General features: G+C 45.6%; 2 protein-coding genes across 2 annotated transcripts; one reads left to right on the top strand and one right to left on the bottom strand.

Moving 5' to 3' along the window:
• Window positions 1-3,987: 3,987 nt before the first annotated feature.
• Window positions 3,988-33,189, bottom strand: LOC141271332 (protransforming growth factor alpha-like). The gene is made up of 6 exons (XM_073681444.1): window positions 33,099-33,189; window positions 24,729-24,823; window positions 22,630-22,750; window positions 13,519-13,659; window positions 8,880-8,938; window positions 3,988-4,134 (listed from the first exon to the last, which is right to left on the bottom strand). Exons 2-6 carry the CDS (start codon window positions 24,793-24,795, stop codon window positions 4,127-4,129), a joined length of 396 nt encoding a protein of 131 aa, XP_073537545.1. The 5' UTR covers window positions 24,796-24,823; window positions 33,099-33,189; the 3' UTR covers window positions 3,988-4,126.
• A 16,302-nt stretch (window positions 33,190-49,491) lies between these two features.
• On the top strand, window positions 49,492-93,809 carry SGPL1 (sphingosine-1-phosphate lyase 1). The gene is made up of 14 exons (XM_073685858.1): window positions 49,492-49,690; window positions 62,306-62,471; window positions 64,106-64,173; window positions 68,549-68,696; window positions 70,897-70,976; window positions 72,199-72,327; window positions 74,205-74,293; window positions 78,447-78,555; window positions 80,421-80,519; window positions 82,609-82,755; window positions 84,768-85,006; window positions 86,542-86,688; window positions 89,437-89,557; window positions 89,757-93,809. Exons 1-14 carry the CDS (start codon window positions 49,679-49,681, stop codon window positions 89,895-89,897), a joined length of 1,695 nt encoding a protein of 564 aa, XP_073541959.1. The 5' UTR covers window positions 49,492-49,678; the 3' UTR covers window positions 89,898-93,809.
• The last annotated feature ends 23,718 nt before the right edge of the window (window positions 93,810-117,527 follow it).

The following is a 117,527-nucleotide window of genomic DNA, read 5'->3' as shown; positions in this document are numbered from 1 at the left end:
AAAATGTCACGTGCCTGAAAATGGCACCAATAACAACGTCAAGTCATCCCGCAAAAAACGAGCCATCACATGACTGTCTGCCAAAATCTGGAAAAATTATAGCTCTCAAAATATGGCGATGCAAAAACTAGATTTTACAAAAAATGCGTCTTTTAGTGTGTGACAGCTGTCAGTCATAAAAACCCCATATGATTCTGGTATTGCTGTAATCACACCGACCCGAAGAATAAAGTCGTGTAAGCACTTATACCGCACAAGGAACGGCGTCAAAAATAAACTCTTGGGTTAGGATTGGGCTAGGGTTAGGGCTGGGTTTGGGGTTAGGGTTGTGCTAGGGTTAAGGTTGTGCTAGGGCTAGGGTTGTGCTAGGGTTAGGGTTGTGCTACGGTTAGGGTTGTGCTAGGGTTAGGGCTGGGGTTGGGGTTAGGGTTGGGGTTAGGGTTGTGATGGGGTTGGGATTTTTTTCAAAAGTAAGAAAAAAAGATGACGATATGGCGACTAGTGTTGAGCGCAAGTGCTCGCTACTTGACTTTGCATCGGGTGCTCTGGTATGCATTGAGTATCGTGGGTATTTGAGTGACATGCTCGAGTCTCTGCCCCATAGGCTTCGCGGCCAAAAAAACTTTACGGGGATTGCCTGCCATGCACGAGCGATCCCCGCATGTTTTTTTTTGGGTGTCTAATAACCGTGAAACATGCAGAGCAGGGACTCAAGCATGTCACTCGAGCACATGCTGTACATGGTGCATACCTGAGTACCCGATGCAAACTCAAGTAGCGAGCACTTGCGCTCAAGACTAATGACAACTTATTCAATATGATGACCTAATGTAAACAAATTCTGTGTCGTACCTCTGGGTTCAAAATGTTCACTATACACCTTAATAAAATCCTTGAGGGGTATAGTTTCCAAAATGGGGTCACTTGTGGGGGAGCTCCACTGTTTAGGCACATCACGGGCTCTCCAAACGCGACATGGTGTCCGCTAACAAATTGAATGGAAAATCGGCTCAAATTGTTAGCGGACACCATGTTGCGTTTGGAGAGCCCCTGCGTGCCCAAACATTGGAGCTCCCCCAAAAGTGACCCCATTTTGGATACTAGACTCCCCAAGGCACCTATGTCGATGCATAGTGAGCACTTGGAACCCAAGGTGCTTCACAAATTGATTCATAAAAATGAAAAATAGTTTTTTTTTCACAATTTTCATTTTTACGAATCAATTTGTGAAGCATCTGGGGGTTCCAAGTGCTCACTATGCATCTAGATAGGTGCCTTGGGGGGTCTAGTTTCCAAAATGGGGTCACTTGTGGGGGAGCTCCAATGTTTGGGCACACAGGGACTCTTCAAATGCAACATGGTGACCGCTAACAAATTGTCGGCTCAAATTGTTAGCGGACACCATGTTGCATTTGGAGAGCCCCTGTGTGCCCAAACATTGGAGCTCCCCCACAAGTGACCCCATTTTGGAAACTAGACCCCCCAAGGCACCTATCTAGATGCATAGTGAGCACTTGGAACCCCCAGGTGCTTCACAAATTGATTCATAAAAATGAAAAAGTGAAAAAAAAACACTTTTTCATTTTTATGAATCAATTTGTGAAGAACCTGGGGGTTCCAAGTGCTCACTATGCATCTAGATAGGTGCCTTGGGGGGTCTAGTTTCCAAAATTGGGTCACTTGTGGGGGAGCTCCAATGTTTGGGCACACAGGGACTCTTCAAATGCAACATGGTGTCCGCTAACAAATTGTCGGCTCAAATTGTTAGCGGACACCATGTTGCGTTTGGAGAGCCCCTGTGTGCCCAAACATTGGAGCTCCCCCACAAGTGACCCCATTTTGGAAACTAGACCCCCCAAGGCACCTATCTAGATGCATAGTGAGCACTTGGAACCCCTAGGTGCTTCACAAATTGATTCATAAAAATGAAAAAGCGAAAAAAAAACCACTTTTTCATTTTTATGAATCAATTTGTGAAGCACCTGGGGGTTCCAAGTGCTCACTATGCAACTAGATAGGTGCCTTGGGGGGTCTTGTTTCCAAAATTGGGTCACTTGTGGGGGAGCTCCAATGTTTGGGCACACAGGGGCTCTCCAAACGCAACATGGTGTCCACTAACAATTTGAGCCGACAACTTGTTAGCGGACACCATGTTGCATTTGAAGAGTCCCTGTGTGCCCAAACATTGGAGCTCCCCTACAAGTGACCCCATTTTGGAAATTAGACCCCCCAAGGCACCTATCTAGATGCATAGTGAGCACTTGGAACCCCAGGTGCTTCACAAATTGATTCATAAAAATGAAAAAGTGTTTTTTTTTTCACTTTTTCATTTTTACGAATCAATTTGTGAAGCACCTGGGGGTTCCAAGTGCTCACTATGCATCTAGATAGGTGCCTTGGGGGGGTCTAGTTTCCAAAATGGGGTCACTTGTGGGGGAGCTCCAAAGTTTGGGCACACAGGGGCTCTCCAAACGCAACATGGTGTCCGCTAACAATTTGAGCCGATTTTCCATTCAATTTGTTAGCGGACACCATGTTGCATTTGGAGAGTCCCTGTGTGCCCAAACATTGGAGCTTCCCCACAAGTGACCCCATTTTGGAAACTAGACACCCCAAGTCACCTATCTAGATGCATAGTGAGCACTTGGAACCCCTAGGTGCTTCACAAATTGATTCGTAAAAATGAAAAAGTGAAAAAAAAAACACTTTTTCATTTTTACGAATCAATTTGTGAAGCACCTGGGGGTTCCAAGTGCTCACTATGCATCTAGATAGGTGCCTTGGGGGGTCTAGTTTCCAAAATGGGGTCACTTGTGGGGGAGCTCCAATGTTTGGGCACACAGGGGCTCTCCAAACACAACATGGCGTCCGCTAATTATTCAAGCAAATTTTACAATCAAAAAGTCAAATGGCGCTCCTTCCCTTCCGAGCCCTGCCGTGCGCCCAAACAGTGTTTTTTCCCCAAATATTGGGTATCTGCGTGCCCAGGGGAAATTGCACAACAAATTTTGGGGTCCATTTTTTCTTGTTACCCCTGTGAAAATAAAAAAAATTGGGTCTAAAGTAACATTTTTGTGAAAAAAGTTAAATGTTCATTTTTTTCTTCCACATTCAAAAAATTCCTGTGAAGCACCTGAAGGGTTAATAAACTTATTGAATGTGGTTTTGAGCACCTTGAGGGGTGCAGTTTTTAGAATGGTGTCACTTTTGGGCATTTTCTGTCATAAAGACCTCTCAAAGTGACTTCAAATGTGATGTGGTCCCCAAAAAAATGGTTTTGTAAATTTTGTTGGAAAAATGAGAAATCGCTTGACAACTTTTAACCCTTATAGCTCCCTAACAAAAAAAAATTTTGGTTCCAAAATTGTGCTGATGTAAAGTAGCCATGTGGGAAATGTTATTTATTAACTCTTTTGTGTGACATATCTCTCTGATTTAAGGACATAAAAATTAAAATTTTGAAAATTGCAAAATTTTCAAATTTTCGCCAAATTTCCGTTTTTTTCACAAATAAACGCAAGTGATATCGAAGAAATTTTACCACAATCATGAAGTACAATATGTCACGAAAAAACAATCACAGAATCAGGGGAATCCGTTGAAGCGTTCCAGAGTAATTACCTCATAAAGTGACAGTGGTCAGAATTGTAAAAATTGGCCTGGTCATTAACGTGCAAACCACCCTCGGGGCTTAAGGGGTTAACCCCTTTCTGACATTTGTGGAAAAAACATTTTAAGGCATAAAAATAATGCATTGGTTTTATTGGTGAATATTTCTATATTATGGTACTGTGTGTTGATATTGCCCTGTGTACATAGTTCCGCAAGGGCACAAGACCTGTATACTGTAAAGTAATTGAATTTACTGTGAATGAATTTGCATTAACTATATGCATCAGGTTATCATTCTAAATTTTGTAACAGCAAATACTCGTCTTTTTGACAGTGAGAATGTACAATGCTGAATAGTATCTGTAATCTGTGCAATTTTTTTATTATATATACAAATCTTTAATATATTTTATAGTTTTATATAAAGTGTACATTAAATATAACACATGAAGTTATACTCGTCAGCCTTCTTCTTGCTTATTGACACGGTTGGTACAAATCTTCTTTTTCAGGTTTAAACATCTGGAGAAGAAAACAAATCTATGTAAAATAGAGCTTCCAAAGCAGTAAGCACAGATCGTTAAAGGGGATGTCTGGCCATAGGCTACATGTCTACACACACTCTGTGTGACTGCAGACTTGTGAATCCTCACAGTGCGCACTCTGTGTGCAGTCAGGACTCTCCGATGCTGGGAGCGGGCGGTCATATGACCACATGTATGCGATTTGCATACTTCCGGCAACAATCTGACTAGACGTGTGCGGCCTCGCTCAATTGTCTTGCATTGAGCGAGGAAGCACTCGTCAAGTTGGTACTGTACATGACCGCATGTATGCAAACCACTTGCAGTCACGCGCCCGCCGCTCCTGGCAATGGCACCTGAGAATCCTAACACAGTGTGCGCACTGCGAGGATTCACAAGTCTGCAGTCACGTAGCGTGACTGCAAACATGTAGCCTATGGCCAGACAACCCGTTTAAATATATCTTATTATATCTTAAATTTCCTTCACAGAGACTCTCTTTTTCCGTGGTTTTATACACTATGAATTTTATGCATTTTTTAATGGACAATTGTATTTTGTAACATTTGTAACATGGACTTTTTGTCAAATAGAGAAGTCTATGAGAAAATCACAAAAAACAACCGCCACATCTACAGCAGTCTAAGATTTAGAAGAAAACAAAAACACTACCAAATGCTAAGACACAAAGGCCCCGATTCATCATTGCCTGTGTTTTGTCTAGTTTTGTGCGTTTGTGCCTTTTTTGTGCTTGCACCCAATTCATTATTCTATTTGCTCTAATTTTAAGTCTATTTTATGTGTGCACGCCTGATTTGTTTCCGTTTTGTAGGCAGTCTAGCAATTCTAGATGTTTTCACCTGATTCATCAATTGCAACTTTTTAGAAAGCTGCAAAATTTAGCACAATTCCACTCCATTCCCCTCCACATGCCCAGTATGATTTCTTAGCACGCCAATATTTTGCACAATTTTTGTGACATCGGGTGCTAAAGTGTGACTTTTGGTGCCAAAAGATGCAAAAGTAGTTCAAGACACAAAGCCCATTTTTAGACTTTGCGCCAAATTCATGAATCACATGCACCATTTTAATGAATTTGGTGCCAAAAATGCCAACTAATAACACGAGACAAAAAAGGCAAGTGACGTAAAAAAAAAAAAAAAAAAAAGCAAATGACATGCGTTGTGTGTAGTGCATTTCAGCCCTGCACCACAGATATTAAAGAAACATCGCTACAAAAAAATGCAGCCATAAAAAATCCAAATGCAACAAGGCACTTTTCTAAAAATTGCTATAAGTAACAGGAAACTTCAGGAATTTAGTTGGCTCCTATAAATTATGTACACTCTTGTAATATATACATATACTGTATAATATGTGAAGAAATTCCATTTTGGTGAGACATGTTGCTAGATTACAAGCTTGTGAACAGGGCCCTCACTCCTATTGGTATCTGTTGAATAATGTGTTTCCTCTGTTGTGTTTTTATTGTCTGTACAAGTCCCCTCTGTAATGTAAAGTGCTGCGGAATATGTAGGCACTATAGAAATAAAAATTATTATTATAATTAAAAAGAACTTAAGAAATGTGCACGGTTTTAAGGAGTTTTTTTTAATAAGACTGCTTCAAAAAGCACCAGAAAAATCACATAAGCACGTTTGAAAGACTCTTCATTTCTATTGTAAAACCAACTTTGCTGCACTTAAGTGTAGTCGTTTGAGTGTTTTTTTTCCACTTCAGATATTGAAAATTGATCATTACTCTGAAATAGGCACTGCCCAATGAAAGGACTGCAAACAATGTTTCAGGAAAAAACTCATCCAAAACTTTATAGGGTATGTGCACAAAACATCTTTAAAATGCCAGAGCAACTGGTCTTCCTATGTGAAGCTGCTTCAGAAAAAAGCCAGCTTTCTTTTTCCTGAAGTGTCTATGATGGCAGGCAGTGTTGCCGTTATTTTTATGGCGTTTTTTTTAAAAACTTTAAACCATGACTAAAATGTAAAATTATATCTAGCGAGCAACTTCCTAGTGGAAGTTGCCCATAAAAAGAACATGCTACTTTTTTAAACAGCTTTACATTTTCCAGTGTCCTGAGATATGTTTCACAGAGGTAGATATCCTCAGTGATATAAGCCCGGAAGAAAGCTCCAGCACGTATAGTGTTTTACCTAAACCGCTTCCCGTGCCTACCTCAAACTTAACTGAGTGTGTAGAAACTTTACACCGGCCACCAGCCCTTTAACTCCCCTTTACACTGCGAGCACAAGTACACAACATTCACTACTGAATGTGTAGCCAATGATGGATTACGTCCTGACTCTAGCTAGTGGTTCCTTGTGGGTGGATTTAGTGTGCTCCGCACTCCCGTCCCACTGATGAAGACAGCAGTCACAGTGTCTCCTGTGATGTGTATGCTCCATCTCCAGTGCCACTTGTGATGTATATGCTCCATCCCTAGTTTCTCCTATGTCATGTATATGCACCCACCCTAGTGAATCCTATGTGATAAATATGCTCCAGGCCCCTTGTTTCCTATGTGATGTACATGCTCCAGCCCTAGTGTTTTCTTAGTGATGTACATGCTCCAGCCCCATTGTCTCCTATGTGATGTATATGCTCTAGCTCCAGTGTCTTTTATATGATATATGTTTCATCCCTAGTGTATCCTATGTGATGTGTATGCTCCAGCCTCTGTCTCCTATTTAATATATATGCTCCATTCCCAGTATATGCTATGTGATGTATATACTCCAGCCCAAGTGTCTCCTATGTGATGTATATGCTTCAGCCCAAGTGTCTCTTATATGATGTATATGCTCCAGTCTTGGTGTATCCTTTGTGAAGTATATGCTCCAGCCCCAGTGTCTCCTATGTGATGTATATAAACCAGTCTAAGTGTCTCTTCTGTGATGCATTTACATCAGCCCCAGTGTTCCCTATATCATGTATATACAGCTGTCTGTGATGTATATGCTCCAGCCACAGTGTCTCCTGTGATGTACATGTTCCAGCCCGTGTCTCTTATGTAATATATATGCTCCTACCCCAGTGTATCCCATGTGTTTTATATGGTTCAGCCCCACTGTCTCCCATGTGATGTATATGCTCCAGCCCAGGTGTATTCTGTGATGCTAATGTGTCACCCTGGCCTGGATGCCACAAAATCTAATAAAGCTGTGTCTGAGAGCAAGGGGGAGGTTCTCTAGTCAGGGGAACATTAGCATGCAATGCCTCCTGTCTCAGGCCAGTAGGGGGAGCAGGCTGCCCCTATAAAAGCTGGTGCTGGGGGCAGGGTTAGCGAGAACTTGATGACCTGTCTCAGGACTGAGACTTGTCCCAGAGCAGAGCAGGGACAGACAGTTGTATTGCACCTAAGAGGAAGTGTGGCAGGAGGAGAGCCACAAGCCAGAGACAAGAGGCGAAGACAGCCTGTCTTGGCAGATAACGGACTTAATTTACCAGACTTTGGTGTCTGAGGCTGGGAGGATTCCACATTCTCCAGCAGATAACCAGTCCGCAGGGGACTGTATATTCCTTGGCCTAAGAAGCCTGGAGGCCCTGCCACAACAGAAGGGACCAGCAAAGCCGTACCAGGCCGAGAGCAGAAAGGAACCCACGTCGCAGGTCATACAGGCGAGAATACACGGAGAGCTCGGAAGCGTGGGCTGTTATCCTATAAGGAGGAGATAGTCAGAAGGAGCGCAGAAAGCACGGTAGGGCTACACCCTCACCCTGACCAGGGCCAATTTCCCCATTGCTCTCAGACATCCAGGTCCCCTCCTAGCCGGGACTGTTTATGGGTCAGTTTACCTGTTTTAGTAAAGACCCTGGACTGCAACCTGTTGCCTGTGTGCTCCTTCGCGCCTCCAGCACTACCGGTACTGGGACTCTCACCACCATCACTCCCACCATCCATTATACTGCCCTGGGGCCGCACTCTTCCCGTGGGGAGTCATACTACCCTAGCTGCACACCTCATCAGCCCCAGCGGTCTGCATGCAGCGGCGGTTCCTAATAACCGCAATCCACGGGTGGCGTAGTCGGACATTATCATCAGCACATAAAGGACTACCACTGGCCTGACCACCCTGAGCCACGGAACCGGGTTGCCACTACTACTCCCATCGTTCCCCTACTGCCTGGATCCGAGTGCCCCACGGCCCAGGGGGCGAGTCACTAATGCTCCAGCCCAGTGTCTCCTGTGTGATGTATATGCTCCAGCCCCGATGTATTCTATGTGATGTGTATGCTCCAGCCTTACAGTCTCCTATATGATGTACATGCTACTGCTCCACTGTGTCCTATGTGTTGTAATCTGCTGCAAATATTCAACGTGTGTCCATATCCTAAGGCTACATTATAGTATTTGTGAGATTTTGTAGTTGCAGATTTTCTGCAGGATTTCTGAACCTAATAGCTATTAGCTGTGTTTTTAGCACTTTCACTTTCTGGTATTTGGCTTTGACAAAACTTTTTTGATATAGTCATGTGCGGATTACATGTGCATTTAGTGTTTTACTGCACAGAATGAAATATGTGTCCAATGGGCTCGTCTAATCATTCAAATAAATGGTAAGCTTGCTGTAAGCGATTTTGAAATTTTTCGTGGGAATTTTAGTACAGAATTTATGCAAAGAATGTGTTAAAAAAACAACAACTCTGTGATCATAACCTAAGGAAAGATCATCAAAAAACTATCTGGCTACACACTAACAATTTCACTGCTATGTAAAAACTTACCATGGACATCAACAGTCTTCAGAAGTGTAAGCTTGCTGAATGCCTCTCTCCTACATAAACTGTAAAAGATTTTGCGCGATCACTTACATACAGTGGCATGCAAAAGTATCCATCCTCTTGGCATTTTTCATGTTTTACTACCTCACACCCTGAAATTTCACAGTTTTTTTTTTTTTAGTTTGCATCAGTTCATGTAAAGAACGTGCCTACAACTGTGAACATTTGGTTTTCTTTTTTTTTGTGATGCAAACAACAAATAGGACAAAATAACTGAAAACTTCAGTGTGGATAACTATTCACCCCCCTAAAGTCAATACTTTGTAGAGCCTCCTTTTGTGGCAATTACAGCTGCAAGTCACTTTGAATAAGTTTCTGTGAGCTTCCAACATCTTGCCACTGGGATTTTTGCCCATTCCTAAAAAAGCAAAACTGCCCCAAATCCTTCAAGTTAGATGGTTTCCTCTGGGCAACAGCAATCTTCAAGTCTGACCGCAGATTCTCAATTGGATTAAGGTTTAGGCTTTGGCTAGGCCACTCCAAAACATTTACACGTTTCCCCTTAAACCACTCAAGTGATGCTTTGGGTCATTGCCTTGTTGGAAGGTGAATCTCCGTCACAGTCTCAAATCACTGACAGACTGAAACAGGTTTTGCTCAAGAATATCCTTGTATTTTGCACCATACATCTTCCCCTCGACTCGCACCATTTTCCCTGCTGCCGAAAAACATTCCCATAGCATGATGATGCCACCACCATGTTTCACTGTGGGGATGGTGTTCTTGGGGTGATCAGCTGTGTTGGTTTGGAGCCAGACATAGCGTTTATCTTGGTGGCCAAAAAGTAAAATTTTGGTCTCATCTGACCACAGCACCTTTTTCGTTATTTGTTTACATAAATTTAATTTATGCCTATATTTTTCTCACTTCACTTCACCAACTTAGACCATATAGTGCTGATGCATCACACACAAATCGGATTACAAAAATATTCAAACACAGGTTGTAATGTAACAAAATAGGTTAAAAGCCAAGAGGGGGAGGGTGAATACTTTTGCAAGCCACTGCAAATAATCAGTATTGTTAGTAGAATTAGTACAAATGGTAGGGATTATGCACATTACTGAATTAGAGTCTCTAATTTTACAGAGCTGTAATATTATGAACATAAGTGCCTACAGGTTTCTATATCTTATTATGCATTTAATTCAATTGTCAAATTTAATATAAATATGGCAGAAAAAAAAATCGGGTAAGATATGAAGTAGAATAAATCTGCAAATTTCATGCATAGTTTGTTGCATATTTAACCTTTCAATATGCACTCTGATTTTTTCAACTGCAAATGAGATATCAATTCCTCATTCATATTGTTTTTAATAGTAAGATATACAACAAATCTGACACATACAGTGGTGGCCAAAAGTATTGGCACCCCTGCAATTCTGTCAACTAATACTCAGTTTCTTCCTGAAAATGATTGCAATCACAAATTCTTTGGTATTATTATCTTCGTTTAATTTGTCTTCAATGAAAAAACACAAAAAGAATTGTCCTAAAGCCAAATTGGATATAATTCCACACCAAACCTAAAAAAGGGGGTGGACAAAAGTATTGGCACTGTTTGAAAAATCATGTGATGCTTCTCTAATTCGTGTAATTAACAGCACCTGTAACTTACCTGTGGCACCTAACAGGTGTTGGCAATAACTAATTCACACTTGCAGCCAGTTAACATGGATTAAAGTTGACTCAACCTCTGTCCTGTGTCCTTGTGTGTACCACATTGAGCATGGAGAAAAGAAAGAAGACCAAAGAACTGTCTGAGGACTTGAGAAACCAAATTGTGAGGAAGCATGAGCAATCTCAAGGCTACAAGTCCATCTCCAAAGACCTGAATGTTCCTGTGTCTTCCGTGCGCAGTGTCATCAAGAAGTTTAAAGCCCATGGCACTGTGGCTAACCTCCCTAGATGTGGACGGAAAAGAAAAATTGACGAGAGATTTCAACGCAAGATTATGCGGATGGTAGATAAAGAACCTCGACTAACATCCAAACAAGTTCAAGCATCCCTGCAGTCCGAGGGTACAACAGTGTCAACCTGTACTATCCGTCGGCGTCTGAATGAAAAGGGACTGTATGGTAGGATACCCAGGAAGACCCCACTTCTTACCCCGAGACATAAAAAAGCCAGGCTGGAGTTTGCCAAAACTTACCTGAGAAAGCCTAAAACGTTTTGGAAGAATGCTCTCTGGTCAGATGAGACAAAAGTAGAGCTTTTTGGGAAAAATCATCAACATAGAGTGTACAGGAAAAAAAAGAGGCATTCAAAGAAAAAAACATGGTCCCTACAGTCAAACATGGCGGAGGTTCCTGATGTTTTGGGGTTGCTTTGCTGCCTCTGGCACTGGACTGCTTGACCGTGTGCATGGCATTATGAAGTCTGAAGACTACTAACAAATTTTGCAGCATAATGTAGGGCCCAGTGTGAGAAAGCTGGGTCTCCCTCAGAGATCATGGGTCTTCCAGCAGGAAAATGACCCAAAACACACTTCCAAAATCACTATAAAATGGTTTGAGAGAAAGCACTGGAGACTTCTAAGGTGGCCAGCAATGAGTCCAGACATGAATCCCATAGAACACCTGTGGAGAGATCTCAAAATGGCAGTTTGGAGAAGGCACCCTTGAAATATCAGGGACCTGGAGCAATTTGCCAAAGAAGAATGGTCTACAATTCCAGCAGAGCATTGTAAGAAACTCATTGATGGTTACCGGAAGCGGTTGTTCACAGTTATTTTGGCTAAAGGTTGTGCAACCAAGTATTAGGCTGAGGGTGCTAATACTTTTGTCTGGCCCATTTTTGGAGTTTTGTGTGAAATGATCAATGATTTGATTTTTGCTTCATTCTCTTTTGTGTTTTTTCCCTGCAAGCAAATTAAATGAAGATAATAATACCAAAGGATTTGTGATTGCAATCATTTTCAGGAAGAAACTGAGTATTATCTGACAGAATTGCAGGGGTGCCAATACTTTTGGCCACCACTGTAGGCTATATTTGAGCACAGCCTATTGTCTCCTCTACATGGGCCGGTCCAGGTTGTAAATGATTGGCTATATACAAACCGATTGCCACTCGTTTACTGACCTGTTTAGGCAGGCCACAAAATTCTATGCACTCAGAAAAATACAGTGCTCTCAGCAATCTATGACTACTGGGCTGCTTGCTGTAATTTTGATAAAATCGTTTCCCCTGCTGTAGAGCTACCAGTTCTCTGAATGCTGAGCTCTGAATAACCCTGTTCACATCACTGCTTTCTGTGTACACTGTGCATGGGTAGAAAGCTGTCAATCAGTGGTGGGGGGCGGGGTTATGTAGAGTTCATGGATATAGAGAACTACATGACTGCTGATTTACTAGAACTCTGCTGATAGAATAGTAATTTTATCAAAACTACAGCAGGCAGCTCAGTAAGTGGCACATCGGTGAAATCTGGGTCTCAGTATAATTCTGTTCTAGATGGCCGCAACCTGATAACAGATTCCCTGCAATGTGTTTACTGTCAGTGGCTTACAAAGAAAAGATGGGTCCCTAAAGTGAAGACTGAACTTAGCCTGCTTTAATGGTGCTGCGTTTTGCCGTCCAAGACAAAAGTGTAGCAAAGGGGATGGGAAACTAGGGCTGGATCCCATAACAGCCATATGGTCTGCCTCTGTGGTACTTATGGTATTATTTTTGGTGTGTTTGCAGAAGCAAAAAATGTTATCTACTTGGATGTTTTTGTCCATGAGAATGAGGTTGGTTGAAAAATGGTTTAAGGCAGTAATCATATTTGAGCAGGTTTCTATGTAGTGGGTTTTATATTGAGGTTTTCGAATATTTTTGGATAAAAATACACCTAGTGACATATGGTCACCTTTTGAATCCCCCCACCACTACTCCTATAGTGAGGCTTTCCTCCAGTCATAGTTGACCAGGCCCCGTGTGAGCATAAAGAGCTCGACAGGCTGCAGCAGAGATGTCTTCTCCATTCTCACATCACCATTTCAGCGACTACTACAGACATAGGTACAGTAAATCACAGAAAGGCAAGTATGTGATTACAGAGATAGTCTCCCCTAAATGTAATACTTCTAGGTGACAATAGTTCTGTAAAATGGCATCCAGTAGTGTTTAGATTATATGGAAGTGTAGAAGTACTGTCCCCTATAGACTATGACTGCCTGTATAGAGGGCTATAGAAAGTCGGTGTGTCCTTACACTGCTGAACCCGCTAGTCATAGGGCAACCAATTAAGCCTTCGCCTTCTGCCTCTTTGTTATAGCAAGCGCTGCGGGTCTTCTGGCTTGTCACTATGACATAGGGAGCCATGTTGGGGACATACTGTAGAGGATCCATCTTCATTCCATAGTGAAGAAAGAGATTGTAGTAAAGTGCAGCTAACTTTTTGTGAAATTTGTTCAAGTTCCAAAAATACATCGGGGGCATCTTGTTACAGCACCACTGTGGATTGGTGTAAGTTACTTTTACTTCATTTCCTTCAGACAAACTGCAGTGCTACAAAAGCCATAAATCTTCTTCAGATACGAATAAATCAGATAGGTCTGTTGAGTTACAGAAGATTAAAATTTGAGAAAATACTTACTAAATACCAAGACATGTGGTGACCATCAGGGTCAGTACAGCCACAAATGCCACAACCAAAATAGAGCGGGGGTCACCACCAGCCATCACTTGAAACAAATCCATTTTCTGGCATCTACTGCCAATGTAGCCTTTGAAACATCTAAGAAAAATATATCGAATATCCATAAGTAAGTTGAGATTAATATTCAATATAAATTCATACAGCTAGGAAAGTTCATTACACTATTGTCCCCAGGTGCAGTAAAGTGTAAAAAAAATTACTGAGCTTTACTTCCTCTCCCCAGGTCCAGCACTGTCTCTACACCACCGCTCTTGTCCCTGTTGTTTGGCTGCAGCACTGACATCCCGTCAACAGCACTACAGCCAATCTCTGCCGATGTAGATGTTGGAGACACAGACGTAGACCTTGAGGACAGGTAGAAGTAAAGCATAGTTTTTTTTTTGTTTTTTTTTTAACTGCGCAAGAGGGCAATAGATAACTGAAACCGGAAAAAAAACATTAATAATAACAACTCATAAAAGTAGAGAAAACAAACAGTTTGTTTTTTACAGCGTGTAATTTATTGGACACTAAAAGGACGATTCATCAAATTGCTTTTGCCAGTGTAAAACACTTTGAAAAGATACAGAATTTTCAAGATTGACATTTTGTACGCCACTCTTGATGAAGTGAGGAGTCGGAGTAAGATGCACCAAATTCATTATGAGGTATGTGCCTCTTAATGATTTTGGTGCATCTTTCAACCATCGTGCACCACTGCCTGGAATGTTACTCCTGTCAGGGGTTCATCAAGGACTAGAGTAAAATAGGTTAAATCTTCGCTGCCGGCGGATGAGTAATGAGAAGGAGTCAGAAATCCAGGAATGCAGTTTATTAGTCAACACATTTCAAAGTGTTACACTAATTAATCAGGGCAAACCACAGTGGTTGACTGAAGAAGTGCGACATTTTGAAACGCGTTGACTAATAAACCGCATTCTTGGATTTCTGACTCCTTCTCATCACTAATCCAGCAAAGATTTAACCTATTTTACTCCAGTCCTTGATGAGCAGGTTTAACGCATTTTACTCTAGTCCTTGATGTTCTCCAAGCTGTGGGTCTGCAGCAGCCTTAAGCCTTTTTTAGCGGTTTTGACCACACAACCCTACCAGGTGAGCACTATTGCCCACATTCTTCTAATTTTTTTCCGGATAAGACCCTATTGTGCTTAATGTCTTTCCAGCTCAATATCCTGTCAGGGGCTTGCACACATTTCTGTCATAATTCATGCCATTATTGTAGGGTAAATTATGATAAATTTGTCGGGTTTTGTTAGCCATACCCTGTCACGGGTGTGTCAGATGAGACAGGACAGTCGCCCTGCAGTTGGTTGCAGAAGATCTCTTCATTTGGCATTACAGACACCTTATTAGATCTGTCTCACTCTAGGACCCAGTGGCTACCTCCCTCCTGCTAATTGACACCCAGGCCTGGGTGTTTAAATACTTTCTGTTTACTACAGGAAGGTGCCGGTGATATTCACATGTTTCCTTGTTAAGGATTGGAGCTATTGCAGTCTGCTTACTTCCTCTCTGGTGCTTAGGAGGACATTTGGTGTAATCTCTCTGATGTCGGCTCAAGGTAAGTTACTTTCCTCCATGTTAATCTCCCTTGTTGACTGTCTCTGGAGGTGACTGTGAGGTTCAGGAACAGCATCAGCAACTACAGGTCGCTAATGTGGGGGTCTCTGCAAGTAGACCTGTCCAGCCTGAACCCAAGATTGGTTTCAGGAAGTAGGGACAAGTTTTTTTGTGTTCAAGGAGGCCTGCAAACTGTACTTTAAACTTTGTCCTTACTCCTCCAGAAGTGAGGAGCAACGAGTGGGAATTGTGATCTCACTGCTGCAGGGAGATCCTCAATCCTGGGCGCTTTCTTTACCGCAGGTTTCAGTTTGTCTCCAGTCTGTGGAGGTTTTTTTGGGGGCCCTGACCCTCATCTATGATGACCCTGACCGAGTCGCCTCGGCAGAGTCTAGGCTACGTCGCCTTCAGCAGGGGAATCGGTCAATGGAGACATACAGCTCTGAATTCCATAGATGGGCAACCCATTCAAAATGGAATGACTCTGCTCTTAGAAGCCAATTTTGTGAGGGCCTTACTGAAAGATTAAAAGATGCTTGGGCAGTATATGAAACCCCTGAGTCTTTGGAGGCTGGCATGTCAGTGGCTATACGTCTTGATAGATGCCTTCGGGATAGGTGGGTGAGACCACCTTCTCCAGGGCCTACTTCTCGGGGTTATGCACCTTTGCCGGCAGAGCGGTCTGGCGGTGAACCAGTACTGAGGGATTTGGAGGAACCCATGCTGTTTAGGGGTGCCTCTGTATCATACATTTCCCCAGAGATTTGCAAGAAAAAAGGTGTTTTTTTTGTGGGAAAAAGGGCCATGTTATTGTGGCTGTCCTTCGATTCCTAAGCAAAAGGAAACTTGATTAACCCTTGGTAGTCTGGAGTTGGATAAGCAAGGGATGCATTTATCGCCAACCTGCAGTTTCCGGTTTGTCCTAACAGCAGAGGTGCTGCTAGAGAGCAAAACCGAGAAAATCTCTTTGTTTGTTGACAGTGGAGCTGGAGTCAGCATGGTTGATGCTGAGTTTGTGAAAACTCATGGTCTTGCTTGCTGTACTTTAGCTAAGCCTATGCCCATCTTTACCATTGACTTAGCGCCACTTTCACAGAAAGCACTAACTCAGATTGTACATAATGTAAAACTGAGGGTGGCGTTGGTTCATTGGGATAATCCCTTGCTATGTCTTGGACGGTCTTCCCACCCCAGTTGTTTTGGGTCTTCCCTGGTTGGTGAAACATAATCCGTTAGTGGATTGGCATGCCAGGGAGATCACTGAATGGGGAGATTACTGCCATGAGAACTGTTTAGATATTTCCCTTGCTACAGTGTATATGGAAATATTACCTGCTTTTCTGTCTGGTTTTGAGGACGTTTTTTCTGAGAGGGAATGTCAGGATTTGCCTCCTCATCATGCTTATGACTGTCATATTAACCTGACCCCCAGAACTAAACTATCAAAGTCCAGACTGTATAATCTTTCTGGCCCTGAGAGACAAGCCATAAAGGATTTCATTGCGGGAAGTCTGGAGAAGGGACACATCAGACCCTCATCTTCGTCCGTGGCAGCAGGGTTCTTCTTCGTGAAGAAAAAAGATGGCGGCCTACGTCCCTGTTTAGTTTTCCGGGAATTTTAATCAAATTACCATTCAAGATCCATATCCTCTTCCTGTGATTCCAGATTTCTTCAGCCAGGTTGTGGGAGCTAAGGTATTCTCTAAGTTGGATTTAAGGGGAGCCTACAATCTGGTTAGAATCAGGGGATGAATGGAAAACAGCGTTCAATACCGCTGAAGGGCATTTCAAGAGTCTGGTTATGTCTTTCGGTTCGACCAATGCACCTGCAGTGTTCCAGCATTTCATAAATGATATTTTCCATTTGGTGGTGTGGTTTGTGGTTGTCTCTCTGGACGATATTTTGGTTTATTCACCTGATTTTGAGACTCATAAGGGGCATGTTAAGCAGGTGCTCGAGATATTAAGGGATAACAAACTTTATGCCAAACTAGAAAAATTTGTTGCAGTTTTTGGGGTACTTGTCATCTTCGGGTGTTCGGATGGATCCAGAGAAGATCCGTGCAGTTCTTGTCTGGGACCGTGCCGAGAACCTGAAGGCTCTACAACGTTTTCTGGGCTCTACTAATTTTTACAGGAAATTCATCCAAAATTACTCTGTTATAGTGAAACCCCTTACTGACATGACTAAGAAGGGGTCAGATTTTTCCAAATGGTCTGATGCTTCCCTCCAGGCTTTTTCTTCCTTAAAGAATCATTTTGCCACTGCACCTATACTCAGTCAACCCAATGTTTCTCAACCTTTTATTGTGGAGGTCGATGCTTCCGATGTCGGGGTTGGGGCTGTGTTGTCTCAGGGTTCGTCCCCTGGTAAATGGCATCCATGCGCCTTCTTTTCTAAAAAAATGTCTTCGGCTGAGAGAAATTATGACGTGGGTAATAGGGAACTTTTGGCAATCAAATTGGCGTTTAAGGAATGGCGAAATTGGTTGGAGGGGGCTGTCCATCCTATTACTGTTATTACTGACCATAAGAACCAGTCATATCTCCAATCAGCTAAATGTCTCAACCCTAGGCAAGCCAAATGGTCCCCATTTTTTACTAGGTTCAATTTTGTTGTCACTTTTCGCGCAGGGATCAAAAATGTCAAGGCTTATGCTTTGTCCCGGAGCTTCCCTGGTGGTGGTGACCATGAGAACCCTGCCCCGATATAACAGAAAGGGGTAGTTATTTTGGCTCATTATTCTGAACTGGAGGGTGAGGTGTTGGAGGCTCAGGGGGACACCCCTGCCTCCTGCCCTTCAGGAAAGTTATTTGTACTATCTGATCTGCGCTGCAAAGTAATCAAGGAACATCATAACTCTGTGCTTGCTGGGCATCCAGGTGGTAAGGCAACAGTGGACCTCCTCTCTCATCGTTTTTGGTGGCCGGGGTTGCATCAGGATGTAATTGAACATGTAGTTGCTTGTAGTATTTGTGCGCGTTTCACATACCTGGTACTCTTCTTCCGCTACCTATCCCTATTAGGCCATGGACACACTTGTCCATGGATTTTATTACTGACCTACCGGTTTCTGCAGGGAAAACGGTGGTTTTGGTCATAGTAGATAGGTTCAGTAAAATGGTTCACTTAATCGCATTACCTGTACTTCCCAATGCCAAGACACTTGCACAGATGTTCATAAATGAGATTGTGAAGCTTCATGGGGTTCCCTCCAATGTGGTGTCTGATCGGGGGACCCAGTTTGTTTCCAAGTTCTGGAAGGCATTCTGTTCTCGACTGGGGGTGCAGCTGTCTTTTTCCTCTGCCTTCCACCCTCAGTCAAATGGTCAGACTGAGTGGGTCAATCAGAACTTGGAGATATACCTCAGGTGTTTCATCTCCGAAAATCAATAGCATTGGGCATGCTACTTACCACTGGCAGAATTTGCCATTAATAATCATCGGCAAGAATCCACTGGCAGATCACCACTCTTCGGCGCATACGGTTATCATCCACAGTTTGCTACCTTCATTGGGGGAGGAGCTTTAGGAGTTTCGGAGGAGGAACGGTTTGCTTTGTCGCTCTTCTTGGTATGGCAGGGTGTTCTGTGTCATTTAAAGACCACGGGAAACAGGTATAAATGTATGGCTGACAGAAAACACTTGCCAGGTCCGGACCTGAATGTGAATGACTTTGCATGGTTGTCTACCAGGAATATAAGATTGAAAGTTCCTTCTTGGAAGCTGGGACCTTGGTTTATTGGCCCCTATAAAATAACTGCCGTCATTAACCCAGCAGCATTTCATCTTGAACTTCCTCAGGCCCCTAAGGTCCACAATCTGTTCCACAGGTCGTTATTCAAAAGGTACGTGGAACCTCTTGAGCCCTCACCTCTGCCACCGCCCCCAGTAATGGTTGATGGTAATCTGGAGTTCCAGATTTCGAGGATTGTAGATTCTCATCTCCAATGTCATTCTCTACAATACTTTGTACACTGGAAAGGCTATGGTCCAGAGGAGAGGATGTGTGTTTCAGTGTCAGAGGTGAACGCTCCCAGATTGGTTCGCTCATTCCACACCTCGTTTCCTGAAAAACCTGGTCCTGAGTGTCCGGAGGCCACTTGTAGAGAGGGGGGGGGGGGTACTGTCACGGGTGTGTCAGAGGTGACAGACAGTCACCCTGCAGTGAGTTGCAGGAGATCTCTATGTTTGGCATTGCAGACTGTCTCTTAGGTGACGCTAGACCAGACTAAGAGGTCTCCACTTCCCCCTTTCCCTATGGTCTGGGCTCCCTTTCCCTTTTCCCTCTGTGTTGCACTAAGTCTTCCCCACACCTGGCGTGACAGGTGCAAGGGTGGTGATAGAAGAAGCCCCCACCCACTGTCTAACTGCTTAAAGGGGTGTCAGCTGCATAATACAGCAAAGACCTCTAAGAGATGGCAAGGTCACAACTCCGGTGTCCACAGCATCTCAGGAATGAGGCACTTACCCCAACCTAATAATATGTGAAGGGTCTAATATCCCTGTATCACATATACTGTATGCGTTATTCATAACATGTAGTATAACTAATAAGTGGAAAGTGTGATCCAGCGGCTTTCAATCTCATTTATAAGACATAGCATTAAATAGGCCATTTAAAAGAAGCTCCAAATACAACATTGGCAATAATGCAAATCGGGTACTAATGGCAGGACCCACGCGTTTCGACTTGCGTCTTACTCATGCTTTAACCTTCTGGTTGGCAATGAGTCTTTTATATTTATAAGAGTGATTTAAGGGCGTATCCCTGGACAATGTGATTAACCATTCAGAAGATGTCATTAGAGTGAAGGTATAAACAAGAAAACGTACCTGGCAGTATTGCATCATTATTTATCACAGCCAACGTTATTCATCTCATTGAATGTACTATCTGTAAAATTCGATATATAGGTTGTATTACTGGTCCATTAAAAGTACGCATAAGACAACACCTATCTGATGTGATTAAACCTGTAGCAATGTCAGCATCAGCTGTTTCAAAACACTTCACTAGAATACAATGGTGATTTGACTGGCTTTAGGCTTTCAGGCATAGAGAAGGTCTATAAACCGATTCATGAAGGGGACCATAATCACAAGTTGCTGAACAAAGAGTCTTACTGGATATTTGCCTGTAAACCTGCTCGCCCGATGGTCTCCATTTAAGACAAGATCTGATCTTACAAAATTGAATATGTCTCTTTCGGATTACTTTTTGTCATTGTGCTGTCTTTATTAGAGGTGCTTTTTCTTGTTTTTACCGAGCACTAGAACTCTAGTGCCACCTACAGGTGCTTCTCACAAAATTAGAATATCATCAAAAAGTTAATTTATTTCAGTTCTTCGATACAAAAAACTCATATATTATACAGAGTCATTACAAACAGAGTGATCAATTTCAAGTGTTTATTTCTGTTAATGTTGATGATTATGGATTGCAGCCATTGAAAACACAAAAGTCATTATCTCAGTAAATTAGAATAATTAACAAAAAACACCTGCAAAGGCTTCCTACAAGATTATAATGGTCTCTTAGTCTGTTTCAGTAGGCTCCACAATCATGGTGAAGACTGCTGACTTGACAGATGTCCAGAAGGCAGTCATTGACACACTCCACAAGGAGGGTAAGCCACAAAAGGTCATTGCTAAAGAAGCTGGGTGTTTACAGAGTGCTGTATCCAAGCATATTAATGGAAAGTTGAGTGGAACGAAAAAGTGTGGTAGAAAAAGGTGCACAAGAAACCAGGATAACCACAGCATTGGAAGGATTGTTAAGAAAAGGCCATTCAAAAATTTGGGGGAGATTCACAAGGAGTGGACTGCTGCTGGAGTCATTGCTTCAAGAGCCACCACACACAGACGTATCCAGGACATGGGCTACAAGTGTCACATTCCTTGTGTCAAGCCACTCATGACCAATAGACAACGCCAGAAGCGTCTTACCTTGGCCAAAAAGAAAAAGACCTGGACTGTTGCTCAGTGGTCCAAGGTGTTGTTTTCTGATGAAAGTACATTTTGCATTTCATTTGGAAATCAAGGTCCCAGAGTCTGAAGGAAGAGTGGAGAGGCCACAATCCAAGCTGCTTGAGGTCTAGTGTGAAGTTTCCACAATCAGTGATGGTTTGGGGAGCCATGTCATCTGCTGGTGTAGGTCCACTGTGTTGTATCAAGACCAAAGTCAGCGCAGCCGTCTACCAGGAAATTTTAGAGCACTTCATGCTTCCCTCTGCCGACAAGCTTTTTGGAGATGGAAATTTCATTCCCCAGCAGGACTTGGCCCCTGTCCACACTGCCAAAAGTACCAATACCTGGTTTATAAGCAACAGTATCACTGTGCTTGGTTGGCCAGCAAACTCGCCTGACCTTAACCCCATAGAGAATCTATTATAGAGAATCTATGGGGCATTGTCAAGAGGAAGATGAGAGACACCAGAACCAACAATGCAGACGAGCTGAAGGCTGCTATCAAAGCAACCTGGGCTTCCATAACCCCTCAGCAGTGCCACAGGCTGATCACCTCCATGCCACGCCGCATTGATGCAGTAACTGATGCAAAAGGAGCCCCGACCAAGTATTGAGAGCATTTACTGAACAGACATTTCGGATTTTAAAAACATTTTTCGAGCTGTTGTTATAGAGTATTCTAATTTACTGAGATAATGACTTTTGTGTTTTCATTGTCTGTAAGCCATAATCATCAACATTAACAGAAATAAACACTTGAAATAGATCACTCTGTTTGTAATGACTCTATATAATATATGTTTCACTTTTTGTACTGAAGAACTGAAATAAATTATATTTTTGAGGATATTCTAATTTTTGTGAGAAGCACCTGTACATGAAGTAGCAATTCTAAAAGTTTTAGGATCGTTACTTCCAATAGGTGGCACTAGAGTTCTAGTCCTCTTCCTCTCTGAAAAGATAATTTTCGCATTTCCCAGAGGAGCATTGCAGTTTAAAGGTCTCCTCACCTTAGCATGTCAGGATTGACATGTCACTCTCCGCAAGGAGAAACGTTACCCCTTGTTTTTACCTTCACACTAATGAGACCTTCTGACTGGTTAAGCCCTTAAATCACTTTTATACATATAAAAGACTGATTGCCAACCAGAAGGTTAGACCACGAGTAAGACGCAAGTCGAAATGTGTAGGTCCAGCCATTAGTACCTTAATTCCACATTGCCAATGTTGTATTTGGAGCTTCTTTTTAAATGGCCTATTAAATGCTAAATGAGATTGAAAGCCTCTTCATCCTTGGATCGCACTTTCCACTTATCACTTCTACTACAGCTGCTCTGACTTGATCCGTGCGTGGCATTGGAAACGCCGAATCCTTTACGCCCCCATTTTTTCGATGTAATATAACTGTATTATTCCCTTGCAGTTACATTACTGGGTATGTTTCCAAGAATATAACACAATGTGGGGCAGAAACTGAGAACACTGACTATCTCTTATCATGGTTTGTATATACTTACAGGCAAGAGGCTGTCCATTCTGATACCAAAAACCGGCACGTGCCATGGAAACAAAAATGAGTGTACGTATCTGGGCAATCGGCAAATAAAATCTCACATGACGCAGTTGCCACAAAGAAAGCTGTAAAATGTAGAAATAGCTTTACAAATCTGAATGCAATTTAATAGCCTAGACATATAAGCCTATTGTACAGTAAACCGGAGAGCTAGAACATCTGGCTGAGTCATATTTCTCCATCGCTTACTCTGTCGTGGAAGATTAAATGTGATTGAATCTGAATATATAATCTGAAACTATAATCCTTTTACACATCTGTATACTGGACATGCAAGAAAGAAAAGCCACACAATCCTTGAGTAGCATTCAAGAAACAATTCCATTCTGTCAGTCTGTGAAAATTGGACTGCACTCAGATGTCACCCGAGTGCAGTCAGAATTTTTTCACAGGCTCGTTGACTTGCATGGTTTAGTGCAATTCGAATATCGGATGCAAATCGTACATGATGCAATTTTTTTCCTAGGACAGGCTCTGGTTCGAGCGCAATCCAATTTTTTTGTCAGCTTGCTCTCAGACTAAAAATAGGGTCGTTTGCATGAGCCAAAAAGGGAATCTGTCATGATGAAAATGGTAGCTGACAAGCAGGATGTTATAGAGCAGGAGGAGCTGAGCAGATTGATAGACATTGCGCTGGGGGCGCAGTTATGGCCCCCGGTCTCTATACACACTCCTCATGACTGAATGCCGAACGCTGTCAAGGGGAATAAAGTTCATTTCCTCTCGGCAACGGGGCTCAATGTGCAGGCGTCAAGCAGGTTCAGAACACTATTAACCTGCAGATTAACCCCATATCTGCAAGATAATAGCTTTTTTTCATGTGACAGGTTCCCTTTAAGAGCCAATATCACCCAATTGAAGGGCATGGTCTCGTGTAGTGACCTCTGCGCAGTTCATGCTCGGCCAAGACAAGTGTTACATCATTGTTGGTTTGCAAAACTACAAAGATATTAATCATTTTAAACATTTTTAACAATCCATTTGAAAATCACGGCAACTGGAACAACGGTGTGGGCTTTTGACCGTATCGCAGCCACATCTTGGCTGTTTACACCATAACAAAAAGACAGACTACAAAAAGAGAAAAGGCATCTAGTTTTAAATAGTAAAACAAAAAAGCGGATACATTCCCTTTAAAGGGGTTTGGTGAGATTTAGAGATGCTTTCTTCCACAAACAGTACCAGTTTCATTTATGGGTTATGCCCCAATTTAGGTTACATTCCCACGATGAGCTTTTGCTGCGTCCAAAACGCAGCGTCTTAGGCCATGTTCACACACATTGGATTTTTCAGCGTATTTTGCTGCAGATTTTTATGCTAATTTTCAGCCGTGTTTTGCAGTTCCAGCAAAGTCTATGAGAAACCAGAATTCTCTGTTCACACATCTTGGTTTTTTTTTTGCTGCGTATTTTGTGCCTTGGTTGGGTTTTTGGAAAATAGAGAATGTCACTTACTTCAGAGTTTTTTCTGCATTTTTTCAGCGTTTTTTTTAGATCCGCAGCGTGTCAGTTTCTCTTTTCGGTACACTGAGTATTCTGCGCGGAATTTTCCCCATAGACTTACATTAGATACGAAAAATCCGCAAGTAAAGAACGCGCATGCATTTATAGTGCATTTTCTGGGCAGAAACACATCAAAAACGCACGTAATCCGCACCTAAATATGTCAATAAAGTTTTGTCAAACTCAGGAAGTATCAAAAACAACGCGGATTTTTTTAAAGCACGACACATCAAGAAGAGACAAAAACGCAGCGTCAAAAAGACGATAAAAACGCATGTTAAAAAAACGCAAGTAACCTAATTTAAATAATAGGTGCAGAAATTCTTCAGCGTCAAAAACTCAGCTCATCTTGGGAGCGTAGCCTTCAAGGGGTTTTTAGGGATTTTTTGGAGACTTTGAGTAAGTGATGTTCTGAAATAATGAAATAAATATTGTAACAAGTGTTAGTTTGCAGCGCCCTCCTTTGGCATTACAGGTATTACATGATAATGACTCTTAAAGTCCTAGATATTGTTTATTTAAAACTAAATAAAAACTCTACCTGTGATAGTAAAAAGTGCCCCTCTAAGCATGTCGGATGCGTTCTTTAAGTGGAGACACTGGTTCATACAAGCAAGATCTTATTCTCTGTATAACCTAAATAATAATCAGAAGGAAAGTAAAAGTCGTATTTTGGTGTCAGCAAATAAAGATTCTTCATTATATAACAAGTGATGTCATTTTATACTAGGCCATGATGTCATTTCTCACATCTTTATGCTGTCAGTGAATGGGAGCCTATATTATGTATCCCCAGTGGGCGAGAGTCTGTGCAGGTTGTGGGCTGCTTCCACAGCTGTATAGTTCAGTACAGTACAGATATCAGATCTTTCTCTGGCGATCATGACACGACCAGGACAAATATTCATCCTCTGGAAGTAAAAAAACGAAGAGTCCTATGCAATGACAACAAGCACCATGTTTATCAGCGCACTGCACAATTAAAGACGCTCCTGAAAGCGGGGCCCTGCACTGAGCAGAGCTCACTGAGTGACAGGACACCGCTCCTGAGCTCAGCGCATCTCCGGGCCCCACTCGCTGGAGCTGCTCATTCTCCCAAGCGTCAGCGGATTACAGCGGGGGGACATCTCCGGACAGGTGAGTATAAGGATTTTATTATTTTATTCTTATTTTTACACATGGACACTGCAAGAGCAGACTACTACTCCCAACATTGTCCCTCGCTCGTACTGATCACAGTGTGAGCAAGGGACAATGATGAGGGCAGTGTTCAGCACCTGGCACTTGGGAACAGCGCTAACTGTACCGCTGATTCCCAAACACCGGTACGTGTGCTCCTGATGTGGCACAAATGTGCCACAAGGGTTCAGGCGGACACAGTACAGGTTTTCCAGTACTGGAAATATCCGGACGTGAGAAACTGGCCTAACAGTCACAAAACTTTATAATGAGCGATTGTCCCTTTTTAGAATCTCCATGATAGATTCTGTAAAAAATGTGCAGACATAGAGCAGAATGTATTTCAATTTATCTTTTTATGATGCTCAAGGATTCAGATTAAGTACTGCAATGTAGATGTGTGCACAGAAATCACGGGGACCCACAGAAAAAGCCCAAAGTACCCCAATAAAAATGTAATAATTCTGTGGGGTCGGGCAGTGTCACAGTGCCTAGGAGCAGTCACAGAACAGGGCTCCTCTGGTGTTTCTCTATTTTTGTCTCCGAGAACCTCCCATCTGGAGGTCATGAACTAGACACATCAATATTGTAGGTTCATATAAAGCCCCCTATACACATTACTCTAAATGTGTATGGGAGCCATAGACAACTTATTGTCTAGGGAAATATTGATCTGATGTGTCTGATTTCGGACTGCTGATCTTTTTGTTCTCCCAAAAATGTGCCTGTTGGAGGCTCTCTTATAGAGAGCACAGGAGTGTTTGGTTGAGCAAGCGCTGGGGCGTTGTTGGACCAGGAGGCATACAGGCAGCTAGTCCGTCAGTGATTATCTCCTGCTAAAAAAACACTAATGGTATTGAAACAAGAGCACACAGCCTAATAAGTGACACATCACTGAAATCAGTGTCTCAGCCCCTACCTCATGCTGCTGTAGGAAGATGGACATACTGCACACATTTCCCCTGTAAGAACAACTGTAATATTGGATTGTGTAATGTGAACTGTGACATGCGTTACTGGTGTTAATGTTGTGTATTGCTCGACAGTAAGGAGAGTAAGAGTTAATGATTAGGACTAGCCCACAGTGGGAAGGGATAAGGTGAAGGGACAGAGACTGTTTCCTGGCAGAATGACAGATAGGGCCCAGTGTGCATAGAAAGCAGACCTAAGGTCTGATCAGTGAGCAGTGCCGTATGACATGGTTGTCCCTAACGTGAGAGGAGACCATGGCAGAGGATAGTGAGATCCTAGTGGAAGGAAGGAGAGAAGTGATTGTAAAACTGAGTGATTGATCAGAGATGGGTCCTGGGACAGGATGCCTAGTGGTACGGCCCAGAGTTTATAACTCAGAGAAGTAACGGGCCTAGATGGGACAGAGTACGTGAGATGAAGAGAGTGCCCCAGGCAGGAGTTCCAAGGCGTCAGGGACAGAGAAGAAGTACCGGCCATATCGGCAATATAGTTCCCTAAAAGGGAAAGAAGACACAGAACTGCGGGTTGAGAATAGAACTCTTGCTAACTGGACTGTAGTACTGAGCTGGACTGTAGTACTGAGCTGGACTGTGGGGAAGCAGAGAGGAAAGGTGAAGATAGTGGACAAGCGGGTAAAGAGGAAGGAATTGGAACTGTGCGTGGAAAATGCTCGATATTGGGAAGGAAATGTTCATAAAGTTGTGTACTCGCTATCTAATGTATACAATCCCCCACCAAGTTATCGTTTAGTAAAAAGTTTATTTTTGACTTGTGGTCTCCCTCATTGAATTGTCAAACATCCGGTCCTGGCCAACCAAAGTCATTGGTAACATGCAGCCTGCAAGGGCGTAGCGCCCCATAGCACAAGTCCACACACAGCCAGGACCCCCACCTTCATGCAACGTGCCGAGGCTTAAGAGACGAGTACCCCACCTACGGCTACTGCTCCGCGCCACGTTACACTGCCCTCAGATTTGTCACACTGTCACAGAATACTGGAGGTAGGGGGCCTAAGCTGACCCTAAGCTGGGGCCCTGACTAATCCCTCATCCTGGAGGTACTGTTAAAGGTACAGAGGTCCAGGCCGCCAGCGTAACCCCTACCTTCTGAGGATCCCTGCACCTAAGTAATCTAGTCCTGAGAAGGACCCCGATCACAACAATAGGGAACCAGAAATAATATGCCCACACACAGTATTTAGACGAACGAGACAGTACAAGGGAAAAACCAAAACCACCTTGCATACAACTTCTAAACAACTACAACAGAGGGAACACCAACGGGAAAGGAGATAAATGATAAAGCGAGGAAAGGGAAAACACACTTCCAAATACACTTATCTCAGCAACTCCAAACACCACGATCCGCTCTGTAAGTCTGAATGAAAAGCTTTCACCGACACCTCCCAAACAGACCTGCAGGAATATAAAGGAGTCTCACTAAAGAAGCATTGATTGCAGCTGGGCGAGGCTGGACCTCAGCTAGCCCAGAGAGAGAGAGAATTAACTCCTACACTGCCGAGAAAACACAAAGCACCAACAAGTCAGCTGCGAGAAGTCAGGCTGTGTACTCGTGACGATCTTCGTGGCAACACACCCGTGACAGTACCCCCCCTTCTACGAGGGGCCTCTGGACCCTCAGGGCCAGGTTTATCCGGGTGAGTCGTGTGGAAGGCCCGAACTAATCGGTCTGCGTTAATATCCGACGCAGGAACCCACATCCTCTCCTCAGGACCATACCCCTTCCAATGAACCAAGTACTGAAGGGACCGGCGATTAAAGCGTGAATCAATGACCCTCGATACCTGGAACTCCAAGTTACCATTGACAACCACAGGAGGGGGAGGTAAAGGTGACGGTACCACCGGCGCCACATACCTCTTAAGCAATGATCTGTGAAACACGTTGTGAATTTTAAACGTAGGGGGGAGGTCAAGACGGAATGCCACCGGATTAATAACAGAACTGATTCTGTACGGCCCGATGAACCTGGGACCCAGTTTCCAGGAGGGAACCTTAAGTTTAATATTCCTGGTAGACAACCATACCTGATCGTTCACACTTAGGTCCGGACCAGACACTCTCCTCCTATCAGCCATACGTTTGTATCGGTTCCCCATAGTATTCAGATTCTTCAGCACCGCTCTCCATACTGAAGCGAGAGATGAGGAAAATCGTTCCTCCTCCGGAACCCCCGAAGAGCCCCCCCTACTGAAAGTACAAAACTGGGGGTGAAAACCATATGCCCCAAAAAACGGGGACTTACCAGTGGACTCGCTCCGCCTATTATTGAGAGCAAACTCTGCCAGAGGTAGGAAAGAAGCCCAGTCCTCCTGGTTCTCTGACACAAAACACCGAAGATATGTCTCCAAGCTCTGGTTCATACGTTCCGTCTGACCATTGGTCTGAGGATGAAAAGCCGACGAGAATGACAAATGCATCCCCCGCCGTGCACAAAACGCCTTCCAGAACTTGGACACAAACTGAGACCCCCGATCAGACACCACCTCGGAGGGTACCCCGTGAAGCCTCACAATCTCCCCAATGAACACCTGCGCAAGAGTTTTAGCATTAGGGAGAGCCGGAAGAGCGATAAAATGTGCCATCTTGCTGAACCTGTCCACTACAACGAGTATGACCGTTTTACCCGAAGACGGAGGGAGGTCCGTAATAAAGTCCATAGACAGATGAGTCCAAGGACGCTCCGGGATCTTCAAAGGTAAAAGGGCCCCAGACGGACGGGTATGTGAGGTCTTAGAGCGCGCACAAACCCCACAGGACGCGACAAAAGTTACCACCTCTTTATGTAAGTTAGGCCACCAAAACCGACGCGAGAGGAGATCCACAGTTGCTTTACTCCCCGGGTGTCCTGCAAAAACTGAGTTATGGTGTGCCTCGATCACCTTTTGTCGCAACTGATCTGGAACGAACAGTCTCCCCGGAGGTCCAACAGGGGCGTCCCCCTGAGCCTCCAATATCTCCTCCTCCAGCTCAGAGCATACTGCCGAAACCACCACCCCCTCCTGAAGAATAGGAATCGGGTCGTCCGTATTCCCGGCCCCAGGGAAACTACGAGATAAGGCATCCGCCTTTACATTTTTAGACCCAGGACGATATGTAACGACGAAATTAAACCTGGTAAAAAACAATGACCACCTAGCTTGTCTGGGATTCAGACGTTTAGCGGACTCCAGATATAGCAGGTTCTTGTGATCGGTGATGACGGTGACCGGATGAACTGCCCCCTCCAAAAAATGGCGCCACTCCTCAAAAGCTAACTTAATGGCCAAGAGTTCCCTATTGCCGACATCGTAATTCCTCTCAGCGGACGACAATTTTTTAGAGAAAAAGGCGCACGGATGCCACTTACCAGGGGACGAACCCTGTGACAATACTGCTCCCACCCCTACCTCGGAAGCGTCTACCTCTACAAAGAATGGCTGAGACGCATCAGGTTGAATGAGTATGGGTGCCGAGGCAAAACATTTTTTCAAGGAGGAGAATGCTTGACAAGCCTTGTCAGACCACCTAGAAAAATCCGTCCCCTTTTTAGTCATGTCTGTGAGAGGCTTAACCATGGACGAGAAATTACGAATGAACTTCCGGTAATAGTTAGCAAACCCCAGGAAACGTTGTAGTGCCTTAAGATTCTCCGGCCGATCCCACTCAAGAACTGCCCGCACTTTCCCAGGGTCCATACGAAAACCGGACGCTGAAACCAGGAAGCCTAAAAACTGGAGTTCCTGTACGGCGAACACACACTTTTCCCACTTGGCATACAGTTTATTATCCCGCAAGATCTGTAACACCTGTCTAACGTGCTCCTGATGAGACACCAGATCCGGCGAGTAAATTAAGATATCATCCAGATATATGACAACAAACTGTCCCACCAGGTGGCGAAAAATATCATTAACAAAGTGTTGAAACACCGCCGGGGCATTAGTCAGACCGAATGGCATGACAAGGTTCTCATAATGCCCCTCCGGAGTGTTTAAAGCCGTCTTCCACTCATCCCCCTCCTTCATCCTAATCAGATTGTACGCCCCCCTGAGATCCAACTTAGAGAACCATTTGGCGCCCACGATCTGATTAAAGAGATCGGGAATAAGTGGGAGCGGATACGGATCTCGGACCGTAATCCGATTAAGTTCACGGAAATCCAGGCAAGGGCGTAGGCCTCCATCTTTCTTCTTAACAAAGAAGAACCCCGCGGCCACCGGAGAAGATGAAGGTCTAATATGCCCCTTAGCCAGACTTTCAGAAATATAATCCTTCATGGCCTGCCTCTCAGGACCAGAAAGGTTATACAACCTAGCTTTAGGTAACTTGGCCTCAGGGAGCAGTTTTACAGAACAGTCATACACGCGATGAGGAGGTAGTTCCTGACACCCATTCTCCGAGAATACATCCTCAAAGTCCGCCAGAAATGGAGGTAAGACCCAAGGAGTAACCGCACCGATGACCGTGTTCATGCAGTTTTTATTACAGAATTTACTCCATTGGCTTATCTCTCTGGTTTGCCAATTAATAACCGGGTTATGCTTAGCTAACCAAGGAAGGCCCAACACTATAGGAGTGGGAAGACCCTCCAACACGTAGCAAGACAACAGTTCTTTATGTATTGCCCCCACTTGAAGTTTTACGCCATGCACAGCTTGCAAAAAACTTCCCTGACCGAGAGGTCTGGCATCGATCGAGAATATGGGGATGGGTTTAGCCAACTCACTCAACCGCATACCTTGAACCCGGGCAAACCGAGCATCAACCAGATTAGCCCCGGCCCCACTATCCAGAAGAACAGATATCCTCTCAGTTCTCGTACCCACCACCACCTCCGCCGGTACGAGAAACTGAGACGAACCTAGGGACGAAATACCTACTCCCAGATTGCCGTCCACCACACAACCTGGGATCAACAGTTTTTTCGACGACTCTTTACTCTGCAAGGGACGGGATGGACACCCCCCAATAAAATGTCCCTTTTTCCCGCAGAGAAAACACCTTCCTGTCTTATGGCGCACCACCGGTCCCCTTCCCCGAAATGATGTCCCTCCTAATTGCATAGGCTCCTCCGGACTGACCAGGGGAACCACCATATGAGGGGACCTTGTAGGAGGTGGAGACATTACAGGGGGTAGAGTTATCCCGCACCTCTCCCGAAGCCGTCTGTCAACGCGAATAGCAAGGGCCATAGCGGCTTCCAGTGACGCGGGAGAGTCATACTGTGCCAACACATCCTGTAATTTGTCGGATAAACCATGACAAAACTGGCTCCTAAGAGCCGGGTCATTCCACTGGGTGTCCGTGGCCCACCTACGGAACTCCGAACAGAATTCCTCCGCCGGACGATCTCCCTGCTGAATCCTACGTAACTTAGACTCAGCAAGGGAGATCCGATCTGGGTCATCATGTACGAGTCCCAGAGCAGCGAAAAACCTATCCACTGACTGGAGAACCGGGGAGCTTGGGGGAAGAGAGAACGCCCAAGATTGTGGGTCCCCTTGTAGGAGCGAGATGACAATTCCCACCCTTTGTTCTTCACTGCCCGATGACCGAGGCCGCAGCCGAAAGTACAATTTGCATGCCTCCCGGAAAACAAAAAACTTGTCCCGCCCCCCAGTGAACCTGTCAGGGAGAGCTACTTTAGGTTCTGGTCCGGCTTGCTCCAGAGGATGCAAAACCTTGGACCTAACGTCCGCCAGCCCCATGGACAAACTCTGCAATTGCCGAGCTAGACCGGCTACTGGATCCATGGTAGCTGGAGAAAAACTAAGATGGTCGGTGAAAATGTCACACTGTCACAGAATACTGGAGGTAGGGGGCCTAAGCTGACCCTAAGCTGGGGCCCTGACTAATCCCTCATCCTGGAGGTACTGTTAAAGGTACAGAGGTCCAGGCCGCCAGCGTAACCCCTACCTTCTGAGGATCCCTGCACCTAAGTAATCTAGTCCTGAGAAGGACCCCGATCACAACAATAGGGAACCAGAAATAATATGCCCACACACAGTATTTAGACGAACGAGACAGTACAAGGGAAAAACCAAAACCACCTTGCATACAACTTCTAAACAACTACAACAGAGGGAACACCAACGGGAAAGGAGATAAATGATAAAGCGAGGAAAGGGAAAACACACTTCCAAATACACTTATCTCAGCAACTCCAAACACCACGATCCGCTCTGTAAGTCTGAATGAAAAGCTTTCACCGACACCTCCCAAACAGACCTGCAGGAATATAAAGGAGTCTCACTAAAGAAGCATTGATTGCAGCTGGGCGAGGCTGGACCTCAGCTAGCCCAGAGAGAGAGAGAATTAACTCCTACACTGCCGAGAAAACACAAAGCACCAACAAGTCAGCTGCGAGAAGTCAGGCTGTGTACTCGTGACGATCTTCGTGGCAACACACCCGTGACAAGATTACATAGCAAAAACCTGCTGACAGATTCCTTTCAAGTGTATGGCAGGCTGTAATTACAAGCAGTTTTCCCCTTCAATATCAGCTGATGGGTCCATACTAAATGACTAAATGGTAAAAGGTGAATTTATTTTGTCTGCATGGCGCGTTTCAGGTCACAAATCAAGAAGCCAGGAAATGCATTGTAGATCAGAAAATGCAAAATACCAGGGATTTAAAAAAAATCATGTAACAATCGATTACTTTAGCATCACAATCAGACCAGCACCATTTTCAAAAGCTGTGAGGTCCGTATTATCCTACAAAAGGAGCGACACTGTCTTCCTAATAATGGGTTTACCTGTGGCAGATCGGGGGAGGTGCTCGGTGCACACCTTGAAGAACCTGTTCAGTAATGTTATGAATGTTTGCTGTGTTACTGTGTATCTGCTTCCAGAAAAACAATACAATATTGTTTTCAAATAAATGGCCTACTGAGATGCCTCTGGTTTATTTAAACCAACCTGCAGCTTTATACATGTGATATCACATGTATAAAAAATGGAAACACCCTGTATAAATAAACTTTATGAATATGTTTTATATTGCTTCTATAAATGGGTTATCCTGTGGAATGGGCAGTAAAGTGATTTTATAACATAAAAAGTAAAGCTTTTATTAATATACTCGCTGTCTGAAAGGTGCAACGATCTGCGGCTTTGAGCTCTGGTCCCGTCAGATGCTCTCCGCTTAGTGCCCATCACAGGACAGCATATCCAGTGTGCACACATGACTGTGTGTGAACGGAGCCGGCTGACTGCCAATTTCAATAGCTAAACCAGGATCCTTCTCATATATAGACAGAGAAGGGGGCTGGCTTGGCTACTGAAATAAGCAGCGAGGCAGCCACACACAGCTCAAATCACAAGTAGAGATGAGCGGTGTTCGACTAGAACTGTTCGCCAATCTCAAATTCGAGCTGTTTTGGGCGGTGTTCGAGTTGTTCGACGAACCCGAACGATTTGCAAAAAATTCGGCTGTTCGAGGTTATGTTCGATAACTGTTCGTGCACCAAAAGCGTGTCCTGCATGTCTGGCGCTATTTAGAGCACCAATCATGCAGGGATTGTCTGCCACTCACTGTAATGCCACAGCCATGGTGGTTGTGGCATTACAGTGATTGCCCAAATCGATGGGAACTGTGCTCACAGTAAAACACGAAAAGCCGGCAATTCAGCAGCGGCATACACCGGTACCCGACAATTTAGAACCGAAAGAATAGAGCTTCACACATAGATTAGATAGATATAAACATGTCAGCCACATATATACGAAGTACAGTGAAAGTGCTGCTTACTGTACTTGTCATTTAGCGTAAAGGATTTATCAAAAAAAATAATAGTGTTTTCATGCACCGTCTCTTTAAAAAAGCCGGCCGGCAATTCAGCAGCGGTACCCGACAATTTAGAATAGAAGGAATAGAGAATCACACATAGATTAGATAGATAGAAACATGTCAGTCACATATATAAGAAGTGCAGTGACAGTGTTGATTACTGTACTTGTCATTTAGTGTAAAGGATTTATTTAAAAAAATAATAGTGTTTTCATGCACTGTCTCTTTAAAAAAGCCGGCCGGCAATTCAGCAGCGGTACCCGACAATTTATAACAGACAGAATAGAGCATCATACATAGATTAGATAGATAGAAACATGTCAGCCACATATATACGAAGTACAGTGACAGTGTTGCTTACTGTACTTGTCATTTAGCGTAAAGGATTTATCAAAAAAAATAATAGTGTTTTCATGCACCGTCTCTTTAAAAAAGGCGGCCGGCAATTCAGCAGCGGTACCCGACAATTTATAACAGACAGAATAGAGCTTCACACATAGATTAGATAGATAGAAACATGTCAGTCACATATATATGAAGTACAGTGATAGTGTTGGTTACTGTACTTGTCATTTAGTATTAAAATAAAGGATTTATTATTAAAAAAATTGGCGTGGGGTTCCCCTTAATTTTAGGCTCTAGCGGAGGTTAAGCAGACGGCTGGGGCAGATGTTTGAAGCCTGGGAAGGGGGTAATACCCACGGAGCTTCCCAGGCTACTAATATCAGCCCCCAGCTGAATACATAGCCTTTACTAGCTATTAAAATGGGGGACCCCCCAAAAAAAATGACGTGGGGTCCCCCCTAATTTAATAGCTAGCAAAGGCTAGGCAGACAGCTGGGGGCTGATATTAATAGCCCAGGAAGGGAGCCATGAATATTGGCCCCCTCCCAGGCTAGAAACACCAGCCGTCAGCCGCCCCAGAAATGGCGCATTCATAGGATGCGCCAATTCTGGCACTTAGCCTCGCTCTTCCACGCTGCCCTGGTGCGGTGGCAGGGGGTAATAGGGTTGGGGTTGATGTCAGCTTATAATGCCAGCTGACATCAAGCCCAGGTTAGTAATGGAGAGGCGTCTATAAGACACCCCCATTACTAACCCCATAGTCAAAGTTAAAAAAAACACAAACACCCAGAATAAAGTCCTTTAATTGAAATAAAGACACAATCCTTTATTGTTCTAAATTAAACCATACTTACCGTCACGCCCATTCCAGCTGAAGCCAACGATCTCCTGCAATAAAAGAAAAATAATAAAGCAACCTCATCCTTACCTTTCCATGGTTCCCACGACAGCTTCAGCTCTGCTACATCGAGATGACAGGCTGGACCGCAGCAGAACGCTGCCATCCAGCCTCTCATCCCGCAGACACTGAGAAGCGCAGGCTTGCTTGCGCTGCTCAGCGTCTCTCTGTGACGACATCCAGATGAGCCGAGTTCATGTCCAATGAACTCGGCTCACCTCATGTACGTCACTGACAGCGTGGGAAAATTCTCAAGCTGAAGCGGTGAGTGCAGGAGAATTCTCCCACGCTGTCAGTGTCGTGCATAAGGTGAGCTCATGTCCAATGAACTCAGCTCACCTCCTGCACGTCACTGACAGCGTGGGAGAATTCTCCTGCACTCAGCGCTTCAGCGTGAGAATTCTCCCGCTGAAGCGCTGAGTGCAGGAGAATTTTCCCACGCTGTCAGTGACGTGCATAAGGTGAGCTCATGTCCAATGAACTCAGCTCACCTCCTGCACGTCACTGACAGCGTGGGAGAATTCTCCTGCACTCAGCGCTTCAGTGTGAGAATTCTCCCACGCTGAAGCGCTGAGTGCAGGAGAATTTTCCCACGCTGTCAGTGACGTGCATGAGGTGAGCCGAGTTCATTGGACATTAACTCGGCTCATCTGGATGCCCTCACAGAGAGACACTGTGGAGCGCAAGCAAGCCTGCGCTTCTCAGTGTCTGCGGGATGACAGGCTGGATGGCAGCGTTCTGCTGCGGTCCAGCCTGTCATCTCGATGTAGCAGAGCTGAAGCTGTCATGGGAACCATGGAAAGGTAAGGATGATGTTGCTTTATTATTTTTCTTTTATTTCAGGAGATCGTTGGCTTCAGCTGGAATGGGCGTGATGGTAAGTATGGTTTAATTTAGAACAATAAAGAATTGTGTGTTTATTTCAATTAAAGGACTTTTTTCTGGGTGTTGTGTTTTTTTTAAATACTTTACTAGAAATTCATGGTGGTCATGTCTAATATTGGCGTGACCCTATGAATTTCGGGCTTAGGGCCAGCTGATAATGGCAAGCTGGCCCTAACCCCTTTATTACCCAGTGAGCCACCGCATCAGGGCCCTGGATGAGTTGGGTACAGCGCCAGAAGATGGCGCTTCTATGAACGCGCCATTTTCCGGGGTGGCTGCGGACTGCAATTTGCAGCGGGGGTGGCCCAGAAAGCTTGGGCCTCCCTGCGCTGCGGATTCCAGCCCCCAGCTGCCTAGTTGTACCTGACTGGACACAAAAACAGGGCGAAGCCCCACGTCAATTTTCTTTAAATTATTTCATGAAATAATTAAGAAAAAAAGGGCTTCCCTATATTGTTGTGTCCGGCCAGGTACAAATAGGCAGCTGGTGGTTGGGGGCAGCCCGTTCCTGCCTGCTGTACCTGGCTGGACACAAATATAGTGCGAAGCCCCACGTCAATTTTTTTAAAATTATTTCATGAATTTCCTGAAATAATTTAAAAAAATTGAAGTGGGGCGTCGCACTATATTTGTGTCCAGCCAGGTACAGCAGGCAGGAACGGGCTGCCCCCATCCACCAGCTGCCTATTTGTACCTGGCCGGACACAATAATATAGGGAAGCCCTTTTTTTCTTAATTATTTCATGAATTTCATGAAATAATTAAAAAAAATTGAAGTGGGGCTTCGCACTATATTTGTGTCCAGCCAGGTACAGCAGGCAGGAACGGGCTGCCCCCAACCACCAGCTGCCTATTTGTACCTGGCCGGACACAACAATATAGGGAAGGCCTTTTTTTCTTAATTATTTCATGAATTTCATGAAATAATTAAAAAAAAAGTACGTGGGGCTTCGCCCTATTTTTGTGTCCAGCCAGGTACAACTAGGCAGCTGGGGGCTGGAATCTGCAGCGCAGGGAGACCCAAGCTTTCTGGGCCCCCCCCCGCTACAAATTGCAGTCCGCAGCCACCCCAGAAAATGGCGCGTTCATAGAAGCGCCATCTTCTGGCGCTGTACCCAACTCATCCAGGGCCCTGGTGCGGTGGCTCACTGGGTAATAAAGGGGTTAGGGCCAGCTTGGTATTATCAGCTGGCCCCAAGCCCAAAATTCATGGGGTCACGCCAGTATTAGACATGACCGCCATGAATTTCTAGTAAAGTATTTAAAAAAAACACAACACCCAGAATAAAGTCCTTTAATTGAAATAAAGACACAATTCTTTATTGTTCTAAATTAAACCATACTTACCATCACACCCATTCCAGCTGAAGCCAACGATCTCCTGCAATAAAAGAAAAATAATAAACCAACCTCATCCTTAGCTTTCCATGGTTCCCACGACAGCTTCAGCTCTGCTACATCGAGATGACTGGCTGGACCGCAGCAGAACGCTGCCATCCAGCCTGTCATCCCGCAGACACTGAGAAACGCAGGCATGCTTGCGCTCCTCACTGTCTCGCTGTGACGGCATCCAGATGAGCCGAGGTCATGTCCAATGAACTCGGCTCACCTCATGCACGTCACTGACAGCGTGGGAAAATTCTCACGCTGAAGTGCTGAGTGCAGGAGAATTCTCCCACGCTGTCAGTGATGTGCATGAGGTGAGCTCATGTCCAATGAACTCAGCTCACCTCCTGCACGTCACTGACAGCGTGGGAAAATTCTCCTGCAATCAGCGCTTCAGCGTGAGAATTTTCCCACGCTGTCAGTGACGTGCATGAGGTGAGCCGAGTTCATTGGACATGAACTCGGCTCATCTGGATGTCGTCACAGAGAGACGCTGAGCAGCGCAAGCAAGCCTGCGCTTCTCAGTGTCTGCGGCATGACAGGCTGGATGGCAGCGTTCTGCTGCGGTCCAGCCTGTCATCTCGATGTAGCAGAGCTGAAGCTGTCGTGGGAACCATGGAAAGGTAAGGATGAGGTTGCTTTATTATTTTTCTTTTATTGCAGGAGATCGTTGGCTTCAGCTGGAATGGGCGTGACGGTAAGTATGGTTTAATTTAGAACAATAAAGGATTGTGTCTTTATTTCAATTAAAGGACTTTATTCTGGGTGTTTGTGTTTTTTTTAACTTTGACTATGGGGTTAGTAATGGGGGTGTCTTATAGACGCCTCTCCATTACTAACCTGGGCTTGATGTCAGCTGGCATTATAAGCTGACATCAACCCCAACCCTATTACCCCCTGCCACCGCACCAGGGCAGCGTGGAAGAGCGAGGCTAAGTGCCAGAATTGGCGCATCCTATGAATGCGCCATTTCTGGGGCGGCTGACGGCTGGTGTTTCTAGCCTGGGAGGGGGCCAATATTCATGGCTCCCTTCCTGGGCTATTAATATCAGCCCCCAGCTGTCTGCCTAGCCTTTGCTAGCTATTAAATTAGGGGGGACCCCACGTCATTTTTTTTGGGGGGTCCCCCAATTTAATAGCTAGTAAAGGCTATGTATTCAGCTGGGGGCTGATATTAGTAGCCTGGGAAGCTCCGTGGGTATTACCCCCTTCCCAGGCTTCAAACATCTGCCCCAGCCGTCTGCTTAACCTCCGCTAGAGCCTAAAATTAAGGGGAACCCCACGCCAATTTTTTTAATAATAAATCCTTTATTTTAATACTAAATGACAAGTACAGTAACCAACACTATCACTGTACTTCATATATATGTGACTGACATGTTTCTATCTATCTAATCTATGTGTGATGCTCTATCTTTCTGTTCTAAATTGTCGGGTACCGCTGCTGAATTGCCGGCCGGCTTTTTTAAAGAGACAGTGCATGAAAACACTATTATTTTTTTAAATAAATCCTTTACACTAAATGACAAGTACAGTAAGCAACACTATCACTGTACTTATTATATATGTGACTGACATGTTTCTATCTATCTAATCTATGTGTGATGCTCTATCTTTCTGTTCTAAATTGTCGGGTACAGATGCTGAATTGCCGGCCGGCTTTTTTAAAGAGACGGTGCATGAAAACACTAATATTTTTTTTAATAAATCCTTTACACTAAATGACAAGTGCAGTAACCAACACTGTCACTGTGCTTCTTATATGTGTGACTGACATGTTTCTATCTATCTAATCTATGTGTGATGCTCTATTCCTTCTTGTCTAAATTGTCGGGTACCGGTGTATGCCGCTGCTGAATTTGCCGGCCGGCTTTTTTAAAGAGAGTGTCTTCTGAGCAGTTTGTCAGCTTTTGGACACCTTTGCAGGTGTTTTCTATGTGTTTCTATGTGTTTTTGTTTGCCTGCCATTGGTTTTAACGGTGTTCGACGGTGTTCTAAGGTGTTCGACGAACAGTTCGACGAACAGTTCCTCGAACATCCCGGTGTTCGACGAACCGAACCGAACCCGAACACTACGGGGGTGGCTCAACACTAATCACAAGCCACATTAAACAAAAACAACAGAAGATGACCTACAGGGACCTGGGTCTGAAGCTGAAGATCAGACATCAAGGATATAAATAAGGTGAAGAACTTAAAAAATTAATTACTATTTTTTTCTGTAATACCCCATTAATGTATGTTAACAAGGGATGGACACCCCCCCCGGGTCCTCCTTTCATTATTCATCCACTTCATTCGAGAACAGAGCTAGAAGAGGAGCTATGGAAAACCACAGAATGGTTCATAAATGTAAGATTTCTTTAGACCGCCTGTGACTTCCATGGGTCACTTGAACGGAAAGCCCCATTTTTCCTCTCCAGCACTGCTGTGGTGGGCTGTTTGGAGAGGTGTCTGGGCTGTAACCACAGTTTGGGGGCATTACTTCCCTAGTTCCCTCCAATGTCATGATCACCACCAGCACAAGGCACAAGGGTCAGAACTCGTAATGACCAGGCATTGTTCATTTATTCTCTTCATAGCACCTGGAATGGATTTCTTCTTAAAATTGAGCAACTTTTTTCCCAGTATGAAAGATGCCTGAAAATCCTATGTGATTTCTAAGTGACACTTGCAGTAAGTTAATATTTACTTCTTGGGGAAAATATTTCAAAATCCAAAAAGTTTGCTTTGTGATGGGAAATTTTCCAAATTTTTAAGTTGAGCGGGGGTTGGGGAGGGGGAATGGGGAGGTAGCTGGATCTCCTAAACACAGTGTGAAGACTCCCTAGTAGTGTTGAGCGAGTATGTTCTATTAACCCTTTCGCCGAGTATGCTCGTGCTGAGCTCCGAGTGTTTATAGCTGCTCGGTGATATGGTTGAATCGCTCCCGTGTGCATGATTTGCAATTGTTTGACAGTTTTAATACATGTGAGGAATGTCTATTTCTTACACATTCCTCACATGTAATAAAGCTGTCAAACAGTTGCAAAGCATGCACACGGGAGCGATTTAACCTTATCACCGAGCAGCTGTAAATACTCGGAGCTCGGCCCGAGCATACTCGGACAGAACATACTTGCTCAACCCTACTCCCTAGGTATTTTCCAACTGGCCAAGACCACCCCCTAAAGATATAAGGATATCCCATATGACCTATCCCTCAGGAAGGTCATCTAAATCCAATTGGTGGAAGTTCGACAACCGACAACCCTAGCTATCAGCTATTATAAGCTTCAGGGGTTGTCAGATATAAATACATTGAATGAAGCGGCAATACACAGCCTAATTCAATGTGTAGAGGCTGCTGTCAGGTCATGCGGATCAGCTCTGATTCTCTCGAATGTGTTTCACCCCATACATCACTTATTTCCAACCACCACCGGAGCACATTTCAGATGATCAGTGGTGATGCCAAGTGTCGTACCCCCATGATCTGATTTAGAAAAATGACCATACTGCTGAATCCTGCATTATAATAATGTTTTTGTGAAACTGCAGGTACGATTTAATTCTCAGACAACCCATTTAAGTTAAAACGTATCCACTTTAGGACTATAAAATACTGCGGATTTTACATGCATATTATCTGCGAGTAAAATCTGTGTGCACCTAGACTAATAGTTTTGGTTCATCCTGACACCAATGGATATTATTATATGTGCCAACTCTCCTGGAACATCTAAGAGGTTCGTTTCTGGGAATAGAGAGACTTCCAAACTCACGAGACAGTTGGAAAATTTCCCAAATTCCGGTGAGACTTCCCAGAAAGCAACACCTCCAGGAGGTTTCTAGCGCGTGATGTCGGGATACTGCGTCATCGGCCATCCTTCAACCAGTGCAAGCAAAAAGTGGAACAGAAAATCAGAGCAACCAATCTGATAAAGCTTCTAACCTGCACTGGAAAAATAGAATACTTCAGTTGCTATGAACAAGTATCCCAACTTATGTCTGCATTAGGTTGTTTAGAAGAGAAGACAATTTTAGACATCAAGGAATCAAGAATGAGGTAATCGAAAGGTAAAACAGGTGGCGCCTAGGCTCCATTAAGAAAATGAAGCAGTTTAAAGAAGTTGTCCACTACTTTCACATCCCAGGATAGGGCATCAATGTATGATCAGCCGGGGTCCCACACCCGGCCCCATGCCGATCAGCTGTTATCGGAGCCGGTGCGGTCGCCGGCCAGATGTGTTTACCTGCGGTGCTTGGCCGTCCATCTGTAGTGTCCGCCGCGGGGTACTGCACATCCGCCTCCCATTGAATTGAATAGGAGGTGGATGTTCAGTAACAAGCGCCGGCCACTACAACTTGACGGCCAAGCACCGCAGGTAAGCACTTCCAGTGGTGGCACCGATAACAGCTGATCAGTGGGGGTGTCGGGTGCGGGACCCCGGCCAATCATACATTGATCTACAAATAGGGCATCAATGTGAATGTAGTGGACTACCCCTTTAAAGATCAGAAAAATGAAAAAAGCGTTGGCTTATGGGATAGGTGCCCACCATAAGCAGTGATCATTGAAGGGGTAATTGGTATACAAAGGATGGGGGAGGTGCACTCTGTGACACCTTATTTGTACCATCATCCCTATCCTGAATCTGACAGGACGTCTTGGCACAATCTTGACTGTAAATAATATTGAGCCCTCTATTAGAGATATCTGCTTTATATGTGTAATGCACACGCCCGGGCTGAGTGGCGTGTGCGTGTATATGTAGTGATTCCACTGGACCGTGCCGGAAAGTGAATGCCTGGAGGGGCGTAACTAAGTATCCACCCGATCCGACCTGGGTCGCACGATGGCATACGACGCCAGTGCACCAAGGAGGAACCGAGCAGAGGGACCAGGTGCTACTCCAGGACAGACCCCGGACACGGCTGTTGACCCACACAGGGGAATACAGGAACAAGCAGGTTAGGCTGGCACACAGACTGCTGGGTATAGGCAGACACGGCTGGTATGCAGACTGGCGGATGCTGGTAAGCACGACTGGTATGCAGGCAGGGAGGTACTGGCAGGTACGACAGGTTGGAGCACCGAGTGGATAGGACCCAGTACAGACTGGGACTCAGGAACAGAACCGCAGATGCGGTGAACAAACAGCAGAGTGAGGCCGCCCAGAGCGGCGAGCAAGAGCAGAATAAGACGAGACTGCCGAAGCAGCGAGCAAAGGCTGAGCAGAGCAGAACCGCAGACGCGGTAGACAAGGCTGAGCAGAGCAGAACCGCAGACGCGGTAGACAAGGCTGAGCAGAGCAGAACCGCAGACGCGGTAGACAAGGCTGAGCAGAGCAGAACAGCAGACGCGGTAGACAAGGCTGAGCAGAGCAGAACCGCAGACGCGGTAGACAAGGCTGAGCAGAGCAGAACAGCAGACGCGGTAGACAAGGCTGAGCAGAGCAGAACCGCAGACGCGGTAGACAAGGCTGAGCAGAGCAGAACCGCAGACGCGGTAGACAAGGCTGAGCAGAGCAGAACCGCAGACGCGGTAGACAAGGCTGAGCAGAGCAGAACCGCAGACGCGGTAGACAAGGCTGAGCAGAGCAGAACCGCAGACGCGGTAGACAAGGCTGAGCAGAGCAGAACCGCAGACGCGATAGACAAGGCTGAGCAGAGCAGAACCGCAGACGCGGTAGACAAGGCTGAGCAGAGCAGAACCGCAGACGCGGTAGACAAGGCTGAGCAGAGCAGAACTGCAGACACGGTAGACAAGGCTGAGCAGAGCAGAACCGCAGACGCGGTAGACAAGGCTGAGCAGAGCAGAACCGCAGACGCGGTAGACAAGGCTGAGCAGATCAGAACCGCAGACGCGGTAGACAAGGCTGAGCAGAGCAGAACCACAGACGCGGTAGACAAGGCTGAGATAAATCGTCGAAGAGGTAAACAAAGACAAAGCAAAGGGGACAGGGCTCTGTTCACACGGAACAGAAAGAAAGGCAGAACCAGATACACACTAGATACTTGCAAAGAAGTAGCGAGAGGACTCCAACTCACAAACGGAAGTACAGCGACAACGAGAAGGAGTTAGGTGCAGGTTCAGACACTACAGAAAAAGAGAGCAAATGGACATAAAGGCAAAACAGATAAAAAACTAGGAGACAGTTCAGACAAGAACAGTTACTGCAACAAAATGCAAGAACGAGCCTAGGTAAAGCCAAGTGCTGGTTCAGACACTGCAGAAAAAGGGAACAAACGGACATAAAGACAAACAGATAAGAAACTAGGAGACAGTTCAGACAAGAACAGTTACTGCAACAAAACAGGAACGAGTCTGGGTATGCGTCCCCCAGAGGGCGAGACGAACAGGCTAGGAGCGTGTTCAGACAGGCCTGGAAATACAGCCTCAGGAAGGCAGACAGACAGCTGGCTAGAGTGCACAGACAGGACACAGTTCAGACACGGGAACTGATACCGATAGGCAGGAAACATAGACGGGACCTGACATGTTAGCGACCAGAAGCCAACTGACAGAACACAATGCTCAGGCATGGATTCCAGGGAGGAGCTGGGTTAAATACCAGGTGACAGACAGCAATAGGCTGAGGACGCACAAGGGGTGTGCCTGCAGCAGCTACAAGAAGCAGGAAGTGATCGGGCGCCGCCCTTTAGCAGCAGAAACAGAGGCAAGCAGACAGCATGGAGGGAAGACAGGCTAGCAGACTGGACTGGAGATCAAGTGCACGCTCTTGCACAGTGGGATATGGACCACTATGCAAGGACGCCGCCAGGTATGTTACAATATGGTGTTGTGTTTCATCTTATAATGTTATGGCTGATCCTGGTGGTGTTGGTTGGTGATAGACCTTTACTGGAGTGGCACGGTGCATGATCCAATGCCACTCCATTTAAACTCCCTCTGATTGCTCTCTTTGAGCTGTGGGGACCAGGTCACCCATTCTGGTGATTGGTGGGGTGCCAGTTATTTTAACCAAGTTCACCTATCCACTGGACAAGTGGAATACCCTCTTAAAAGTTTTAGAACTACAAAACTGAAGGTCTTTTCCCTAGACCATGAACATGAGATTGGTGGGAGCCGACCCCTCTCACCCCCACAATCATCAGACAGAAGGGACAGCTCCGGAGACTGAGCCACAAGATGTAGTGCTGTCTAGTGAAACAACCAAGGGCAATCTGCCCCCACTCTGATACTGATGACATATCTAAAGAAGTAGCCAACAGTTTTATAATCCAAGAGAACCCCTTTTACAAGTGCTGTGGCCTCTCGTTCTCGTGAATGCAGCAGTTGAGCTCTGGCCGATGGAAATTATGCAATTACTTATCCTCATGGGATTATCCCTTTAAGAACTTGGCATATAAATAAATATATGACATTATGTATCACATTTTATATCAGACCTCATGTCCTCAGGGGATTATTTCTTTGATGCTGCGGACCCTTCTTTACATCAACATTATCCTATGTTTCATCTATCCCAGCAATGTATGAACACATCAAAGAGTGTGACGGATGAGACGGCCATGCTCCCATCACAGCGGGGGACTGTTTAATTAAAGACACATTCATTTTGATTGAATGGATAATTGTATGATTATTTCATCTAACTAGCATTAGCATTTTAGGAATATAATTACTATACAGATGACAGTGCTGGATGTTTCTAAGGGTCGGTGTATGGCTATTACATGTGGATTACCAATATACATTTTTGGATCCTATTACACTTTTGGGAAAAAAAATGACATCAACTGATCAGCTGTATGTGTGTATGTACACTCCAGAACACTGAAATAGCAGCACCAAGAAGGATAAGTGGTGGCGTTATGGATAGACATGCTAATTATTTGTAAATGATAGAAAAACGGAAACATATTCAAAACATCTTGATTTATTCAGCATGGACTGTGAGTACCACGTGCAGAAATCCCCCCACTTACAGCCTTGGTTGCTATCAGTGAGGTTATTAAAGGGGCTGTCCAGCTTTATCATGAAACCCTGCAGTCGCTCTTTGTGATTGCAGACTTGTGAATCCTTACAGCGCTCGCTGTGAAGACTCTCTGAAGCCGGCAGCTAGCCCGGGCTGTCATGTAACCGCAAGTTACATGACAGCGGCGAGACCGGGCACTTATTTGACCCCAAGTATGTGATATGCACAATCCCAGCCACATTCTGACTAGACGTGCACAACTTGGCTCAGTTCACTTGTACTGAGGTAGGCCTTGAACGTCTAGTTGGAATGTGGCTGGGCGTGTGCATATCATATACTTGGGGTCACATGACTGCCCGGTCTCGCCGCTGGCACCAGAGAGTCTTCACAGTGAGTGCTGTAAGGATTCACAAGTCTGCAGTCACGTGGAGTAGCTGCAGACTTTTGTGAAAAACCTGGACAACCCCTTTAATGATTGTCTGAGGAATGTTCTGCCAAGCTGAATGCACTCGGGCAAATCATCAAGATTGGCTGCTGTCAGCTCGCTGTGCAATTGACGACCAATGATGTCCCAAGTCCGGAGACGCTGCAGGCCATGGTATCACGTTTAGGCCATGCAGGCTGCTCACAGTAGCACGAGCAACATGTGGCCTGGTGTTGTCGTGTTGAAAAATCGTTCCGGAGACCCTTTGGAAAAATTACCATAACCCTACTGGTTCCATCATCAAATCAGTGTAATGTTGAGCTGCTGGAATACCTGGAATGGATACTAGAGAGGTCTGGCTACCATACATTACGTCATACCATAATTCCAGGAGTAGGGCCGATGTCATTCCCTCGTGAAGGCCTCTACATGGCGTTGTCTACATGGTCAGATTTGAAGAAGAGCGCATTGTGATCCACTCTGTACTGCAGGTGAAATCTGTCATCACCTACCAGGTCTAAGGCGTCAGTATGTACACAAAGCAGACAGCGTGTGCTCGACATTGGGCTATGAGCCAGAGCTCACGCCTCTGCTCTCATGGGCTATCACAGAGCAGAGGAAGATGGTGATGGCGGCTAGGATGGAGGTCTATCCTCTTCAGCGATGAGTCCTGCTTTTGTACTGGATGCAATGATAGATAGAGAGGTGTGGAGAGCATGTGAGAAATGCCATGAAGAGGCCTCCATGAGGGAACGTTTTTCAGCATGAGAATGCCATGAAGAGGCCTCCATGAGGGAATGTCTTTCAACATGACAATGCCATGAAGAGGCTCCATGAGGGAACATCTCTCAGCATGACAATGCCATGAAGAGGCCTCCATGAGGGAACGTCTTTCAACATGACAATGCCATGAAGAGGCCTCCATGAGGGAACATCTCTCAGCATGACAATGCCATGAAGAGGCCTCCATGAGGGAACGTCTTTCAACATGACAATGCCATGAAGAGGCCTCCATGAGGGAACGTTTTTCAGCATGAGAATGCCATGAAGAGGCCTCCATGAGGGAACGTCTTTCAACATGACAATGCCATGAAGAGGCCTCCATGAGGGAACGTCTTTCAACATGACAATGCCATGAAGAGGCTCCATGAGGGAACATCTCTCAGCATGACAATGCCATGAAGAGGCCTCCATGAGGGAACGTCTTTCAACATGAAAATGCCATGAAGAGGCCTCCATGAGGGAACGTCTTTCAGCATGACAATGCCATGAAGAGGCCCCCATGAGGGAACGTCTTTCAGCATGACAATGCCATGAAGAGGCCTCCATGAGGGAACGTCTTTCAGCATGACAATGCCATGATGAGGCCTCCATGAGGGAACGTTTTTCAGCATGACAATGCCATGATGAAGCCTCCATGAGGCAACGTCTTTCAACATGACAATGCCATGAAGAGGCCTCCATGAGGGAACGTCTTTCAGCATGACAATGCCATGATGAGGCCTCCATGAAGGAACGTTTTTCAGCATGACAATGCCATGATGAGGCCTCCATGAGGGAACGTCTTTCAACATGACAATGCCATGAGGAGGCCTCCATGAGGGAACGTCTTTCAGCATGACAATGCCATGAAGAGGCCTCCATGAGGGAACGTCTTTCAGCATGACAATGCCATGATGAGGCCTCCATGAGGCAACGTCTTTCAACATGACAATGCCATGAGGAGGCCTCCATGAGGGAACGTCTTTCAGCATGACAATGCCATGATGAGGCCTCCATGAAGGAACGTTTTTCAGCATGACAATGCCATGATGAGGCCTCCATGAGGGAACGTCTTTCAACATGACAATGCCATGAGGAGGCCTCCATGAGGGAACGTCTTTCAGCATGACAATGCCATGAAGAGGCCTCCATGAGGGAACGTCTTTCAGCATGACAATGCCATGAAGAGGCCTCCATGAGGGAACGTCTTTCAGCATGACAATGCCATGAAGAGGCCTCCATGAGGGAACGTCTTTCGGCATGACAACGCCATGAAGAGGCCTCCATGAGGGAACGTCTTTCAGCATGACAATGCCATGAAGAGGCCTCCATGATGAGGGAACGTCTTTCAACATGACAATGCCATGAAGAGGCTCGATGAGGGAACATCTCTCAGCATGACAATGCCATGAAGAGGCCTCCATGAGGGAACGTCTTTCAACATGACAATGCCATGAAGAGGCCTCCATGAGGGAACGTCTTTCAGCATGACAATGCCATGAAGAGGCCTCCATGAGGGAACGTCTTTCAACATGACAATGCCATGAAGAGGCTCCATGAGGGAACGTCTTTCAGCATGACAATGCCATGAAGAGGCCTCCATGAGGGAACGTCTTTCAGCATGACAATGCCATGAAGAGGCTCCATGAGGGAACGTTTTTCAGCATGACAATGTCATGAAGAGGCCTCCATGAGGGAACGTCTTTCAACATGACAATGCCATGAAGAGGCCTCCATGAGGGAACGTCTTTCAGCATGACAATGCCATGAAGAGGCCTCCATGAGGGAACGTCTTTCAGCATGACAATGCCATGAAGAGGCCTCCATGAAGGAACGTCTTTCAGCATGACAATGCCATGATGAGGCCTCCATGAGGGACCGTCTTTCAGCATGACAATGCCATGAAGAGGCCTCCATGAGGGAACGTCTTTCAGCATGACAATGCCATGATGAGGCCTCCATGAGGGAACATCTTTCAGCATGACAATGCCATGAAGAGGCCTCCATGAGGGAACGTCTTTCAGCATGACAATGCCATGAAGAGGCCTCCATGAGGGAACATCTTTCAGCATGACAATGCCATGAAGAGGCCTCCATGAGGGAACGTCTTTCAGCATGACAATGCCATGATGAGGCCTCCATGAGGGAACGTCTTTCAGCATGACAATGCCAGGCCACTTTTTCCTCGTACTGTTGTGAGTAGCCTGCGTGGCCTAAACATGTTACCGCGGCCGTCAATGAACTGATCTGGGACGTCAATGGTCGGAAAATGTAAAGGAAGCTGCCAGCAGCGGATCTTGATGATTTACCCGAGTGCATGCAGCAGCAGAACTTTCCTCAGACGACCATTAAGAACCTCATTGATAGCCTGTAAGTGCGGGGATCGTGGCGCTCATACTCCACACTGTAATAAGAAATGCTTTTCCATTCTATCACATAGATATACATACATATATATAATGTCTATATAGTGTAGACATGCCTGCCTCACTACAGAGCACTAGGGGACATGACTCAGTTACTTGGGAAATGCTCCGAGTCCGACTATCCGGCCCAGACGTGACCGCTGAGGAGACACAACTCATAGACGCCTTGCACCGCCGTCCCGCCAGCACTAGATGTCGCTGTAACCTGCAGCCGTTATTAACCCCATACAGCGGTTGTACGCCGTTGCTATGTGTGATGGCGTCGTTTCTAAGCGTGAGACAGGAGGAGGCTGCAGCACACGCCATTTCCGGCCGGCCGGGCAGGAGGAGTGCGGAGGGAGGGAGGCAGGAGGAGCTGTATAGCCGGCTGGCAATGAGAAGCAGAGCTTTAAATCAGGGGAGGAGAGCGGGCCGCTGCTGGAGATAGGAGGACGTTATCAGCTGCTCCCTGCTGCTCTCCTGCCGCCGTCCTGTGTCCAGACTGACGAGCCCGACATGGACTTACAGGTGAGGAGACTTTCAGCAAGTGGTTGCGCCGGAAAGCAATGTTTGGGGACTTTGCTGCTGTCGTAAATGGCCTTAGGGCATGCTGAGAGTTGTAGTTAAACTGTATTTGAGGGCTTTAAAGAGCTCACACTTTTATTACTTTAGATCAGTGTAGTGACAGACATCTGCCGGCTTGCTGGGAGATGTAGTGCACCAGCAGGCTGGGCAGCACAGGGTACACTGGAGCATAGTCCCTATAGTGGGGGCAGGGACGTTGTCTGGGACCGTCCTCATCTCTCCTGTTGTTCTTCTTGTTTTCTATGGAAGGACACCGGAGACTTCTGATTTCCTGCAATATATTGGGAAAGTTGTAATCAGAACTGAGAACCTTCTATCAGTGACTGCAGGCTTCTCACCATAGAGGTGGGATATTCCCCGGGGGTCTGGGCTGGGGGCTCCGCACAGCAGCGGTGCTTTGTTAGGGTGTTGCCCCCTTCCCCCTCTGCTCACTCTTGTCCCCTGTACACACAGTGACCCAGCAGGTTTTTCTGCCGCACGGCTGACGAGTGCCTGTGGGATCATTGATTTCCTCCAGTCCGCAGTGGTGACCTGTCGGTGCAGAATGCGGTGTGTGTGGAGGTGACAGGTCACTGCAGCATGAGCCCGGCCATACTGATGCACCCTAATAATGGCTTCTGTACTGGAGAACTGCTCCTGCCAGGCTGTGATGACCATACTTAGTCCCTGGGCCTCACAAAAGGGGTCCATGTTTGCACATAAAAGCTGAGCTCTGATTGGCTGCTCCGCTCCCTACACAGAAGGGAATTGGGAATGAAAAGATCTACTTCATTTCCTTTAGACTTACTTGTGTGGAAGAACGCTCCATGATCTTGGGGATCTGTTACTGATGGGATGAAGACAAAGCAATATGTTCCAGAAAAGTGGCACTCACCAGCCATACAAAAACGATGGAGGGTGAGTGCCACGTTAATGGAACATATGGATTATTTGAACATTTTTAAGCTGAGCATGATCCACTAGCCAGAGGGGCAGTCCTGCAATTTAAAAGTACTTGAAGCACCACTCCAGCGTTTTGTTTTTTATTTCAATGTTGGATTGGTGCCACGAACGTAAGGTCCCTGCCCCTAGTATTATATGCAACAGCTACCGTCTTCAGTTCTTCCTGGCATTGCTCCGGTCCCCCACCGCCATCTTGTGACCGCAACCTCTGACTGACCGGAAGTCAGTGGTAACGATTATAAGCTCTCAATGCCAGTCTGAGACCTTGTTCTGGCTCACATAGACTTACATTGAGTGGTACTTTAACATTGTGACCTTGCCAAGCATTTTTCTTTTTCTACACAGTGTGAATGAAGACACAGCAAGCCTATTCTGCAGGTTATACCCAAGACTTCATACGTCATGAATGTATGGCCATACACATAAGATGCCCACCTGTCTGCCATGACCCAATTTACCCTATTTATCTGCTGTTGTCCCTGTGCCCAAGTTTTAGTCAATATTTATCCTTAGCCATATAGCAAGGCCAGAAATGGTCTAGTCGGAATGTGGCCGGGAATATGCATATCGCATACTTGAAGTCACATGACCAGCCTTACTGATACCGGAGAATCCTCACCGCGCACAGTGTGCATGATGTGAGGATTTACAAGTCTGCAGTCACTCTAGACTTGTAGATAAAGTTCGGACAACCCCTTTAAGAAGGCATTTCATAAGTCCTGCTAGAGGTAATAACTTATCAGTGGGTGTTCCACCACTGGGGCCAGCGCAGAACGAGGAATCTTTACCTCCATTACAATGGTGTGGCATATCAGACTCCATTCATTTTCTATGAAACTGTTGGTAAAAGCTAAGTGCAGTGCTCGGCAGCCCCATAAGGTATACATGGAGCACAGGTAGAGCATGCGCACCTCCACTCCATTCTAACGGCAGCCTCATAGGGAATACATGGAGCACAGGTAGAACATGTGCACCTCCACTCCATTCTAATGGCAGCCCCATAGGGAATACATGGAGCACAGGTAGAGCATGTGCACCGCCACTCCATTCTAACGGCAGCCTCATAGGGAATAAATGGAGTACAGGTAGAGCATGCGCACCGCCACTCCATTCTAATGGCAGCCCCATAGGGAATAAATGGAGCACAGGTAGAGCATGCTCACCTCCACTCCATTCTAATGGCAGCCCCATAGGGAATACATGGAGCACAGGTAGAGCATGCGCACCTCCACTCCATTCTAATGACAGCCCCATAGGGAATAAATGGAGCACAGGTAGAGCATGCGCACCTCCACTCCATTCTAATGGCAGCCCCATAGGGAATACATGGAGCACAGGTAGAGCATGTGCACCGCCACTCCATTCTAACGGCAGCCCCATAGGGAATACATGGAGCACAGGTAGAGCATGCGCACCTCCACTCCATTCTAATGGCAGCCCCATAGGGAATACATGGAGCACAGGTAGAGCATGCGCACCTCCACTCCATTCTAATGGCAGCCCCATAGGGAATACATGGAGCACAGGTAGAACATGTGCACCTCCACTCCATTCTAATGGCAGCCCCATAGGGAATACATGGAGCACAGGTAGAACATGTGCACCTCCACTCCATTCTAACGGCAGCCTCATAGGGAATACATGGAGCACAGGTAGAGCATGCGCACCGCCACTCCATTCTAACGGCAGCCCCATAGGGAATAAATGGAGCACAGGTAGAGCATGCGCACCGCCACTCCATTCTAACGGCAGCCCCATAGGGAATAAATGAAGCACAGGTAGAACATGCGCACCGCCACTCCATTCTAGCGGCAGCCCCATAGAGAATAAATGGAGCACAGGTAGAGCATGCGCACCGCCACTCCATTCTAATGGCAGCCCCATAGGGAATAAATGGAGCACAGGTAGAGCATGCGCACCGCCACTCCATTCTAACGGCAGCCCCATAGGGAATTCATGGAGCACAGGTAGAGCATGCGCACCGCCACTCCATTCTAATGGCAGCCCCATAGGGAATAAATGGAGCACAGGTAGAGCATGCGCACCGCCACTCCATTCTAATGGCAGCCCCATAGGGAATAAATGGAGCACAGGTAGAGCATGCGCACCGCCACTCCATTCTAACGGCAGCCCCATAGGGAATTCATGGAGCACAGGTAGAGCATGCGCACCGCCACTCCATTCTAATGGCAGCCCCATAGGGAATAAATGGAGCACAGGTAGAGCATGCGCACCGCCACTCCATTCTAACGGCAGCCCCATAGGGAATTCATGGAGCACAGGTAGAGCATGCGCACCGCCACTCCATTCTAATGGCAGCCCCATAGGGAATAAATGGAGCACAGGTAGAGCATGCGCACCGCCACTCCATTCTAACGGCAGCCCCATAGGGAATTCATGGAGCACAGGTAGAGCATGCGCACCGCCACTCCATTCTAATGGCAGCCCCATAGGGAATAAATGGAGCACAGGTAGAGCATGCGCACCGCCACTCCATTCTAACGGCAGCCCCATAGGGAATTCATGGAGCACAGGTAGAGCATGCGCACCTCCACTCCATTCTAATGGCAGCCCCATAGGGAATTCATGGAGCACAGGTAGAGCATGCGCACCGCCACTCCATTCTAACAGGGATAAAAGCACCCTGTTTCAGAGGATCTACAAGTTATCACCCGCACTACAAATGTCAAGGGATTGTAAGCTCTAGTCTTTAGCACTGATCACACTGTGTATATATCAGTACATGGGCTGGGGTCTCTCGGCACGCTGCCTGCTGGTATATGGCATGTGCACTCCTCTCCTTGTGTGTATGCCTGCGGGAAGATGGCTTCCTTGTCTTCTCCCCTGTGTACAGCGATCAGATAAGACACCTGCAGTATAAAGGTGCTGATAAAATCGGGCTATCACCTCCACATCTGAACTTTAAACCTTGGTCAAAGTTCATGCCCTTTGTGCCGCTTATCAGCTCTTCTCACCACACGTGTCAGTCTGGGGTGTTCTATATGAAATCACCAATTTCACTAGATAAACCCATCATCAAAAACCTGATGTTCTTGTCCAAAATGGAGTATTTCTTCAGGTTGTGTGTAAGATCTTCCTAATGGCCTGTGTGTAATCTTCAGAAGACTTGTCTTTGTCTCGGCAGTGTATAACTTCCTCCTGAGCTGTGGTTACATGACAAGTCCCCACCTCTTCCCTCTTATGACCGCTGCCACGTTCAGACTCCAAACCTTTGCAGTCATCATTTTATGATTCAGAAAATAATCGGTCAGGCAAAAAGTCACATTTGCTGATTTGGCTTCAAGCAAAGAAAGTTTTTTTTTTTTTTTTTTTTTTTTTTTTTTTAAATTTCTTTTGGTGTAAATATTTTATTATGGGTGTCTTAATTTTTTGGGACTTTCATTAAAGGGAGTTTCCAAGATTTGTACAAATTGGGCTACAGTTGCTCATCCATGTGACACATTTTGTATGTCGTCTTTCTTTTCTCAAAGACCCATAGTATATCCTATTCTCATTAGCTTTACTGGTCAGACTTGGCCATTAAAGTCTATGGAGATCTGTAAGGCATGGATGAAACTAGGAAGACAGACTTTCTGCTTGAGATTTCCTTTTGAGTTTCGTCTGTTTTCCACTGCTCCATTGCTAAGAGTCAATAGATAATCAAGCTTAGGCAGTCTACTGCTTCAATGACAAAATAACATTTTTCACCAACCATGTGAGTGTTACCATCCTTTGCTTCCCTTTGTCTCAGTATTTTAGATGTCACCCAGACGAGGCATGAAGATATCGTCCTTCCTGGATCCTTCATGGGAGCTTGTATCAGATGCGGGGCCATCTAACCCTGTCGTGCCCCATGCAGCACCTGACTTATAATACTATATGGAACCCCAAAAAGAAAATACAAAAATATAATTCCCTTAACAACTTACTATGGGACAGCCGGTTAAAGCGGAATACAGCGCTTCGCTATTTCCTGCAGTCTCATAGACCTTGAATGAAGCGGATCTCGAGCATGTTGCTCTAGTAGTAAGCGAGCACGGTCAATGAGAATCAGAGGAAGGGTCTCAAGATGCTAATGAGGAGGTGTAACGGTGCGCTGAAGCCCCCTTTATTCGCATGTGAATGAAGTTATTTTCTCAGGCACTTTAACAGTACCATGTACAGTGACACTGTGGTTGTTAAAGTGGCTAAGTGACCAACAACATGGTGTAGCCCATTTAAAATTCATTTGGGGGATAACAGATTCTTTAATGTTACTGTAGGTCTCTTGAAAATCTCCGGGACCAATTTTCTTCTTGTCTTTAAATCAATTTTTGAGGGACATTCAGTTCTAGGTAATGTCATTGTCGTGCCAAAGTTAACCCACTTCTTGATGTGCGTCTTCATAGTGCCATTCTATATCTAATGCCTTGGAATTTTTTTTGTACCTTCTCCTGACTGATAGCTTTCAACCATGAGATCCTTTTGCTGTGTTGTAAGCTGTTTACGGTTCCAACTTTTGGTGTAAAATGCAACTAAGTAAATGTAAGGAAAATCCTACTAGAACAGTTAAAGTTCATATGAGGCTAATTAGAATCCCTATAAGTCAGGGGTGGGGAGCCTCAGGCCCACGATGATCTTTTCTCTGGCCCCGGGCAGATTCCCGGGAACCACAATGCTTGGGCCGGCAGCTGTTTTTTGATGTCCCCCAGCCCTTTAATTTCTTCTTGCCCTGATCACGCACACGCAGTGTTCACTACTGAATGCTGAGGCACGTACAATGAAAGATTACGTCCTGACACCAGTGCCAAAACTTACTGTACTTTATGGGTGGAGTTAGCGTGCAGTTTGTATGGCACCTGTAGGATGGTATAAATATCCAATGGCCTTGGCGGAAAGAAGGTTCCCCACCCCTGCTGTGATGGCAGCTGTTTACTATTAATATGAGCTTAATTGTGATTGGGAATGTGTTTGTGTTCAGAATTAGCCAATTTTGAGAGGCTGTTCACACTTATGCCACCACATAATTTTAGTTTTGTTGTTTTCATCCCCTTCAAAATGATTTCAATAGATTAGTGAGGGACTGACACCAGCTCCCCCAACAATCAGCTCATATCTATGATGATAAAAATATAGTGTGTTCCAGCTTCTTTCGTATGCAAACAAATGTATTTATAAAATACAGTGCCTACAAGTAGTATTCAACCCCCTGCAGATTTAGCTGGTTGACACATGCGGAATTAACTTGGCATTGTGACATTTGTACTGTAGATCAGCCTGGAAGTGGGAAATGCACTGCAGCAAATTTTGTTTTTGTTTTGTTTTTTTTTGTTTTTTTTTAAACGTAAAAAGTTAATTCAGAGTGTCATTTATTATTCAACCCCTCAAACCACAAGAATTCTGTTTGGTCCCCCTAAAGTATTAAGAAGTAGTTCAGGCACCAAGAATAATGAGCTTCACATGTGTGGATTAAAGATCTCTTTTGCCAGCCTTTTCTGACTATTTAAGATCCTCCCCAAACTTGTGAACAGCACTCAGACATGGTCAACATGGGAAAGACAAAGGAGCATTCCAAGGCCATCAGAGACCAGATCGTGGAGGGTCACAAGGCTGGCAAGGGGTACAAAACCCTTTCCAAGGAGTTGGGCCTACCTGTCTCCACTGTTGGGAGCATCATCCATAAGTGGAAGGCTTATGGAACTACTGTTAGCCTTCCACGGCCAGGACAGCCTTTGAAAGTGTCCTCCCGTGCCGAGGCCAGGCTTGTCCGAAAGTCAAGGCTAACCCAAGGACAACAAGGAAGGAGCTCCGGGAAGATCTCATGCCAGTGGGGACATTGGTTTCAGTCAATACCATAAGTAACGTACTCCACCGCAATGGTCTCCGTTCCAGACGAGCCCTTAAGGTACCTATACTTTCAAAGCGTCATGTCAAGGCTCGTCTACAGTTTGCTCATGATCACTTGGAGGACTCTGAGACAGACTGGTTCAAGGTTCTATGGTCTGATGAGACCAAGATCGAGATCTTTGGTGCCAACCACACACGTGACGTTTGGAGACTGGATGGCACTGCATACGACCCCAAGAATACCATCCCTACAGTCAAGCATGGTGGTGGCAGCATCATGCCGTGGGGCTGTTTCTCTGCCAAGGGGCCTGGCCATCTGGTCCGCATCCATGGGAAGATGGATAGCACGGCCTACCTGGAGATTTTGGCCAAGAACCTCCGCTCCTCCATCAAGGATCTTAAGATGGGTCGTAATTTCATCTTCCAACAAGACAACGACCCAAAGCACACAGCCAAGAAAACCAAGGCCAGGTTCAAGAGGGAAAAAGTCAAGGTGTTGGAGTGGCCTAGTCAGTCTCCTGACCTTAACCCAATTGAAAACTTGTGGAAGGAGCTCAAGAATAAAGTCCACATGAGACACCCAAAGAACCTAGATAACTTGGAGAAGATCTGCATGGAGGAGTGGGCCAAGATAACTCCACAGACCTGTGCCGGCCTGATCAGGTCTTATAAAAGACGATTATTAGCTGTAATTGCAAACAAGGGTTATTCCACAAAATATTAAACATAGGGGTTGTATAATAATTGACCCACACTTTTATGTTTAAAATTTAATAAAATTCAACTGAGCAACATAACTTTTTGGTTTGTAAGATTTATGCTTCTGTTCATAAAACCTACTCTCGTTTGCAGTTTGAAGGCTCTAACTTATTTGCATCTTATCAAACCAGCTAAATCTGCAGGGGGTTGAATACTACTTGTAGGCACTGTAGCTCTTTGACAGAGAATGGTGGCTTGCGCTTGAAACGTGTTGCTATGTCTATTTTTCCCATGGAATCCCTATTTCGTAAATACATTTTTTTTGCATAGGAAAGAAGCTGAAACATTCTTTATTTTTCTCAACGTTGCAAGTGGTCCCTTGAGTTCCGTGCGTCAGGACGCCAAGGAGTGTGGGTGAGCTGGTTCCTTGTTTGCGCCCATCTTCTTTGGCTGTTGTCAGGTCTGAGCAGCGTATGGAGCAGAACACCGCAGCTCCACATGTAATCTCCCATTCAACTTTACCTGATATCTCAGTAACTGGGAATTTCTTGTTGTTGCACAAGATAAGATGAAAGTACAAGTCTTGCATATATCGTGTAGCATTGGCTGGCAGGCGTCGTCTCGTGGCTTGGTGCCAGTCTACTAGTAGATATACCAGTATTATAGTGTGGTGAGACTAAGCTCGTGTATGTAAGGACGTAGTATAGGCCACAGATGATGTGTCTTGTTCTCATTTGAGGTTTTATCTTTTTGCTTAGTCTAAGAAATGAAGTTCAGATGTTCTTTAGGCTAAAGGTACGGTGGACAAATGTCATGGGAATGCGAGGAGTCAGTCAGCAGAACTTGTCCTGGAGAATGCTTGAGTGCACCACTTATCATCACCTACAAGTCTTCACATGTCAGGACTGTCTAGTGTGTTAGTGGGTCAAAAGACTGAACGCAGATGTCAGGGAAGGAGGGGTGGACAAGGAAGAAGGATGGGGGCAGTGGATTTCAGCATGCTCGCAGTCTTGCTCCTAAGTTGCTGCGGCCCTGGTACTTTCCCTAATCCACCGATGCCCTCATCTCAGCAAAGCTGTGTTCACATGCTGCATTTTTGCAACTTTTTCAGCTCCATTTTTAATCAAATTAGCAGTTGCCTTTTACACTATCAGGAAAAGGTATTGACATGTCAGAAATCTCATTCACATGCATTTTTTGTTTTATTTTTGCCCCTGAATGAATTTGAGAACTGCGGCTTTATAAAATCTGCAGCACGTCCTTTCTTTCAGCGTTTTTTTTTTTTTTTTGCAGCCGTAGAAAGCAATGAGAAGTGTAAAAACGTTGCAAAAAAATGCAACAGCGTTTTTAGTTGCATTTTTGTTGAATAATACTAACTTTATTAAATATATACTGTAGACAAAGCGTGCATGTGATTTGTTCCCAAAATGCTGAAAAACAGGCGTTTTGAACTCCACTGTTTTCCTGCCAAGAGAGGCAGCCATTGACTGCAGAACAGAAGAAAGTGCAGCAAAATGCTGAATTAGAATATGGCTTAAGTATTGGGGAATCGGGAGGCACAGCACACATGGTGCTGGCAGCAATGCAAAGTGTACTGACAGCATCGTCTGCTCACATAAAGTTTTCGCTGTACATTTAGATAGTGTTAGATCTAGATATAGAAAAAATATATACTAGTTGTGTGTCCAAAGGAACTATTTAGGCCTATAAATGTGACACAACTGATCATAATCAATACAAGTGTTCTATTGAATCACATAGAAATACAATGATAAAATGATTAAAGGAATAGTTTCACAAAAAAATGCAATGCATTATGTGAGAGTAATAAAATAGCAGAAAGTCAAGTGTTAGGACAGAACAATGATCTATGTTCCCATGATATGACAATCACTGCCAAGATGTGAATATTGGGACGCCTCCCATTTCAATGAAACTGTTATTAAATAGTGATGTGCTATAAAGTAATAATTCCTTTGGTGTGAGCTTAAAGCGCACTTGTCAGCAGGATTGTGCTTAGTAAACTACATACGCTGTCAGGTGGGTGCCGTTACACTGAGTAAAATCATACCTTTGTTGATGAAATCCGTCCTGTGGTTCTTTTATAATATTTATTTTCAGTTGTGCCATAATGAGATGCTCGTGCTTCGGGGCGGCTTTTGAGGAGGGGCTGTAACTGGTGCTCTCATTATGTATTCCTATCTCTGGCCTCTGACAGGTCACTGTGCTTTCAGTGACCTGCTTACTATTTTAAATACCGCCTTTGTAATTTCTCTGCCAATGTGAAACTTACATCCCCCAAAATGATCGCTGCCGCCCGCGCATGCTCAGTAGCATCTTATAGTTGCCGAGAGATGCTACTGCTCATGTGCGGGCGCCATTTTCCCAAAAGACTTTGGGTGCAGCAATATGGTTCCGTGCACAGGGCTGTGGAGTTGGTGTCCATTTTGGTGGAGTCGGTATAAAATGGACCCACTCCAACTCCTGAAATATATAATAAATTGGGTACAGCAGTTCAATGCAGTTTGTGGGGAATATTTTTTCATAAGAATTTGGGAAAGTTATGAAATGTCCTATAAATGTCTGTCCTAATCCTGATCCAGGGTCTAGACTTTTAGCTGAGATGAATCTGTGCTCCAGTAAATTTATCACTTAAACATGAGCCATGTATCAGGGAGTTGGAGTCGGTGTCATGGAAATTGAGGAGTTGGAGTCGGAGGTTTGGCTTACCGACTCCACAGCCCTGGCCGCGCTTGCGCTGTAGCATCTCTCGGCAATCGAGAAATGCTACAGCGCAAGTTCGGGCGGCGGGGGCCATATTGCTGCACGCAAGTTTCTTTTTCCTGTAGCAAAATGGCGCTTGCACAGTAGCATCGCTCAGCAACCGAAAGCTGCCACGGCGCATGTGCGGGCTGCGGCAGCCATTCTGGGGGATGTAAATTTTATATTGGCAGAAAAATTACACAGGAAGTACTTAAAATAGTAGGCAGGTCACTGAAAGCACAGTGACCTGTCAGAGGCCCAAGATAGGCATACATAATGAGAGCACCAGTTACAGCCCCTCCCTAAAGTCCCACCCCGAAGCACGAGCATCTCATTATGGCAGAACTGAAAATAAAGATTATGAAAGAACCACAGGACGGATTTCATGAACAAAGGTATCATTTTACTCAGTGTAACGGCGCCCACCTGACAGTGTATGTGGTTTACTGCGCACAAGCCTGTTGACAGGTGCTCTTTAAGTAGACATAGATGTGTCCATGATAACATATGTGCTATAGAATAGCACCGATATAAATAAACAGTTTCAAGGTATCAATGCATATTGCCATTTCAAATCCCCATTGCAGGTATCCTGTGCCCAACACATGTTTCGCCTGTGGTTTTGATGAGGTTCGCAGCAGAATACGTTCTGAAATGGACAATCTTGTCTTTCCCTGAGCCTTATAAAACTAGAGCCAAGACGCTATTTGAAGGTTTTTTTTTTTTTCCTCTTGTGCGTCTCACCTTTGTCCTTGTATTCTCTTCTAGCTTTTTGCAGTTCATGTGTCCATTTTGCAACACTCCAAGCTTTGAGAATACTGCACCTTGGATTGAAAACAGATCTGCTATCTGACTTGTTTGTGTCCTTCAGTGTTTAGACTTTAGTTTTTCTGTATCCCTACAATCTGATCTGGAGTTGGATGAGATGATGGGAGCTTGGTTTTAGTTTTATAAACCCATAAAGGCTGTCTTCACAATAGTACCAGGCACATAAACCATCCATGATGTAGGAACTCACTTTATTATCTACCTTACAAGCGTTTTGGCTTACTTAATGGCTCTTTAATTATATCTATTTTTCCGATCATTTAGGTCACCGTCTACAGGCACAATTTATTAATAAGTGACCAGGCTTTTGTGAAGACCACTAATTGCAGTATCTTGTTCATTACATGAGATCATCTGTTAAAATAAATTTGTATGAAATGCATTATCTAATAGTTTATTATGGTCCTACGATTCTTCCGACTTAGAGGTTTAAGCAGAAGGTGTCTGAAAAGTTACCTCTTTTAATAATCTTGCAGTCTAAACCATTTGCTAATCACTCGATGAACGAGCAAAATGGTGTTTTGGTTTACTGAAAAGATTGTTCTGGTCTGCACATCATCCTTTATAAATGGGAATTGCACTGCCAGAAACAATATTATGTGCCTGTATTACAGGGACTCTGTCAGCACAGAATGACTGTTTAAACCAAATACTGGTGCTTGGTGCTCCATGTTGGGCCAATCATTTACATACACCTTCCCACCTGCTTGCTTTACATCTATTTCCACCCTTCTCTGGCTTTATTAAACCAGAGCTGTCAGTCAAAGAAAAGGGGGTGGAGCTAGAGGGACAACAAGCAGGTGGGAAGGTGCATTTAAGTCATTGGCCCCGCCATGATGCATCGAGCGGCAGGGCTTAGTTCTAACAATCATTCTGTGCCGACAATCCTTTTAAAGGGGACCCATCAGCAGGTTTTTCCCATTTGAAGAAGGGCCAGCACCTGTAAGCCCTCTGTTACCACAGTCTAAAATATGTCCCCAATCCGCTCTTCGAACTACCTCTACTAAATCAAAGGAAAAGGTCATCGTGTATGCTTTCATAGTTGCAAGGTGGTAACAAAGGAAGCTTTATTGTGAAGTACACCACATAAATATGCCAGGTAGTATATACTTCCTGTACGACAATTTGTACCAGATGTTTTATCCCTCCCGGGTCTTGGTCAACTATGTCTCTTATGAAGGCAACCTAGAGGAGCGCTATGTGCAATGTTGACCATGACTCGGAGGGTAGAAACGTGTGATACAGATTGTCACAGAGAGTATATACTACTTGCCATATCCATGGTACTTCACCATCAAGTTTCCTTTGTTACCTTGCTTACAGAGTACACGGTGATCTTTGTGGTACTGTAAGTTTGTAGCCTGCATAGCCGCTACAATTGGTGATTGTGCTTTAATGTGCAGACTGGGAAAGGGAATACAGAGGATGTTTTATGTGTGTAGTCATTTTTTATTTATTTATTTTTTTGTTTTATGCTTCTTTTTTTTTTTTCCTCCCCAGAAAGCCTTAATGGATTATAAAGAAATTGCTCTGCAATATGTGCTTGACATCCGAAGCTTTGTAAATGATTCCTTCAAAGATCTCGAACCATGCCATCTTATAACGCTGACATTTGCCTCCACATTGGTGACCGTATGGGTGTATAACTTTATATTTCAGCGTGAGAGTAAGTATTTATAACCATTGCAGTTCTTTAAATAAAATCATGGCAAAAGTTGGAAAAAATGAAAAATTTAATCAAGCTTACCTTGTCCATAAGTCGTATGTACTGTATGTCTTGCATAGTAAATATAGTCTGTGTACAATATATGCAATAAAATCATAACTCTGTACAGACCCAAAGTTAATTTGCAGGTTAAATATATGAATACATCCATGGAAACATACAACCGGGATATAACATTTATTTTCTGCTGGTTGATACGTTTTTTGGGTCACTTTGATGTATTACAGCTCTGAGAGTGGAGCATAGAGTGCAGAGGTCTGAGACTGGATTCTGGCCATTTTCTCTCCTAGAGGTGTAATCTGTATAAGGGGCCCAATTGCTATAGGTGCCATTTAGGGGCAGTCGGGAGGGGGTTTATCGCATACTAGTTCCCGAGAAAGAAATGAATCTACATGTGCTTGGTGGTGAACATGAATAATTGCATTCAAGGCCTGCGGTGAGCAGTGGTAGATGCTCAGCTCCTGCGTGGGTGACTTATCTCCTACAGACTTATTGTTTCTAACCTTTGTGTTAACAAAGAGGAAATGACCGCCCTTTCCCAACTTCTTACCTCAGAGACGCTCACAGCAAGCCACCTGTGATATTTGCATTGTACAGCTATCATTATTCAGCCCATAAAGTACAGAGTGCTGAAGTCTATGAATAATAAATGGCCCCGCTCTACCAGTCCCAGTCTGTTCTGCTTAGGTAACCTGTACACAAAGCCACCACTCGTACCATTAATCCCTGCAGAATCTACATTTCCTGATAGTTTTGTAGAATGTCCTCCGGTAACATCCTGCTTCTCATTACTCACCATTACCACTTATTCTACAATTACATTTTTGTTCTCTATAGCGTTTAAAGGGGTTGTCCGGTTACAAGTTCGCAATCACTAAGGCCGATGTGACTGCAGACTTGTGAGTCCTCACATTGCACGCACTGTGAGGATTACCCAGTGCCGGTACCAGGAGCCACAGGCTCATGTCTGCAAGTATGTGATTTGCATATATGGAGTCTCGTGCCAACCAGACGTGCTCAATGCAAGTGTATTGAGCGAAGCTGGACACGTCTAGTCGGAATGTGGCCAGATGTATGTAAATCGCATACTTGTGGTGACTTGACCACCCTCTCCCGGCTTTGAGAATCCTTGCACTGCGAGCGATGTAAGGATTCACAAGTCTGCAGTCACATGGAGTAAGTGCAGACTTGTAGCCTAAGGCTGGACAACCCATTTAAGCCGTTGTCTGTCAGGGAAATACCAGCATATCTGAATTTTGGATAGCAGTGGCTCTCTAATAGAGAACACAGAAGTGCTCGGCAGAGCAGGCGCTCCTGTGTACGGGCGAGATGGCAGCGGAATAACCTTCACTCGTCCTTCAGCTATCTAAAGGGTATTGGGGGGCCATTAGATTCACATTCCCACGCAGTGTAAACGCAGCTTATTTTCTGTGCAAATCTTTGCCAGAATATCTGCTGTTTCTTGGGGGTCTGGGCTGGAAGCTGACAGGTTTTCTTTACGTCCCCTCTTGTACTTGTATCGGTAGCCTTGGCATTAAGACATAACTGTCTGCCCTCTGAATTCTTTATTGCAGGTCTAAAGTCCCGATGTAAGAAACAATTTTTCCGCATGGTCAGAAGATTGCCGATTATTGGTTCAAAAGTAAGTATCCTCCAGCCTAAATTTCTCATTGGATTTTGAAGTTGTTGCATGAGCTGAAATGTGAGGAGCGGATAACTCTGGGACAGCAGCGCTGCCGTTCTCTGAGAAGAGTCGGAGCGGCATTGTTATTTCACACCATCAATCTTACTACAGCGGCTCTTTACACTAGTGACTTCAGTATCACGGGACTCCGTCCTTTCTACCACGTGTCTTGTTCCTCCAGTCTTCTCAGAGTTTACTTGAGGTCATTTTACTGAAAGAGGCAGAATAAAGTGCTGTGTCCTGCAGATTTCTTTGCAGTTTATTCTTGTACTTTTTGCATCATGTTTTTTTTGCTAGTGTGAATTTTTATAATTCTTTACCCTTCCTCCCTTTATCTTTGTGGAGATGCCCATACACTTTAGGTAGTTGCTAGCCGGCAGCCATTCATCCCGTCTCCTGCATACTCAATGGGAGTGTAAGATGAGGTGCTGCCGGACTACTTTCACAACGGCTTGTCTCCTGAAGGAACAACTGATTCGACACATTGAAATTTAACATGTCCCTTGTTTCTTTTCTCTTACACCTGCTGTCATAACACATTAAACAGTTGTCAAATCTGAGGTCAGCAGTTTGACTTTCCTCCAATGTGAATGGGCACCTTAATAGCTTGTTTGTTATACTGCTTTCCTCTATATTGGTGCCCAGTCAGATTTGTAGATTAATATACACTTACTAGTTACGCTGGTATATGTTGTTTTTCTGTATTGCAGTACTTCCAGCCATATGGAAACAAGAAGCCCATATGTGCCTCATGTTTGGGACCTCATATTCCTGTCCTTGGACTAATCTACAAATGTGAAAATATATTAAAAGCAAAAGATCAAAAAAGCTGTAGAATGCAGGTTTCTGTCTAAAGCAGGAGAAATACACTACTATATAAGCCTTGTACACCAAAATAATTGAGAATAGTTTCTTCCGAGAACATTTTCCACAGTCATAGAGTTCTACAATTGATTCTCTCCCTTTAGCTGCATACATACCTTATTTTTCAGACTATAAGATGGAGCTAGGTTTAGAGGAGGAAAATAGAAAAAAAAATTGAAGCAAAAAATGTGGTCACAACTCACTGTTATGGGTTGAGGACCTGCTGCTGACACTGTTATAGGGATAATGTCCCCCAATTCTATACAAAAATCCCCCATCCTGGTGTGTGTGTGTGTGTGTGTGTGTGTGTGTGTGTGTCCGTCCAGGTATACATGGCCCTCTCATCCCCCATCCGGGTATACATGGCCCCCAACGCTGCACACTTAAAAGTTAATTTCCCTGCGTCCTGTTCTGCTGCCAGCAGCTGATCTCAATGTGTAAGCAGCACATGACGTCACTGCCATGCGCTCCCACACGCTGAGGTCAGCTGCCGGAACATTCATTGATCCCCATGCTCCCCCACACACACACACCATCCACAGCCGGACTATAAGACGCGCCCCTCACTTTCCTCCAAAATTTTGGAGTAAAAAAGTGCTTCTTATAGTCCGAAAAATACGGTACATACTGTAGGGATCCACTCTCTCAGGTAAACATTAGGTAGCGTGCACATAAGCAATGCGGTTTGGTCCAAGCATGTCCAGTTTTATTGTTTTCATAAAACTCCAAGAGATTCAAAACTAAAACAGCCTCTTCTGGGCACAAAGGTATAGCTGCAAATAAACAGTTCATTCAGCAGGCATATGTCACTGCGGGCTCATCTGAACAGATTAGTCCTTGCTCCCGGAGCAAACTTTACACACATAATGGGTACAGTCCTTCAGGGCGCAGTCAGATGGCCGTATAATATGGATGACCATCGCATCGCAATGCTCGGACTGGCCGGTAACTCTCCTGACCCAAGAGTGACAGCTTGTATTGATTTTTAAGCCGCTATTGCGCTTGGATCAGGAGAGCCGCCGGCCAGTCCGAGCATTGCGATGCGATGGTCTATGTTATACGGCTGTTTGACTGTGCCCTCAGCCTGAGCTCCAGCATCTTCCTGCTCCAAACATAAGTGTTCATCTCCATGTACAGTACACTGAACAGGCTGCAATTTCCACACGATACTCTGCAGCTCCAACACACTCTGCTCAGATTTCCTAGCTGACCTGTGCAATCTCTATTCAGAGAGAGAGAGAGACTCTGGCTTGTTTCTCTCCCAGCTACAGCTCACGTTTTGGCTGGTCATTCACCAGCTTCAGCACACTTGACTCTGCTCAACATAAAGCCGACTGACACAGGGTGAACCTATTTCCTGGGTCTTAGTCAAATGAAGACCTGCAGTGCTAGTGTTTATCACAGTCCTACCTGTCTTTGCTACAATACCCATGCGTGTACGAACCTGTGTGCATGCACGCATACATGCATGCATACGTACAGTCATTGCTGAAAGTGTTGGCACCCTTGACCTTGTTCCAGAAAATTACGTTTTTCTCCCAGAAACGTATTGTAATTGCATATCTTTATTTCCTTTGTGTGTATTGAAACCACACAAAAAAAGAGAAAAAAAGGCAAGTTGGACATAATTTCACACGCAACCCCAAAAATGGGCCTGACAAAATTGTTGGCACCTTTTCAAAATTGTGGCTAAACAACTTTGTTTCAAGCATGTGATGCTCATTCAAACTTCACCTGTGGCAAGTAACAGGTGTGGGCAATATGAAAATCACACCTGAAACCAGATAAAAAGGGGAGAAGTTGACTCAATCTTTGCATTGTGTGTCGTGTGCCACACTAAGCATGGAGAATAGAAAGAGAAGAGAACTGTCTGAGGACTTGAGAACCAAAATTGTTGAAAAATATCAACAATCTAAGGTTACAAGTCTATCTCCAGTTATCTTTATGTTCCTTTGTCCACGGTGTGCAACATAATCAAGGCGTTTACAATACATGACACTGTAGCTAATCTCCCTGGACGTGGACGGCCGAGAAAAATTTATGAAGTGTTGCAACGCAGGATAGTCCGGATGGTAGATAAGCAGCCCCAATCAAGTTCCAAAGAAATTGAAGCTGTCCTGCAGGCTTGGGGTGCATCAATGTCTGCACGAACTATCCATCAACATTTGAATGGAATTAAGCGCTATGGTAGGAGTCCCAGGAGGACCCCACTGCTGACAGACCTAAAAAAGCTAAATTGCAGTTTGTTAAAATGTATGTGAGTAAGCAAAAATCCTTATGAGAAAGCATCTTCTGGACAGATAAGACAATGATAGAGCTTTTTGGTAAAACACATCATTCTACTGTTTACCAGAAACTGAATAAGGCCTACAAAGAAAAGAACACCGTCAAATATGGTGGAGGTTCAGAGATGTTTTGGGGTTGTTTTTCTGCCTCTGGCACTGGGTGCCTTGACTGTGTGCAAAGCATCATGAAATCTGAAGATTACTAACAGATTTTGGGTCGCAATGAAGCACCCAGTATCAGAAATCTGGGTTTGCGTCCTAAGTCATGGGTCTTCAAGTAGGACAATGACCCCAAACATACTTCAAGTAGCACCCAGAAATGGATGGAAACAAAGAGCTGGAGTGTTCTTAAGTGGCAAGCAATGAGTCCGGATCTAAATCTCATTGAACACCTGTGGAAAGATCTTAAAATTGCTGTTGGGAGAAGGCGCCCTTCAAATATGAGAGACCTGGAGCAGTTTGCCAAAGAAGAGTGGTCCAAAATTCCAGTTGAGAGGTGTAAGAAGCTTGTTGATTGCAGTTATTTATTCCAAAGGGTGTGCAACCAATATTAAGTGGAGGGTGACAACAATTTTGACCAGCTCATTTTTGGGGTTTTGTGTGAAATTATGTCCAATTTGTCTTTTATTCTGTTTTGAACTAACTAAACTTTTTACTCCACATATGCCCCCAACATTGCAACATTTTAGTAGAACATTAAGAGTCGCAAGGGAAAAAAACTATAGAGCATTTTTTATTTTGCGCAAAGTTCTTGAACCATCTGTGCCTTTTTTGAAGACTTTGGCACAAAAAAAAAGATAACAAACACGACATGAAAAGAAAAAAAAAAAGGTGAAAAATAATGCAAATGGGGAATTGGGTCCATGATTTCTAAACTGAACTGTAAACTTTGAACCCACGCACCCCTATAAAGCTGCATATTGCCTCCTCGGATGATCAGTGTCCTAATAGACCGATAAGATAAGTATAGCAAAGTATACTAATCTCCACCCTAGTGTGGCAGAGAGTACAAACAACTGTAATCCACTGATAGTTTTATTATAAGGAGTGTCACCTCTGCAGTCAAATATGTTTAGATCCGCTCTGCTCCATTTATAAGCAGTAGCACCAGGAGAATTGAACAGGACAACTGTGTTTATTACAGGCAAGGTCAGCAGTCTAATATCTACACTTTATTTGCGCAGATTCAGAAGGAACTGGATAAGGCTTTGGATGAAATGGCTCATCGACTGTTAAATGCGAAAGATGGAATGAGCTTTGTGAAAACTCTCCCTCGCAATGGATTAAAGCAAGAAAAAGTTATGGAGAAATTAAAAGAATACTCTGCTCTAGGTATGACTTCCAGAACACTAGTTCGCAGAATATCTGTTCATATATTCGTGAAACAAAGGGTGATGCAGAACAAATTCTGTGATTTCAAGGATTTAAAGAGAATCTGACCGCAGGTTTTTGATGTGTAATCTGAGAGCAGCACGATGTAGAGGCAGAGACCCTGATTCCTGCAATGTGTCACTTACTGAACTACTTGGTGCAGTTTTGATCGAGTCCCTTTTTTATCTGTTGTAGATATAGCTGTGGTCCGAATGCTGAGCTCTCTATAACCCCACTCACACAGATTAGCCTGACCGGCCTGCACGTGAGCCCTAGTCCTCTAGTTATAATGTCCTGCAGATAAGTCACACGGTGCACACGTCCGGATACTGTACAGATTCCGATACAGTACTGGAAAAACCCTTACTGGATATATCAGTGTCTGTGTGCACCTTGAGCCGCATCCGGATCACACGCACCTACTCTTGTGAATCAGGTGTACAGTTAGCGCTGTTCCCAAGCATCGGGTGCTGACCACTTTCCTAATAGGGTTGAGCGTGTATGTTCTGTCCGAGTATGCTCGGGCCGAGCTCCCGAGTAGTTACAGCTGCATTGTGATAAGGTTAAATCGCTCCCGTTTGCATGATTTGCAACTGTTTGACAGCTTTATTACATGTGAGGAATGTCTATTTCTTACACATTTCTCACATGTAATAAAGCTGTCAAACCGTTGCAAATCATGCACACGGGAGCGATTTAACCATATCACCGAGCAGCTGTAAATACTTGGAGCTCGGCCCGAGCATACTCTATGAAAGGGTTAATAGAACATACTCGCTCAACACCATTTCCTAATCATTGTCCCCTTCTGGTGTTGCGATCAGAACCAGCAGAGGACAATGTTGAGAGTAGTAGTCTGCTCCCGCTGTCTCCAACTGTAAAAATAAGAATTAAAATTAAAAAAATATAAATCTACTCACCTGTCCTAAGTGCCCCCCCCCCCCCCCGTTGTAATCCATGCGACCGTTCACTCCAAGGAGCCGGGTAGAATGATTTGCTCCAGGGAGCAGTGTCCTATCACTCACTGAGCGCAGCTCCAGGGCTCCCTCGCTGCAGTGCGTCATTCTGCCCGGCTCTTTGGAGTGAACGGTCGCATGGATTACAGCGGGGGACACTTAGGACAGGTGAGTATAAGGAGCAGACTACATCTCTCATCCTTGTCCCCTGCTGGTGCTGATCGCAGCGCAAGCAGGGGACAATGATGTAGGCAGCGTTCGGCGCTTGGAAACAGCGCTAATTGTACAGCTGATTCCCAAGCGCCGGTACGTGTAACACATGGATGTCCTCAGTGTGTGACGTTTTGCGGCCCGTGCAGCAGGTAAAAAAACTGACATGTCAGCGTGTTTTGCCCACGGACACACGGTCCGTGGAAACACACTGACGTGCACAGACCCATTCATTTGAATGGGTCTACGTGTGTCAGTGTCTCCAGTACGTGCGGAAGCTGTCCCCACACGTACTGGAGATGGTTAAGTCTGAAAGGTGCCTCACAGTGATTTTATTGAAGCCACAGCACACAGCCTAATTAGTGACACATACCGGGAATCAGTCTCTCTGCCTCTATATTATGCTGCTCTCAGATTAAATAGCAAATTCCTGCTGACACATTCTCTCTATTGGGCCCAAGGAAAGAGTCTGGTGACCATCAGTTAAGAATTTTCACTCTTGCAGCTTGCTCGCACTTTTTTGGGTTTTTGATGCGCTCTTTATTGTATTTTTTCAAATGTGAAATAATTGCAGTATTTGCACAGTAACAGCAAAACTAATGAGATTTCTAAGATATCATTGTTTTTTCTCACGGATCGAATATCTGCATAAATCCCCCCCCCCTCCAAAAAAAAAAACCCCCAAAAAACGCCGCATGCACCATAGAAAACTAACAATCAGTGGTGTGGCCAAGTAAGTGACACATTGCTGGAATCTGGGTCTCTACCCCTACATCATGCTGTTCTCAGATTCTGTGACAAAAACCTGGTGACAGATCCCCTTTAATGCTTCCCTAATGAGGTTTGTGGCAGAGTTATATTTGGTATATGCTGTAATGTTGCATTTTTTTTTATCTGACACTTTTTTTTTCTTACCGAGTATGATCTGTTTTCAATCTCAACGTGAAAATTGTGCAGGACGTGTGAAAAAAGTTCCCATTATTATCTGTTTTCAGGTGAAGTCTCGTGGGAACAAGGCAAAGTGTCTGGAACAGTGTATAGTGGAGATGAACGGCTTACCCAGCTTCTTGTAAAGGTAGATATCAGCTGATTAGTAGAATGGGTGGTGTATTTTTTTTTTCCCTTGCTTCTTAAGGCCCATTGACACTGATGATGATCAGGAACGAGCTTTCTTATGAACGATAATCGATTTGATGTAAATTTACCTCTGATCAGCCGACAAACAAGCAAAACGCTCAACTGATTGGATCATTTATACTGGAATGAAAATCCTTGTTGACAGCACATAGCCGCGTGTAAACCGAACGTGATGTCGATGGTGTACCTTCAGAATGTTTGTGGTGGTATTGCTTCTGTTCCCATGCAGTTTGTATCGGCCCATGTGAACAGGCCAATAGATGACCGGTGATTGACTTGTGTATGGTCAGTGGGCACTCGTTTATGGTCAGATATGTGCTGTTGTTAAGGCAGCATTACCCGGTGCAGGCACAGGCTAGGGCTGCATGGGGTCATGTCACAGAAACCACAATGTCGTATGTGACACAACAGCTGTAAACTATCCAACCCTCTTATATTTGTTAGTTGGTTGTAAGTCACACAGGACTTTGCTATCATTGACCATAGTACAAATCTCGTACGACTCCAACCTTGACGTTCTTTTTTTACAGCAATATTATGGTTGTAAATTGGTCTAAATTTTTTGGTCCCACATCTCGTATAGGACACGTAACACATTCAGGACACAACCAGTAGCACTAGCCTCAGTCCAGAAACCCATCTGAATGTTGTTGTGGGTGGGCTCACAAAATTTTAATCAAAATCTGTACTAAAAAGTGCACATTTATAAGAGTAGAAAAAATAGCAGAAATGTAACATATTGATAAAAAATACTACAGGTTTGCAAATTGTGTTTGCTCTTGCCTTTAACTGCGGAGACCTCCAGTAATATCAGCTAATCAATGTGTGGCAGCTGCATAGAAATTGTACAATTACATGAATGGAGGACTATATAATACATATCTATGCAGTGAAAACCTAAAACAGAAACAAAATGAACATCTACCCTGCTGTAAATAAATGAGTAAAAGCAATAGTGCATAGAAATAACATGGGGCGCTTAGTAAACACTGTTTTTGATTAAAAAAAAATATTAAAGCTGTCCCACCAGCGTCAAGGTGTGCTCAAATTCGGGATGGTCCTAACATCTACTATTAAAACCTTACCCTGTGTCAGTGACGTCAGTGTGAATAAGGGCCGAGCAGGGTTTTGTTCTCATGCAATGAAATCTTTCCTTATAGGTGTATGGAGAATTTGCATGGAGCAATCCTCTGCATCCTGACGTTTTCCCGGGTGTACGTAAAATGGAAGCCGAAATAGTCAGAATGGCCTGTAATCTCTTCAATGGTGGCCCTGAGACCTGTGGAGCGGTAAGTAATTTGTATTTTCTCTTGAAGATCGACCACTCTTAGTTTTCTAGAAGAGGAAATCTAGTGTAACCCTCAAAAAAGCAGGATGTGATCAAATTCTTCACTGCCGATGTTTTCCCACTATTGTAAATGAAGGTAATTTTAAATATTCATATCATTGTTTTAACAGAAAATCTTTCATGAATGTGATAAATTTGTTCTTCCTTCGTCGTGGAAACCCTTTTAGACCTCATGGCATTGCCGTATGGGCCGACCATGTACTGCCGGTCACTGTGGCTCCGGGTCACGGACCTTTTAGGTGCCATTGTAATACTGCAAGCCATGATTATTTCCCTGATAGATTTCACATGAGCTCCTGCTCATACCCCTTTATGAAACCCGGATCTACTATATAGACTGTGCTCGTATTATGGGTTCACACAACATGGGTCTATGATATCCAAGTGCAGAAATACGCTGTGGTATGAGGTATCTTCAAACCAGTCCAAAGCAAATGTGTATACAGCTTCTTTTATTGTAGGTTTGAAGGCAAAAATGAGCGTTGGATAATGTACTGTATATTCCTTATAATGTATGTCAAGCTCAGAATTAAAGTAATTTCAGTTTATTTCTGTCTAAGGGGTAACGTTTCTCCTTGTGGAGAGTGACAAGCCAAGCCTGGCATGTCAATGAGGAGACTTATACACCTTGCATGGCCCTCTGGGAAATTAAACAGGCAAATTGTCTCTTCAGAAAGGAAGAGGACTAGAACTCTAGCGCCACCTATTGGAAGCAGTGATTCTAAAATTCACCTAGCCAAATCAGATCTCATACTTTGCACTGATGAGGGGCAACACCCCCATACACCGGTTCCTTTATTAGCAGAGGCAGGTAATGCTACTATCCATAGTGGATAACACCGGATCCACCATTCACAATCTGTGAATCAGATCTGGCGTCACGATCACTGCCTTTGGGCGTATAAGTAATCAACAGGAAGGGAGAGGGCAGCCACAGAAAACCTTGCCTAAATCAAAGAAAAAAAATCTACAGAACAGAAAAACAAGATTTTAAACAATAGGTCATTTTCTGATGACGGCTTCCCTTTAATGTTTTATTTTTCTGGGACTTTTAAGCCTTAAAATGGTGGGACTCGGAAGCTTGGTAGCAGGCCAGACAACCTCTGCATATCGAGATCTTCGACCTTAACAGTCCAGAATCAATTTGAAAAATTCCAGCTGTAATACCTGTGTTCTTTGTCTTATTTCTGAAGACCATCCCAAAATAGATCAATTTAGGAGGAAAATGATATCAAGATGAAGAAACTCACAGTTGCACTCGCAATGAAGGCTTTTTTTCTGGTGTTCAGCCTGTTTGCCTTACTGCAAAGGTCATGGCTGTCTTGTTTTGTACTGATCGGAGGACACTTGGGCAGTCAGACACTGCTGTGCTTTGTGACGTTACACACTGTATGCCGTCCACTGTGTATTGAGCAACACACACTCAGACATTAGGAAATCCATTGCTGGCTATTACAACCAGTTTTGCTATGTTTACACATCTTCACATGAGATTTTCAGTCGATGAATCCTACTTTTTTCTGGGGCCATTAGAACTTTAATTTATTATTTATTTTTTTAGCATGTTATGTCTCCTTTTGTATGTAATATCTGGTATCACAGCTCCCAGCAGAACTGTCAACCCAACACTTAGATAGTGGGGAAATCCTGAGATACAACTGGTCATGAAAACCAGTGGATGAAACTGATTCTTTACATGTTTCTGCTTTTATTCCCAGGCTTTCTCCCTTTGCAGCATCATTAGATGCTGAATTATCCTTGTCCTCGCCTCCATGGAGCAACAGTAACTCATAGATGTTGTCTATTCTATTTGTGCAGGTGACCTCTGGAGGAACTGAAAGTATCCTGATGGCCTGCAAAGCCTACAGAGATCTGGCATATGAAAAGGGAATCAAGTACCCAGAGATGTAAGTACCAGTCTTCTTGAAATCCCAACACAACAGACTTCAGGAGTCGCATGTATTTTTGTTAAAAAAAAAAAAAAAATCTTTCCACGATTTTTTTTGTTGGTGAATATTTCATTTGAGCAATTAGTTGCCATTTACTTGCTACATAATGGTAATCCGTCAGTAAAATCAACATCCCTAAACTACGTATGAGGATGCAGGACTATAAAGTGTAAATCCATCAACACCTTTAAATCTTCTATCTGTTTCTGCATTCCCAACTAATTTAGTGTTTTCATTCATATGCAAATGATGGGTTAAGAGCATGCATATTTATATAATATATCATGCAGTCCCCGAGTTGCGAACATTTAACTTTTGCTCCCCCCCCAAATAAAATACTAATACCTCTCTGGCCGCCCTGCTTAACGCCATTCGCTCCTCTTGTTTCCACCTGGCCTTTTAACTACAGGCAAGACTCCCAGCTGCGTCCAGGCCTCGCAGGTCCATGTGTGTTGTAAGGTCACAATGTCAAGACCACACGGCTGGAGGTCCTAGCTTATCGTAAAGAGGTTGGAGGTGTGGCAAGTGACTAGAGAAAGATGATGCCTGGACGGGGATCAGCAGGGCCTACTGGTGGGAATAGCAATTATTTTATTTTTTTGCTTAACCATTTGCCGGACCTGTACCTATTCCAACTTGCATACAAATTCAACTTAAAAACAATAGAACCTGTCTAGTTTGTAACCCCAGCACTGACAATATGTTAAAATGCGAGGTTTTTGACATGTAAAAAAAAATCATACCATGAAGAAACATATCAGAACTTTTTTCACCTTGTATTGTCACCATAAGCAGCTGCACAAATCTATTCAGAAACAAGCTGAAATCATTTCAGGTGGAAAAAGAAAATAAAGAACTTGAGTAATGTGATTGTATGAATATGCACACCCTTACACTAATATTTTATTGAAGTACTCTTAGAATCTATGACAGCATTAAGTCTTTTTGGGTAGGAGTCTATCAGCATGGCACATTTAGAATTGGCAATCTTTGCTCACTCTTCCTTGTAGTTTTGCTCCAATTCTGTCAGATTGTGAGTGCACCTCCTGTGTACAGCGCCCACTTCAGGTCAGCCACAGATTTTCAATTGGATTCAGGTCTGAGCTCTGGCTTAGCCACTCCAAAACTTTGATCTTCTCCTGGCACAGCCATTATTTTGCTAATTTGGAGTTATGCTAAGGCTCATCAAACTGAAAGGTGAAATGCCTCTTCATTTTTGGCTTTTTAGCAGCAGCCTGAGGGTTTTGTTCCATTCACCTTGAATAAGACCCTAGTTCCATCAGAAGAAAAACAGCCCCAAGGTATAATGCTACCTCCACCATGCTTTACTGTGGGTATAGTAATCTTTTGGTGATGGGTAGTGTTGGCTTTGTACCAAACATGCCTTTTTGGAATTATTGCCAAAAGTTTCAACCTTGGTCTCACCACATGCTTTTGGCAGATTAGATGTAGGTTGTGGCAAAACCTAGTCAAAGGAGAAAAGGCTTCCGTCTTGCCATCCATACCCTTCAGGCCGGAGATATAAAGAATAAGCCAATAAGGTAAATATAATTATTTATTACAAAAAAAAATTACAACATAAGACCGAGGAGAAAATAGAGAGCAATACTAATGTGTCAGGCAAACAGCAGAAGGAGATAGGATGTACATAAATTGCACAGTTCATAGATGGGCTCATATACAGTACATAGGGGGCATAGGTATATTAACGTGCTGTTAAACATGTAAAAAAAAAGCACTATTGTCCAACAGCCACCAAGTAGTATCAAAAGGCCAAATTTAGAAAAGATCACATGTTTACCTGTAGCCATCCCCTCCTGCTATGCCGACGCCAGGTCCGAACACGTGTTTTGGCGTCCAGGCCTGGACAATAGTGCTTTTTTTTTTTCTTTTTTTTACATGTTTAACAGCACTTTAATATACTTATGCCCCCTATGTACTATATATGAGCCCATCTATGAACTGTGTAATTTATGTACATCCTATCCCCTTTCCATTAGTATTGCTCTCTATTTTCTCCTCTGTCTTATGTTGTAATTCTTTTAGTAATAAGTAAATTATTATATTTACCTTATTGTCTTTTTTTTGGTACTATTTTATATGTATAGCCATGGTTCAATATTACTAGACTGCTCATAGTGCACATCTATTACTCATTTTGGAGCAATTTTGATTGGCATAAAATTTAATTTATATAAAGAATAAGGAAGATTGTTGTCACATGCAGGGCACAGCCAATACCTGCCAGAAATTCCTGCAGTTCCTTTAATATCGGTGTAGGTCTCTTGGCAGCCTCCTGGACTATTTTTTTTTTTTTCTTGCCTTTTCATCAATTTCTGAGTGTGCCATATTTAAGCCACTTCTCGATGAGTCTTCAGTGTTCCATGGTATTTCTAATTTTTTTTTTACCTTCTCCTGACTGATAAATTTTAAAAAATGAGATCCCTTGGCTGTGTTGTAAGATGTTTACAAAATCATGACTTTTGCTGTAAAATACTGCTGCAAAGAACAGCTAAACTTTTTATGGGGTTAATCAGAATCCCTATATATGATGGCATCTGGGCACTGACTACTATTTAACATGAGTTTAAATGTGATTTGGCTAATTCTGAACTCCACTACATCTCCAATTTGTAACAGGGTGTTCACACTTCTGAAACCACATTATTTTAGTTTTGCTATTTATATCTTCCCCCTTCAATATCATTTCAGTTTGTTTCTCAATAGATTTGTATAGATTGAGTGATATTAAAGTGTGTATTTTTTATATATATTATATTGGGCATAAGTTTTCACACCTGCGTTAAAATGCCTAGATGGATAGATAATGTGTGTTATGTATATTGGCGCCACCTGGTGTTCAAAGTAGTGGCTTGGCAGGACGGATGAGAAGACTTTTTTTGTTGTGTACTGCTAGAAGGGGATTAGACTGATTCTGTCTAGCAGTACAGAGTTGCAGCAGCTCCGCAGAGGACACATAGAAGCATAAAAAAAAATAGAGAAAAAAGAAAACTGTATTTTTAGTAGCAAAAAAAATGTTTAATTACTGATGGCTGCTTACATTTAAAAGCCATTCCCTGGTCGATTTGATGACTTCTGTTAAAGACCCACCTTTCATCTAGTAATTCATCAAAGGTGGACGGGACCTAGCAGTAATGACATATTGCCATAGCTCTTAAGGAAACCTTTGACGTACTGATCTGTGCATAGAATGTTCTATAACATAAAGAGCTGAGAAGATCCATGTATAGGTTTGTGGAGAATGATTCAGTATAACTTGTCTTTTTATTGATTTAAATCTCTTCTTGTAAGTGTAGGACATACCACCTTCCTGGTAGAAGTCTGCTTGTAGAGATGGCTGTCATTTGCTGATTAGGACCGCCCACTGGACTCCTAGTTCTAGAAAGAGCAGCGATTTCTAAGATTCAGTATTACAAGTTATAATGAATCTTTTGCTACAAAATGTGATATATAAATCTATTCAGCTCTATGTAACTGTAAATCAGACCCATATTCAACATGACTGGTTTCCTCAAAGGGAACCAATCGGTAGGCTTTTGCTATGTAATGTGAAGGCACCATGCTGTAGGGGACACAGATTTCAGCAATGCCTCTGTGGTTTTGTTTGCGTGCAATAATTGTTTTAGCACCAGAAGCTTATGCCTCCTGGTCCTACTCTGCCCCTTGTGTGATAAGCAGCTCACTGTCAGAGCCATGGTACATACAGAGCCTGGTGTGGGCGGGGTTGGCTTCCTCAGCTCTGCTGCATTGCTAAATCTAAAAGCTGTGATTGTGTCAGGACAGCTGCACACAGAGACCTTAGTGATGCATTGTTGGATTCAGGGTCTCTTTGCCTACATCAGGCTGCTCTACAGCTGACAGATTCCCTTTAAGGCCACTTATGAATAGGTTTGAACTGGAGTTACACCCACAGAGGTGGTCACAGTTCATGGCTTTTATGGCCTTTTCTTCTATTTGTGTGGAGGAAAGCAAACCTTTTATTTTTCTTATTTTAGTGTCATAGATTGCTCACTTCACGTGATTTTGATGTCTGAAATAATGTGTACGTCTGGGCATAGGTATGTAACACTACAGGGCTGTTTTATCGTAGAGTTGCTCCGGTGAGTGCGCATGCAGCATTTGACAAAGCGGCAAATTATTTTGGAATGAAGATGGTGCACATTCCCCTGGATAAGAAAACCATGAGAGTGGATGTGAAGGTATTACATTTATTACATAGAAGAGTAGTTACACTTTTCAAACAAGTTTTCTTTTGCTCTTTGAGAGAACCAGCAGCGTAAACTATCCATTAGGCTCTTTCACACGTCAGTATTTCCGGTACGTGTGGTGACCGTTTCCACTCGTAATGGAGACACTGACACATTCACACCCAAATTCAAATGAATGGGTCGGCGCACATGTCGGTGTATCTTCACGGACCGTGTGTAAAACACGCTGACATGTCCATTTTTTTTTTCCCCACAGCACGAGCCACAAAACGTCCTGCACACGTGTACGCTGATGACACACTATGACATCTGTGTGTCATCCATGTAACACGTACCGGAGCCTGGGAATCAGCAGTACAATTCGCGCTGTTCCCAAGGGCCGGGTGCTGAGGTTAATTTCTAAAAAATGTATGGGGGTTAAAATGGTCACCACACCCCTAAATGAATTCTTTTACTGGTGAAGTTTAAAAAATTGGGTTTGCTGTTCTGGCAGCTTCAAGGATCTTGAAATATGACATGGTGTTTACAAACTTTTTGTACCATAAGTCACATATGGCTCTTTCCTTTAGCCTGCTGTGTGGCCAAACAGTAGTTTCTGACCACATATGAGGTATCGGTGAGGTTTTGGAGAAAGTCCATAGCAAAATTGTGAGGTCCAAGTTGGATTAAATCACATTTGTGACAAATCTTTCCTTTAAAGGGGTATTCTCATCTCCAAGATCCTATCCAAATATGTAGAAGGTAGGAATAATAATAATAATAATAATATTAGCAAATATCTCCAATTAGAAATGTAGTATAGTATTTTTGATTCACTATCTCTTTCCTCATGGGCAGGCATTGCAGGACCTTAGGTATCCATGGTTACGACCACTAGCAACTAGCTAACTGTGACTTTATCAGTGGACGTAACCATGGATACCTAAGGTCCAGCGATGCCTGCTCATGAGGAAAGAGAGATGGTGAATCAGAAAAAATAATTCTGCGGAAATTTCCGCTGCGGATTATCATTGCAGAAAAATTCGCAGCATGTCCATTAATTTTTACGGACACACAGCGTAATTGCCACCATTGACTTGCATTGAACCACATATCCGTGTGAGCACATGTGCACAAGCTGATATCACACGGTTCAATGTGCGGATGGTACCCGGGTTTGGAGAAGAGGAGACTCTCATCCAGACCCGGGTACCATAGTACCTGTTAAAAAAAAAAGAATTTTAAAATAAAAAATAAAGATTATACTTGCCTTCTGATGGCCCCCGGTCTCAGCGATGCGTCCGGTCTGTTGTATGGGTCGCGGTGGTGTGAAATGACGTCATTTAGTCATGTGACAGGTCACGCGACCGCTGACGTCGGCAGTCGCGTGACCTGCCACATGACTAAATGACGTCATGGCAGGTCCTTTCACACCACCGCGACCCATACAACAGACCGGACACAGCGGAGAAAACACTGGGGGCCATCAGAAGGTAAGTATAATCTTTATTTTTTACCATTCTTATTCTTTTTTTTTTTTTTTTTTTTTGAGATTTTAGAAAACTTAAAAGTACATTTAAAAAATAATAGCAGCAGAAAGTAGACATATAACTGTCAGTTATTAACTATTTTGTCTGGTATGACTATTGGTTTTAAGGGCATAACATTTGAAAGTTTGAAAATGTCACTTTCCCTACTATTATCAGTGGTCACTCAGCCATTCTTGACCTTGTATCAAGAGGCTAAACAGTTTATCACCTAACCTGGGTCAGTCTTCATTCAGTCACACCCATGGTTTGCTTCATGATATGATGTCTGTATTGTATGAGCTCAATGTGTTACAGACGAGGCTCCTGTACTGTCCATCTTTATTACAGGCCATGAGAAGAGCGATCTCTAAGAACACTGCGATGCTGGTGTGTTCAGCTCCTCAGTTTCCACATGGCATTATTGACCCCGTAGAAGAAGTCGCTAAAGTAAGTACTCCTTCTCAAAGGCTAAATTATCTTTATGAAACTTTGACTACCAAAGTGATTAAAACATGAAGCTAAATATGCCATTGCTGAATGCCTTAGCACGTTACCATATGTACCATGCATTAGGGCTGGAGTTGCATCCTGGAGCTGAATTCACAATTCTGCTGGCTTATAAGCTTTTCTCAATTATGTAATCATTAAAGGGAACCTGTCAGCTGATACAGGCTGCCCAAACTGTGGGCATCATGTATCATCCGCTGGCTGTTGGATCACAGCCATGCTTGTTTGTCTCTGAAATGCTGTGGCGTTTCAGAGGAAAAAAAACAAAACACATACTTTTTCATAGCCGCTAGGGACAGAGCCGTAATATTGACTAGTCATACAGGCGAGTCCCCGGTGACTTCTCCTCGTCCTCTGACCTCAATTGGTAACCATCTGCCTATACATGCACACAGGCAGAGGCTTATCAGTCACTGTCAGCGGGCGGGGAGAAGCTGCCGGGGACCCGCATGTACGACTAGTCAATAGTACGGCTCTGTCCCCAGCGGCTATGAAAAGTATGTGGTGTTTTTTTTTTTTTTTTTTTTTTTCTTCTCTGAAACGCCATAGCATTTCAGAGACAAACATGATCCAAGAGCCAGTGGCTGATGCACACTGTCCACGGTTTGGGCAGCCTGTATCAGCTGACAGGTTCCCTTTAAAGAAGTTGTCCACTACTTTATATGAAAGCCCTACTGTGTCCCCCCCGGTGCCCAGAAGTGTTTTTGTAAATAACTTGCGGTACCTTTTCTGCTTCTGAGCCGCGCTATTGCTTGCCGCTCAGAGGCATCACGTAACCAGTCACTGATGTCACGTCAAGTGAGGCATGAGATCAGTGGCGCGGTGGCTGCTGGGCTGTAGGCGGGGTTACCCCGTGCGTCACACCCAGCATCCACCACGCGCTTTCCCAATGAATGGGAACAGGGAGAGCATGTGGTGAATGCTGGGTGTGACGCGCGGGGTAACCCTGCCCACAACCCATCAGCCACCTGTGGAACGCGGAAGAGGGACCCTCGGCTGCAGCCTGGACTTGTCGTGACGTCAGCGGATGTCAGAGCTGGCTGCAACCGGGGGTCACGTGATGCCTGTGAGCGGCCACTGATAGCGCCACTCACAGGCAGAAAAGGCACCACAAGGTATTTAGAGAAACATTTATGGGCCCTGGGGGAATACATTGGGGGATCATATAAAGTAGTGGACAACCCCTTTAATAATTACATAATTAATAAAAGCTGATAAACCTGCAGAATTGTGAATTCAGCTCCAGAATGTAACTCTGTTCCGGTGCATGGTGCATATAGTAACATGGTGGCTGATGCATGCTGTCCACGGTTTGGGGAGCATGTATCAGCTGACAATTTCCCTTTTAAACTTCCTCCTGGAATTAAATGTAATTTTTCCCCATTATTGTGAATTTAATTAATAAATTTATCTGAGCTGGTAAAGATGTGTCTGCTAACAAGTTTATGGACTGTTTTCTGTAACAGAAGAGCTTAATTGTGAATGACTCACTGAATTTGTAGATATATATTGCTGTTAAATGGATATTGTCAGATGGCGCTTGGAAATAAAAGTAATTTTCTAATTTACTGCTTATTAAAATTTACAGCCGTTCATAAGATCCTCACACTTTTTTCTTTTGTTTACAGCCTGTTGCCTTGGATACTGTCCACCGTTATTAGACAGCAGAACACTGGCAGTGCTTACAAACTCTTATGTGTCGATCTTGTAAGCACTATTTTGGAGCTGGCCTGTATTGCTGAAGTGCACTGTTGCCTCCTAAACCCGGCCAGCTTCCGCATAGTATGTACAAGTTAGACAGCAGGAGTGGTCGGTGTCCTAAGCAACAAGCTATAAACTAGTGTTTGTCTCAACAATAGCTGCAAACTTTAAAAAGCATTACATTGCAAAAGTGCTTGTTTTTACTATCACTATCTGACAATATCCGTTTATGAAGATGGGAATAGTACTTTAAACATGTTCAAATAAATTATAAATGTGGTTTTTGCCCTTTATAATGATGGTGTTTTTCTTTTTCTTTTGTTCTTAGCTGGCAGTAAAGTACAACATCCCATTTCATGTGGATGCCTGTTTAGGTGGATTCCTCATTGTGTTCATGAAAAAAGCCGGTTACCCTCTTAAGCCATTTGACTTTAGGGTTAAAGGAGTGACCAGCATCTCAGCCGATACTCATAAGGTAGGGTAAGCAAACAGAAGTACGAATCATATTTTACCCAGGCAGACCATTTTTCCTATCATGTGTTAGAACAGTGGTTTTAGTAATTGAGCAGAGGATTGATTCCCTTGAACGGTCAATTGGTTACCCAATAACTTTGGAAGTACTTTGTTTTATAGCATTTTTTTAGAAATTGAATCCAGCTAAAGTGTAACTTCTAAGAATTTTTTGATATGTTTATAGCTACTTAAGTCGTCTTCTCGATTCTTGGGAGTCAGTGTCATGAGACCTCCAGCGATCACTCAAAATATACAGGGTGGTCCAAAAGTACCGGTAGGTGGACAGAAAAAGTGTAATAAGGTTATGAAGGGGGAGATTTATCAAACATGGTGTAAAGTGAAACTGGCTCAGTTGTCCTTGGCAACCAATCAGATTCCACTTTTCATTCCTCACAGACTCTTTGGAAAATGAAAGGTGGAATCTGATTGGTTGCTAAGAGCAACTGAGCCAGTTTCACAGATCTAGTTTTCACAGATAGATCTCCCCCAAATCTGTTTTCTTTTCAGATAATTCAGATAACACATAATGGTAAATAATTGAAATACAGATCAAAGAAAATGGATTTTAACAGGTTATTGGAAATCTCAAAATACTGAAACCGTTAGAGCAAATTGGGTTGAAACATTTGGTACTCAAGCCCCAAAGAGACAAACCATTTACCGCATTCGTGACAAATTCAATGCCACTGGCTCAATCCTTAATGCTCCAAAAACTGGTCAACCCAAAACAGTCTGTACAGAAGATAATAAACAACTTGTTGTTGAAACATTTGTTCAGAGTCCAAAAAAGTCCAACAGAAGAGCCTCTTTGGAATTGGGAATTTCACGAGCTTCTATCATGAGAATCCTGAAATCTATTGGGTGGAAAGCTTATCGTCCACGTCTAATTCATGGTTTATTGGAGGATGATCCAGACAGGCAGCTGCAATTTAGTGAGATTATGCTTATCGAAATTGAAGAAAATCCAGTAATTTTAGATAACATTATGTGGAGTGATGAAGCTTCTTTCAAATTATCCGGCCATATTAACAGACATAATTGTATTTGCTGGTATAATGAGAACATGCATTTAACATTAGAGCAACAACTAAATGAGCCTGGTGTCAATGTTTGGGGGGGTATTTCAAGTTTTGGTGTTTTAGGACCAATATTTTTTGATGGAACAGTCACAGGAGATAAGTATCTCGAAATTCTAATGAATCAAGGTGTTCCCCAGTTACAGCAACAGCCTAATTCAAATGACCTTTATTTCCCACAAGATGGGGCCCCTCCACATTATTCAAGAGTAGTCCGCGAGTATCTTGATGAAACATTTCCTAATAAATGGATTGGTCGAAGAGGCCCACTTGATTAGCCGGCACGTTCACCAGACTTGACCCCAATGGATTTTTTCTTTTGGGCAGTACTCAAGGACAAAGTTTATAGTCGAAAACCAAAAAGTGTCAGTGATTTGAAAAATTACATAAGAGATGCATTTCAAGAAATTAATACCCAAAGAGACTTGTGCAAAAAAGATTGTCGAAGCGTAAGAGGCCGACTTCAAAGCTGTGCAAATTGTAATGGAAAACAGTTTCAGCACCCGCATTGATAAAATTTAAGGGCTTTTGTATTATTGTTCAGAATAAAATGTAATTGTCAATGTTATGCTTGTGTTAGTAAATATAATTTTATATATAAATCAAAATAAATGTTATTATTTTCTGGCCACCTACTTTTGGACCACCCTGTATTGCTGAAGTGCTCAGCTAGTACAGGAGGAAAGCGTGGTGTATGACTGAATGGAGAGTCCGTGGGTCCACCCACCGCTGGGCACACCTCTTGCTTTACCTGAGGGCTTGGACACACTGGTGGTGTCAGTGATCAGTAGGGTTCTCCAGACTTGATGGCACCACACCAATAGGGTATAACATGAAGATATATGTAAGTTTAGGTACTGTACTGATATTATTTTTTTTCCTTCTGCCTTCTTTCCAGTATGGCTATGCTCCTAAAGGGTCTTCAGTGATCCTGTATAGCCACAAGGACTATAGGCAGTACCAGTTCTTTGTCACTTCTGACTGGCCAGGCGGACTGTATGCTTCTCCTTCTATAGCCGGCTCGCGACCTGGTGGCATTGTAGCTGCTTGCTGGGCAACAATGATGCACATGGGAGAAGACGGATATGTTGAAGCCACCAAGAGTATTATATCAAATGCACGATTCATCATAAAAGAGTAAGTGCGTTCTGTAAATGCATTTTATTCAGTTCTATTACATGTATTGATTTTATTTATATTACTACGTTTCTTCACCACGAGTACACTCCTGGCTAAAGTCTTAGGCCATGTTCTTATTGCATTTAGGGTATGCTTTAGGGCTATACACCGGTGGTGTTCCCTAATGTATGTGTACCATTGATGTATACTCCGGTATATATAATTGTATATGTCAGCCAGTGGCCACAAGGCAAAGGCAGAAATAACACTCTTGGCCGCCCTCGCATAAAAATGGCCTATGCAGTAGCAGCTGCCCTAGCACATGGCTTATAGGTCAAGTGTGTATTTTTTTGGCATTTTTTAAATTCTATAGGTGAATCTGGTTTGTATATACCTCATCATTTTTTTTTTTTTTTTTTTTTGAGCCTTGATTTAAAGCATATCATCGGAAAAGCTACCTGCCGGTGTATACCTATGACTTACCCCAGTGTGTATAGTCATACTGTGGTACGTGTTTCCTATAGGTTCCCATGGTATGTTTCATTACAGTATATTGTACTACACTATTCCATCCCACAAAAAAGTTATACTGATGTGTACCAGCCCGAATGGGGACAAATGGACATTCCTGAGACCCCTTTTGGGTGAAGGCTTTTTTCAGAGTATTACCGCAGCATAATGGGGACAGGCTCTTAGTGATTTTCAGAGAATTTTGACATATCCGTTCTAGTAAATGCATGTATTCCCCATGAAATAAAGCTGAAGCTTCTTCTTTTAGAACTCTGATGTGTTATTACTCTATTATTCTTCCTGGCAGGTGTAATAATCTGGCATCTGGATGCCACCGCTCTGCTTGTTGGTGACTTTACAGTCTTATGTTCTCAACACTTACTGATCAATGTTGTGTTTAGGGACAAGGGCAATGGTAACACCCAGCTGTCAATTTATTCGTTTATTTTCAGGCGGAGTAACAAAGGAATGGCATAAGCAAGAACTCTATTGTGATGGTCCAGCATTGCTATTTCTTGTTAAATGCAAGCTTCTGTTGCAGTGATATAGATATATACCAGTATATTTGATGTGCAGAATGGAGATGACACACAATGTACTCCTGGGTGATGTGCTTTTTGGTACTGGAAGGCTCACTTAGTCATGAAGCCCCAACAATGGATATTCACTGTAAGAACTGTAACTGAAGGTGATCTATTAATACTGTGTATCAGGATTAGGCTCTGTTCACATCTAGGATGCATTCGATGCACACTTTGGGGAAATTTCCCAGTGTATGTGCGGTACGCCACACTGACAAATCTTATCTATAGGCTCCTTCAAGGTTATTTTTTTTCACCGTGTAGGAAAGCGCAGCCGACGATACTTCCCTGCACAACTTAAGAAAAAAGTTTTTGAACGTCAAAAGGTCCCTCTCTTCTTGGCATGTTGTCTAATCTACATGCGCCTTTTATATACATGTTTTTGCTACACTATAGTGTCTGTGAATGCTGGCTTATTATGTAATGATTTTCAGACATTGTTTCTAATTTTTGATATTCAAGGTTGCAAAAAATGAAAGAAATCTTTATTTTTGGAAATCCTGAGGTTTCGGTGATCGCAATTGGTTCTAAGGTTTTTGATATCTATCGATTGTCCAACTCTTTGACAGCTAAAGGCTGGAATCTGAATACGCTCCAATTTCCACCCAGGTAAGTGATTTACAGGGCATGCAGCGCAAAAATACATAACACCTGAGTAAAGAAATGGACGGCACAGCCTATATAAAACCTGTTGCATCACACTACAAAGAAACTGCAATAAAGAATGAAAAAAGACTGTGTACAAGCGGCAACCAGGAAAATTAATTCCAAAAAGAAAACTTTTTCCTTGCAAATTTTAAAGCACCACTCCAACATTCTTTTTTTATTTCAGCGATGGAGTAGTATCACAAATGTACGTTCCCTGACCCTAGTAATATATTCACCAGCTGCCATCTTCAGCTGTTCCCAGCTCCGGTCTCAAATTGCCATCTTGTGATCGCAACTTCTGACTGACTGGAAGTCGGAAGTAACCGTCACAATCTCTCAATGTAAGTCTGAGAGAGCCTTGTTCTGGCCTCATTCTGGCTGTCATAGACTTTCATTAAGTGACCACCGGATTGCCCAGCAAACACGTGAGCAATCTGGTACGTCACAAACTGCTGTAGACTGTCCGGAGCAGCGCTGTTCAGATGAAGACAGTGGATGGTGAGTAAGATACCAGGGGCAGGGAACTTGGATAAGTGACACCACTCCAGCAGTAAAATTAACAAAAAATGCTGGAGTGGTGCTGTAAAAGAATTTTTTTTTTTCTTTTTAAGTGACCAAGACTTTAATTCCAAAGTCAACTGAAAAGGCTAAAAAATGTAGGTGCTCTACAATTTTTAGACGCAGTTGTGTCAGATTGGTGAATCTCTGATCTTCTTTGCTTTTGAGAGACTCTGCCTTTCTAACATGCTCTTTTTATACACTGTCATATGACATGATTGAAAATTGGCTCTTTTTCATTAGTATCTTTTACTTTTTCAGCCTTTTGTTAAGTCTCAGCTTTTTTGAGATGTTTCTGCTATCAATTTCTAAATTAGTTAATTTTGTTAGACCTTTTTCCATTTCGTTTAACTTTTTCACCTTGTGATATGTGTTCTATGTCCTGTTGTGAATTAAATCTGGCTATAAGAGATGCACAAGTCATTGCATTCTTGTTGTGTATATACATTTTTTTTAGTGTCCCACTTGTTTTGGAATTAGATGATTTTAGCTACAATCCCATTTTATACCCGATTTATATGAATTTGTTAGTAGATGATGGGTTTGATGGAGATGATGATCGCTACACCTACACCACTACCGTTCAAAAGTTTGGGGTCACCCAGACAATTTTGTGTTTTCCATGAAAACTCATAGTTTTATTTATCAAATGAGTTGCAAAATGAATAGAAAATATAGTCCAGACATTGACAAGGTTAGAAATAAGAATCATTTTCTCTTTGCAGCAATTCCAGCATTGCAGACCTTTGTCATTCTAGCTGTTAATTTGCTGAGGTAATCTTGAGAAATTTCACCCCATGCTTCTTGAAGCCCCTCCACAAGTTGGATTGGCTTGATGGGCCCTTTTTGCGTACCATACGGTCAAGCTGCTCCCACAACAGCTCAATGGGGTTGAGATCTGGTGACTGCGCTGGCCACTCCATTACAGATAGAATACCAGCTGCCTGCTTCTTCCCTAAATAGTTCATGCATAATTTGGAGGTGTGCTTTGGAGCCAATTTCATCCTACAACAGGACAGTGACCCAATCAAGCGCTGTCCACAGGGTATGGCATGGCGTTGCAAAATGAAGTGATAGCCTTCCTTATTCAAAATCCCATTTACCTTGTACAAATCTCCCACTTTACCAGCAACAAAGCAACCCCAGACCATCACATTACCTCCACCATGCTTGACAGATGGCGTCAGGCACTCTTCCAGCATCTTTTCAGTTGTTCTGCGTCTCACAAATGTTCTTCTGTGTGATCCAAACACCTCAAACTTTGATTTCTCTGTCCATAAAACTTTTTTCCAATCCTCCTCTGTCCAATGGCTGTGTTCTTTTGCCCATATTAATCTTTTCCTTTTATTAGCCAGTCTCAGATATGGCTTTTCCTTTGCCACTTTGCCCTGAAGGCCAGCATCCCAGAGTCGCCTCTTCACTGTAGGCGTTGACACTGGCGTTTTGCGTGTACTATTTAATGAAGCTGCAAGTTGAGGAGCTGTGAGGCATCGATTTCTCACACTAGAGACTCAAATGTACTTGGCTTGTTTCTCAGTTGTGCAGCGGGACCCCCCACTTCTTTCTACTCTGGTTAGAGTCTGTTTGTGCTCTCCTCTGAAGCGAGTAGTACACACTGTTGTAGGAAATCTTCAGTTTCTTGGCAATCTCTCACATGGAATAGCCTTCATTTCTAAGACCAAGAATAGACTGAGTTTCACATGAAAGTTCTCTTTTTCTGGCCATTTTGAGAGTTTCATGGAACAAACAAATGTAATGCTCCAGATTCTCAACTAGCTCAAAGGAAGGTCAATTTTATAGTTTCTCAAATCAGCCAAACCATTTTCAGCTGGGCTAACATACTTGTGCAAGGGTTTTCTAAACATCCATTAGCCCTCTTACACAGTTAGCAAACACAATGTACCATTAAAACACTGGAGTGGTGGTTGTTGGAAATGGGCCTCTCTACACCTATGTAGATATAGCAACAAAAACAAGACGTTTGCAGCTAGAATAGTCATTTACCACATTAACATTGTATAGAGGGTATTTCTGATTCATTTAATGTTCGCTTCATTGAAAAAAAATGTGCTTTTCTTTCAGAAATAATTAAATTTCTAAATGACCCCAAACTTTTGAACGGTAGTGTACCTTTTTGTTTCTTCCCCTTAGTATCCATATATGTCTCACATTGCTGCACACAAAACCTGGAGTAGCACAGCTTTTTGTGAAGGACGTTCAAGAATCTTTGTTGGTGATAATGAAAGATCCAGGAGCCAAAACCACTGGAGCGGTAACTTGATTTTATTTCAGCATTTTTATATTCTATGAAGCATTTTTTGAGAATTTCTTTTGTAAATCGTGAAATTCCTACAAGCAGCCCTGTAACTGGGTGGGTGGTCAGATCAGAGTGGGCTTGTTATTTAGTATTGAAGTAGAATGAAATCTGAAATTGCAAATTTTAACTTTTTTTTTTTTCTTTTTTTTTTAAGGGTGCAGTATATGGGATGGCACAGACAATTCCCGATAGATCCCTGGTCACTGAAATTTCCAAAGCTTTCCTGGACTGCTTGTACCTCACAGAATTGCCATCTAGTGCCAAACAGATAAATGGCTCACATGGACAGCACTAGGCATAACTACTTCCCTTTAGGCGGTACTATCCAGAATGGTTCCACAGGGCAGCAGAATCTCAGACTGCTTTTTATTACTTTTTAGGGGACGTGTCTGTTTCGATATTTTTATGCCTGATGAGTAAGGTACTTATTGCCTTGAAATATTTTTTCCTTTTCTACAGAATACGAAATGTAATTTTTGTGCCTCGTAAGATCTGAGAATTGTCAATAGAAATATGATGTCCACTGATCTGGTTACCTATGTGTTCCTGTCTCCATGTTGAAAACATAGAAATGTGACACAACGTGATGTCCGGACTCCATAATACGCAGAAAATGCAACGTAGAACTTCAAGGGAAGAACATGAGTTACCGCTAGAAAAGTAACTGGAAACTCCAGTTTATGTAGTGATGGCGCTTGTTCAGGGGGTCACAATGGTCGAGCCCTTATTGACCGCACAGTGATCTAGGATTATATCGCCAATGTCGATCCTGAACTAAGCGGCATCAGCGCTGGGATAGAGCAGAGGGTAACTAATAGCTGACAAGTAGCATGACCTTTCATAATGGTATTCCCAAGTAGAATTATTGTAAATGTAGACAATTATCTACATTTCAGATTTGCTTTGCATATGTTTTTTTTTGTCTACGTTATCAAACTTGTTCTGCAACGGTTAATAATGATTATGTGCGCTTCCTTTACAGGACAATGCTCTCAAAAAAGGCTCCGCACATGTCTCTTAGGACATGGTATATAAATGCACAGATGTTCGTCAGTGTTCTATCATTGGCCATGTTTAGTCGTTTCAGGTCTGAGGTTAATCACCATTACCTTACCCAATAACTCTTTAAGCTTTACTTGTACAAGGTTATTGGACGCAAAAGCAGGGCTGTGGAGTCGGTAAGCCAAACCTCCGACTCCTCAATTTCCACGACTCCGACTCCCTCATACATGGCTCATGTTTAAGTGATAAATTTACTGCAGCACAGATTCATCTCGGCTAAAAGTCTAGACCCTTAGATCAGGAATAGGACAGACATTTATAGGACATTTCATAACTTTCCCAAATTATTATGAAAAAATATTCCCCACAAACTGCATTGAACTACTGTACCCAATTTATTATATATTTTAGGAGTTGGAGTCGGTCCATTTTATACCGACTCCACCAAAATGGACACAGACTCCGACTCCACAGCCCTGTGCAAAAGATGAGGTGGGTTTCGATGAGCCAACAATTGTTCATCGGATGACTGGACCAATTACGCCAGCATAAAAAATCCTCCTCGTGTGCAGCACATCACCCCATGTAATCAGGTGATATTCTGCAGAGCTCATGATGGGGACGGAATGCTATCAACGGGTCAGTAATCGTACGTCCGATCACTAGTGTATACTTCGCCTGCGCTCAAAATCATCCCCTCTCTAAAAGAACCGTTCGTGACGGACAGAGCTCAGGCAGCGTTCTGTGCATGGATCGCAGAGGTAGCCGCCACACCCAGGACCTGTGGGGGCCACAAAGCCCCTTTGCCAAATTAAAAGACACTATTATAAATGGCACATGGTAACTAGGGATGGACGGCAATGATGGAGCTTTTGAATTGGGGCCCAGGATCATCAGATTGTAACTTCTACTAATAGCAGAAAGGGAAATGGCCCCGGCCCTCCACATAATCCCATCTTTTTTTTTGACAGATTGATCTTTCACTATAGTGGCGCATAAGGATATAGTATCTGTCAGGAAGAAGCTAATTTATCTTATCAGGAGAAGGCGAAGAAGACAATGTATTGGCCATATTATTTTTTTTAACAATATTGTTAGATGAGTGCAGACAAAACCCTTCATCTTGTTGTAACACTATCCTCAATTGCCCCCAGATTTCTCATTTAAGGCCAGACGTATTGTAAATCAGAGGAGAATTATAGGGCAATCTGATGTAACACAATATATTGTTAAGGTCCGCGGGGGCTCCAGCTGAGATCCACCATCTGCACAGCAGAACCAGTGACTTTAAGGTTAATAAAGGGAATTTGTCCATAACTGCAGGGTTATCTGTTATATAGACGCATCAGGAGGTGAAGATAAATGAGGACGGTCTACCTGTATTAGGGCATGCAGTAAGGGAGAAATCAATATGAAATAGACAAGTGCACTTAGCAGGGGCTTTTCTTGTTATTTTTTATATTACTAGTCGGTAGTATGTGTATAAATGCCCTTTCAAATACTGTATTTTGAGCAGCTGTTTTAACATTTTCTAAACTCTGCCCTGTGTCTGAAATCTATATGGAGAATGAATGGAAATGAGATTACTCTATCAATGTGTGCAATGGAGGGCATTTCTTCTAATGGTAAAACATGATTTTTATTGATGGGTGTAAAGGGAACTTGCCATGACGAAAATGGTACCTGATCTGCAGGCCGGATATTATAGAGCTGGAGCAGATGATACGTTATTGTGGGGAAAGTGTCATTATGACTTGTATTTTATTAAAGAAAACACTTTGTATGCGTCCAGTAGGGGGCCCTACTCACTGACAGTCTTGTATATGACTCTGCATGCAGAGACAGCTATCAATCACTTTGGGGACCGCCCACTGGACTTGTGCATACAAACACCAGGGATTTCCATTAATAAAATAAGTTACCCTGAATCTTTTACAACAAACCTATACATTATTCTGCTCCACTTCTCCTCTATACCCTGCTGGCCACAGATCTGACTGCATGTACAATGTGACAGGTTCCCTTTCTAAATTTGGGGTATGTTCACACACAGCATAAATGCTGCTGAATTTCTTTTCCGATTAGAATTCCAATAGGAAAATCTGCAACAGCAAAGCAAATAGTTTTTAGAAATTTAATTCAAACACATTCAGGTGGGAGATGCTGCATTGTAGGGTGCTGGGTTGTACAAAGCTTGGCCGGCGACCTGTCTAGCGTTATCAGAGGTAGGAGTATAGAGCTTTTTTGTTTCACAATGTCATTATCAGGCAAATTTGCTGGTGTTTTAGATAAAACTGTTGCAGAAATATTCCAATAGTGCTGCTCCATGTGAACGTACCCTTAAGCCCATGCTGTTGTCGTTGTCATTCGAGATGTCACAATGTTAATTTATAGTCAACTGTGACATTTCTACTACAGTTGCACCTTAATTGCTTTTTGTAGGCCTCGTTAGTAAATGGAAAGCAAAACGTTATGGCTCCAGACAAGCACAAAACTCATGGGACAGATGTACAAAGAGGCCATGAGCCCTAGCCTGGCATTGTTCACTGGCTAGATGTACCCTAACTGGTATACACCCTATTATACCGCGCTGCGCTGAAGGCCATGCTTGCTTTTAGACACATTTTTAAACTGCAAAAAAGCATGGTTTCTGAGGGGGGAGGAATGTGGGCGAGCGGCAGATTGGGATTCATGAACATTTTACTTGAAAGGGAGAGATCCACTTCCAGATCCCATGTAAAACCTGGAAAAGGGTATTTTTAGTAGTATTTTTTTTTCTTTTTAATATGTGAACATCCTGTACTTCTAATGTCCGAGGTGTTACGGTGTGTACCATGATGATCTTAGCTTTGGGGTCAGATGATATTTTCCATGGAGTATTGATAACACTGAATCATACTTGGCCACTTCTAATAATGTTATTACTAATTGTAATTGCAGAATATGCCACTTTGCTTGTTATTTTTCAGCAGTTTCATTCTATGTTTATCTGTTCTTCTTCCTGTCATCAGTCTGCGTATTAACAGGTTTTTGGTATTTTTTTTCATGTATACTGTCATTTAAAATGCCATAGATTTTTCTGTTGTAAATTAATGTGTAGAAATTAGCTGAGCTAAATGTTAAGTGCCTTTTATCACCTTGTAGGTGGCTGGTTAATTTTACTGTAACGCGATAATGTAATAAAACTCTTAAATTTCTTACTAAACATTGTCATTCTTCCTGAGATCCAAATGCTTAAAAATTGCAAAACCCAAGTATCCGGTTTCATCGCACCATCCTAGGCGTATTAGCACTAATGTTCAGATAAACATAGAGGGCATTTGTTTTGGAGGGTTTTTCCTCCCTCATAGCAAATCTACAAATAAGAACTTTATCCCATACAGATATTGGGCTTTGTGGGATTTGAATTCTGGTCCCGAGGGCTAAAAGTCAAGTGTGCTAATGACTAAGCCGCCATGCTGGCAGAGACGTACTCGGACACACATGGCTATGCTCGGCTGCATTTCATTTATTACATAAACTTGAGAGCAAGGAGAGTAATAAAGCATTAAAGCACCACTCCAGCGTGTTTTTTTTTTCAGTGCTGGAGTGGTGTTTCTAAAGGCTGGGCATGGTCCGATCTCATGGCACCATCTTGTAACTTCTGACTTCCGGCCAGTTAGATCACAAGCTCTCGGTGCAAGTCGAGAGGCTCTCATAAACTTGCATTAAAAAGTGTCCTCCGGCTCACTCCACCAAACACTGGCGGGAGCGGCGGCGATAGACTGTGAAGATGGCGGCGGGCAAGTATAAGACCCTGGAGGCAGAGACCTTACATTAGAAGCACCACTCCAGCGCTGCAATAAAAGAAAAAAAACAATGGAGTGGTGCTTTAAAACGTTGTTCCTAGATTCATAAAGTTTTTTTGATGTCAACATTTGTTTACAGGTCGTTGAATTGGAGACCACCACTACTGCTAGACAGTCTCAGAACATACTCTGTGCTTACAAGCTCTTTCCTATTGAGCTTGTAAGCACTGTTTTGAAGCTGGCTTGGTTTGCTGGAGCGGGATTAAGAGCTTGCTCTTAATCCCGGCCATCTTAAGTGTAGTGTTTACAGGCTAGACGGGTGCAGTGGTCGGTCTCATAGGCAATAAACTGTAAACAAAAGAAAGTGATAGTCTCTCAAGAACTACTCTAAATTTTAAAACAGTAAATTACAAAGGGAAAAAAAACTTCATCTGTATGGTTAGCCACATGGCATCCATTTTTTAAAATCAGCAGTCAATAAAATTTACCAAAGTCAACTGTGCAAATTTAGATTTTTTTACTTTCTTTTAGAACTCTTAAGCCACATTCATTATTTGACTTTTTTACCTCAGGAGTGGGTGAGAAATGCAGAAGTGCTGACGTGTTTCTATTCCTTTTCCTGTGATTGCTCCACTCCTGATTTTTGATTAAAAATACTGACCAAATACAGAACGTGTGAACGTGGCTTTAGACTGGAAAAGGAAAGTCTCATCCAAAATACAGAAGAAACTAGATTCTTCTCCTCTCCATCCCTTCTTCTGCTCCTTTCAACATGGAAATTCTGTTTGTGAATAACATTGGTCCGAGTGCTGTATGTGTGAGGTCCGTTTTTTTCACTGGCAGCACTCTGACAATATGGTCATGTGAACGCACCCTAAATTGATTGGCACTCAATTGTAATATCACCTGTCAGGTACTGATTAATGGAGGTCCTTTTGTGTCTCTTGTACATACACACTGTAGGGATTTGTACTCACTGAGCCATGTTGGAGGTAGGCACAGGTTCACACAGTGATGCAGTCCGCGGGTTCAAACAAACTGATGGTTTTAGTGTCCATACACCAGTGAAGAAACAAAAGTACCAGCCTTTTCCTGGCACAAAAAGGAATAACAGAAGAAAGCTCAAAATAACAAGTCCAAGCAGTACTGCCACAGCCGTTTAAACAAAATGCTTTTCTCTGCCTCCTGCAGAGTCGGAGAAGCACATGCAAGGTCTGCTCATCTTGCCCAACATACACAGACAGACTGACAGGCGCAGCTCTCTTAAGTCAGCCTTCCAAGACCTGGATTGAAGGTAAGTGAGCAGATGTGCCCCCACCCCAGCTCTTTCAGCTGCACGTAAAACATTAAATTCCTCTCAGCATTATGTGTGCTGAAGCCTGCTTCTCCGGGATGCCAGGAACCACCTAGTCACTCTGGCATTGTTCCCCTTCTTTTCTCATATCCACCTCAGTGGGGCATAGGTAGAAGGTTCAGGTTAGTGTCAGACTAACAGGTAATACCTCAGAGTGCCTAACGCCCGCTTAATAACCAAACATTCTTTTTCTACAATGGAGTAGTTCTTCTCACAAGTGGAGAGCTTCCGACTGAGGTATATTACAGGGTGTTTTTCTCCGTTAATCTCCTGGGACAAGACTGCTCCCAGCCCGACATCCGATGCATCGGTCTGGACCACAAACTCCTTGGAGAAGTTGGGCGCCACCAAGACTGGCTGTTTACAGAGGACCAGCTTCAATTTCTGGAAGCCCGCTTCTGCTTCCGGGGAACACATGGCCATAGCTGACTTTGTCCCTTTCAGAAGATCAGTCAGCAGGGCTGCTATCAGGGCAAAGTTAGGGACAAATCTTCGATAGTAGCCCACAATGCCTAGAAACGCCCTGACCTGCTTCTTCAAGAGGGGTTGTGGCCAGTTCAAGATCGCCTCAACCTTATTTATTTGTGGTTTTATTTCCCCTCTACCAACCATGTACCCTAGGTACCTTGCTTCCTCCATCCCCATGGCACATTTCTTCGGGTTGATAGTAAAGCCCGCCTTCCTTAGGGCATCAAGTATGGCTTGAACTTTTGTCCCGATGACTTTCCCAGTCCTGGCTGAATATGACGATGTCATCTAGGTAGGCCTCTGCATACTTTTTGTGGGGTGCTAAGATCCGGTCCATAGCTCTCTGGAAGGTGGCCGGAGCTCCCTGCAACCCAAATGGCATCCTGACGTATTGATAACATCCGTCTGGCGTCGAGAAGGCTGTCTTCTCCTTGGCCTCTTTGGACAGGGGAATTTGCCAACATCCTTAGGTGAGGTCCAGAGTGGTGATGTACCGAGTGGGTCCTAGCCTTTCGATAAGCTCATCTACCCTAGGCATTGGGTAGGCGTCGAACTTCGAGACCTCTTTCAGCTTCCTATAGTCGTTGCAAAACCGCCATTCCCCATCTGGTTTTGGCACTAAGACTATAGACTGGACCATCCACTTTTGGACTCTTCAGTGACTCCCAGGTTAAGCATCCGCCTCACTTCTTTTGAGATCACCTCTCTGCGGGCCTCCGAGATCCGGTATGGTTTTAGATTGACGCGAACATGAGGCTCTGTGAGAACCTCATGCTCTATGACCTGAGTGAGTCCAGGCAACTCCGAAAACAGGTCTTTATTTCGTTGTAGCAACTCTTTTCACTGTTGCTTTTGGGCACGTGACAGTGACTCTGCCACCTTGACCTCTTTCACATCGGCCTCAGCCACTAAACAGGGAGCTTCCACGGGCTCTCCATCTTGCCATGGCTTAATCAAGTTAACATGGTAAATTTGGTAGGGCTTCCTCTTCCCCGGTTGGTGGATTTTATAGTTGACTTCCCCCACTTTCTCTACCACCTCATAGGGGCCCTGCCACTTGGCTATGAACTTGCTCTCCACTGTGGGCACTAGCACAAGCACTCTATATCCTGGGTTGAACGATCTCACCCGGGCCGACCTATTATACACCCTGGACTGTGCCTCTTGTACCTTGGAGGTGCTCCCTCACAATGGGCATCACGTGGGCAATCCTCTCTTGCATTTGGGCAACGTGCTCCACCGCGCTCCTATAGGGAGTGGTCTCAGCTTCCCAGGTCTCTTTTGCCACATCCAGGAGTCCTCGAGGGTGTCATCCATAGAGTAGTTCAAACGGGGAGAAACTTGTAAAATCTTGGGGAACTTCCCTGATGGCGAACAACACAGTCCCAGTCTCGGCCATCCTTTTCCAATGCTTTCCTCAACATAGCTTTCAAGGTTTTGTTAAACCTTTCGACCAGTCTGTCCATCTGGGGATGGTACACGGAGGTTCTCAGTTGTGCAGTCTGCAATGTCTTGCACAATTCCCTCATGACCTTCGACATAAATGGAATTCCTTGGTCTATTAGGATCTCCTTAGTCCACATGTTTTCAAGAACAGGGTTGCCTAACTCCCGGGCTATACACCTGGCGGAGGAGTTTCGTAGTGGTACGGCCTCCGGATACCGTGTAGCATAATCTAATTCTACCAGGATATACTTATGCCCTCGAGAGGACTTGACCAGAGGCCCCACTAGCTCCATTGCTATGCGTTCGAATGAAACCTCGATGACGGGTAGGGGATCTGGCATGTGGGGCAGGAACGATAATAACTATTTCTCTATAGCAACCTGGCCAGTAGAATCTCTGGAGGATCCGTTCCTGAGTCTTGTCTGCACCCAGGTGACCACCCAACACATGAGAATGAGCCATGTCTAACACCCTGCGTCTATAGGGCCCTGGCACCAGCAACTGTTCTATTACCTCACCCCATGGCTTGGTTAATCTGTACAGCAAATCCCCATTCACAGCAAAATGAGGGAACCGAGTGTCAGCCCCCGGTTCCTGAGGCACCCCATTTAACACAGTAACATTTTCAAAGGCCCCTTTCAGAGTTAAATCCCTGAGTTGGGCAGTTCCAAAGTTTCCCTTGGACACCTCCAGCTCAGGGATATTGGCCTCAGGGGATGTTACCTCATCCTCATCGCCCACAAACACACACATGGGAAACTCATCTACCATGTTCTGCGGGTAAGTTTCCTTAGGGGCGATCTGGCAGTCGCCTGAGCAACTAGGTGTACCTGCTTTCCCCCACATTCCCAGAATAATGCAAAGTCATGTCCAATTATTATGGGATGCAATAGGTCCTTAACGACCGCCACTTCATGAGATGTGGTGCCACAGTCCGTGTTTACATCCACCTGGGCCACAGGATAGTTCTTAGTGTCCCTATGGATACACCGGACACCCACCACCTTCCCAGGAACCAGTCAATGAAGAAGTGTGGCCCTTATCAAGGTCACCAAACTTCCTGATTCCAATAGTCCAGAGACTTGTACCCCTTTTACTGCCACTGAGCATGCCTGAGGGCCCTCGTCATGTTGAGGAACTGCTCTGCAGGCGGGGTAGGCAAAATAGGAGCAACGCCATCCCATGCTGCAGTCCATTGGCTCAGAGTTTATGGGACACTGGGCGGCAATATGGCCAGGGGTATGACATCTCCAACACACTATATTATGGGGTGGAACCTTGGGCAGCAAGTCAGACCACTCCTGATCTCTAGGATGCCCCTCAGGCGTGGCTCTAGCTCCTTTCTTTTGGGTGTCCGCCGCCTTTTGGGAACCCCAGTATTGAGAAGCTACAACCCCTTGTTTTCCCAACGGACTCTCAACCGCCTGGTATCTTTCCACCAAGTCATCGGCATTATGGGGATCTCCCTGGGCAACCCAGGATTTCACAGACTTCGGGAGAGAGTGTATAAACCTGTCTATAACTACCTCCACCATCTGTGCTGGGGAGGAAGATTCAGGTTGCAAACACTTTTGGATCAGGTGTAGGAGGTCGAACATCTGGGACCGGGGAGGTTTGTCACTGCAATAGGCCCAGTGGTGCACCCATTGCGCCCTGACAGTCAGGGTCACTCCCAAGCATGCCAAAATCTCAGTTTTCAACTTAGCGTACTCTTTCGCGTCCTGCAAGGCCAAGTCATAATAGGCCTTCTGCGGCTCGCCTGTCAAATATGGCGCTAGTACCTCCACCCACTGCTCTGAAGGCAATTTCTCCTGCTCTGCCACCCTCTCAAAGACCGTTAGGAACGCCTCAATGTCATCACCCGGGGTCATCTTTTGTAATGCTCTTCTTACCGTCTTCCTGACGTGCGAGTCATCACCTGGATCTGAGGATGTGGCGGTCGTCCTGCCAAGGATCTGTTCTGCCAAGATTTCCATTTGTCTTTGCTGCTGTTGGATCTGCTGCATCAGAAGTTTATTTGTTTCCTGCTGCTGCTCCCGTTGCTGCTGTGGCTGCTCCCGATGCTGCATGCTCTGCTGGCTCTGCAGGCTCTGCAGGTACTGCTGCTGGAACTGAGCCTGCTGTTGCGAAGGTGCTGCGCTTGTTGCGCCTGCTGTGCCTGTAACAGATGTTTAAGCAGGTCCTCCATTTTGTCCGGCGACACTTGATGGCTTATGGCCGACTTCACCCAGGACATATATGTCTTCTTGTAGCAGTCACACTGCCGCTTGGGATCTGTGCCCGTGCTTCTAGTACCAATTGTAGGGATTTGTACTCACTGAGCCACGTTGGAGGTAGGCACAGGTTCACACAGTGATGCAGTCCGCGGGTTCAAACAAACTGATGGTTTATTTAGTGCCCATACACCAGTGAAGAAACAAAAGTAACAGCCTTTTCCTGGCACAAAAAGGAATAACAGAACAAAGCTCAAAATAACAAGTCCAAGCAGTACTGCCTCAGCCGTTTAAACAAATTGCTTTTCTCTGCCTCCTGAAGAGTCTGAGAAGCACATGCAAGGTCTGCTCACCTTGCCCAACACACACAAACAGACTGAGGCAGGCGCAGCTCTCTTAAGTCATCCTTCCAAGACCTGGACTGGAGGTAAGTGAGCAGCTGTTCCACCCCCCCAACTCTTTCAGCTGCTCGTAAAACCCGGCCCTGTAATCCGGGCCCATTAAATTCTTCTCAGCAGTATGTGTGCTGAAGCCTGCTTCTCCGGGTCCTACATCACCGAAGCTTGGCACTTCGGGGACACATAACTCCCGTCCACGACCTGTCCGGCAGCGACCTTACAACACATACTGATCAGAAGAGGTAACAGATCACTGTCTTCACGTAGGCTACCATAGTTCTCAACAGCAGGACCATGCACTGCCAAGAACAATGATCTTCGAGACACCCCAAAAGATTTTTTTACCTGATGAATGAGCGCTTTGCTTATTTGTTGGTACTTTGGCTGTCTGTTTACACTGCACGATTATAGGGAAGCAAGCATTTCTAGGAATGATCATTCCCGATAATCACTTGGAATAAATGCACTTTTACAGTTTGGTAGATTAGAGCGGCAGATGGAATAAAAAAAAATACAACAGTTGTAAAGGAATCTGAGTGAACGCAACCCAACCACCGCTTATTAGAGGGGGTCGACACCAGTACAAGACCCGGGTGCCATCTTCGAAACTGAGTCAACGCAGTCAGCCAGCACAAACGGTGAATGCAGTCAGCTAGCACTTTCGTGAGGTTTCCTCTTTGAATCAGAGCAGACACAGCCAGTACTTGGCATAGGGAGCAGTCCATCTTGGACTCTGAGGCCTGGTACTGCTCTCTTAGCCCTGCTACCCAGGGACAGCTCTCTTATAGCCACTGGCAAGTCTGTGCATTGCAGTTAGTATTCACACCATGTTGCATGGACGTCTGCATTAGCCCTTAAAATTACAACGGGCACTTTTGAAGTCAACCATAATGCTGATGTGGCCCTCAGTAAAAATGAGTTTGACACCCATGGACTAGACCATGCAGTAAGATAAGATGTGACAGGTCAGAGAATTTTTTTTTTCTTTTTCTTCACCAGGTTTCTGCCCCTTATGTTGTTGCCCGATACTGCACCATTCTGTACACTGGTTAGAGACTTATGGGCCAGTCAGATCTGCTCAAATCCTGCTAGAGAACCAGTAAACTTGCTACCATGTAGTTCTCCATATTAACGAGTTCTGTTTAACACCGCCCCCACCACTGATTGGTAGCTTTTTGCCTATGCACAGTGTACACCAAAAGCTGTTTGATGTCGGTCGGGCTCTACAGAGCCCATCATTGGCAGAGCTGTAGCTGATAAAGTAATTTAGAAGAACTACAGCAAGCAACCCAGTAAGTGACACATTGCTGGAATCTGGGTCTTTGTACCTACAACAAAACCAGATTACCTCTAAATATTAACTGGAAGGCCTGGGCAGGTATATTGTGCCAAGGAAGCTTGCGAGAGTTCACTTGCTTGACAGATCTCTTCAGATGTACACACGTGATCGATCATTTAATCACCTTAAGCGGTCTGCAGAGAAGCCGACCTGGGACAGCACCGGACTAGTCTAATCTCCCCCTATAGTCACTTCTCTCCCAATAGTGCCTGGCCTTCAAACCATTCTTTTCCGCTCAGAGAAAACTGGCTTGTACTCCTTGTGCTTGCGGTTTCGGCTGCATGAAAACAATGGATCAGAAGTATTTAAAAGGAAACCTCTTACTGTTAAAGGGTTATTCCCTAATCATCGGATAGTGGTTAACTTGCTGATCGATAGGGGTCTGACCTCTGGGATCCTCAGTGATCCTGAGAACGGGTCTCTGCAGCTTCATCCTAAATGAAGTGGATATGCGTATGTTTGGCCTCCGTTCCATTTTTTGCCCATGAGACTGCCGGTTACAGCGCTCTGCTATTTTAGGTAGTTTCATAGAAAATGAATGAAGCAGAACTCAAGCATATGCACATCTGCTTAATGCAAGCAGTGTTCTGATCTCAGGATTGATAAGGGTCACAGTGGTCTGATGTCACAGGTGTGTCAGTCGCTCTGGATCTGGCTGTAGAAGGTCACTGCGCTTGGCATTGCAGATGCCTTCTTGATCCTCTCTATAGTTATATCCTTCTTCCTTTATGACCCAGCAGCGACCTCCACCTTCTGCTGCTGATTGACACACCTTTGCTTGATAGTTAAAAACTTTCTCCAGAGAGTCGCCGGTGATAGTCCTACATACCTCAGTGCAGACTTGCAGCACTAGCAGTTGGCTAGTTGTTTCTTTGGTGCCCTTGGAGGACAGTTGGCGTTCCCTGTCTGGTGTCTGCTCAAGCTAAGTGTATCCCGTTTGTTTGTTTACCTTGTCTTTAGTTTATAGTGGGGCCTGACTAGTGCTCACCCCGTCCCTTCCCTATGTAGGGCCATGCTCTAGGGATATTCAGGGATTAGGTTCCTGCTTTGAGATAGGTGTGGAACCTATATAGGGACGATAGGCAGATCTACTATCACCCTGCCTGTGACGCGCCCCCTGGGCCTGAGCTGTGCAGGGGATACCCGGAGCCGGATCGCTGGGGGTTGTAGTCCTCCGTGGCTGTGACCCGGTCCGTGCCCAGGGCGGTCAAACCAGTGGCAGTCTTAGTAATGTGACTGTAACGGGTCTGGGAGACGGAACCTCTGAGCTACTATACAAGGGGGCGGTCCTTGTAAGGGAGCGGGTGGCGACCAGGCAGGCAGTCACAGCAGGTGACCGGGACAGTCTCTAGAAGAACGGGCAGGAGGTCACGGCAAGTGACCGGGGCAGTCTCTGGCTGAACGGGCAGATGGTCACGGCAAGTGACCGGGGCAGTCTCTGGGTGAACGGGCAGATGGTCACGGCAAGTGACCGGGGCAGTCTCTGGGTGAACGGGCTGATGGTCACGGCAAGTGACCGGGGCAGTCTCTGGGTGAACGGGCTGATGGTCACGGCAAGTGACCGGGGCAGTCTCTGGGTAAAGGGTTGGTACGACCTGTGGCGGCTGATGGTAGACGTGAGCTCCCAGGTGAGCAGGCGAGAGTCTCTGGATAAACGGGTGGTCACAGCATGTGACGGCGGAGCCTCCAGGAAGACCAACAGACAGGCGGCAGATGAGCGCTCCCAGGTGAGCGGGCAGACGTCTCTGGACAGGCGGGTGGTCACAGCACGTGACGGCAGAGCCTCCAGGTAGGCTAGCAGACAGGCAGCAGATGAGCGCTCCCAGGTGAGCGGGCAAGCTGGTCCTTAGACAGACTGACAGGAGTGGGAAGGCAGACCGTCGGACCTCAGGCAAGCAGGCAGGTAGAAGATGTGCGCTCCCAGGTGAGCGGGCAAGCTGGTCCTTAGACAGACTGACAGAAGTTGGAAGGCAGACCGTCGGACCTCAGGCTAGCAGGCAGGTAGCAGGATATCAGGCAGGAATTTAGACAGCAGACTGGCAGGAATCTGGCAGGTATCTGGCAGGTAACTGGCAACGGGACCTGAGGGCTGAAGCAGAGTAGTGAACAGTGCTACAACATTGCTCGGGCCCCTCCATTTTGGAGGAGGTCCCTTTTATATGGGAGGTCCTCCAGCAATTGGCCGGGGACTCCTTAGGACGGCGCGCGCGGTCCCTTTAAGAGAGGGGGAGCGCGCGCCCTAAGCACACTGCCGGGGAAGGAGCGCGTGCCGGAAGCAGCGGGAGGAGAAGCGCTGGAGGACGCCGCGCCAGGAGCGGGGAGGTGAGAGGGACGGCGTCTCTGCCTAGAACGGGGCAGAGACGCCGATGCTACAGTACCCCCCCCTTTAGGCCCCCTCTTTTTTTGGCCAGAAAGAAATTTCTCAAGGAGAAGCGGGGCGTTGATGTTCTCCCTGGGTTCCCAAGTTCTCTCCTCAGGACCAAACCCCTTCCAATCTACCAGAAAAAAGGTCTTTCCTCTTACCCTCTTGGAGGCCAGAATACTCTCTACCTCAAAGATGTCATCAGCGGAAACCGGAGCAGGAGGGGCACCTGGATTTTTGTAAAAAAAAGTTAAAGACAACGGGTTTGAGGAGAGATACGTGGAAGGAGTTGGGGATCCGTAGGGTGGCCGGGAGTTTTAATTTGTAGGCCACAGGGTTAATTTGCCTGAGGACTTCGAAGGGGCCGATGAATCGAGGACCCAACTTGTAGGAGGGTACTTTGAGCCGCACATGTTTGGATGAGAGCCAAACCTTGTCTCCCGGACGGAATTGGGGCGGATCCAGACGTCTCTTATCAGCATATCTCTTCATCCGCTCAGAGGAGAGAAGAAGAGCGGACCTGGTGCTCTCCCAAATAGTAGAAAATTCGCTGACAAGAGACTCCGCAGCAGGGTTGTCCACAGAAACGGAGACAGGAAGTGGAATCCGGGGATGTTGGCCACCGACTATAAAGAACGGGGATTTGGAAGAGGACTCGCTCTCATGGTTGTTATAAGAGAACTCGGCCCAAGGTAGGAGATCCACCCAGTCCGAGTAGTGAGCATCAACGAAGTGCCGGAGGTAGCTGGACAAGATCTGATTGATCCGCTCCACTTGACCATTGGACTGAGGGTGGTAAGCGGAGGAGAAATCCAGGGTAATGTCCAGCAGCTTACATGTGGCTCTCCAGAAGCGAGAGGTGAACTGAACCCCACGATCCGACACGATGTGGAGGGGCAGACCATGGAGACGGAAGATGTGGCGGATAAAGTCTTTAGCCAGCTCGGGTGCAGACGGAAGACCAGGCAGGGGAATGAAGTGGGCCATCTTAGAAAAACGGTCAGCGACAACCCAAATGACAGTACAACCGGCAGAAACTGGAAGGTCGGTGATAAAGTCCATAGCGATGTGTTGCCAAGGAGCAGCAGGTACGGGAAGGGGCAGGAGATGGCCGGCAGGTAGATGTCGGGGAACTTTGTTACGGGCACAGGATGAACAGGCCGCGACGAAGTCTACCATGTCCTTACGCAGGGTAGGCCACCAGTAATGCCGGGTAATAAGTTGGAAGGTCTTCTTTTGGCCAGCATGGCCAGCTAGTTTAGAAGAATGTCCCCAGCGAAGAACCCTCTCCAGATCTGGCACAGCTACGAACGTCTTACCGGGTGGAAGACGAGTCAGATCCAAGGGGGCCACATTCATCACCTTGGAGGAGTCGATGATGTGCGTAGGTTCCTCCTCTTGATCGGAGGACAGGAAGGACAGGGACAAGGCATCAGCTTTGACGTTCTTGTCCGCCGGACGGAAATGAAGAATGAAGTCGAAGCGGGCAAAAAACAACGACCACCGGGCCTGGCGAGGATTGAGTCTCTGGGCAGTTTGGAGATATGCCAGGTTTTTGTGATCCGTGTAGATAATTACCGGGTAGAGAGCCCCTTCAAGCAGATAGCGCCACTCTCCCAGTGCCAATTTGATGGCTAGCAATTCCCGGTCTCCAATGGAGTAGTTGCGCTCCGACGAGGAGAAGATTTTGGAGAAGAAGCCGCACGTTACCATTCTCCCGGTAGAAGACTTCTGGGTGAGCACCGCTCCGGCTCCGGAGGAGGAGGCATCAACCTCCAGGTAGAATTGTTTATTACAGGCCGGACGGTGCAGGACGGGAGCAGAGGCGAAGGCTTTCTTTAGGGAAAGGAAGGCCTCCTCGGCTTCAGGCGACCATGTCCTGGGGTTAGCCCCCTTACGGGTAAGTGCAGATATGGGAGCAGTCCGAGACGAGAAGTGTGGGATGAAAAGACGATAATAATTAGCGAAGCCCAGGAATCGCTGTATCGCCTTCAAACCTTCAGGACGAGGCCATTTTAGAACGGAAGAGAGCTTCTCGGGATCCATTTGCAGACCTGTTTGGGAGATGACATAGCCCAAGAACGGAAGGGAGGTCTGATCGAAGAGGCACTTCTCGTATTTGGCGTAAAGGTGGTTCTGCCGAAGCCTAAGCAGGACCTGACGAACATCCCTCCGGTGTGTGGGGAGATCCGGAGAGAAGACCAAGATATCGTCCAGGTATACCACTACGCAGGAATACAGGAGGTCACGGAAGATGTCGTTGACTAGTTCCTGAAAGACCGCGGGAGCATTACAGAGACCGAAGGGCATCACAAGGTACTCGTAGTGACCGTCCCGGGTATTGAATGCCGTCTTCCACTCGTCTCCTTGATGGATACGGACCAGATTATACGCTCCTCGTAGATCCAGCTTGGAGAAGATCCTGGCGCCCTTGAGACGGTCAAACAATTTGGAGATGAGTGGCAGGGGATATTTGATTTTTACCGTGATGAGATTGAGTCCTCTGTAGTCAATACAGGGACGTAGCGAGCCGTCTTTCTTTTTGACAAAGAAGAATCCGGCTCCAGCCGGGGAGGTAGATTTTCGGATAAATCCCCTAGCCAGATTCTCTTCAATGTACTCAGACATGGCTCGGGTCTCGGCTGCAGACAACGGGTAGATACGCCCACGGGGAGGAGTGGTGCCAGGTACCAGTTCGATCGGGCAATCGTATGGCCTATGGGGTGGCAACGTCTCAGCTTCCTTCTTACCGAAGACGTCCGCATAGGGCCAGTAGGGAGCCGGGAGACCAGGTAAGTTAGCTGGAGTAGGCTGAGGGCGAAGTGGACGGACCGGGACCAGGCAGGTCCTATGGCAGTCAGGACCCCATCGGAGTACTTCACCGGACCGCCAGTTCAATACGGGTTCATGTGTCTGGAGCCAAGGTAGACCTAGCAACAGGGAGTGAGAAAGTCCGGACAGCACATGGAATGAGATCTCCTCAGAGTGCAGCATTCCCACCTGCAGGGTTATGGGTTCGGTGACGAGCAGGATGGTCTCCGAGAGAAGTCTTCCATCCACGGAGGCGACTGACAATGGTTCAGCCAGGGACTTGGTGGGAATATGGTATCTCTCTACCAGAGACTGGGAGATGAGGTTTCCAGCAGCTCCAGAATCCAGATGGGCGAGTTCAAAGAGACGATTTTCTCCCCAAGCAATAGAGACCGGTAAGGTCAGAGACGGAGAGGGCTTACTTTTGTCTAGGACGACCTCTCCGAGTGGTCCTAGACACTGGCGTTTCCCGGCTTTTCCGGGCAGGAACGGATGAAGTGCTTCATACTGCCACAATAGAAACAGCTTCCCTCGGCTCGGCGAGATTCTTGGCGAGAACCGACCATCTTGGTCTGGTCGACCTGCATAGGCTCAGAAGAGTGTAGCTGAGGAGAGACGGAGGGAGTGACGGGTTTCTGAAAAGTAGGAGCTAGACGTGGAAACCTCCTCTCACGGGTGACCTCTTTGGCACGCTCCTGGAACCGCAGGTCAATCCGGGTGGCAAGAGTTATTAGGTCATCGAGAGTGGTAGGAATGTCCCGACCGGCAAGTTCATCTTTAATACGGCCGGACAGACCCTCCCAGAAGACGGAAACCAGAGCGTCATTATCCCAGGCCAGCTCCGAGGCAAGGGTACGGAACCGTATGGCATATTGGCCCACGGTGAGACTTCCCTGACGGAGGCGTAGCAGAGATGATGCGGATGAGGTCTTCCGTCCGGGTTCGTCGAAGACTTTCCGGAAAGCCGTGAGAAAGGCAGGCAAGTCAGACACCAGGGGGTCTCCTCTCTCCCATAGAGGATTTAGCCAGGCCAGGGCCTCTCCGGTGAGATGGGACATGATGAAGGCAATTTTGGCCCGGTCGGAGTTAAACTGGTGAGACAGGAGTTCAAAGTGCAGGGTGCACTGATTTATGAAGCCCCGAGCCTGGGCGGAGTCGCCTCCGAAACGAGGAGGTGCAGAAAGCCGGGGTCCGGGGTAGGATACCATGTTATTAGTGGACAGCGGAGCTGCCGGATTGCGAGTCATGGCACTGGCGGAGGTTGCTGGCGGAGCAGTCAGAGTGTCCAGGCGAGAATTGACATTCCGCAGGTGACGCAGGATGGACTCCTGTTGGGACCTCTGACGGGACAGTTCATGACACAGGTCCGAGAGCGAGGGAGCTTGGGTGCCACCGGGTTCCATGGCCCGAGCAAACTGTAACGGGTCTGGGAGGCGGAACCTCTGAGCTACTATACAAGGGGGCGGTCCTTGTAAGGGAGCGGGTGGCGACCAGGCAGGCAGTCACAGCAGGTGAGAGGGACAGTCTCTAGAAGAACGGGCAGGAGGTCACGGCAAGTGACCGGGGCAGTCTCTGGATGAACGGGCAGATGGTCACGGCAAGTGACCGGGGCAGTCTCTGGGTGAACGGGCAGATGGTCACGGCAAGTGACCGGGGCAGTCTCTGGGTGAACGGGCTGATGGTCACGGCAAGTGACCGGGGCAGTCTCTGGGTGAACGGGCTGATGGTCACGGCAAGTGACCGGGGCAGTCTCTGGGTGAACGGGCTGATGGTCACGGCAAGTGACCGGGGCAGTCTCTGGGTGAACGGGCAGATGGTCACGGCAAGTGACCGGGGCAGTCTCTGGGTAAAGGGTTGGTACGACCTGTGGCGGCTGATGGTAGACGTGAGCTCCCAGGTGAGCAGGCGAGAGTCTCTGGATAAACGGGTGGTCACAGCATGTGACGGCAGAGCCTCCAGGAAGACCAACAGACAGGCGGCAGATGAGCGCTCCCAGGTGAGCGGGCAGACGTCTCTGGACAGGCGGGTGGTCACAGCACGTGACGGCAGAGCCTCCAGGTAGGCTAGCAGACAGGCAGCAGATGAGCGCTCCCAGGTGAGCGGGCAAGCTGGTCCTTAGACAGACTGACAGAAGTTGGAAGGCAGACCATCGGACCTCAGGCTAGCAGGCAGGTAGCAGGATATCAGGCAGGAATTTAGACAGCAGACTGGCAGGAATCTGGCAGGTAACTGGCAACGGGACCTGAGGGCTGAAGCAGAGTAGTGAACAGTGCTACAACATTGCTCGGGCACCTCCATTTTGGAGGAGGTGCCTTTTATATGGGAGGTCCTCCGGCAATTGGCCGGGGACTCCTTAGGACGGCGCGCGCGGTCCCTTTAAGGGAGGGGGAGCGCGCGCGCGCACGCCCTAAGCACACTGCCGGGGAAGGAGCGCGTGCCGGAAGCAGCGGGAGGAGAAGCGCTGGAGGACGCCGCGCCAGGAGCGGGGAGGTGAGAGGGACGGCGTCTCTGCCTAGAACGGGGCAGAGACGCCGATGCTACAGTGACAAATGTCCGACTACGCCACTCGTGGATTGCGGTCATTGGGGACCGCCGCTGCACTGCAGACCGCTGAGGCTGGTGTTGTATGCGCAGCCAAGTATGGGATAACTCCCCACGGGAGAAGTATTGCCTCAGGGCAGCTAGTGTGGATGATGGGAGTGATGGTGTGAGCATCCCAGTACTGATGGTGCTGGTGCGGCGATGAAACACAGACGTGTGGTGCAGTTCAGGGTCTTTACTGATGGTATAAAGCAGACCTTCCCGGGAGTACTGGCTAGCAGTAGAGGCCTGGTCAGTCTGAGAGCTAGCAGGATCTCCCCCTGGACAGGTGGAGTTGTAGGCCTCCCCGTCTCTCTGCACTCTTTCCTGGCTACCTTGTTGTGTGCGGGTAGAAGTAGCCCACGTCCCTGAGTATACCGTGTGGTGCTCACCCGTATGGCCGGTGACTTGGGGCCTTCCGTTAGCCTCCGCTTCACGATGGCGGTGCTGGTCCCTTGCTTGTGACCGTGCCTCCGGGCTTCTATGGCCAGAGGACATGGAATCCCCTGCCGGTTGGATTCTGCTGCTGGACCTGGATGTCCCCACAGCCTCGGACTCCGTGTCCGGGTTTAGTGTCTTCAGCCAAGGCGAGCTTTCTAGCTTCCAGCCTCTGGCACTCGCTCCTGCTCCTACAGAGCTCCAAGTTCTTGCTTTCCCTGTGTCTGCTGTCCTCCAGACCAGACTGCGTCTCTGTCTGGGACTTCACTCCCTAATCCCGCCCCAGACCCAGTTTATAAGGGCAGATTCCTCCCCTCCCAAGTCTGGGCGGGCGGTGTTGCATGCTTAGGGCTCCTGACCAGAGAAACCTCCCACTTGCTCTCAGACATAATATTTCTATTACTGTGGCAACCAGGCCCCTCGGGTGCCACATTCCCCCCTAGTAAATTTTAGTACTTCGGGACTAAACACATTTTTTAAAGAAACATAAATACAAGGGTATAAACGATAATACAATAACATATTTACAAGAAGCTTTAGTTCTTTAAAGGTCACGGCGTGTCCGCAACCGGGTGTTCATATCACCCAAGGTGAAGTTTGTGAAACAAGAGGGCGTTCATGTCACCCAATGTGAAGCTTTAAGCGAAGTAGGGGACCTGTCCAAAGCAAACCCCTTGCGTTGGCCTTGGGCGTGGCTGCAAGGCTGAAGCTAACTACTTTGGACCGCAAGGAGGCCACGCCAGACAGGTTTTCTTTTCCGCGGCCGTCTTCGCAAGAGGCATCAAGGTGCAACTATCTACAAGAATTGTTCCGGTTATCCAGCATCCATAACCTGTTAGTCCATAAAAATCTGCAGGGTAACTGAGAAACATAATTAATAACAGGCAACAAACATAAACCATAAACAGTTAAACAGATAAATTCACAGTGCATTAGTTTAGATTTTCCAGCGAGCGGGCATCTGACCTCTAGTGACTCTAGTGGACCTACGAAGCTCACTAACTGGTCCTGCACTACAGGGTGTAGGAGGTGTTATGGGTAAGCTGGGCAGCTGTCTGCATACTCTTTGGCTCACTAGGGGCACGGCAGGCTCACTACTAGCAGAGGGTTGATCCTCCTGCGCTGCTGGTGTGGATTCTTCTGCCTCCTGGGCCGGCTGCTCTTCCAGCTCTACCTGGTCTTCTGTAGGCACTTGAGGGGCTGGCTGGAGAAATGTGAGGACGGGCACCACGATAGCGTTGTTTACATGTGTCCAGGACCGGGGAAAGTCTCCGAGTACGGTGCTGATCATTTCCTCCTTTTCCTCTACGGGTTGAGGGTCTTCCTGATCTTTATCCGTGCTTTGCAACTTCTCGGGGCACTTTTTCAGGTGGTCTCTGGAGACAGTGGCTGTGGTCTCTCCTCCATCCTTGCTGATGACGTACACCTTTGGATTATTGTGGCTTGAGGGCAGTACGGTGTACGGGTCCTTTTCCCACTGGTCGTCCAACTTATGGAGCCGCCTTTTTCTTTTCAAGACCTGCTCTCCAGGTACCAGGGGAACAGCGGGAGCATGTTGGTTATAAGTCCTCTCCTGACTTTCTCTTGATCGACAGAGACTTTGCTCGACGCTCTCCTGTACTTTCCGGTACTGCTGCTGCTGTTCTGTATCCCAGTCTGCCTCTGGCGAGGTGTCCTCGGGTATCAGGACTCCCATATCCAGGTCAACAGGAAGCTTACCAGGTCTTGCTCGCATTAGGTAAGCCGGGGTACAGTTGGTGGAACCTACCGGGATGTGGTTGTACAGGTCCACCAGAGCGGGCAGTTTCTCAGGCCACAGACTGTGTTCTTCCAGGGGCAATGTTTTTAGCAGATCTATCACCACCTGGTTCATCTTCTCGCAGAGTCCATTGGTTTGGGGGTGATAGGGCGTTGTTCTTATCTTCTTGCAGCCATACAGGTTGCAGAACTCCTGGAAGACCTCCGCTTCGAAGGCTGGTCCTTGGTCCGTCAGCACTTGGTCCGGGTACCCGTGTGGGCGGCAGAAGTGCAGCTGGAAGGCTCTGGCTGCTGTCTGAGCCGTCAGGTCTTTGACGGGGACCACCACCAGGAACCGGGAGTAGTGATCCACGATGGTTAGGGCGTAGACATACCCGCTTCTGCTTGGAGCCAGTTTAACATGGTCCAGAGCGACCAGTTCCAGCGGCTGCCTGGTGATGATGGGCTGCAGGGGAGTCCTTTGGCTGGCACAGTCCCTTCTTCTTAGATTGCACGGGCCACAGTCTCTACACCACCTCTCAATGGCTCCTCTCATGCCTATCCAGTAGAACCGTTCACGCAGCAGGAACTCCAGCTTCTTCCATCCGAAGTGCCCTGCCCCATTGTGGTAGGCCTCCAGCACCATAGCTGCGTCCCGTCTCGGTACCACAACCTGCCAGATCAGTTCATGTGTCCGGGAATTGACCATTCTGCGGCACAACTTCTCCTTGTAGAGAAACAGTCTGCTCTTTTCCGTCCACAGTTGCTTGGTCTCTTCCGGAGCGTCTGGGTCCAGGCGGGCGTCAGCCTGGGTCAGCATCTCCTTCACCAGACGGACTGCGGGGTCACTGTCTTGTGTCTCCGCCCCGTTGTAGTGGGGTAAGGGGTTGAACGTAGCGGATCGCTGGCCCCTCACACGGTGGGAATACTGGGTAATCCCATGACGGTGAAACGCAGGGAGTTCGATCTCTTCCAATTCTTCGGGATCCTCCCCTTTGTCCGGTAGGTTTGGCATCCTGGACAGGGCGTCCGCGTTGGTATTGGAGCGTCCAGCCCGGTATTTGATCGTGAACTCATAAATGGACAGGCGGGCCATCCATCTCTGCTCCAGGGCACCCAGTCTTGCAGTGTCCAGGTGTGTCAACGGGTTGTTGTCCGTGTACACGGTGAACCTGGAAGAGGCAAGGTAATGCTTGAAACGTTCGGTTACAACCCACACCACTGCCAGGAACTCTAGCTTGAACGAGCTGTAATTCTCAGGGTTTCTTTCCATGGGTCGCAGTTTTCGGCTGGCGTAAGCAATTACCCGTTCTCTCCCCTGCTGGATCTGGGACAGTACAGCTCCTAGCCCGATGTTGCTTGCGTCCGTGTGGAGGATAAAGGGCTGGCTGTAATCAGGGTACGCCAGGATTTCATCCCCCGTGAGGGCCATCTTCAGTTGGCGGAAGGACTCCTCTTCCAGCTTTTCCCATTTGAAGGGTGGCTTCTGGTTTTTTGCCTTCCTGGACTGGCCTATCAGGAGGTCCTGCATAGGAGCTGCCTTCTTGGTAAAACTGGGAATGAATCTTCGGTAGTAGCCTACCAACCCAAGGAACTGCTGCACTTCCTTTATGCTGGATGGTCTTGGCCAGTCCTTAATCACGGTGATCTTGTCAGGGTCGGGGGCTACTCCGTCAGCACTCACCACGTGTCCCAGGTACTGTACCTTTGGCTTCAGTAGATGACACTTTGAGGGTTTTACCTTTAGGCCATAGTTTGCCAGGGCTTCAAACACTTCTGCCAGGTGTTCCAGATGGTCCTCATAGGTCTTGGAATAGATGATGACGTCGTCCAGGTATAATAGGACCGTCTCGAAGTTCCGGTGTCCCAGACAGCATTCCATCAACCGTTGGAAGGTTCCTGGTGCGTTGCAGAGCCCGAACGGCATACAGTTAAATTCGCTGAGACCCATCGGGGTGGTGAATGCGGTCTTCTCCCGGTCTGCCTCTGCTACAGGAACCTGCCAGTACCCGCTAGTGAGATCCAAAGTAGAGAAGAAGTTAGCAGATTTTAATGCAGCTAAGGACTCTTCTATCCTTGGTAACGGGTACGCATCTTTGTGTGTGATACGGTTGACCTTCCTGTAGTCTACACACATTCTCATGGTGTTGTCTTTCTTTTTCACTAAGACTAGTGGAGCTGCCTAGGGGCTACAGCTATCCCTAATTACCCCAGCCTCCTTCATGTCTTTTAGCATCCCCTTGGCGTGTTGATAGTGTGCAGGGGGTACGGGTCGGTATCTCTCCTTTATGGGAGGATGGTCTCCCGTGGGGATGTGATGTTCTACCCCTTTTACTCGCCCGAAGTCCAGCGGATGTTTACTAAACACTCTCTCGTACTCTTGAACCACCCGGTAGACTCCCTGTTTTTGGTGTGAGGGAGTGGAGTCAGTACCCAAATGCAGTTGCTGACACCAGTCCTCCATTGGTTTCTTAGAGCAGTTACCTTCCTCTGGTTGAGTTGGAGGCAAGGGTTCCACGGCCTGTACAGAGTTCTGGTTGATGGTGAACAATTTGGCTAGCGTGGCATACCGGGGCAGGTATACTTCTCTCTCCCCGATATTTATGATGCGGACGGGCACCCTCCCATGGCGTACATCGACCACCCCCCGTGCTGTCAAAATGGTGGGCCTACTGTCTGAGTAGACAGAGGTAGAGACTACCAAGCAATGGTAGAACCTTAGACCAATAGCTGCCCGGCACCAAATCATCATCTCACTTTTCGGGGGCATGGCAATAGGGAACGGGTCACACATTTTCACGCTACCAATCTCACCACCAGATAGTTCCACCTGTTGCCGCTTCATCAGTGCCCGGATCTCTTTTTGGAGGACACGCTGCTGGCTGGAACTGGCGTTCTTGGCAACCTGTTGCAAAAAAAGAATCACCTCTGCAAGACAGTTTTCGATTACGTTAGTACCTAGGGTTATTTTTGGGTGACTCTCGCGACGGTCAATGTCCACAATGATCAGTCCTTGTGCCGGCAGTTCAACTTTACCGACCTTGATGGTCACCTCTTTAAATCCTATCTGTGGCACGGGCTGACCATTGCTGGCGATAATACTCAGGTCGTCATCTGGGTAGCGGGTTATGTCCGAGTCATTCCAGTACCGCTTGAAGAGCACGTACGGGATGGTAGTCACCTGTGACCCAGTGTCTAGTATGGCACTCATAGGAATGCCATCCAGTACCACAGGCAAGACCGGACGTCCCCCTACGTATTTATCACGCCAGTTCGATGGGCCTGATGATCTTAAGCCTGGGGGTTGGCCCTCTACCCCAGGTTGTGCTCGTTTAAATGACAGTACCTTGCCATATGTCCGGGTTGATTGCAGCGGCGGCAGATGGGTCGTCCGTCCTCGTTGTATCTGTCGCTGGGTCTTCCTCTGGCCGGTGGGGTCCTCCTCAGTCGGCGCCACGGGACGTCCTCCGGTCCGGATGCCAGCTGGATCTTTCCTGGAGAAGAGACCTGTAAAGACTGCACAGTTCTGGTTAGCGCGGCAACGCTCTTAGTCAGCTCTTGGACCTGATGGTGCAGGTCTGTAGCCGGGTCATTGTTCAAAGCCTGCGCATCAGCTCCCATAGGCCCTGCAGACAAGGGCGCCGCGTCCTGGTGATAAGTGATAGCAGGGCGCCTGTGGGTAACAGCGCCACCTGGTGCCGGTTCTCGGAGCACCCGGATGGCTCTGTCCTTGAACTGTGCAAAGTCCAGGTCAGGGTCCTGTAAGGCCATTGCTCGCAACTGGGTTCGGTGGGCATTGCACAGTAGACCCTCAATAAATTGTTCAGTCAACAAGCTTGTCTTCATTTCCCATGCTGTCAGGGTCTGCCTGCTTAATGGCTCTCAGGGCCTCTTGTAGGTTTAGAGCATAGTCTCTTATATTTTCATGTGCCCGTTGTTTGCACCCATAAAATCTGAGCTTTATTTCGGCTGAGGTGCGGGTATCAAATGTGTCTTTCAGCCGGGCTCGTATCTCTCTGACAGTCCTCTTCTTCCCAGGTGACCAGGACTTTACCTCCCTTTGGGCTGCCCGATTAACTGGGCCACCAGGATGCTTACTTTTTGCTCTTCCGTGAGGGGGTATACCTGGAAGAGGCTATCCAATCTTTCCCTAAAGTCACTTAGGGTATGTGACTCCCCTGAGTACTGGGGTAGCCAGGTTGCCCCCGGGATATAGGGCATGGTGAATAGCATGACCGCTGCAGCGGTTGCGCTGGCGGCCGGTGTGGCGGTGGAGCTCCCCTCGGTATCAGACATCCTTCTACCGCCCTAGTGGACCGTGGCCTACCTTGCGATGCTCTTCTTCCGTAGGCCGCGGCTCCGCAATCAATCGTCGGGGTAGAGGACCTGGCGTCGCGTTCCGATGACGTCAGCGTCGCTCTTCCTCCCTTCCAGGACCTTGCGCAGCGTCAGTGCGTGGGGCGAAGCTTCGGATCTCGCGCGCTTTAGGCGTCCCGCCCCTCTTCTTCCCGTGCGGCGTCCTGAAGATGGCGTCCGAAGGCGGGAAGCAGCTGCGGATGGCGGGAAGACGCCAGAAGACGGCGGGAAAGGACCCAAGATGGCGTCCGATGGCGGGAAACGGCTCCGGACGGCGGGAAACTTCGCCACAGGTAAGTACAAAAGTCTTTTTCAGGCACACAGTACCCGGTGGTTGCGGGCACGAAATCCTGCCGACTACGCCAAAGTTGACGCGCCCCCTGGGCCTGTGCTGTGCAGGCGATACCCGGAGCCGGATCGCTGGGGGTTGTAGTACTCCGTGGCTGTGACCCGGTCCGTGCCCAGGGTGGTCAAACCAGTGGCAGTCTTAGTAATGTGACAAATGTCCGACTACGCCACCCGTGGATTGCAGTCAGTGGGGACTGCCGCTGCGCTGCAGACCGCTGAGGCTGATGTTGTATGCGCAGCCAAGTATGGGATAACTCCCCACGGGAGAAGTATTGCCTCAGGGCAACTAGTGTGGATGATGGGAGTGATGGTGTGAGCGTCCCAGTACTGATGGTGCTGGTGCGGCGATGAAACACAGAGACGTGTGGTGCAGTTCAGGGTCTTTACTGCTAGCCAGTACTCCCGGGAAGGTCTGCGTTATACCATCAGTAGAGGCCTGGTCAGTCTGAGAGCTAGCAGGATCTCCCCCTGGCCAGGTGGAGTTGTAGGCCTCCCCGTCTCTCTGCACTCTTTCCTGGCTACCTTGCTGTGTGCGGGTAGAAGTAGCCCACGTCCCTGAGTATACCGTATGGTGCTCACCCGTATGGCCGGTGACTTGGGGCCTTCCGTTAGCCTCCGCTTCACGATGGCGGTGCTGGTCCCTTGCTTGTGACCGTGCCTCCGGGCTTCTAAGGCCGGAGGACATGGAATCCCCTGCCGGTTGGATTCTGCTGCTGGACCTGGATGTCCCCACAGCCTCGGACTCCGTGTCCGGGTTTAGTGTCTTCAGCCAAGGCGAGCTTTCTAGCTTCCAGCCTCTGGCACTCGCTCCTGCTCCTACAGAGCTCCAAGTTCTTGCTTTCCCTGTGTCTGCTGTCCTCCAGACCAGACTGCGTCTCTGTCTGGGACTTCACTCCCTAATCCCGCCCCAGACCCAGTTTATAAGGGCAGATTCCTCCCCTCCCAGGTCTGGGCGGGCGGTGTTGCATGCTTAGGGCTCCTGACCAGAGAAACCTCCCACTTGCTCTCAGACATAATATTTCTATTACTGTGGCAACCAGACCCCTGGGGTGCCACACCTGCCCTAGGTCTTTCCACTTCCCCATTCCCTAGTTGTTCGGCTCTCTTCTCCCTCCTCCTTCCCATCATTGTACACTGGTGCCTTTCCTCACCTTGTGTGACATTGGATCACCAGCAATCAGCAAGTTATCCCCTTCTCATGTTCTATGTGTGTATATTATTTATAGATTACAAATCTTTTATAATAACCTTTTTAAGTGCATTTACACCTCATGGTTATTTGGAA

Source organism: Phyllobates terribilis, unplaced genomic scaffold (assembly GCF_046119375.1).
Source record: "Phyllobates terribilis strain yellow unplaced genomic scaffold, ASM4611937v1 Scaffold_5__5_contigs__length_657084704, whole genome shotgun sequence".
NCBI lineage: Eukaryota > Metazoa > Chordata > Amphibia > Anura > Dendrobatidae > Phyllobates > Phyllobates terribilis.
This window is presented reverse-complemented; position numbering and strand designations above follow the sequence as displayed.

Coding starts and splice junctions, on each gene's coding strand:
- LOC141271332 (XM_073681444.1), bottom strand. CDS start 24,795: ATGAACCAGTGTCTCCACTTAAAGAACGCATCCGACATGCTTAGAGGG. Junction 13,660..22,629: donor GAATGGACAGCCTCTTGCCT/GTAAGTATATAC, acceptor TATTTTTCTTAG/ATGTTTCAAAGGCTACATTG. Junction 8,939..13,518: donor ACCACATGTCTTGGTATTTA/GTAAGTATTTTC, acceptor AATCTTTTACAG/TTTATGTAGGAGAGAGGCAT.
- SGPL1 (XM_073685858.1), top strand. Junction 74,294..78,446: donor GGAATCAAGTACCCAGAGAT/GTAAGTACCAGT, acceptor GTTTTATCGTAG/AGTTGCTCCGGTGAGTGCGC. Junction 82,756..84,767: donor TCTCAGCCGATACTCATAAG/GTAGGGTAAGCA, acceptor CCTTCTTTCCAG/TATGGCTATGCTCCTAAAGG.